This window comes from Lethenteron reissneri, chromosome 33 (genome assembly GCF_015708825.2).
Source record: "Lethenteron reissneri isolate LAM-NWPU_2019-01 chromosome 33, ASM1570882v1, whole genome shotgun sequence".
In the NCBI taxonomy this organism is placed as follows: Eukaryota; Metazoa; Chordata; class Hyperoartia; order Petromyzontiformes; family Petromyzontidae; genus Lethenteron; species Lethenteron reissneri.
In genome coordinates this window covers 15,663,746-15,791,477 of record NC_083811.1, presented here as the reverse complement: position 1 = coordinate 15,791,477, position 127,732 = coordinate 15,663,746, and the positions used below count along the sequence as shown (strand labels likewise).

Here is a 127,732-nt window from a genome sequence, read left to right as displayed (position 1 = left end):
GAGGGAGAATGCTTAATATACAAGGGAAAATTATTTCAGTGGAGGGGTGCAATGAGGGGCACAGGCAGAAGGACGGACAGAAAGAGACAAAAAAGATTGGGAATGAAGAGGATGAGATGTGGCTTGGAATGAGATGAGAGCAGCAATATAAGGTGGGACAACGCCCCACCTTATATTGAAGGAGAGGTGAAGTGTGAGAATTAAAGGGGAGATTAAAAATATCTCGTGTGTAAGCATTTGTAATTTGTTGGGGAGTGACGGCAGAGGAAGGGAGACCAAGAAGAACATAATTACTCCATATAACTAAGAACTAAACTAATTTTTATTTTAATAGGTAAGACTCACTTAGCTTTATTTTGCAGAAGCAATCTGACCAAAAATGATAGCTCAATGAAATGGCGTATCATGTGGAAATTGACAGCAAACACTCTCAACGCACGTTTGTAAATGTGGAGGGAAATTACCGGAGGACCCGGAGAAAAATGTATGGACTATGGGGAGAACATGCAAACTCCAAATATACAGGCATCGAGGGTCGGGATCGAACTCACAACCTCCTGTATACTAAAAAAGCTAGTTAAAATCTCGCCAACGTGGCGCCCAACAAACTGCAGGCCCCCAGACACTGCTGTGATTTTGTTAAATAAAAAAACTCAAATGTTAATATTGAGAGATGGTTCAACCATATACTTCCCGAATAATGAAAGGATACAAACGCAAATAATACAATAAGTACGGCAAGTAAATGTAGTTACAGGCCAACTAGTCCTATGATTAATCCCACAAGGATTCGTATTCAGTTCCAAGAATGGAATCACAATTTCAAGCTAGAAATTGTAGTAATCGCCGCAAGCTCTCATCACCACCACCACCACCATCCACGTCATCCATTGTCATTCACCATTTATTGATGTCGTCGGCATCCATTATTTTCTATCATCATCGTTATTATTCATTATACAGTACTGGTATTTTAAAAATGGTATTCTAGATAGATGTGTAAATAATATCTAAACAAGAAGACTTTCCCATTATCTATTTCAATGACCAATTTTATGCAGGTAAGGAATTGGCGTTATTTTTATGGTTGCATTTTATTGTGACAACATTTTCCCAAAGGAGTGAACATTACAATTCTAGATTTGAAGCTTTCGTGACTGCAAGGATTCATACTCTTAGGTTCTTTCGGTAAAGTCACTTAGGTAAACAATAATAATAATAAAATAATAAAAATGATAATAACTAAATTTAATCACGACGTTTCGGAAGCAACACAAGCCCCCGTCGTCAGGTGTAACTGCTCCAGTAAAATTACTGTAGCGTGTGAAGAAAGCTATTCAAGACACGTGTTTTTTATATAGGGTGCTGGGCAGGGAGGAGCCAATGAGTCGAGGGGGGGGAGATAACCATCTCGGTGTTTGTACACTGCATGTACGGTGCTTGTACACTGCATGTACGGTCCTTGTACACTCCATGTACGGTGCTTGTACAATGCATGTACGGTGCTTGTACACTGTATGTACGGTGCTTGTACACTGCAAGTACGGTGCTTGTACACTGCATGTATGGTGTTTGTACACTGCATGTACGGTGCCTGGACGCTGAATGGCGAATGGGAATGAAACACTCTTGTAAATCAGACTTTTTCTTAGTGATGGTGGTGTATCAGGCTGGATATGACTGTAAAATTATAAGAATCAATATGGATATGGTTATGAGAGTAAATATAAACTGGCTGTTGAGCAGTAAAATGCACGGCAGCTAAAGTTTAAACTTGGTTAATTACATCCTTCTTCAGGTGGGGACTGCGAAGCGTAAGCACAACAGCTTAAGTGTGTCTAAGAGGTGGCTTTGACGAGGAGTTAAATATTTTTACATGGTTAATAACATCTTTCCAATGATTGCTCAATTTGTACCCATCATCACGGTGGAAGTTATGTCTATGTTTGTGTATCTGGATGGCTTCATGCACAAACCTTTGATGGTAGCCAGAAGGTTTGCAGAGCACCTTGGTCTCGGAAAAGACAATATCATGAGAGCCCACAGCGTTGTAACAATGATCGGCAATGGCGGAAGACTCAATTTTGCCGTGTTTCAGATCGGAGACATGATGTTTCTTTTCCCCAATGTAACAATCACTACAGATGCAACTCAGTTCATAGACTCCAGGGTATTGCAAGTCAGGAATGACATCATTCACAGATGGGATTAGATCACGGATTTTATGTACTGTACTGAATCGGACCTAGATCTTATGTTTGTTTAGAATTTTGGAGATCTTTTTGGTCACGCCTGCTATGTATGGTAACGTGATGGTTTTGATCGGAGTTTCAGGTGGTTGTTTCTGTATGGTGGGAGAAACAGCTTGGCGGATAGTACGGTCAGAGTATCCGTTCATCTTGAGGGCCAGATGTACATGTTTTAATTCAATGGTCAGGTGGTGTTGGTCCGAGATGCAATGAGCTCTGTGGTATAGTGTTTTGATGAGATAATTATTTTGAGCCGGGTGGTGGTGGGAATGAGGTTTCAAGTAGGAATCTGTGTGGGTGGCCTTCCTGTAAACAGAATGTCCCAAGGAGCCATCAGGTCTCCTCTCAAACAGAGATGATATAGTCATCATCTCGGCCGACAAGGGCAATGCTACGGTTATCATGGATAAAAACTCATACAACAACAAAATCCAGGACCTACTCAATGATGGTAGTTACTCCAAAATTAAAAGTGATCCTACTAACAGCTTAACGACAAAAACCGACAAGATCATCACGAGTTCGACTTCCCTCATCGAACCAACCAAACGACCCTCCCTAAAACCCTCGGCTGCAAGACCTTCCAGATTCTATGATCTTCCCAAGATCCATAAAGAAGGCACCCCACTACGGCCCATAGTGTCCACGATCAACTCTCCTACCTACAAGCAAGCCCGTTTTCTATCAGATGCTCTGCTTCCCTTCACTGGCAAGACCACTTCAGCAATACTTAACTCAACCCAATTGGTTTATATGGTTAAAGACATGGTACTGTCTCCTGACGATATCCTCGCAGGTTTTTATGTGGTTTCTCTGTTTACCAAAGTCCCAGTGCCTGACACCTTAACAATAATTGAAGACTTGGTCCAACATGGATTTAACTCGGATGTACCTGCGTTGGTTAGGCATTTCCTCACCAACACTTACTTTACCTGGAATGGCACCTTCTACAAGCAGAATGAGGGTACCCCTATGGGCCCCCCCTTGTCAACAGTGATAGCCAATGTTTTCATGGAGAAGTTTGAATCAGACGCCATCCAGACGTCTACCCTGCATCCTTACCTGTGGAAGAGATATGTGGATGACACTTTCGTCATTTGGCCAAATGGCCTCCCAGCATTGAACCATTTCCTGGACCACATCAATTCCAGACACCCATCCATCAGATCCACCATGGAAGTGGAGAAAGATGGCAAACTACCATTCTTGGATGTTCTGTTTGAGAGGAGACCTGATGGCTCCTTGGGACATTATGTTTACAGGAAGGCCACCCACACAGATTCTTACTTGAAAACTGTTTCCCACCACCACCTGGTTCAAAAGAATTATTTCATCAAAACACTATACCACAGAGCTCATTGCATCTCGGACCAACACCACCTGACCAGTGAATTAAAACATGTACATCTGGCCCTCAAGATGAACGGATACTCTGACTGTACTATCCGCCAAGCTGTTTCTCCCACCATACAGAAACAACCACCTGAAACTCCGATAAAAACCATCACGTTACCATACATAGCAGGCGTGACCAAAAAGATCTCCAAAATCCTAAACAAACATAAGATCCAGGTCCGATTCAGTACAGTACATACAATCCGTGATCTAATCCCATCTGTGAAAGATGTCATTCCTGACATGCAATACCATGGAATCTATAAACTGAGTTGCATCTGTGGTGATTGTTTCATTGAGGAAACGAAACGTCATGTCTCCGATCGTGTCCGTGAGCACAAGTCAGATCTGAAACACGGAGTCTTCCGCCGTTGCCGATCATTGTTACAACGCTGTGGGCTCTCATAATATTGTCTTTTCCGAGACCAAGGTACTTTGCAAACCTTCTGGCTACCATCAAAGGTTTAGTGCATGAAGCCATCCAGATATACAAACATAGGCATAACTTCAACCGTGATGATGGGTACAAATTGAACAATTATTGGAAAGTTGTTATTAACCATGTAAAAAAGATTTAACTCCTCGTCAAAGCCACCTCTTAGACACACTTAAGCTGTTGTGCTTACGCTTCGCAGTCCCCACCTGAAGAAGGATGTAATTAACCAAGTTTAAACTTTAGCTGCCGTGCATTTTACTGCTCAACAGCCAGTTTATATTTACTCTCATAATCATATCCATATTGATTCTTATAATTTTACAGTCATATCCAGCCTGATACACCACTATCACTAAGAAAAAGTCTGATTTACAACAGTGTTTCATTCTCATCCGCCATTCAGCGTCCAGGCACCGTGCATGCAGTGTACAAGCACCGTACATGCAGTGTACATGCAGTGTACAAGCACCGTACATGCATTGTACAAGCACCGTACATGCAGTGTACAAGCACCGTACATGCATTGTACAAGCACCGTACATGCAGTGTACAAGCACCGTACATGCAGTGTACAAGCACCGTACATGCAGTGTACAAGCACCGTACATGCAGTGTACATGCAGTGTACAAGCACCGTACATGCATTGTAAAGCACCGTACATGCAGTGTACATGCAGTGTACAAGCACTGTACATGCAGTGTACAATCACCGAGATGGCTATCTCCCCCCTCCCCGACTCATTGGCTCCTCCCTGCCCAGCACCCTATATAAAGACACGTGTCTTGAATAGCTTTCTTCACACGCTACAGTAATTTTATTGGATCAGTTACACCTGGTGACGGAGGCTTGTGTTGCTTCCGAAACGTCGTGATTTAATTTAGTTATTTTCATTTATTATTATTGTATTTTATTATTATAATTTTTACCTACGTGACTTTACCGAAATAACATAGGAGTATGAACATTACAATGTTCTGGGATGTTGTGTGTGGTGTCCACAATGCTACGATAAGTGCACACTGCACGTTTTGAAAACGTTGATCATTTGACGTTAAGCTGACGTTATGATCAACATAGAATGTAGTTATGCAACATTTTCTAAAGGGCATTGCAACTTGAAATTTGTAAATTATTCATGTTCTAGCTGATCACAAATAACATGTAAAGGATTTTTTTTGTTCTACATGTTTTTGTACGGGAAGAAAGCAGTTACGTGATATGTCATGACCTTTTTAATTTCCCACTCTCCGTGAATGTAAGAAACCTTTACATAACGGAGATTAGATGCATTATACTCTAAAACAACGCTAATTATAAGCGGCATAACATAAATATTTACATTTCCCCACCATAGTTGCAACACATTTACGAATGTCCGAAAAGGCATGAAAAATACAAAAATAAACTCTGAAATTAAGTCGAATTGCTCCAACGTAGGGAACACACCGGCGAATTAGCGTTTACAGTCCCAACTTGTCTCGCATTGACATGCGTTTAAGTGAGTTTTAACTCTCGGTGAAATTTGCCTACAGTTCCTAAACAGCATATTATAGTAGAATAACCATTCATAAACGCCAATGGAGCTGCTGTTTTGGGGTGATAATGCAGTTTTATGCTTTATTTTGCACAGATGGAGTAATAGATAATGGCGAATATGAGTGGTTCACCATAATGATGAGCCTTATGTATTTTCCCTGTACATCACTGCACCCTTACTTTATAGACAGCAGTACAGCCTGGATACATATTCAGATAATTCCTTTAAGTTAATGTTTTTAGCCATCGTTTGTCATTTTAATACATAAATATTCACGGATCTGTTGCTTATTTTCTACTATTACACATTCTTAAAAATGTACCGTACGTAAACATGGAAAAGACAGAGAATTGATTTGCAACAGATTTGCACCACCTCAGGTATTACTATTCTTCCCCAATGTTTCACGACAATTTGAACTTCATGTTATTCGCAGGCAGTGGCTTGAGGTTTTGTCAATTTTGATGTTATATATTTTTTTAAATATCCAAGTGTTTTAACGTGGACCTGAGCGGTGAGCAGCATGACAGTGCCCTTTGTTTAGGCGAGGTTTGGTAATTCTATATTCGGTTGCCTTTGTGCTGAGAGCCAGAGAGATGCCTTAGTGCGCTGTGCTATTATGAGATGTTTGGTAATTTGGTGGCTGTCTTGGCAGTGCTGCAGTGCAGATGTATACAGTACATGCAGGGGAAGGACCCCAGCTTGCAGCTGTTGGGCAGTGCTGGTTATTTTTGTTCATTGTCTAATGTGTTGGTGGTCCACAAATCGACTGGGGGAGACTTTGAAAGAGGAGAGGCATTCCAGACGACATCACAACCAGCAGCAGCAGCTGCCTCTTGTGAATCGACAGCCGTCGTTGCCACACTGCAGAGAAGCAGCCTTCCTCCATGAGACATCAGCCACATCGACCCTCCTCAGCACAATACTGTGAGGACCCACAAACATGCCCTCCAGAATTGATTTGTAGCTTTTGGTTTTAAGGCGCAGGACAAAGGGGTTGTAATTATATATTTCGATGGTTTGATAATGCATTGGCCGGATAAGCAACGTAAGAGAGTGGCTTTTTTTTGTCTTGCAATAACTGAGACGCGCGTGTAATGAGGCGAAACGATTGATAGGCAGTGCGATAGACGCCGCCGGTATTCACACCCTGGCTTGAAGAGAAAGCGCGCAATCCTTCAATGAAGAAACCCGCATTTTCTTCAGTATGCTCAAGTTTAAGGTTGTGAAGACAAAAAGGTAAGTGTGAAACGAAGCGTCGCTTTGAGAATGCCATGCTGGTGGGTTGAGGCTCGCAGGATTCCGTGGCTCCGTGTACGAGGCGTGTATATTATTATTGTTGCCTTCATGAATTCCTTTTCTCCTTACGTCACCAGAGGCACATGGAAGCTCAGAGGGAGATGATGATGATGCATGCGGCGCTGTAACGCTCTAACCCCAACCAGCTTCACCGCAGATGCAGTATTTTCAACACTGACATTATTCCATTCATATTATTTGAGATGATGTTTATGTTTTATTTTTTGTACTGCATTTGAGACATTTAATCGCCAACAGGCATAGTGCACGTTTCTAAATTATTTCGTATGCCTAAAATGGACAGCAACCGTATATTTGTGTATTCACGTGATACCGGATAATCTTACATTTGTAAAGTAGTATTGGGCAATGCACACGGTTATACACCTATAGAAACGTCAACGTTTTCCGTGTATGATGTGTACATATAATTCATTGAACGAGACGTGCCTTACATGACAACGCCAGGAATAATTTCGATTGCCTGTTCACGTGAATGTAAATAATGTACTATAAATCTAGCGCTGTGCTGTCATTAGCTGGGTGTGGGTGAGGCTGAATGGGATATTTACATTCCATGGGAAAATCTGCAACTTGTGATTTTCTGAACCGGAGGCCGACTGGCGTCATTATTGCTTGAAAGTAGCACAGATCTGAATGTAATTGATAGCGGGTTGCATCGATTTAACTTCTGTGCACATATATAGTTCAAGTGTGAATTTACACCCGACGTTGCACGATAATGTTGAGATTGTTTGAAATTAAAATAGATCTAAACGCATAGTTACATGTGCAGTATATAATTAAAGCCCCCATTTCTACGAGTCTAAAAGACATTGGCATTTAACACCGCAGTACCGTCATTTGAATAACTGAAACATTCCAACACTGTACTGTGATTTATATATATACACACACAGGTACTGTCATTAATTTTCCACAATGTCCCTTTCAACGCTCGAAAATATCACATTGCGTCTGGGGGAAGAACAAAACACCCATCCCGGGTAGTGTTGTGATGCAAACAATGAATATGCACAGCACAGTTTATAGGAGTGATGACAATGATAGGCAGAGAGGGTGGGGATGGAGGAGGGTGGGAGATCGATGCTGCAGAGCGGTGGTGCAGAAGCTCTATGCTGTCAACACAATCACAGCATTACCTCCAGCAACACTGCCGCTACGACTACCTCGACTGACATTCGATGTTATCTCGTTGGCCTGCTCCGCAGCAAGTCGTGGGTTCGATCCCTACCCTGACCCCTGCTGCTGCTGCTGTATATATTTGGAGTTTGCGGTGTCTCTCTCTCTCCCCGTGGTGGCGTGGATTTGTCTCCGGGGCCTCCTGGGGTTTCCCCCCCCTCCACATTTAGAATCAACATCGCGGGTTTAGAGCATACGGCTGCTATAAATGCCCACGTGATAATAAAGCCACCTCGTTTGTGATAGCCAGGTCGCCTCTAAAAAAGAGCTGCTGCATATAGCTCAGTGGGCCTTACCTGGTAAAATAAAAAACATAGTTTTGTTTAATTTGGAAATCACTGGTGGTGAAAAAACTAAACAGTATTGTTTGTTAAAATCGTCCTCTGTTGTAATTGTGGAAGGTATGTAACGGGCAAAACAATACAGTACTGTATCATTTAATATTGAAATAATTAAATGTACATCGCACATTGTTTTATCGTCGTTTTATGCTTGTTTATTAGCTGGGAAAGCCTCAAGTCTCGCGGCTAATTTTTGAGAAGAGTGCTCTAAGTTTTCACAGTCAGGGGCGACGAATCTCACTTACAGCACAGTACTTCACATTCCAATTCAGTCATTTGCAATGTAAATGTTTCAAATTTGTACAAAGATGCCGGAACACAGTGGACTAACTCTTGCGAATGGCGGCCGCTGGATTCGAAACGGTGAACCTCTTCAATAAGCAGCAAACGCACTCCTGACTGGGTCACACAGCAAGCAGCACGTTTACACTATACGGTTAGAGTACACGGTACTCTACTCACGAATAAACTACAATTCTGAAGTAAATTACGGAAAGTCAGAACAGAAGGGCCTCCTGACTCCCACTCATGCACCATCTCCATAATTCACGTTGTAGAGAGATTTCTGGAGTGATGATACATTTCCTTTTCAAAGTTTGGTGTGGTTTTAACATTCATAATCTCGACTAACAACCCTGAGTTAGTGGAGCCATCCCGGTTGACAGAGCAGTGCCTTTTGGCATGAGGAGGTTGTGAGAAGAGAGGGCGACATTACATGTAAGACTGAGCTTTCTAATGACAGCAAATCGTTATTTGATATTTCACATCACATTTGAAATGGTATTTCCATAAACAAAAGAATTTGACTAGTGCACATAAATTGTTTTGATCCAATTTTTGAGTGAACAATTTTCAGTCCCAATGCATGAAAAACATGTTTTGTTTGATTGGAAATGCTTAATTATGTATTGTAGTGCCTGTCGAATTAAATTCAATAATATTTGTTGATGTGGTTCAGAGTTAATGCACATCGCATATGGAGCGGAGTTAAGAAATGGGAGTAAAGTGGAATGGATGCAGCAAACTTCTGGAAATAAGTTTGCAGTTCATATAAAAGTTAATTGAAAACCAGTGAAAGGACATGAAATGACTGGAATGTGATATACAATCTTGATTTTAAGCTTTTGTGACTGCAGGAATTCATACTCTTTGGTTCTTTCGGTAAAGTCGCGTAGGTATAAAATAAAATAAATCACGTTTCGGGCGCAACACAAGCGTCCATCATCAGATCAGTTGATATACAATGTTGAGTCGTGACGTTTCAGGCGCAACACAAGCGTCCATCATCAGGTGATGATGGACGCTTGTGTTGTGCCAGAAACGTCGTGATTTATTTTATTTATACCTATGTGACTTTACCGAAAGAACCAAAGAGTATGTGATATACATTGTTGAGTTTTCAAATTGTGTACAGTCTGGAGATGTATTTGGGTAAAAGTATAGAATATTCTGTTCAGTATTTCTATGCTTTAAAACTGTAATGCAATAACAGTATCGTTTCAAACCAAACCAAACACTTTACATTTGAATCATGGTGATGTTCCCAACACAATTTTAGTTGCTTTCTACATTTGGTTAAAAATTGTCTTGCAAACTGAGAGAATAAATATACAGTATAAACCAGAGTACTATACTTCTGGAATTGAAAACTTTAAAAACTATTATGGCAGTGTATCTTATTTTCTCATGTGCACCAGGGGAATGTGTGCTGTCCACAGAATGCAGGGCTGTTTACTATCATGCACACTGAATTGTGACATTGACTCATCTACTGTAAGCTAATTTTATAACCTTATGCCAACGGTTACACATGCAGCATGGGAACATCACTTTTAACTGACCAGAGAAATGTCCTCGCGGGCTTTAAGTTTGCTACTACACCATACAGAGCTGAATATCTTACTAAACAAAATACCGAGCTCACTCGTATTGCTCCATTAGGATGACACTTCACAAGCAGCGAGCAGTTGCTTGTAATTGCTTCCGGCATCTTGGCATCACTTGTTTAGGGCTTGCTACATCAATAATAATACAAGCAGCAGGTCTTAGTAGATTCTGATTTTATTAAATTCAGAGGACTACTAAAAATATTTAAAAATGTACTGTTTATACAGCAAATACGTTAAAATGTACAGTAAATACTGTGGGTTGTCAGCAGTGACCATCTATTTTAAATATTTTACCAAATATTACCGACTAAGCTATTTAGCCCTTTTTTAGAAGTAATATGGCCACACATCATGTGGCGACTTATAGCAGCCACATATTCTAAACGCATGTTTCTAAATATGGAGGGGAAAACCAGAGGACCCGGAGAAAAATCCACGCAACCACAGGGGAGAACATTAAAACTCCAAATATACAGCAGGTGTCAGGGTCGGGATCGAACCCACGACCTCCTGAATACCAGCCGAGCTAGTTAACGTATCACCATCATGGCGCCCTAAACGGTATTGAGATAACAGTACAGAAATTACCGATGTGCATTACATACAGTACACTGATTTCAATCTAGGGTATCATGAATTACAGTACTTTAAAACAGTAATGTCAAATAACTTGTTTTGTTCCATGTATAAATTAACATTGTTCGTTCCTATGGATGAAATGTGCGTGCTGTAGCCATCATAAATCGATGTCTTATGTTCGAAGTCCAGTTGATGGCTCCACGAGATGGAGTCAAGGTACTCCGCGCAGTGCTCGTGAGAGTCAATGGACACAGGCCACGATTCTTCTGCCAGTAGCCAATCAGTATGCGCCCGAGTCACTCATTGCTCACACCCCAAGTGACCTGCAATTCGACTGCTATATTTAAACGAGTGAAGAGACAACCGTATACTCCGAGTAACTTTCACCCACAGTAACCGTGCAGTGCTGCAATTTGATGGCACAGCGGCTTGTCTGCTGACATGTGATTATTTAAAGTTAAATAATTTGCACATTATTTTGGTGATGCTGGTGCACAGTTAACAAAAAGTCAACAGTGCTGCCTTAAAATAACACAATGTATAATAATAGGCAAAATGTTGGGTCATAGTCCTTCTTCATAGCACGAGAAAAGACAATATACAACTCTAATTCTGATGTACGGTGAAGAAGGGCCATAGTCCAAACGATTCTATATTGTTTTTCGTTTTAAGGCTGGGTTGTTGACAAGTGTTATGAGTTTTCGTAGTTTAATTTGCATTTGCTGATTATTCCAATTCCATTATTTATTGCCTTGTCTTAATGATGATCAGCCAAAGGAGATACTTTACATCCTTGCCTGGATGCCCCACGTGGTTTGATAACACGTATGAGGCAGGATAATTGATCGAGACAACAATCGATGTTTGGGTGAAGACTTACTGCGTATGGTCCTTCTCAAAACTGTAGCTAACAAGGAACAAAATACAAGAATTGGTTTTACCCTTTCTGTAAATAAAACAGGTGTTAAGATGTTAAAACACCAAGCAGAAACATTTTGCAAGGAATCATGTCTGCATTAACCACACATACTTGTGGTGAACATGAAAACAAAACATTCTCTGGTAATATATGCATTGTATTTGAAGCGGATTGGTCCACATCAGAGACAGCCTTCTTTAGATCGGAGTATCAAACAGTGTTAGACCAGAGAACGCCAAAAGGTGAACAGCACAAACTCAGGGCATTTACAGCTCGGTATGAGCAGCTACATCATAGGACTTTTCGTGCCAGTATCAAAATATAAGAATTGTTTTTAATGCAAACATGATTCCTTGCAAAAGGTTTATGTTTGGTGTTTTAACATCTTAACACCTGTTTTATTTCCAGAAAGGGTAAAACCAATTCTTATATTTTGATACTGTCAAGAAAGGTCCCATCAAGGAACAAAATAATGCATATATACGGTCCAGTAGTCTGTATAAAGCAAATTTCTTGCGATGACTTGGATGAGAAACACGGACATTAATGAAGAAAATGGAAAATGCAAAGAATGTCAAGTGTGTATTATACTGAATGATGATATTGTATTTGTGAAACATTGACACACATAGACTATCACGCCCTTTTTGAGACAATTCTCAATGGGCCACCACTCTTGCAGAGTCGATTAAAGACTGAAGCTCGCAGCCAGGATTATCTGATTGCAACCTGTCAGATCGTAGTTGGGTGCCCACACAAGGAGAGGAGGCAAATATCCCCAAGGGGACCCAAAAATGGGTTTGTTGCGATCACGGAAAAAAACCTGGTGCCATACCTGCATTTGTCCTTGAAATCTTTCTTATGACACCATGCTATTTTCTGGCTCGTGGAGGAATGGCCTGTGACTCACAGAGTGGCTGGTGACAGGCAGGAATCGCAGCTGTTGCTGCCAAGAATAACTTATAGCTGCTGAGTATGCATCACACAAAGCCAATCGCATAGTAACCCATAAATACACCACGCAAAAAGCACAAGATAACAGTGTAGACTTTCAAGGAGACATTGTAATTCGTCTTGCTGAAATACAACACCGCCTTGACTTACAGAGAGGTGTTTGTTCCACTTCAGCAGAATTTAAAGTTAACATGCTTTTTGTTTAGCTGGGCGAAGCAAACACAAAGAGCTGTCAATCTTTAAAGAGAAAGTTGTGATAATTTTTTTTATATTCATCACGTGTTGAAAGATGTCTAAAATACACTTTTCTAAGCCCGCAAACGCGTGCGAACATGTGAAAATATGATGTAATGTACAGTTTTCTAAAACTAGGCTTTGCGATATGTTTTCTCTTTGTAAAAGTAAGCCATTGACATCAATGAGGAACTCAATTCACGCAAGGATTGTATGAGGGAGAAACTGAAAATAGTGCAATTAAAATATATAAGAGTAGCGTCATGGATAAGACATTTCTATAATTTGATTTAAGTGTCCCATCTCTGCAGTGGACATCCTCTAGGTTAGTGGTTCTTAACCTTTACTGCAGCCTTGCACCCCTTTGGTTCTCAGTCGTTAAACATGTATAATGTTATATTATTTGGTTCATTCAGTCACGTAGAACAAAAAAAAAACTGCGACGTTTCGATCGCAACACAAGCAATCGTCATCAGGAGGAAAATGTTAATAAATACATGTGGTGTGATGCAATAAAGCAGTTTATACTTACGCGTCCGTGCTCCGTTAGCGTTTTCGATGAGTTACCTTATAAAATAATCTGGCCATGTCTCGCACCCCCAGAAGGGGCATCTCACACCCCTAGTGGGTGCGTGCACCCCAGGTTAAGAACCATTGCTCTCGGTGTTCCCTTCTTTGGCCGACACAACACAATATTGTTACTGGACCACCATACATCCTTTCTATCAATGTGTCATGCACAATACACCTGTGACTGATCGACGGATTCCGCTTCCTGTCTCTCAGTGTAATTCCAAACAAATGACGGCTCAAAGCGTTTTCCATCACATTTTAGCTTTTGTATTCCATTTTCTTTGTCAATGTCCATACTTGTAATGGATACGTGAGAGCAGGTAATATACACCGATAAAATATGTTCTTCTTTATGCACATTGGTATGTTGTTGCTTTCATTATGAAGTTCAGTTTTCGAAAAAAGTACTCACTTGAACCTTCTCTTGGCAGCTATCAAAGCTGAGTAGCTTGCATCGTGGGCTTGGCGGGTGGTGTTATGCGTGTGAAGAGAATAAATACTCGGCAGAAGTTATTTTTCACTCGTTTTGCGTACACCCAAACAACCAATAACGCAACATATTAACTCCAAGTAACAGTGTCGAGTATTTCTTCCATTGGAACGAATAAGACAACAATTCACACACACACACCGGTAGCGTGACGAGCGTGGGGCAGGCAGGAGGTGCTTTTGCCCGCCTCCCCGCGGTGTACCAAAGTTACGAGTTGAAGCCCCCGTGACAACCACCATGAGATATGTTTACAACAACAGTGTAAGAGAACAAAAACTTATTTTAAACGCTGTTTACATGTATTTGTCTGGAAATACTTTCATTTACGTTGCATGTTTTAGTTTAATTTAATTAGAACAATAAAGTAATATTGCAAAGAGGTACTACTGCAGAGCTGTAGTGGCTGTATTGTGTGCAGACTGAGCGCCCCTACAACGTTAAATGTTTGAGACTGTGAGCGTAACGACGACGGGATTATGGCAAAAGGAGCCGCGGTATCTAATAGCCTAGGTGTGACCGTGCGAGACGAATCAAATATTGGGGACCCATCTGACCGATTGCCACACCCCCTGAGCTGATGACACTACGCCACTGATACACACCGATACAGCACGGCACAGCCTTAACACATTCACTCTGCCACAGAATGCAGGTTACTTTTTTATCCTAATCCCCGGTTAATGTCTCCGCCTTGGTGTGGAAGCACACCTTGTTGCTGGATGGATTGTAGGGCATGATGGTTTTTCGTGTAATTGTCAGAAACAAAACAAGCCTTTGACTTGGCAGCTGTCATCCTCTTCTTGGTTCTTTCGGTAAAGTCACGTAGAAGGGAAGTAATAAAATAATAAAAATAAAACATAATAAAATAATTCTCACGACGTTTCGGCCACAACGCAAGCAGCCGTCCTCAGGTGGAGAACAGGTCCGTCAAGTAGACCACAACGCAAGCAGCCGTCCTCAGGTGGAGAACAGGTCCGTCAAGTAGACAGATTCAGACTCTGTCTACTTGACGGACCTGTTCTACACCTGAGGATGGTTGCTTGCGTTGTGGCCGAAACGTCATGAGAATTATTTTATTATGTTTTATTTTTATTATTTTATTACTTCCCTTCTACGTGACTTTACCGAAAGAACCAAGAAGATGAATCCCTGCAGTCACGAAAGCTTTAAATCGAAATTTAGCTGTCATCCTGGTCAGAGTTCAGTAGGGGGCGCTCCGGAGTCCACTTGCACTGCATTAGTACACCCAACAGTGCACGCACTGACTTGATTTCAGCAATCGGAGGTTGCGTGGTCCCAGCCATTAGCATGCAGATGCAGTCCCTCCCCTAGTCAATTGTGAGTCTGTGACAAGCTCCCGTTTGATCACAACCCTGCTACATCCGATATATCGGAGAACACTACCTTGTCACGGTCCCTCAGGACAGTTAAACATTCCTGGTTGTACTGGGTCATGAGAAGCATCTGCCTATATTAAGTCCCCCCCCCCCCCTCCCAAAAGTACCATGTACCTGTTAGCTCCATCCGTTAATCACAGCCATACTATGACACTGTTTGGAGTTATGGCCTTCTGCTGGAGTTGGCCAAAATCATCAGACGCTGATGATGTATTGTACGCCTGATCGATGCCATACTTAGAAAACATACTTTCAGGGTGCACCTCGTTGGTAAACAGCCACAAGATGAACAATGGCCTCCCTCAAGGCTCGCACCTTCACTATTTAACATACGGTATATAGGACAAGCTTGCCCAGCGCGGCTTTATAGAACGCATGTTTCGGCTATACACGGCTTACATAGTGAGGCTGCTAAGATTCTCATCTCTGTGTCGAAAAGTACTGCCGTGAGAGTGCTCCATCTGTTGGTAGGTGTAAATTAATCGACTGTGAGAACGATTTATCAATATATATAAAATAGAAATTTGTGAATATGTGTGTCTGTTCGAAATGTTTAGCATACTTCCCAACATGCAACAAACTTGAAATTTGGCATGGGGGTAGCTTCCAGACTGTACACAATGCAAAAAGTATAAAAATAGACTTTTGTATTTTTTTTGGGGGGGGGGCGCAATAATGGATATATTTTGCATGGCAAGTGAGCTGTGATGTCACATCTGTGATGTCACCCGCATGCGGAAGCGTTACGCAGTGTGCCAGCTGATGTTACGCATCCCCCCCCCCAACCCTCCGCGAGTAAAGTGCCATTCAAATGTGTTGCAGGTCTAAGGCGTTCTTCGCGCAGCATTGGTTTATTATTTGAGTCGTTTACTGCCGTACGCACCCTAAAAGTTGTGTGTGTCTGCAGCAGGGGCGGTTTATTCATTAGGGCGATTGGGCGACGCACCACCAATGTCATTGAACCACAGAGTCATGCTAGCCGTCACTGCAGCCTCTGGATATAGTCCAATCAGCGTCATGTCACGTTCTGTGGAGTACCGCCTCTTTTTGGGCGATTTCACTCCGGTGAGAATCGCCCCGAGTGGCCCCATAGACTTACATTCAAAGAGGTTTTTTTTCGACCGGGGGGTGCTCCAATGCATTCTCTATGGCTTCCGGGAGGGCTCGCCCTAACGTGCTTACGTCATCATACGTGCTTACGTCATCATACGTAAGTACGTTTCATCCAACAATATAATTTGTGGCCACCTAGTGGAATCTTTAATAAAATAAACTTGAGTGGTTTGTTTTAATAGTGAGTATAGAAACAAACAAGATGTATTGTAAGAGTCACTTTATTTTTCATTATTATTAAAGATGTGAAGTTGCCTTTACATGCTTAAGCTGTTAATTTATCCATTGCATGGGTGGACCTTATCCTTATCAATCATCCAGACATTTTCCCCCCCTGAGAGATTTTGCAGGAGCCGCCACTGGTCTGCAGCAAGCGCGTGTATGTGTACCTATGCACATGCGCGCGCGCGCGCGTGTGGGGGGGGGGGGAGCGGTAGTGTAGTGGTTAGCGCGCTGCGCTATGAACCCAGCGACCTGAGTTCGATTCCCGCTCACGGCCACCACCGGTGATGATTATTTGAACCGGTCCTGGGCCTCCCCTAGGTCGACTCAGCCTCAAACGAGTAACTGGTGTGGTGTGTGAACATCGCCACTGGGGAGACAAAGGCGGCCGGGCATCGTGAATCAAAGTCCCGGGCGAAGCCGGGTAGTAAAGCTAGTCTATATACAGGGCGTTTTAAAAAGATGGACACGATTTGAAATCACTATATCTCTGCAACCAGAAACCGCCCATGTATGAAACTCTTACCACTTGAAAGGGCGGGGCAAAGATTTTCAAATGATTACCACTAGATGCCTCTCCCAGCGCACAAACAGCCTAAGTCATTAGGAGGATGGCAACCCCGCAACATTAGGCGTTTTGCGTTTTGTAATTCAGCAAGACTGAATCCGTCATTGCGGTGCAGTGTGCGTTTCATCACACAAAGCGACTTTTTTTGTGGGGATACGTCAAAGACCGTGTTTCTGTGCCACCATTAGTGACATATCTGGAAGACCTCAAAAACAGAATCACGGCAGCGGTGACTTCAGTGGAAGAAGACACATTGAGAGGCGTTTGGAACGAATTCAACTATCATCTCGATGTTGTCCGTACAGCAGGTGCAGGGCACATAGAGCATTTATAAAATCTTCTTGGTTCTTTCGGTAAAGTCACGTAGAAGGGAAGTAATAAAATAATAAAAATAAAACATAATAAAAATAAAATAATTCTCACGACGTTTCGGCTACAACGCAAGCAGCCGTCTTCAGGTGAAGAATGAGACACTACCAAGCTAGGAGCTTATATATAAGCTGCGTTGGAGGTGGAAGAGCGCCTTAACAAAAATAATGTGCAAATGAAGAGAAATTTAGCATATTCATGGAAAATGCGTAGGAGGTGGGCGGGGGGGGTTTCAAAGTCATATTATGCCCATGCATTATGCAGGATCATCAGCACCAAGGGGGGGTGCAGGGATTAGCAGTAACAAAGGAAAGGAATATTAATGATATGTAGCTGCAGTTACTCAACAACCACGTAGAAAACTAAAGTGTAAACTACATAAAAAACTAAAGTATAAACTGCATAGCACCATCAGTATACTTACTATACTCTACAATAAGCTGAGTTACTAACAGCAAGTAATACATTACAATTCTACGTCGTAAAAATTATATAATATGCTTCCATCTAAACTTTATTCTCTTACATCACACGAGCATATACCGTACTATATACTGCCATAGATAAACCCAACCTTAAATTATATACTGTATTGCTGTAAACCAACCTATACCTTATACATTTTAATATAACACTATGTATTATTCTACCCACCCTAATGTGTATCGAAATGGTTTATTACGTCCTTCCAATGATTGCTAAGCCAGAATCCATCTTCTCGGTTAAAATTGTCTCTGTGTTTGTATATGTGGATCGCCTCATGAACGAATCTCTCATGATAGCCAGATGGCTTGCAGAGAACCTCTGTCTTGGAGAAGTCAATATCATGTGAGCCCACTGAGTTGTAACAGTGATCTGCCACGGCTGAGGTGTTTGTCCTACCGTGTTTCAGGTCAGCTTTATGTTCACGGATGCGGTCCGAGACATGTCGTTTGGTTTCCCCAATGTAACTGCTACCACAGAGGAAACTTAGTTTGTAGACGCCAGGGTACTGTATGTCTGGAACCACATCTTTTACAGACGGTACCAGATCACGGATTTTATGTACTGTGTTGAATCGGACCTGGATCTTGTGTTTAATCAGGATTTTGGAGATCTTTTTTGTGACCCCAGCAATGTAGGGTAAGGTGATGGTCTTGAAAGGCTCCTCAACAGGATCCTTCTTGATGGTTGGAGTGATGGCTTTGCGGATTGTGTAGTCGGAGTAACCATTAGCCTTAAGAGCTTGGCGTACGTGTTTGAGTTCACTGGCAATGTGTTCATGGTCGGAGATGCATTGGGCTCTATGATATAGAGTCTTGATGAGGGAATTCTTCTGGGATGGATGGTGGTGGGAATCCGGTTTTAGATAAGCATCCGTATGGGTGGCTTTCCTGTAGACAGAGTGGCTCATTGAACCATCAGGTCTCCTTTTGATTAGGACATCCAAAAAGGGTAGCTTGCCATCTTTTTCGACTTCCATGGCAAGCTACCCTTCCATGGCAAGCTACCCTTTAGTTTTCTACGTGGTTGTTGAGTAACTGCAGCTACATATCATTAATATTCCTTTCCTTTGTTACTGCTAATCCCTGCACCCCCCCTTGGTGCTGATGATCCTGCATAATGCATGGGCATAATATGACTTTGAAACCCCCCCCGCCCACCTCCTACGCATTTTCCATGAATATGCTAAATTTCTCTTCATATGCACATTCTTTTTGTTAAGGCGCTCTTCCACCTCCAACGCAGCTTATATATAAGCTCCTAGCTTGGTAGTGTCTCATTCTTCACCTGAAGACGGCTGCTTGCGTTGTAGCCGAAACGTCGTGAGAATTATTTTATTTTATTATGTTTTATTTTTATTATTGTATTACTTCCCTTCTACGTGACTTTACCGAAAGAACCAAGAAGATGAATCCCTGCAGTCACGAAAGCTTTAAATCGACATTTATAAAATGCTAAGGAAGACTTGATAACTCATTAAACCGTTTGCAATTTTTTGAGTAATTGTGACATGTTGCCATCGTGAAATATACTGCTTTGAAATTGGGTCAATCAACTTCAAACAGGGATTCATCTTCTTGGTTCTTTCGGTAAAGTTACATAGAAGGGAAGTAATAAAATAATAAAAATAAAACATATAAAATAATTACGCGCACCGATCTAGATCAGTTAGACAAGACACTCTACAAATCACACTTATCTTTGAGTGCAACAATGTCCACATCGGATTGGGAACATGTAGACAAAATGACTGCCTCTTCAGCTGCCGCTATGTCGACCAAATGTAAGGACAACTTGATTTCCAAATTCAACCGCCTCTCAAACAAGAGACCGGACCCACACATTGAAAAGTTAGACGTTAACAAAGTCGGAATTAATCGCAGTAACAGTTCCATTTCTGAAGGTCTGAAATCCGTTTTAGCTAAAGGACTAAACTTTGCAGTCACACCTAGACACATACCAGTTAATGATATAATTGCCCGAGTATATGTAGCTCTCAAGGGCCTTAGTCACATCGCTGCAGACGTAGCAAGATCTGAAATCTCTGCAACCCTCAAAAACGCTAAGATGCCAGCTAGCAACATCAGCAAAGATGAGCGTTTTGAATTAGCTCAATTAAAAAAGAGGGATGACATTGTCATCCTCTCAGCCGACAAAGGCAATGCCACTGTCATCATGGACAAAATAGAATACAACAACAAAATTCAAGAACTACTCAACGATGGCAGCTATACAAAAATAAAAAGAGACCCCACCAACAGCCTCGTCACTAAAACCAACAAAATCATTTCTGATTCAACCGCATTAATTGATCAAACCAAACAGTTCTCGTTGAAACCTTCTGCAGCCAGGCCACCAAGATTATACGGCTTGCCAAAGATACATAAAGAAGATACACCTCTTCGTCCCATTGTCTCTACTATCAACTCCCCCACCTACAAACTGGCTCGTTTTTTGTCTGAAATCCTACGGCCTTTCACTGGAAAACCACCTCTGCGGTACTAAACTCTACTGACCTGGTATCGACAATAAAGGGGATTTCCCTGTCCCCAGACGACCTGCTTGTCAGTTTTGATGTGCTTTCCTTATTCACCAAAGTTCCTGTACCTGACACCATCGCAATCATTGAAGACTTGGTTCATCAAGGACTGAATACTGGGGTACCCCCTGGTGAGACACTGCTTAACCAATACATACTTCACCTGGAATGGAACTTTTTACAAGAAAACTGAGGGCACCCCAATGGGCTCCCCCTATCTCCGGTTGTAGCCAACGTTTTCATGGAGAAACTTGAGACTGACGCCATCCAGACTGCCACTCTACGCCCGACCTTATGGAAGAGGTACGTAGATGACACTTTTGTCATCTGGCCACATGGCCGGCCTGCTCTAGACCAATTTTTAGACCACATCAATTCCATACACCCAGCCATCAGATTCACCATGGAAGTCGAAAAAGATGGCAAGCTACCCTTTTTGGATGTCCTAATTAAAAGGAGACCTGATGGTTCAATGAGCCACTCTGTCTACAGGAAAGCCACCCATACGGATGCTGACCTAAAACCGGATTCCCACCACCATCCATCCCAGAAGAAATCCCTCATCAAGACTCTATACCATAGAGCCCAATGCATATCTGACCAGGATCACATTGTCAGTGAACTCAAACACGTACGCCAAGCTCTTAAGGCTAATGGTTACTACGACTACACAATCCGCAAATCCATCACTCCAACCATCAAGAAGGATCCTGTTGAGGAGTCTTTCAAGACCATCACCTTAGTCTACATTGCTGGGATCACAAAAAGATCTCTAAATTCCTGATAAAACACAAGATCCAGGTCCGATTCAACACATTACATAAAATCCGTGATCTGGTCCCGTCTGTAAAAGATGTGGTTCCAGACATACAGTACCCTGGCGTCTACAAACTAAGTTCCCTCTGTGGTAGCAGTTACATTGGAGAAACCAAACGACATGTCTCGGACCGCATCCGTGAACATAAAGCAGACTTAAAACACGGTAGGACAAACACCTCAGCCGTGGCAGATTACTGTTACAATTCAGTGGGCTCACATGATATTGACTTCTCCAAGACAGAGGTTCTCTGCAAGCCATCTGGCTACCATGAGAGATTCGTTCATGAGGCGTTTCACATATACAAACACAGAGACAATTTCAACCGAGAAGATGGATTCTGGCTTAGCAATCATTGGAAGGACGTAATAAACCATTTCGGATCTTAACTGATTGTGTTCACGTTTACTGTGACTTTCAGACCGCATTCCACTCACTGGCATTGTATTCTCCGCAGGGAATGGATTCTTTGCTCCGCTGCAAGTTTCCCCTCACTACTCCCATTGACATATTTCGTTGCTTCCTCTTAGTATCTTTCACACGACGGTCAATGGTACAGTGTATAATAACAAATAGTATAAAATGTATATGCTTAATAAAATGTACAAAGTAATATATAGTATTGTAATTGTATAGTAAATATACAGCAGTGTGATATACATTAGGGTGGGTAGAATAATACATAGTGTAGTATACATTTTAATATAACACTATGTATTATTCTAGGTATAGAGTGGTTTATAGCAATACAGTATGTAATTTAATGTTGGGTTTGTCTATGGCAGTATATAGTACGGTGTAGACTTGTGTGATGTAAGAGAATTAAGTTTAGATGGAAGCATATTATATTTTTACGACGTAGAATTGTAATGTATTACTTACTGTTCGTAACTCAGCTTATTGTAGATTATATTTAGCATACTGATGATACTATGTAGTTTATACTTTAGTTGTTTACGTGTTGGTTTTAGTTACTGCAGCTACATACTATTAACACTACTTCCCTTTATTAATGCTACCCCTATCCCCTCCCTTTGATGCTGCTAATCCTGCATAATGCACGGGTATAAGTAGTACTAATCACATACCTGCATTTCCCATATCCCCTCCCTTTGATGCTGCTGTTCCTGCATAATGCACGGGCATAAGTAGTACTAATCGCATACCTGCATTTCCCATAAATATGCTAAATTCCTCTTGATATGCAAATTATTTTGTCAAGGCGCCCTTTCCCCCTCTTCCTACCCAGCTTAAATATATGCTCCAAGCAGGGTGCTGTTTCATTCAGACGCTGTCGCCTCGACAGACCTGGTTTTCACCTGAAGACGGCTGCTTGCGTTGTGGCCGAAACGTCGTGAGAATTATTTTATTATGTTTTATTTTTATTATTTTATTACTTCCCTTCTACGTGACTTTACCGAAAGAACCAAGAACATCTTCAAACACCTTGTATATAAAAGGGAAATTTGTGAATGTGTGTTTGTTCGAAATGCTTAGCATACTTCCCAACATGCTACACACTTGACATTTGGCATGTGGGTAGCTTCCAGACTGTACGCAATGCAAAAAGTATAAAAATCGACTTTTGTATTTTTTAGGGGGGGGGGGCGCAATAATGGATATATTTTGCACGGCAAGTGAGTGGTGGCGTCACATCTGTGATGTCAAGTTTCACGCATCCCCCCCAACCCTCCGCGTAGGCCATGTATTAATCCAAGACAAGAATCCAAGTCTCGGGCGAAGCCGGGTAGTAAAGCTAGTTTACCATATTTGTTTTTGTGTGTGTATGTTTTTGTGTTTGATAATATAACACACTCAGGACGCACAACGACAAGTTCACACATTGCCACACGCATTTAGCCGTCCAGTCGTTGAGGATAGTCCTCTGGATGCCTCAATGGGGAATCGTTCACGTTCAAGTGCTAGTGTTAGGGGCGAGCATCGAGCTGGGAATTCAGTATTAGGGGCGAAAGGTTGGACGTGAGTGCCATAGTGCGGGGATAATAATGGAGACGGGGTTTTTGTGTTGAATTTAAATTGAAAACTAAAAAGAGTACACACAAGAAATGGAGAGCGACTTGGCATCCTTTAGTACAATAATTAGTATGTGAAATCGTGTCGAATTCAACAGGGGGAGGGGCTGATAATTTCTGACCCAGGAACGGCAACCATATTTTTCCGATAAGGTTTATGATTTGTTGAATGTGGTTTTGCTCAACACGGCATTTTTCTGGACCATAATCCCTGCGTTCAGCGAGGTCTGCCTTTATATGTTAGTGAGCTGCCATGTACACCATCTCACATGTTCATGTATGCAGGTGAAATAGCCCTTGCTGCACAGGGCACACACCTTGAGAACACTGCCAAAACGTAAACAGCTGATCTAACTTTATTGGAGGCATATTTCCGTCATTGGAGACTATGACCAAATCCCTCCGAAACCACAAGCACGTGCCACCTGAACAAACACGCAGCAGATGCCACCCTTGATGTGTCCTTCTGTGGGCGCCAAGTGTGCTATGACCCTACTCCAAGATATCTATGGGTTATCATGAATAGAAGACTGAACGTCAAGCCCCACATAAAACAGATATGTGAAAAGACCAAACCAAGAATTTCCCTGCCATAGAAACTTTCAGGAATGACCTGGGGTGCCTCAGCTGATGTGCTGCGAACCGACATCCTATTACTGACATATTCAGTGGCTTAGTCCTGCGTTCCAGCCTGGTCCGGGAGCTTGTACACACAACATCCAGATGCACAGTTAAATAATGCAATGCGCATCACAGCCGCACGACTGAAACCAACACCACTCACCTGGCTCCCTGTTCGTGCGGAGATGCTGCTTCCAATATCCGCAGAAACAACCACCTACCCATCAATCAATACCTCAACAATGTACCGCACCGCAGACTCAAGTTCCAATCTCCCTTCTGGAATTTTGCTGTCACCATCCTAGAATCTAGCCCAGATTTGTAAGAATGCTGGCAAACAGAATGGAATGTGGACGTCCATAATAAACACCACACTCGAGACCCAAACATCACACCTCCAGCAGCATACGACATTCCTCGAAGACACTGACATACCATCAAGCGCATCAGAACATCCATAGGCTATTTCGGAAACCCCATCTCAAAACTGGAATATTAAAGACAAGCCACAGTGCGATTGTGGTCATGCAACCCCAAATGTGGACAACCACTGTAGTCTGCCCTCTTTAAACAGAGAAATAGCAAAGCTACATGAAGTCTCTCCTGAAGCCCTCTCGTGGCTAGCAGACCTTGGAGATTGGCATTTAGCTCCTGAACATATTGCCATATACAATAATAGAATATAATCTCTGGTTCTTTCGGTAAGTCACGTAGAATATACATTTGAATGAGTGAAAAAACATTTTCAAATAATTAACTTTCACATGCTACTCTTCCAGGTTTACTCTTGATCCTAAAATGGTGATAAACTGTGGGGTCTGATCCAATGTCATGTTTTAATCACGAATCAATTACACTCCAACGTTTATTATTTCCCCAGAGGTATAATTAGGGAAAGTAACAGACAACCTATTATTGTTCAGAGCATTGGCTCTGAAAATGTTGCACTTGATCCTCCCCACAGTTTGTATCTGTATGTTTACAAATATTTTCAATTCAAATGCAAATAAGATAATTATACATGATCCGCATCTGTTGATTCCTGCACATGGGCAGTGCAACATAGGGAGGCACTATAATTAGATTTTCTGACAACCCGATTTGTGCGATGTGTTACATAATCATCAGCAATGATCAATCCACCGCTGGATGAAGGCCTCCCCGAACAAGTTGTCCTGTTTTTTTGGTGATGGACACAGTTAAACCATCTGGTCCAAGAGGTTTCTCTCGTTCCTTACTGCGAAGGCAGAGCTTCAAATGTGACGCAGCTGGAACTTCCTCTTCTTTTGAGAAATTGGGATGTGATTTTTTATTTCTTCTTCTTGGTTCGCATAAAGTCATGCCATTCACCTTCAAGACTCCATCTCTGTCATGAATTATGGTTTCATACACTGTATTACCCGCAGGGCGAATTGCCAATGGTCTACCTTTTTACTGCTTTCTTGCTCTCATTTCTTGCTTTGACGTCTACAATCATGTTGCGTTGTGCTCTGTCATTTATTTTCGCATTCTTTCTCTAAGTATACGTTGTTTTACCAATATTGTGTATTGAATCTTTCACATCTCACATCCATGTTTGTATCACTCTCCTTTCCTTCATGTTGTTTGTGGTTTCAGACAATTTTTTTGATTTGTAAATATTTTCCCCACTTGCAAATAATTAATGTAACAACATTTTTTTGGTTCCTGGGTAGTGTTATTTCCTAATTGCTTATGCCTCAAAAGTACAGAAAATGGCTATTATTCCCCACAAACTTTATCCATTACAGTACAATGCTAATGAATACATATTTGAAAGTGGAAATATCCATTTCATCATGTTAATCCTCTAGGGTATTTAATTTGTTGCTTAGAGTAAGCTAAAATCAGATACCTGCTGCCCTGTTAATGGTCTTTGATTTTTCTGTATATGCTTCGCTCTCTGTTTGGCTATGTTTTAGTGCAACTCCCATGCATTGCGCAAGCATTTTGATCACTTGCTGTGTTAATATTGTTGAAGACATACAGTAACACCTCTGAAATCTGGACTAGTGTGAGGAGAACCATTCTAGTTTTACGAGGGCATCTGGGATTTTGCAAATAATAAAATGGCGACATTACTTAATTTAATTTTCCACGTACTGTAATTAGCATCGATGGCTTTCCTTAGGACTGGATCACAATTAACTACAGTATATTTCCAATTTTACATTTACGTGTCAAAACTATTAATCAATCACGACTGTAAAGTCTAATCTGAGTCACTCACGACCACATAGCCATCCTGCGTTACTCATTAATATTCTTATGATAATGTAACAATGCTTTGCAAAGTGGTTTTATAAATTGATTTAATCCGTTGATTGGGCATGGCGGAGTCTTCTTACAGCACTGCAGAGTATTTACAAAGTTACTTTGAAGGTCCACCTTTTTTACAATGCAATAAATTATGAAGAAGATTAATTAACCGCAGTAGTGTATATGAAAGATAACAAATAATTTAAACGTATTTATGGTTAGTATGTTTATTTCCCCCCCAAAATCGATATAATCTACTCAGTGGCAATATGTACTTAAAAATAATTTACAGCTATCCTTTGTAAAATTTAAATTTGGAACCACGAGAGCGATATCATGACGAGCCGTCTGAGTCCACCCTCTCTCTGAGTGCATTGAGGAGCATCAGCATGGAGAAGTGCGAATTTTCTTCGTACCCAGCGCGTCACAAACTTCCTTAAGCAATTTAGAAGAGAAATTCCGCCCTTGATCTGTGAGCAGCCTCTCAGGTACCCCCTTGTCCATAACATACCCGTTCAAGAAAGCGTCGGTAATGGACGCTGCCGTTTGGTCGGGCAGAGGCCAGGCCATCGGCCATCGAGAAAAATATTCCACCCCGACCAGAAGGTATTTATTGCCCCTAGCCGACGGGGGAAACGGGCCCAGAATATCGAGAGCAACCAATTCGTTGATACGGGACACCTTAATGGAACGTAACAGTGGTACATAGGGGTTCCGAGGCGGCTTCCTCTTCGCACAATCCTGGCATGAGCGGACAAAGTCATTGACTTCTGCCGTCATACCGGCCCAAAAAAAATCCTTCTGCATCGCGGCCAAAGTCTTTTGGACGCCGAGGTGCATCAACTTATCAGCGTGCAGAGCACTTAGCAGGTCGTAGCGAAGTGAAGTAGGCACCACCAAGCGTGGTCGGTCAGACAACCCGTCGGTACACATTAACAATCCCGACTTGCCTCGGAACATCTGCCACTTCCAGCCCGCCAATTGAGATTTCTGTTTCCCTATCAATTTCTGTAGCGGAGACAGCGAGGCATCGGCCTCCTGCTCATGTAACCAGACCGCGTGCGGCAGCCGTAAGGTATCATCGGTGTCCACCGACACCTGCTGGTCGTCCTCCTCCGCTTTCGCCCCTGTGTCGTCCTCATTCGCTATCGCCCCCATAACCGGACAGGGCGAGGTGGGCGGTGCCGCACAGCGGTGCGTGCCCGTCAGGCAAGTGCACGGAGGAAGGGGCGGCAGCCTTGAGAGCGCGTCAGCGTTCGCGTGACGGGCCCCCTTTCGGTATGTAATATCGAAAGAAAATTCCTGTAACGATTCCAACCACCGAGCCAATTGGCCTGATGGTTGATCCAATTTCAAGGAGTATTGCAAAGCCGCATGATCAGTGCGAACTAGGAACTTCCGTCCATACAGGTACGGCCGGTACAATCGAACAAAGTGGACAATTGCCAAAAGTTCTCGTCTTGTCACGCAATAGCGTGTTTCCGCAGGGGATAAAACCCTGCTGCCGTACGCCACCACTCGCTCAACCCCGTCCTTACGTTGCGACAAAACGGCCCCAATGCCGATATCACTAGCATCCGTATCAAGGATGAACGGCTGTGAGAAGTCTGGGTAATCTAGCGTGGGCGCCGTGGCGAGGTGGTCCCGAAGTGCCACAAAAGAACTTTCCTCCTCCGCTCCCCATTTAAACCTTTGATTTTTGCCAGTCAGAACGTGTAATGGTTTTGCCAACGTCGCAAAGTTCTTAACAAAGCGGCGATAATAGGAAGCGAACCCAATAAACCGCCGAACATCACCCACCGAAGTGGGTGTGGGCCACTCTCGTACACATTTGGTTTTCAGAGGGTCAGTGGATACGCCGTCTGAACTGACAATATGACCCAAGTAACGGACGGAGTGTTGCAGAAGGTGGCATTTTTTAGGTTTAAACTTAAGGTCAGCCGCGCGCATTCTTTGAAAAACCGTCTCTAGGCGTTGGAGGTGTTCCTCGAACGTGCGGCTGAAGACAATTATATCGTCTAGATATATGAGGCACGTTTCCCACTGCAGTCCAGCCAACACCAATTCCATGAGCCGCTGAAACGTCGCCGGCGCCGCATTCAAGCCCATAGGCAACCGATTAAATTCAAAGAGACCTTGCGGCGTGCGGAATGCCGTTTTGGCCTTCGACTCATCATCGAGGGGAAGCTGCCAGAAGCCCGAGGACAGGTCAAGGGTGGAAAAGAATTTAGCACCCGATAAAGCATCCAATGAATCATCCATCCTCGGTAAGGGGTACGCATCCGCCACCGAAATTTTGTTCAACCGGCGGAAATCAACGCAAAATCTCGTACCACCATCCTTTTTCTTAACCAGAACGACGGGTGCGGCCCAAGGGCTGTTGGACGGCGAAATAATATCCGCCGCCAGAAATTCATCTACCGCTCCGCGCACGTGTTCCCTTTTCGCCAGGCTCATGCGATGAGGGTGCATACAGATGGGAGGTGCTGCACCGGTGTCAATATGGTGCGACAAAAGCGACGTGCGGCCGAGGTCCAAATCATTTTTGCTGAAAACATCAGCGTATCATAGCAATAATGAACGCAGGGCGTTCCTTTGTTCATTCGACAAGGAAGAATTCTCTCCGCATAAATCTGCGATCCAGCGTTCTTGTGAACGATCGTGCGGGAGCCCACCAGCGGGCATCCGAGCGCGCGGCGTTTTGTCGCAAGAGGCAAAGTCGGTAGTGGCGTGAGCCAGCACCGACCCCTCCGGAACAATAACGCGGTCAGGTCCCCCATTTAACACCTGTATGAAAGGTGCTTGATCTGGTCGCACGATCGTTTGTGCCGCCGCCAAAGAAAAGGATTTAGATACCGAATTAGATGGGGATAGCAGCACGCCCTTCGCATCCCTTCCCATTCGAAGGGGTTTTCGATAACGCAGCGGAATTAGCATCTGTGCTCCCGATGGAACCTCCACCGTAGCAGCAACAACGGCAGTAACTGCGTTACCCGTAGGTACGTTGGCCAACAGGGAAGGCAGGAACGCCATTCTACGACCCCCCGGCATTTCCAAACAGTCCTGGTCGACCCGTATTCTCAGCGGCATCCGGCGCAGGAAATCAGTACCGAGTAAGCATGGAACAGCTAGCGAGCGAGAGATTAACACAGGTCCTGCGGCGGTAATATTTCCGATAGCGATGCTCACATCTACCTGGCCACAGATACCCATCCTTCCCCCATTCGTGGCGACACACGCATCATTAACCCTGCGTATCCGCGACGTAGGAATGGACAACAAATGGAAAATAACATCTGAAATGATGGTGGCCGACGCGCCCATGTCCACCAAGATACGGACGTCAACGCCGTCGATGGTACCGCGTACCGTCGACAAGCCCGACGCCGCAGCCACAACTCTGCGAGCCAATTTTTTCCACTGTGTAGCAGAGCGCGTAAATGTAGCAACCGATTAAATTCAAAGAGACCTTGCGGCGTGCGGAATGCCGTTTTGGCCTTCGACTCATCATCGAGGGGAAGCTGCCAGAAGCCCGAGGACAGGTCAAGGGTGGAAAAGAATTTAGCACCCGATAAAGCATCCAATGAATCATCCATCCTCGGTAAGGGGTACGCATCCGCCACCGAAATTTTGTTCAACCGGCGGAAATCAACGCAAAATCTCGTACCACCATCCTTTTTCTTAACCAGAACGACGGGCACGGCCCAAGGGCTGTTGGACGGCGAAATAATATCCGCCGCCAGAAATTCATCTACCGCTCCGCGCACGTGTTCCCTTTCCGCCGGGCTCATGCGATGAGGGTGCATACAGATGGGAGGTGCTGCACCGGTGTCAATATGGTGCGACAAAAGCGACGTGCGGCCGAGGTCCAAATCATTTTTGCTGAAAACATCAGCGTATCATAGCAATAATGAACGCAGGGCATTCCTTTGTTCATTCGACAAGGAAGAATTCTCTCCGCATAAATCTGCGATCCAGCGTTCTTGTGAATGATCGTGCGGGAGCCCACCAGCGGGCATCCGAGCGCGCGGCGTTTTGTCGCAAGAGGCAAAGTCGGTAGTGGCGTGAGCCAGCACCGACCCCTCCGGAACAATAACGCGGTCAGGTCCCCCATTTAACACCTGTATGAAAGGTGCTTGATCTGGTCGCACGATCGTTTGTGCCGCCGCCAAAGAAAAGGATTTAGATACCGAATTAGATGGGGATAGCAGCACGCCCTTCGCATCCCTTCCCATTCGAAGGGGTTTTCGATAACGCAGCGGAATTAGCATCTGTGCTCCCGATGGAACCTCCACCGTAGCAGCAACAACGGCAGTAACTGCGTTACCCGTAGGCGCGTTGGCCAACAGGGAAGGCAGGAACGCCATTCTACGACCCCCCGGCATTTCCAAACAGTCCTGGTCGACCCGTATTCTCAGCGGCATCCGGCGCAGGAAATCAGTACCGAGTAAGCATGGAACAGCTAGCGAGCGAGAGATTAACACAGGTCCTGCGGCGGTAATATTTCCGATAGCGATGCTCACATCTACCTGGCCACAGATACCCATCCTTCCCCCATTCGTGGCGACACACGCATCATTAACCCTGCGTATCCGCGACGTAGGAATGGACAACAAATGGAAAATAACATCTGAAATGATGGTGGCCGACGCGCCCATGTCCACCAAGATACGGACGTCAACGCCGTCGATGGTACCGCGTACCGTCGACGAGCCCGACGCCGCAGCCACAACTCTGCGAGCCAATTTTTTCCACTGTGTAGCAGAGCAGGAGAAGTAAAATCATCCTCAGGAGTGTAAGAATGAGTGCGAGTGGATGAGTGATGTGACAAGACCTGCCGGGTGTCCGATTTGTGCCGACTCGCCCGAGGTTGTTGCAGCTCCGCAGCAGGTGGAGGAGATGGAGGTCCCCTTGGCGGAAGAGGCGACAGCAGAGGTCGGCAGCGGCAGTCACGGGCAAAATGGCCCCGTCTGCCGCACTTGAAGCACGCGGCCGATGTCGGCCGGCGGTCGGACGACCCGGCCCTTGCGCGTGGACGGCCCGTGTAGTGGCCACGCTGGTCGCGCAGCCGCCGTCCCGGAATCCTATGCGGAACAGCAGCAGCCAGCATGTCGTCGTCGCCCGAGTCGTCGGAGCAGTGGACCACCAGTCGTGGAGACCACCCCAAAGGCGGCCCGTCGATTTCTGGTTTCCCCGTCCACGCCGCCATCTGGTCCCAATGCTTAATGTTAAATTTAGCGTCCAGGCAGCGCGCCACCCATCGCGATGTAAGCGGTTCGTGGCCGCACACTGGTAGCGCGTGGTGATTGGTCAACTAGGGTGGGTGCTCACATCGAGGTCCGCATAGGCTCCGTCTCCCCGGGAGCGGATGACTATAAAAGGCGATGCGCAGGGGCGCTCGGGGAGTTGGTAACCAGTGAAGATCGAAGACGGAGTTGGAAGAGATAGGGCCCTGAGACCCCTAGTCCCGCTGTCCTTGTAAGGGCCGGGACCCTGTGCGGCTCAGAGGCGAGACCGTGGGACCCGCGGCCTGACGTCCTTGTGAGGCGAGGCTGTGGGACCCAGTGGTCGGGACCCATACCCCAGCCGGGGTGGGTTCCCTGGAAGCTATGGGGCGGGAGAGCCCGTGTGTGTGTAGCCGGGGGAACCGCGTAGCGTAGGCTACAGTTGGCCACACGTGTTGATGAGTTTGGTGTTAATAAAAGTGTGCTACCCGTCAAGTCGTCTCCCGCCCAAATTCTTACATTACATTTAGGTACATATATTTTTAGTTACAAATCACCTCTATGCTTACTTGACTTTCTGCCTGTTTCTTTGTCTGGTACTTTGTGGTTCTTTATGTGTGGTAAGTGTAACATTTGACGTTTCATTACTTTATTTCAAAATTATACAGTAATTTGTTTATCTCATCTTAAATAAAGTTGTTCAGGAGTGGACCATTTTGGGGCTGAAACGTATCTCAGCTTATAACATGGGGGTGGGAGTGAGTCAATGGGAAAACAACGATAGTTTAACGGGCGTTCACTTACCGAGCAATTTTCGAAATATTAAATATACCAGGTTTATCAAAATCTGTTCATATTTTGCAGGTTAATCGCTACATCTATTCATTGTCAATCGATCCATAGATCGAGTAATTCAATTTTCACGTGACACACCCCTTATTTTGATTGGCTAATATCTGCATGATCGGTGATTCCATTGCAGTTCGTGTTTATTGTATCGTAGCACTGTAATAGGATAAAATCGTACACCCGACAAAATCAACAATCAGAGATTTGCCCATATATGGAAGTGGGCGTGGCTTTGACCGAAGGGGCGTGTATTTGCCCATATATGGCACTGCGGACCGTGTATCGAGATTAAATGTATCGATTCCGCTCAGTCGATTCATAATAAAAAAAAACATAAAAATACAATACCTGGTTAATCGTAATTTGCGAGTTAATCGCTATGTCGATTCCTTACCAATCGATCTATGGATTGAGTAATGATGTGACTTGCCCCCTTCATTTGATTGGCTAATATCAGCGGTATCGGCGCTTTAGTCGCAGTCCGCTTTTATTGCGCCTCCTCGCCTGCCAATGATGACCCCCGGGAGCAAGAGGGGGAGGGTGGGCTCTGAGCCCCTCCTCCTACTAACCACCCCCTTCCTCCATCATCTCATTATCATCATCGTTAATATTAAAGGTATGTAAAGTTAATGTAATGTTAATTTATATTTCATTATGTTATTGTCTAGTGTATTGTATGTTATTTGGTGTTTTGTGACTAAACAGGCAAGTTAGTTAAGCCGTGACGGCTCTGACCATGGCCGTGGTTCCCCTAACCCTCTATTTCCCATAGGCGCTGTAGTTCACTAACCGCAAGTTTCGCTTACAGGGGCATTTCCAGGAACGAAATCCCCGCGGTTGGCGAGGGATGACCTATTTACATTTAATTTTCTGATTCGTTTTACTCTTTTTCTGCAATATATTCTGGCATACCCAAGTCCAGTTTTGAGAGGTATAACTGTATATGCTACACAGCATAAAGTGTGAAATCATATATTTGTCATTGTTACAAGAAAGTGGCACGGATTGCGACATACACATCTCTCACCTTCGTGGTTTCCCCGCAGCTCCGCGACTGCGGCTCCATGTGAGCCCAGCCCGCTTCTAGAGGTCACGTTTTTTTTGCCGACCGCAAAGCGTTTTGAGTCCACCGCGTTTTGTGGCGCGGATTACGGAGAGTGCTCACAAACCGCCAGCAAATCCGTGCATTGTAAGGCTTCGCGGATTGTTGGATCGCGATTTGTTGCCATTTATGCCATATAATGTGATTGCTTGACAATTTGTTTAAAGTATCCACGAACGTTTAGGATGGGGATGATACCAGGAGTTTGCTGTAAGAATTCCCAGAAGTATAGTTTTGCTCAGCACAAGTTTTCTTCAAGATACCTTAGTGCTATTGCCGCTAAACTTCAGGTTCATACATAGCATAGTGAAGCAATACAAATAATAACAAATAATAACTGAAAATAGTATTTCGATTTAAAGCTTTCGTGACTGCAGGGATTCATCTTCTTGGTTCGTACTGCCATCAGTAGATAACTGAGGCTCAAGGCCAGCATCTCAAGAGTATTGTTTCAGACCAGAAACCAGAATATTTTATTTCAAATAGTCATATATGTTTAAAAAAGTATGCAATCCCAGTAGGTATAATGTATATGATACTGTTTTGTCATGTTATGTTTAAAATTATTATTTTTTACTTCTGATCCCTTTCCATGTGTTGCAGCCATGACGATAGCGTGACAAGTTACCATCACTCTTGCAAGCCTACTGGAGAGTCGGCTGAATCCTTGACATCAGAAACGTAACTATTTTACTAAGCATTTCACGATTACAATGCAAGAAAAAAATGGGCTCAGCAATGTGTATCTAAAGCAGAAGTACAAAAATTGATCATATTCGACAGGCAAACCTCGCTCAGCGCTCAAGATGCATTCCTGGAGAAGTGAGCGCTTATCAAATCAGTGCTCAAAGGGGTCATTATACCATTGTACACATGGGGATGCATTCCCGACAGCGTTATATCTTTCGTATGAGCAATATATTAAGGACTTCATTGGGGTATCAGTAATAGCGCTAATAATACAGATGTTAAACTACATTTCATGAATATAAAAAGTATTATTCCATCAGCATTACGTGCTGTACTCACAAGTGCATTCTACTGTACTCTACTGCGCTCCCAATCCGAGTTTTAGTGATGCCCTCAGCCAAAATTTCTGTGGTTAGGTTTATTTTAGGTGGAGCCTGAGACTCTATCCTGGTCTCGTGAGTCCCCACCTGGCTAAATGCACTGTAATAACATTGAAAAAAAAAAGACATGGATTAAAAAAAAGAAATCGTGGCCACGAATAATGATAATCAAATCGTGGGGGGTGGGGTCTGGTTGGCTCAGAGCTGTGCGTCGCTCTCATTGGCTGAGCGAATGATGGGGGCGGGGACATTTTCTCGGCCACCGCTGCATGTTCCCACTTGTAAGTGCGATATAGGTGTTTTTATTTAAATGTTTTTTAGTAAAATGTTTCTCCAGGACAAAGAGCGATATGACGAATCAGCATTATACTGGGTCACACTAAGCGAGGTCTGCCTGTATTAAAAAAAAAAAGTTTTGCTGGCTGGCTTCCTGCCTGGACATCTGGCTGCCTTGAATGCCACCCCCAATCTGCGTGCTGACGTCATGCCTTCCCCTCACCCACCCTTAACCCCGAATAGGCTATGCTACTTTACAGTGTAATGTATTAGCCATACATGTTTTCTGGCTGAGGTGGAGGGAGGGACGGTAACGTTCCAAGGACCTGCAGACTGCTACTATTTACAAAAATAAATATTTGTGTATGTTCATACACTTATTTTGTTTGTAAAATAAATATTTTTTAATTTGATGGAACTTGAATGTTATCTATCATCATAATCACTAGTAGTCATATATATCCACTGCTGAAAGGACTTTGCATGTACAAACTGTTGCTCACAGCCACACTCGTCCACGCAGTTGTCCTGCTATCATCGCAGCTTTCCACTCTTGTTGTCCCTTCTACACTTGCTACTTCGAGGCATTTCAATATAGTTACATTACAGCTATTGCGGTTACTTTTTCAGACCAAGTCGGAGTCCAGTTTGTTGAATATAACGTGGTGAATGTGTGGTGTTGTACTCACACGGACACTCTTAACTTTTCACCTGTGTCACTTTATTTACCTTGCATCCCGTGTGAATGCTCCTCACTTACACTAACACACACACCCTTGTTCCGAACTTTCCGACTTCCCTCTACTCATCACCGCGCACAAAGTGCGCGGTAACCACCCTGTGTCCCCCACTCTCTCTTTTACTCTATACTCTACTATCCTGTCCTGCTTCCCTCACGCCTCCGCCCTCGTCCGTGCCCCCAGCAGTAGATCAGCCAACACTGCTGGGGAGGACGAGGTGAGGAGGGCGAGGTCCCTGGCGTCTTATCCCCGACTCTTGTGTTCTTCACCTCTTGAGCACCAACCCCGTGTTGCTCCGCACACTCCCTTATATATCCCTTCTCATTTGGAGTCCTCACTTACCCCTCATTAAGCTACCGCCTCCACGGCATCTCCCAATTATCCCTCCATCTTCCGCCTCTCTGGCGCCTACCCCATGCCCTAACACTCACACCTGCTCATCCCCAAATGCACCCACTCAATCTATGCTTCGCCCCCTAATTGCCGCAGCCTTTCCGGTGCCTAATCCATGGCCCCACGCTTACACCTGTGTGACCTCAGTCGCACTCTCTCCATCCCGGCTTCGCCCCCTAATTGCTGCCACGCCACTCCAGTGTTACCTCGCGCGTTACGCACGAAAAATGTGTGGTGTGTTTAAATATTACTCGCACCGACACGTAACAAGTCACCTGCTTACACTTTATTCACCTATTATTGCACTAGTTGTAGGCACTCCTATAACTATCTGTACGGTAATTTATGTCCAACTTCTCCCCACTCCTATCTACTTTGCACCTCACTTATCCTGCTCTCAGCGACTCCGTACACAGCGTCTCCGCACACAGCGTGGTCGCACACAGCATCTCCGCACACAGCATCTTCGCACACAGCATCTCCGTACACAGCATCTCCGCACACAGCAGCTTCGCACACAGCGTGTTCGCACACAGCGTCTCCACACACAGCGTGTTCGCACATAACGTCTCCGCACACAGCGTCTCCGCACACAGCAGCTTCGCGCACAGCAGTTTCGCACCCAGCAACTCTACATCTCCACCGTTCCCCTCACCTACACTCCCTCAGACCCGCTCACCCGTCTGTCCCAGGCGGGGGGATCAGCCAATACCTGCCCGGCGATGCGTGAGGGTTGAGGTCCCGTTGATGGTTGGAGCGGCAGTGGCGAGATGTTTTCGCTCTTGTCCCCGGCAACAACAACTCCCTCTTTGCTCACGCACACAGCCTTATATCACTCTGCTAATTATCCGAGACCTCCCGTGCATCTCTTTAGCTCTCACCCGACTGGCGCCAGCTGTCACAATAATCACCTTATCATCGCCCCCCATCTCCCGTCTCCCTGGCAACACCCTCTGGCCTCAACGTGCACACCCGGTCGAACCTGTTTGCACCTGCTTCGCCCCTTAACAACTGGCAGTTTGTCTGCGCAAACCTAACATTGCACACGTGCACAAGTTTGCCCTCAGTTGCCCTTGGTTACCTGTGCGCATCGCGTATTTCACTCCTCTACATCATCCCCCTCCCACGAATAAAAACGCAGCTGTCCCAGCTGTCAATATATACAAACATGCGTGTATGTGTTGTGACCGACCAATGACTAATGTAATCGTAAGCAGTGACCGTGGAAGAACAACGAACAACAACAATAAACAATAACAAAGGAAATGTTATGGCGTGAACAAACCATCCTAATTAATGAGAAGTGACGTGTCGCGAGCGAGTGTGTGCGGCAGGACTGCCCTCGTGGGTAGAGACGGTTCCACTCGGGCATGATGAATGGTCCGCTGCAGGAGTCCTCATCGCTCTGTCCATGGCCATTAGCCTCTCTGGTCCTGTCGGTGGTACAGAACAATTCTACTCACGTCCCGATTCCTCAGACGTGGCGGTCGGCGCGCCGGACACATTGGACATTGGCTGCAAGGGACGTGGAGATTAATCGACAGTACCGGGCGAGACGTATCTTTCTAACCGCGACGTAAGCACGAACCAGTGCCGCTGGCCCAACCGAATATGCACGCACTGCGGCCGCCGGACCTCAATGACCTCGACTGGTCCTTGCCAAGGATGGTACAGTTTTGGGGACGTGCCTACGGGCACTTGAGGGAAATGCAACCACGCCATGTCCCCCTCTTTCCAAGACACCCCCGACCCTCCCTGTCTCCACAGCCGCTCGTTCCCGGCCTGCCTGTGGGCTGAGTTGCTCCTAGCGGCCTCGCGGGCCAACCACATCTGCTCAAGCGTTTGCGACATGGGGTTCGGCACTACCGACCCCTTCCGAGAAGGGCGCAATCCCAACTGAACCTGCACCGGGGGTTCGGGCTCCCTCCCATATATCAAATAGAATGGTGAGAATCCCATCGAGGCATGAGGAGCTAGTCTGTAAGCAGCGAGGACCCCTGGAATGTGAAGATCCCAGTCCAACTGGCCCATGGTCACTTGCTGGCATAGCATGGCAGTGAGGGTCCTGTATAACTGCTCGACCATCCCATCCGTCTGTGGATGATACAGTGAGGTGCATATCTTCCGCGTGCCCAGAGAATCACACACCTCCTGGAGCAACTTGAAAGAGAAATTCCTGCCCTGATCCATGAGGAGTTGCTCAGGGGCCCCTTATCAAGGTCATAGCCATATAAAAAGGTGTCGGCTATAGACGCAGCCGATTGGTCAACCAGAGGCCAGACCATCGGCCAACGGGTTAGATATTCAACCCCAATGAGGAGGTACTTGTGTTCTCTCTTGGAGACCGGAAAGGGCCCCAAAATGTCAAGGGCCACCAATTCATTCATCCATGACAAATGATGGACTATAACGGGATCTGCGGTCGCAGGGTAGGAGATTTCCGACGCACACAATCAGCACAACCTTTAATCAGGAGGAGTACATCGGCTTCCATTTCGGGCCAGTAAAAGTCCCTTTTCAGCATCATCAACGTTTTATGAACACCCAGATGCATCAATTTATCATGTATGCCTTAAGTAAGTTTACCCCGAAGGACCGCAGGTACGACCAAATAATAACGCTGAAACTCCCCTTCCCAACGCATGAGTCTCTCTTGCAGCACAATGGATGGGCGACCTGGGGGGCCCGGCCCACGAGAAGCACTACGGCGCAACATCAAGAGTGAGGCGTCATCAACCTGTAGCTTAGCCCACGCATCATGGTCAAGATTCAGGACAGAATCGCGTGGCGACTGAGCGCCTACATCGCACGTTGTCCCGGCCGCCGCCAGCACCGCGGGCGCACCCTCTTGCACTGGCTTACATCTTGACGCCCCCGAGGCACACGTGCACGCGACATGGGGCGGCAAGCGGGACAAGGCATCAGCATTGACGTGCCGAGTGTCTTTCCTCTGCACTACTGTGAATGAAAATCCATGGAGGATTTTGAGCTATCGGGACAACTGCCCGGACGGCTGATCGATGCGCAGGGAGTACTGGAGGGCCGCATGGTCCATATGGACGACAAAGTCCCATCCGTACAAATATGGACGATAGAGCTGGATGAAATGGACCATGGCCAGTAACTCCCTGCGCGTGATGCAATAGCGCTGTTGACCAGGAGGCAGGACTTGACTGCCGTAAGCCACTACCCTCTTTGTGCCCTCAACAAGCTGGGAAAAGACTGACCCGACGCCCGTATCGCTGGCGTCTGTGTCCAATATGAAGGGCCTTGTAAAATCGGGATATGCGAGCGGGGGGGCTTCGGCAATGGCGGCACGGAGGGCGAGGAAGGAATCCTCCTCAGCCTTATCCCACCGAAATCTCTGTCCCTTGGCCATGAGGATGTGAAGTGGTTTAACAATGGTGGCAAAATCTCTAACAAAACGCCGGTAGTCAGAAGCGAATTCGATGAAACTGTGGACTTCCGCCACCGATTTTGGCGCCTGCCACGTGCACATGCACGTGGTTTTCTCTGGATCTGTGGCAACACCGGCTGCACTAACTATATGGCCCAAGTATTTAACCGATATCTGAAGCAAATTACATTTCTGAGGCTTAAATTTCAACTTAACCACACGTACTTTCTCAAAGACCGAGCGCAATCTCTGTAAATGTTCATCAAAGGTACTGCAAAAAATGATGACGTCATCCAAATAAATAAGGCAAGAATCCCATTGCAACGCTGCTAGGACCAATTCTATGAATCGCTGAAAGGTGGCTGATGCTGAATTCAATACCATCGGAAGACAATTGAAATGGTAGAGCCTTTGGGGCATATGAAAGGCGGTTTTTGGTTTGGATTCGTCATCGAGGGGCAATTGCCAAACCCGGACGGTAAATCGAGCGTTGAAAAAAACTGTGCGCCCAATAGTGAGTCGTCCATACGAGGGAGGAGATATGCATCCGCCACCGATATCTTATTTAACTTGCGGAAATCAAAGCAAAATCTTAAGTTCCCATCACGTTTTTTCACTAGGACTATGGGCGCCCCCCACGGGCTATTGGACGGGGAAATTATATCAGCTGCCAGCATCTCATCAACAGCCAGGCGTACCTGTTCCTTCTCAGCTGGGCTAAGTCTGTGCACATTAATCTGAATTGGGGGTGAATCACGCGTATTGATATGATGGTGGATGAGATGAGTGCACCCAATATCAAATTTGCTAGTGCTAAAAACATCGGAAAAATCGTTTAAGAGTCGGTGCAGCTGAGCTCACTGAACTTCTGTCAGTGCAGGGTTCTCAGAGCACAGAGATTCCAGCCACACAGAATCCGACTCATCAGGTTTACCAATGCTTCCCGCGAACCCATGAGCTGGCTCAGCATTATCAAGACACTGGGCCGCCGAGGCATGCCACAGGACAGTGCCCACCTGAATCACAACCGGCGCATGCCCCGCATTAAGTACTTGTAGGAACGGCATCCGCTTGGCGGATACTATAGTCATAGCCCCCACTAGGGAAGGAGATTGCGACACGGCGTTCAAAGGGGTTAGCAGGATTCCCTCCTCCAGGCCTGGTGAAGGCAACTCTTTGCACAATCGCAGCGGTAGGAGCATTTGAGAACATGGTTTGGCTAGGCATCGCATGAATGACAGCATTCTGCGATGGCTGTCAACCAGCGGAGTTCAGAAACAGCAACCGCTGTCCCGATGGTAATTCAATACACCCCTGGTCGATGAGAATTTTCAGGGGCATCCTGCCTAGAAAATCGGTGCCCTGCAAACAGGGCACGGCCAATGTCCGTGAAACTAATATCTGGCCTTCCAAAAAGCTTTAGCCAATTTGCACAGAGGCCAACATCTAACCCAATATAACCGGACTCCCCCCATTATCCGCGACACAAGCGCTCTCCACGGAGGCAAGAGGATCGGACGACAAAGGCAATGTACGAAACACAGCCTCAAAGACCATAGTCGCAACGGCCCTTGTGTCTATCAACAGACGAACCTGGATCCCCTGAATCAACCCCACAATTGTTGAAGAACCCGCCGCGGCGCCCACTACACGATGAGCCAGTGCATTCCACTGCTTGACGCCACGCGGCCAACACGCTAACGACCCCGCACCTCGTGTACGAGTCGCGACGGGATGATATTTCACAGGATGAGTCCGCACGCATCCTATGCTAGTTGGATGATGAGACAAAAACGTCCGTGTATCTAATGTGTCTGGACTCACTTGTATATTGCGGGAGGAGGAGGCGTTGAAGCCAGAGGATGGATGCGGCAGGAACCCTCTGGTCCCACAGCAGCAGTCGAAGGCGATGTGGCCCATGCACCCGCACCTGTAGCAGGTACGGTAAAGACGCCCAGACGGCTGACTCAGCCTGGGGCGCCATTCCCGTGCTGACGGGCGCCGGCCAACACTCCTTTCTTTCATTCCCCTGGCGGAGGAGGCACATGCCTGCTCATCCACGGCCAGCTCCGTTGCACTGGTCGCCGCCGCCGGCCAGTATTTAAGGCTGAGGTGCGCTTAGATGCTGTGGGCGACCTGCAGAGAAGTCAGGTCGTTGTCCCTAGCCACTGCGAGTGTGACCCCCAACTCTCGAGCCAAGGAGAGAAGTCGTTCCAAGGTGAGGGAATCCAAGGCGACTCTGTCCATGCGAGGGAAAGCCGCGTGTCCTAAGGTGAGGAGAGTAATTCGATATGCCAGCGGTGTCTCGTTTTCGCCCCATCGCTGCAGCCTGAATCTTCTCCGAACATTAGATGGGGGAGCGACCATCTCGGGGTAGGCGTGCACGAGGGTCGCTCTATCCGACTCGGGGATGTCGAAAAAGGCTGTTAACAAGTCGAGGGCCGTGAGAAGAGCTTGAAACGCCTCTTGGGATGTCCATCCCACCGAGATGTAGGTGGCCTCGAATCGACGACGAAAAGCCATCCAATCTCCTCCTGCAGCAGTGAACTGACACACCGTAGGCAGCTGTCGGGGCTTGGGAACGACTTCCACCTTAGAATTCGGTGGCTGCTGCTGCGGTGTGGGCCGATTGCCCAAAATGGCGGACGAGTAGAGCATGGCTGCAGGTCCAGCGCTCCAGACGCCTCGGTCGTAACAGCGGCGGGAAGCGTGTCTTGGCGTGCAGTGAAAGTCACAGCAGTCGTCCGCTCGAAGAGATGAGCGTCTCCGCACACAGCAGCTTCACACACAGCAGCTTTGCACCCAGCAACTCTACATCTCCACCGCTGCCCTCACCTACGCTTCCTCAGACCCGCTCACCCGTCTGTCCCGGGCGGGGGGATCAGCCAATACCCGCCCACGACGCGTGAGGGTTGAGGTCCTGTTGATGGCTGGAGTGGCAGCGGCGAGATGTCTTTGCTCTTGTCCCGGGCAACAACAACTCCCTCTCCGCTCATGCACACACCCTTATATCACTCTGCTAATTATCCGACACCTCCCGTGCGTCTCTTGAGCTCTCGCCAGGCTGGCGCCAGATGTCACATTAATCACCTTATCATCCCCCCCATCTCCCGTCTCCCTGGCAACACCTCCGGCCTCAACGTGCACACCGGTCGAACCCGTTTGCACCTGCTTGCCCCTTAACAACTGGCAGTTTATACCGTGCAAACCTAACGTTGCACACTCGCACCTATTTGCCCTCAGTTGCCCTCGGTTAACTGTGCGCACTGCATATTTCTTTCCTCTCCAAATGTATTAAGGAACAAATTTTCTATAACGTGGATGCGAATTGGATATAACGCGATCGAGTGAACGAAACTAGGTCGCGCGAGTAGAGATAAGCGGTTGTACGGCTGCATTGGCAGTGTCACACAAGACTGGATGCTGCTGGATGCTTCTAGATGCTACCCACGTGCGTCATCAGTCTTTGTTCAGCCTGCATGTGCATCTCACGTGTTATCGCGGACTGTGCTTTACCCTATATTATTTGCTAATATAACGCAATTTTGCCACAATTCGGCGTTCTTTAGGAACTCAACTACCACGTTATAGAACACTGTATTTTAAACTTAAATATACACACTATTCTGAATGATAGGTCGCAAACAATTGGAGCACATCAATGACCCTTCACCATAGCCCTTCATGTGCTACGAAGAAGGGCCACTTTTCCAAAATGTCACCTTATTTTTTTTATATTTAGAGCCACAGTGTTATTGACAAATGTGTTGCGTTTGTACTTGTGCATCATTTGCCAATGCAGTGTCACCAAATAACGAATTGAATGCATCAGCGATTGTGATTTCCAGTGTATTTTTTTTTCAAATTCACTTGTTTCTGTAAATACTTTGCTTTTTATTGTGTCATTTTCAGTTTCTGTTACATTTAAGTCACGTGAACATATTTTCTGATCAACTGGCAATCTGCACGTCCTTTTGACTTGACCGACCTTCCGTCCCTCCTAACCAGCCAGCCAGCAAAACTTTAAATTTGATATCAAGCCCTGTCTCTATCCACCAGTCCCTTGCTTTCTCTTTACTCTATACTGCAATCTTGATTTGAAGCTTTCGTGACTGCAGGAATCCATACTCTTTGTTTCTTTCGGTAAAGTCACGTAGGTATAAAAATGTATCTCGGTGTTTCACTTTGTCTCAGTTTCTATCTGTACCTCTATTGCTATGACCCATCTACTACCTCTCCTATATTCTTCTCCTCCTTCCACTGCGTTTCTCTCTCTCTTTCCTCCACCTGTCTCCTCTCCATTCCTCCCCATCTCTTCCACCTTCTTCTAGAAGCCGGCTCAAAGCTGTGAGATTCTGGTGACGTCATAACCCAAACGTTTGCAGTCACATTACTACTTTGCACTCCAATTTGCGCGCCAGCCAGACAAGAATCCGGACAGGAAGCCAGCCAGATATATTTTTTCGAATATAGTATGAAACTGAAATATTTGTAATGTGAAGTACGCATTGTTCAATGATCCCTCACTTTAGGCAAATTATAATTTGGTTGATTATGACATGTAGTTAACTCTCAATTGATAATGTTAAATGAAGGTGGCTTTCAGGTACATAAGTAATGTTAGAAGTTAAAACTGAAATACAAACGAGTTATATTGGCAGTGGAGAACAGGCAGAGTGGTGAGTAGAAGCACGTAAGATGAGAGTGTGAGGAGAGAGAAAGCAAGAGGTGGCCCATAGAATAAGTGAGACGTGAGTGGTAGAATTTAGTCAGCACAACAGTACTTGTTCCAAGGTCGAGAATCAATAAGAAAGAGAGGCTGTGTGGGAATTGAGAGGGAATGGTTTCACAAATGTGGTCTCGAAAAAAGACTAATGCACTTGTGCAAAGGGGCCTGAAACATTTGTAACTGAGAGTGTTTAAGTTTAAATGCTAAAGTTTATTTCGTTGAATCAGGTGAGAACTGTAGAGACCAAGAGATGAGTCTCAGTTGCAAGAGGGACCTGTGTCACAAAAACGACAAAACAAAATAAAGCAGAGCAGTAAAGTAAAATTTGGCTCAGGTAGATTATTTTTAGACTGATCAAATTACAAATTCAAAATTAAATAACAGGAATATGAAACAATGAACGGCTACATGGTGCTTTCAGTAAATGTGTAAACATAAAGAATGTATGTGATGTCCAACTTCAAGGAAAGTTATAAAGAATGTACGGCTTTGCATTAAATTGTGATTTAGAAAAAAAAATGGTTTCCTTCTTCATGTCATGATTGCTGTGTTCTAGGTTTTTATAACACATTCCTGCGGAGGGAGTTGGTAGGAACGTTGGGTTGCTCGGTCAATGGCCAGAGTCAACAGCTGCGTGGTGTATTCCGCAAATATGGCCGACTGTGAGGGCGGGCACAAGCCCGCGTGAGTAGGTTAAACGTTGAGTTTTATAAGGGCACCACGGGGTGACCAGCTCCTCCCCACCCAGCCCCACCCCTCCCACCCCTCCCACCCCCCACCCAGCCCTACCCTCCCCACCCAGCCCCTCCCCTCTCCACCCTCCCCTCCCCACCCCACTCTGCCCCTCCCCACCCAGCCCCTCCCCACCCAGCCCCTCCCCACCCTCCCCTCTCCACCCAGCCCCACCCCTCCCATTTTTCGATGCACGACGGATGGACACAAAAATACCGTGGGCTGGTGGAAACAGGTGGTTCCTACCAGTATTAGACTTATATAATATATTGGATGTCTCCTTGTAGTAAACCTCTTTTTTATTAATTGTGTAGCTTCATCCATGCACTGTAGATGTAGTGGCTATTTCTCAGTATTTATTTTTGCTCATATAGCATTGTCCCTTTCCCCCCTTCTTTTTGAGTATTCGTACGATACAAGAATGTACAATCACACGAAGTGCAAGCACACATGAACACACCAAAATATACACAGATACAGATGCAGTGACGCATGCATGACAAGGATAGCAAGGTCATGACTCAATGTCTTTATAGGCAGCAGTATCTATTACAGACAATTGAACACATAACCTTAGTATCCTTTTAACCAACTCCAGTCATGCTGAGTAAAACATTCAAGATTCATTAAAAAGTAATGATTTCAAGATGTGGCATTTCCGTAGTTTGTATGCAAATGCAAGCAGTATGGGAGAGTTTCTGTAAAAAGCAATACATAACATGATGGTTATGATTACATATGTTTTGCTTGTGTGAAGGTCAGCGTACGGCATGGGCAGAAAACATTTAAATCTCAAAACTCATTTTCAAGATGGTTCGCCTTAGGATTTTTGGGCAGTTTCGTAATGCTTGCGGAAAAAAACAGTCCCATCCAGAGAAAACTATACTCATTGAGGATAACACTCACGAACTAGTTTAGAAAACTTGCTATGCTGCCAACTATAGGTCACCTCGAATATTCCTGCAGGTGGGTGACACACAAAGATGAGGTCCACGCAATTCACCAACCCAGTCTCAACAGCACCAGACAGTAGGCATTCACTGCTGCGCGGTTGCAGATTTGGAGGACACATTGCAGGATTGTGTCCGGCACCTCCGCAGCAACACGCGGCGTGTGTACGGCTGACTGCATTGCAGTACTCAATGGAAAACACAGCGTTCGTTGCATTGCAGTGAATGAAAACGTTTTTTAAACATAGCAAAGTTCGATGGCGTAGCGTGGTTGGCTTGGGGCCCATAGGACCCGATTGGACCCCTATTCATCACTATTAATCAGCTTAACTTCCGCCCCTGACTCCACACACCGCCCCCCCTGCATCCTAAAGGATGTTATTAGTCAGCTTAACTCAGCTTAACTACTAATCAGCTTAACACCCCCCCCCCCCCGACTCCACACCGGCCCCCCTGCATCCCAAAAGGATGTTACTAATCAGCTTAACTCAGCTTAACTATGAATCGGCTTAACTTCCGCCCCCAAGTCCACACACGCCCCCCCCCTCCCCTGCATCCCAAAAGGATGTTACTAATCAGCTTAACTCAGCTTAACTATTAATCGGCTTAACTTCCGCCCCCAAGTCCACACACTGTCCTAAAAGGATGTTATTAATCAGCTTAACTCAGCTTAACCCCCCCCGACTCCGGACGGCGTCCCCCCCCTGCATCCCTCCTCCCAGGCTCCTCCCCTCCTTTTACCCTATATAATCCCTTGTCACAAATAGCTCTCTCTATTCACTACAGTAATTTTGCTGTGGCTGTTCCACCTAATGACGGAAACTTGTGTTGCCTCCGAAACGTCGTGATTTAATTTAGTTATTTTCATATTCTTGGTTCTTTCGGTAAAGTCACGTAGAAGGGAAATAATTAAATAATAAAAATTCAACATTTTAAAATAAATCTCACAACGTTTCGGCTACAACGCAAGCATCCGTCCTCCGGTGAAGAACAGGTCTGTCGGAAAGACAGCGTCTGAATGAAACACCACCAGGTTTGGAGCGTATATTTAAGCTGGGTTGGAGGGGGAAGAGCGCCTTGGCAAAATAATTTGCATATCGAGAGGAATTTAGCATATTTATCTTGATATGGAATTTAGCATATTTCTCTTGATATGCAAATTATTTTGTCAAGGCGCTCTCCACCCTCCAACCCAGCTTAAATATACGCTCCAAGCCTGGTGGTGTTTCATTCAGACGCTGTCTTTCCGACAGACCTGTTCTTCACCTGAGGACGGCTGCTTGCGTTGTGGCCGAAACGTCGTGAGAATTATTTTATGATGTTTTATTTTTATTATTTTATTATTTCCCTTCTACGTGACTTTACCGAAAGAACCAAGAAGATGAATCCCTGCAGTCACGAAAGCTTTAAATCGAAATTTAGTTATTTTCATTTTCATTTTATTTTTTATTATTACTTTTATTTTTCATCTACGTGACTTTACCGAAAGAACCAAAGAGTATGGCTTTGTTTGCATTACTTTTTTCGGTTTTGGCAGTGGAAACAGCGCTTTTGCAGACTAAGTGATTTTTACTTATTTTAAAACTTGTAAATTAACTTGATTAACAGTTATTTCGGTTAACACTACTTTTCGTAGAACGGATTAAAAACGTTAACCGAGGCACTACTGTGTTTCCTCCCTCTGCATAGCCTGGCATCAGGGCCCCCTCTGGCCTTTGGGGACTCGGTTGAGTTGCACCTCTTGCGCACTTGATATCTACGCCACTGCTATAGTTCATTATTTATCATCTTGCTCACTCTGGCTTTGAGCTGGTCAAATCTTCGTTTGCCAGAGAAGAAAATCCTTTTCATACTTGGCTTAAAAACAGTTGACTTCACACAAACGGTGTGCTCTCACTAAGTGGAATGGAATTTACAAATCCAAGGGATGATGAAGGTGATAATGGATATAGGCGGGGTGGGGGGGGGGTATTTCTAACTAGCCAAGTGGCTCTGGGAGAGCGAGCGACCCTCTATCGGATGGGTGCGAGTTTTTTGGGGCCGATTAAATGGATACGACTTTGTGAGGAAGTCAACAGCGGCTGTCTTGTGGAGAGTGTTGCCTCCGCCATAGGAATGTGGAACTTCCGCTGCTGGCTTTTTGAAATGAGAAACACCTCAATACGCTGTTAAGCAGGTAATGTTCAATGTATGCATGAATATGGGCCGTGGGCATCATGGATTGTAGCCTGATTGGCCAGCATTGTAGGTGGAATTTACTCACGGGAATTGTGATTGTGAGTGGATTGCCTTTGGACTTGAGTGACAAACGGTCTCTCTTAGACCGATGGTATGCAAGAAATGTCACCTGGAACTTTTTTTTGCAGCTGAAAAGCGTTAACATTGCAACCTTCTGCAAACAGAAATCGTGTTATTGATTGCTGGGTTGATTCTCACCTGGTTATAAACCCACCCACCTTAATACAGTCGTTTTATTTAATGCCACTTTATGACCAGTATTGTGCCAGGGTTGCCATCTGTTCGGGTTTGGCCCAGTGCAGTCCAGGAATTGGCATCTGTGTTCGGGTGGCAGGAATTGACTCCCACCGAGATCTGGCACTGGTAGTGAACTTTGTTACGACGTACTGTACAGTAGGTTTGATATACCTAGGCTGACTGGGAAATATACGTCCGAGTTTGTTCTGTGTAAAAGATGGCAACCCTCTATTGTACTGAGATCTGTTTTTTTTACTCATTGTTGTTACAATATGGCATGTTCAAAAGCATGCTCAAATAAGGTTGAATGGTCGCATTGTATTTTGGTTTCATCTTTCAGCCTTCAGGCCTTAAAATACCAGATATGAAGCAAAAGAGGATGCGGGTACTGCAGATCCTGACCTTGATGGATAGCTGGATTCTCTTTTTCTAGATAGAGCTGTTGAGGGCATCCCTTGGCCATCTCCTGCAATGAGATCACAGCATGACGCAGCTGGACCCAGCCAGGCTGTTGGAGTTGGGGAAGTGGGTCATCCCTTCAGCATTTTCTGCTTCTACTGCAGGTATAGTGGAAGTCATATAAAGTACGGGGGAGATTATCTGTCCCTTATTTTCCATGCAAATATAAATCTTCATTCAAATGGCCATACTTCCTCTGTACAGCCTTGCTGTAAAGGTACTGTATCTGATTTCGGGATGGAGTGAAGCATTGTCTATTCCGAAGGAACGATTCATAACTGTTAACTTTCCATATCACATGTGTTGGATGTATGTTTAAAAATTGTTCATATTGGTTTCTATTCACATATTTGTTTTCCTTTTATTGTTACACATGTATAATAAGTACATCTCTTTCCTGCCCAGTTTATTTTCCATCAGTGAGCCTTTACAAAATCAATGTATGTGGTTACAACTCACATAATTCCATGTATATATAATTTACATTATGGAAAATATTTGTTAGATATTAATATCAGGATGCTTACCACCGAAGTTTAATCTGGAAGATTATTTATTTATTATGATGTAATGACTGCTTATTTCTAAATGTGTTATGACATATAGGCTGCGGGGACAGTGAATGAATAGTATTCTATACAATATAATTCAGTCGGCTGCAGTATATTGTGTCTGTAGTGGCTACCAGGATCATGCAAACATACATGGACGGGAATAGTGTATCCAGGACACTGAGGTTGTTTTTATCTCCGAGCTCAGAAATTGCTCACGTACGTATGAGCTTTTTTCGCACCGTACGTAGCCAACCTTTGATTACATCAAGTAGAGCAGTGCCACTTATAATTTACCATTGATGGGTGTGAGTTGAATGTTGAGGGTTTAAAAAAAAGGTTTTAGTGAGCCTCTTGTTACTTCTCTTGACGTCTTGAGTACTCTTACCCTATAGTCGCCAGTGATGTACACAATGGAACTGTGAATATTTGCGGTTGTTTCGCTGCTATGTTTTTGTACGGTCAAAACATTTCCTAAAAACACGTTGAATGAGGGCAACATTACACAAATTCTTCAGTGTAATTAACATACCTTTTCAAGTAATTTCGAAATTAAATATATCAATTACCATACACTAAATTCTTATTGATTTAGCGTGCATTGCTACAATTGATTTGCATTCCTAATGAATAATTAACAGCGCAAATATTAATCTATGGTACATTTGATTAACGCACTGTATTGTTTAAGGGTCGCGAGTTATTTACAGTTTGGATTGGAAGTGAATTGCACGTGGTGACCGCATGACTAGCATGGTGAAGTATGGTCAACCCCCGGTGAGAAGGTCCTTATCCAGCAGTAGATTGACAAAAGGGCTGTACTTATGTAGTGCTGAACTTTACGCAAACAACTTCTTCTTTTTCTGTCGTCACTTTTATTACAAACACTTCACATTCAACACCCGTAACTTCGGCGTGATTATCCACCTCCGCCGTTCGCTCGCTGCACTCCGCTCGCCTCGCTCGCTCCGCTTCCTCCGCCTCGCCGTGTCTCTCCCCGACTGTCCTCTCTCTCTGCTCCGACTGACTGCTCTGATTGTCTCTCTCTCGGTGTCTCCATCTCACTCTGCTTTGTTCCACTCTTCTCTGCTTCACTCTGCTCTATCTCACTCTGCTCTGTCTCATATCTTCTCTCATTCCCTGTTCCACTGCTAGCCTGTTTTATCTCTCATATCTTCTTCTCGTTCCCTGTTCCACTGCTAGCCTATTCTATCTCTCGTATCTTCTTCTTGTTCCTGCTCCACTGCTTCTCCCCGACCATCTCTGTCCAGCTCTCAGCAACATCTCCCCGTCCCTCTCTCATGCTCCCGTATATATCCCCGTCCTCATTAATTACCAATTAATTAAGCGGCGTCCCCCCCCTCCCCCGACGCCCCGCGCCCGCGGCCCCCGCTGCCACCTGCTCCCATCTCCAGACTTGCTGGCGTCACCCTGCACCTGCTACATCCACCATCCAATCACCGCCACGCACCACTTTATGGACCGTCTCCCGGCCGTTATCCTCCCAGCAACACCTGTTTGCCGTGACGCGACCCCACTGTCCATAAAATAATTAGCCGTCCCGGCTACGCACAAGCAACACAACGCCTCGATCAGTGGACAGGTGAATACGTGCAACAATCAACAACACAACCAACCAAGGGTCCAACCAACAATGGCGTCCCACAATAACAACTTCTGTGTAATATTGCAGTCGTATCTTCAACGGAGAGTCCTTCCTCGAGAGCGGGTTCCAATAGCCGTCAATCACCCCTGAATGGGCAGACAGGGGACAAGGGTGGGGAACGCTCCCTCATTGACACGGAGCTGCATCCCGCCCTCGATGCGTGCCCACCCTCGTGACAGGGATCATCAGCTGGTGTGATTGCATCCCGCTCCCGTGTGTCTCGGGGCGGCTCCCGAGGTTGCGTCTGGCCAACTGGCTCACGGCCAGAGAACCTGCCAGAAAGCCTCTTCCGAGTCAATAGTGGCGGTCCTGCAGGCACACGGGGGCAGACTGCTGAGGCGCGTTCACATGCAACCATACCACAGGTTCGTCAGACACATCCAATACAGGCCGCTCCGGGATGGGAGATGACACATCATATGGAGGCACAAATGTCTTAAGACGCGACGGGTGAACATGCCATAGGCGCCGGCCGCAGCGAATTCATACCGATCTAGCTGCCGAAGCACGGCATCATGGCTGGAACACAGAAGTCCGACCAGTGGAGGTGGGCTGCAGAGGTTTTGTGGCAACATCTACAACCAGACTGCTTAGAGACCTGGGAATTAAGGGCCAGAGCCAGCGTTCGGCAATCAGAGCTGTATCAGAGGCGGCAGAAGGCAGCAGTCAGTGGCTCTGGATGAAGAGGAAAGACCCCCAACGGAGGTATGCAGTCAACAATGCTTGACTCAGGGAGGAGGACACCCCTGCCATGCATAGTCCCATGGGATGTTGGCTATCAACAACAAGGCAACTCCTATGACTAATTGGGAATGGGACGCAAGCGTAGGATTGATCACCCTGTCGCTGGCCGCCTTTTGGGAGGGTGTATAGTATGAAAGGCCGAAACACCCTAGGAACCAAAGGTTCACTACTGACGATGCGCTCCCCAAATTTCACCAGGCTCACTGTTCATGAACTCTTGGAAGTGCTTGCACAAAGGATAGTAATATCTCATCCTGTGTTCTTTGGAATCATACACTCTAGTCCAGACGAGATTCTACAATCTCAACGGGACCTTGCCAGGGTCGATGGAACTTCAGAGATGTGCCCACTGGCACCATAGGGCAGTGCAGCCAAACCCTGTCCCCCACATGCCAGGGCTCTTGCGGAGACTGTGTGCCATGCAGGCGTTTATTGGCAGCCTGCCGTCTCGCGGTGTTACCCAACGAGGCCTCTCTAGCCTCCTTAAGATGGTCTAATGCCACCTGCATGGGGGCAGGTACCGCCGACGACTTCCGCCGCACTTGCACGCCCAACCTGACCAGGGCTGGGGCCTCTGGTTCCCGACCGTACATTAAATAGAATGGCGAATACCCCGTCGAGGCATTGAACAAGTGCCATCACATTCGACGAACCCAGCCCAGCTCCCAAAACACGATGCACTCACGCACCTCATACAACATTTCCGTGCGACTCGTCCAAATGAGTGGTTACAGGGTGATGCGGCGCGGATGAGTGATGTGGAGGAAACGGCCGTGTATTGAATGTGTCACGACTTGCCTGTGAACCTCGGAACGGGGGAAATCCATGGTTGTAGTCGTCCGGCGCTCTTGAAAAAGTGCCCTTGCGTCGCCAGCAGTCACAAGCGAGATGCCCTCACCGTCCGCACTTATAGCATGCACGAAGAGCGCCACCTCCATACCCCCCGGGGCGGCAGGGCGGGTTCGCAAGCGGCTGACCTCTCGCTGCTGTAACCGGTCGCGGCTCCTCCACCTCCTCTGGGCACCCGGACACGCTGGCGCACATCACCAGAGGCTGCGCCACTGCTGCCATCGTCGCGGAGATCCAGGTTAGTTTGGATGTTCCTTGCTATCTGCAAATACGACATGCCGTCGTCGCTGTTGCTGGGAAGCGAAAGGACAACCCGCAGCTCTTTTGCCATCAGCAGCAGCTTCTCCTGGGCCAGAGAGTCAAGAGTGGCTCGGTCCATCGCCGGGTAAGCCGCCTGGCCGAGGGCCAACAGTGCGCTGCGGTAAGCGAGGGGAGACTTCGTGTCCTCCCACTTCCTTAACTGAAATTTTCGCTTGGCGACTGACCGAGGCTCATATATGGCCTGCATTGCCGCGAATGCCCCCGCCAGCGATGAGCAGTCGTTAGCAGGGATGCCGTAGAACGCCGCCAGCGCGTCGTCATCCAGGGCCATCGGCAGGGTCCGTAGTGCATCGCTCTCCGCCCAGTCGAGCGATTGATACACCGCTCGGAAGCGGCGTGTAAATGCTGCCCAGATGCCGACCCTGGCCTCGAAGTGCTCCATATGTAGCCGGCCCCGTGAACCCGGGGGTGGCGACCCCGGCGCCCCAGCGGCGTCCGGCTCCATTCGCGGTGTGGTGGAGTCGCGGCCGTGTCGTCAGCCACCACCGGTGGCGCAGGAGCAGGCAGGGATTGGCCCGACAGCGTCAGCGATGCCAGTTCCGTCGCTGTTAAGAGCCGGGCTTGGGGTCTCGGCACCGCCTGGTCCGCCCTCCTGCGCCGAAGGCACCCGGTGGTCCAGGTCCGCCAGGGGAGCGGCAACCTCTTGCCCCGATGCGGGCACCACGTCCCCATCGCTGCTGTCGCCCGACGATTTCTTCGACATGTCGGCGTGGTTCAGCAGTCACTTCCGACACCAAATGTAGTGCTGAACTTTACGCAGACAACTTATTTTTCCGTCGTCACTTTTATTACAAACTCTTCACATTCAAGACCTGTAACTTCGCCGCGATTGTCCGCTCGCCGCGATTGTCCGCTCGCCGCGATTGTCCGCTCGCCGCGCTCCGTCTCATATCTTCTCTCGTTCCCTGTTCCACTGCTAGCCTGTTCTATCTCTCATATCTTCTTCTCGTTACCTGTTCCACTGCTAGCCTGTTCTATCTCTCATATCTTCTTCTCGTTCCCTGTTCCACTGCTAGCCTATTCTATCACTCGTATCTTCTTCTTGTTTCTGCTCCACTGCTTCTCCCCGACCATCTCCGTCCAGCTCCCAGCAACAACTCCCCGGCCCTCTCTCACGCTCCCGTATATATCCCCGTCCTCATTAATCACCAATTAATTAAGCGGCGTCCCCCCCCCCCGACGCCCCGCGCCCGCGGCCCCCGTCGCCACCTGCTCCCATCTCCAGACTTGCTGGCGCCACCCTGCACCTGCTACATCCACCATCCAATCACCGCCACGCATCTTACAACCACTTAATGGACCATCTCCCTCCGGCCGTTATCCTCCCAGCAACACCTGTTTGCCCTGATGCGACCCCACTGTCCATAACACACACGTGTTTCCAATTCCCCCTCTTGGCGCGAGTTAATCCACTACACTTAAACACACTGCCACCAATGCTGTTAATGGTACCACATCTTTCCATCACATCTGCAAATTCCCATGACCATCAACAACACACAATGCTGGTTCAGTGTGGTTTTCGTCAGTGGTTCAGTCTCTTGGTTTCTAACCTCTGGGTGCAATCTGCATTGCCTTTTTTGGCAGCATGGTCTGCTAACTCAGTTTTACAGCCACAAACAGCACACAGATTCAGATCTTGATAACGGTGTGATGTTGGTGTTTCATGGAAACCTATCAGTGCTGTATACGTTTGTGGTCTCTGTGGTTGCGCTGATAGGATATAGGTGGAAGCCACTCTCCAATCTTGCGGGTGAGAAAGTGGAGTGGTGGCATAGTGATTAGCTAACGAGGGATATCAGGGATGAACGATGTTTAAATCCAGTGCTGGATGCCTTCTTCTTCCCCAATGCACACTGACCACTGTTGTCATATATGGCCAAACAATCCCCCAAGACTGACACGGCATAGAAAGGCCACCTTCATTTATAGTGGATTGACAAAAGGACCGATATCATTCAGTTTGTGGCAAGAAACAGTTTCCACATAACAGCCAACTTTGACTTTCAAAAACATTTCAGTTTTTTTTGTATGAGTTTAGAGCAGTGCTTCTCAAACTCGTTCATTCCAAGAAACTTACTTGCCAAGAAATTCACTTTCCAAGAAACTCACTTTCTGAGCTGGCTCGATCGTCGCGCGCACGCTTTTTCCCCAACTGCGCATGGAGTGACCAAGGGAGGAGTTGAGAGGGCCTTGGGAGAGCCGGCACAGGGTCGGCACTCATGGCTGTCTACTGTCCTAAGTTCACGGCAACAATGGAGCACGGTGGGTGGTCTGGGGTGGGGGAGGTGTGGGGGTGTTGGGTGTGGAAGGTGTGGGCGGTGTATGATGGGGGGTGCGAAGCACTGGTCTAGAGGACGATGCGGTGAAATATTTTTTAATTGTTTAAGCTGATACATTAAAATTATTTTGATCCATGCCCTCATTCTAATATACTTGTAAATAATGTGACACATGTATTGCACGACTCCTTATACATACAAAAATGTTGATTATTGAATGATTTTAGGAGTCCATGGTAACTATTTTCAGGTGACTCATCTTATCCGTGAAAAAACCAGATAATCAGAAGATGTGTATGTAGGTGTAGTATAATAATTTATTGTAGTAGTGTGGGAAAGTGTAGAGGTGTGGTGTATGGTGCTTGACCTTCAGCAGAATACAGATGGTGAAAGCGGCAACAATTGGCATCCTCCTCACAATTGTCGTAATTATAATCTTCATCATCTTGTCACTGTCATCCTTTTATCGTACACTCCTGCTACATAAATCCACGGAGCACTCCGTATGTACCTTCCACCATAGGCTATCATATTTTTTTAGCAACGCGTTCCGCACAAGCTCACGTCTCTCAACAGTCAGTGTGGCGTCTAAACTTACGCATGTTCTCCGATCACCGTGTTTCTTGTCTCTTCAGTGTAATTTCAAAATGCACCTCTCTGTCCTTATATCGCACACTTCAGATTTTGTTCAATTGTCATCGTCAATATTAGCTGAAAAAATACAACAATGTAACTGGTATTTGCTGGAAAATCACCTGCAAGTGACGAAATTGGGATTACACAAAAGCTGCATCACCCCCTCCCGCAACAATGTTGCAGGACCCTCCTGATACAGGAGCTTGGGAATCAGTGAGGCTTTCTTGGATAATAAACATAACAATAAATAAATGAACATATTTATGATTTGTATTTCATAGCCGGTAGTACGCATTCCTAAAAAATAATACTTCCAAGGACAACCGCATGTTGCTGGGTGTTATAGAATCATTCATATGCATGTCTTTTTTACCTTGTTAACAGCAGCAGTAGCAGCACCATCAGTAGCAGCACCAGCGTTGTGTTTAATTATTTCTGTGTCATTATTATCAGACGCAGCAGAAACCGTCATGACTCTATTATCGTCAACGAAAACCATATAATTATTATCAGCAGCAGCATTTGCTGCAGTCGGGTGCTGTGATTCAGCACTTTTGGGCCCAGCAAGGGCTGGTGGTGGTTCACGCAGATCTATGGAGCCTCCAAACCCTCTCGACTCTGAGATGGTGAGGAGACGATGGCAGCACAGCAAGCGGGTACTTGAACACGTCTCTGCAAAGCACTGAGCGTTATCGTCTATTGCATGTGTGAGTTTTGTCATGGACTCCAGTGTCCACCTACGTAAAAAATACTCAATGAAACACGCTTGGGAGTCGGTGAAGAATTACTGGATAAATCACGTGATCATCATCAGTGGCAATAAAAACAATGACTTGCTCATCATTATTATTGTTCTTTTGGTAAAGTCCATGGGATGGAAGGTGTGGTGGAAGCCAGGCATTCAGGTCGACATTCACCCTCTTATTCATCACGGGTAATTGGAAAAATGTAAGTGCCCAACAGAACCACTGATACGAAATGTCTCTTATCTGAGTAGAACACGTATAATAGTAAGACTCGAACCACGGATAATGGAAGCTCTTCACATGAATTACAGAGCAAAAAATAATACGTTTCAGTTGATGAGGTTGCAGATGAGTTTCAGTACATTAATGCAGTCCGAACTGCATACATCTTTACAATTACAGGGTTTTCAATTATCTTAAAGTACATTGCGGTACATCATACATGAGCAAAATGTAGGTATCAGGGTATAACTGGTGACATGGTTGGAGCAGTAGAGGACTCAAGGATGACGAGAGACTGTCAACAAGGGTGGACTTGAAATGGGTAGCAGGAATTTGTACCGGGCAATTCCTACACAAGCCAAGTGTAATATTTTGGACATGTGGGATTATTATTACGTAGAAATTAAGTATAAGCATCACCTTCAGGTTATTATCCAAATCATATGATGAAAGCAACACAAGGAATGTACCTGTGTGCAGCATTGTTATGGGTGGAGGCAGGATTGCGCGGTGCTGAGAAGCCTGATTCATCTGCTACACGGAGGGAGGTGCAGCAGCAGCAGCAGCAGCAACAGAGAGCCTTGTTGAGCGACCTGAGCTGAGAGTGAGTGTCCGCAAGCCTCCACAGCACCGCATGCTGAGAGCCACTGGTTGGGGCACGACATCCACTGGCACCACCAGGTGATAAGAGGCGGTTAACACAGGGGGCTCGATGTCTGCAGTGGCCCAGGGAGGCTCTTGAGATCACGGCCACCACTGTGACACACGTGCTTGAGTGGCATGTTGTGAAAGGTGACATGCAGAGAAAAACAAGCAGTGTAGAAAGTGTAAGCAAGGTCACCCCACAAACCTCGTGGGCCACATATAAGCTGTGAGTTTATGTTTTTTTCCCTCTCAAAACTAGATGTAATTAATTTATCTTTAAATAAAAAAAAGCAATTATCTGATTAGACTATTAATAATAATTTTAAAAACGTATATAGTATGATGCTTTGACTGTTGAGGGCTCTGGATGTGGAGCCAGGTAAAAGTAGCTGGAGCTGGAGCGGCCGAGTGGAGCGGCTCTTGAGCTGGAGCCAGCAAAGCCGGGTGGGGCACTGCCAACTCGAGTACCCAACAAGCACACGTTTTGGAACCACTGCAATAGATACAAAAAAATCCGACAATATGTTTCCTTCATATATCTGTTCATCAACATACAACATACAATATAGTATTTGTTTACTCTTCCCGTCAACCACAAGGCTTTCTGGGAATGCATATTGTCGGTAGCATTGGCTTAATGCAAGCAAATTCTGGACTGCTTTTGACATACATAATCAGTCAGGCTGACTTGAACCAATTGTGGGCTTCCATAAAGGTATCGTCTATTATTAAAGGGTTATAATAAGGCAGCAGTTTCAACTGCATGGTGGGAATTTTCACTCTTTACTGTATTCCTTACGTTTCATACTTTAGTATTTTTATTGCTAGGTGGTCAGGTAGCCTGCAGCAAAATGGAGTACTTACAAGAGAAACAAAACATGTCATTTTGTATGCAAAGTTTTAAAGTATTTTCCCTGTGAAATGGGAATTCCAAAGATTGTTTTTCCCAACGCCAACAGAATCTCGGAGCATTTTGCGCCAGCACTATCATTTTCAGAACCCGGGGTGCGTTGATATGGAACAGGGCAGCAGGGGTTGGCAACCAAATTAACAAAAAGAGACATTTTTTTAGGATTCGGTAAAAACAAAAGCATACTCTATTTGAAGAGCCGCAATGTACGTGGTGAAAACGAGACGGTGGTGGTCCTTAATAAATAAGGCACAAAGCAATCCTTAAATAGTTGCATTGTGGCTCCGGAGAAGTGGGTTGCAGACACCTGAACTAGGGTCACCATCCTTTCCAAAGACTAAACCCGGACAATTTCTTAGACGAGGTCTATCAACAACCGTGCGGTAAACAGTAATCAAGTTCAGCACAGTGCCGGTACCAGATCTCGACAAAAATCGCTTCCTGCCACCCAAACACAGACGCCGATTTCTCTCCAGGTGAAACCCGCACAAGTGGCGACCCTAACATGAAATCACCTGTTGCCTCTCAAGCAGCGATCATATCTGTTGAAGCAGCTGTGAAGCATATTCTACAAAGGTGATGAAAAATAAGAATACGTTTGACCCTTTCTGGCAATAAAACAGGTGTTAAGATGTTCAAGCACAAAATATATATATCCTTTGCAAGGCATGACGTCTGAATTAACCACACATACTTGTGGCAAAACATGAAAACAAACATGCTCTGATAATATATGCATTGTCTTTGAAACTGATTGGCCTACACCACAGACAGCCATCTTTATGGCCTTTGTCTCACCCACCAGTGTTAGACGAGAGAACACCAAAAATTATGAAAAATAGGTTTATTTTTCATAATTTCATAGCCACAAAGGTGGCTTGGCACATTTCACAATAAACTTATGTAAGAATCTCAAAATGCATCCTTATTGTAAGCAGTCGATTATGAACACCCCAGGGAATGTTGCATTCTGTGTAACAAAACAGCAACACAGTACAATGTTTATCATGTTTTTAAAAAATGTCTTATTGACAGTTTACAAACAAGTTACATCATGTCTAAATGCTGTTTCCTCAAGTAAGGCATGTAACAAAACAAGTGTTTGCCTTCTCAAGGGATAAATGGTGACAAAATAGGCAGTCTCAGTTAACAAAACGAACGTAGCGTTTGTATGTTCCATGCAGCGAAATTTGATTAATTCAAGAAGGAACATATCACTTTAATTAGATTTACAGAAAATCTACTTGAATCTCTCAGATTCTCCATTCCCACTGTTCACAACAAATACTTTTTCTACTCCAACAAGGTCGGGGGGGGATGTATGAATTAATTGTTTATATGTAAACCATATTCTTAGGTGTTTTCGGTAAAGTCACGTAGGTAAAACATCAAAATTAATAAAATAATAAAATAAAATAAAGATCACGACGTTTCGGAGGCAACACAAGACTTGTGTTGCCTCCGAAACGTCGTGATCTTTATTTGTGTTGCCTCCGAAACGTCGTGATCTTTATTTTATTTTATTTAATTATTTTATTAATTTTGATGTTTTACCTACGTGACTTTACCGAAAACACCTAAGAATATGATTCCTTGCAGTCACGAAAGCTTCAAGTCTAGAATTAATGCCCTCTACGGGGAGGAATTCCACCTATCTGTTAGAGTTTTTAACAGACAACGACACAAGAAGTCACAGCTTCTCGAGACGCTGGCCTTCCTCAAGAGATGCCGAGATAACAAGACGGAGACTTGTGTTGCCTCCGAAACGTCGTGATCTTTATTTTATTTTATTAATTTTGATGTTTTACCTACGTGACTTTACCGAAAACACCTAAGAATATGATTCCTTGCAGTCACGAAAGCTTCAAGTCTAGAATTATATGTAAACCGTCTAGCGAGTATCATTCATATTGTATATAAAACATTTTCGTGGGATTCCATTCGTGCGTCTATTTCATCTTGGGGAGCGCTTCATATTCACCACACTTTGTCTATGAGAGGGAAGCTGTTGTCACCCTGCTTTTTGAACCAAGAGGCAGCGGGGCTGCTCGAGCACACGGCTCCGTGGCACCGACAGCCATTGCCTGTCGGTGCTGTTCACGTTCAGCGTGGTAACGCGTTCACGTTCAGTGTGGCAAGGTGTTCACGTGCTTCTCTCATCAAGCCGCGTGTCTTGCCGCCGTCACGTTTCATGCTTCCATGGGAGGAGTATAAACATGTCTTTCCATTGGAATATATGTAAAAAAAAATAGTATCACGCGCTGATTCTTGCAATCATCAACATGGCGTGCAAGAGATTTAGATCGTGCACGTAAATCCAATGAGTTGAATAGCAAAAGTTGAAAAAGAGATGTGTGATATTCCTATGGTGAGGCAAATTTGTAATTGGTGGAGAGAGGAAAAGCATTCCGTCACAGTCATTGGTGATCATGAATACCCATGAGTGAGCTCTCACCGCAACGAGAACCAGGGTTGTGGAATTGCTGGGTGCTGCTCTCTTGTTCTGTTACAGTCAAAATGTAACTTTTATTTTATATATTTAGTAATAAACTATTCGCCCGCTTAACATATCGCCCTCGGGGAGTGCATAATTTCAGTAACAATACAGGCAACTCTGCACCTGTTTCAACAAACATTGTCTCATCAGCAGTCAGGCTTGCTTCAACCAACGACGGTGAACAAAATATGTTTTTGGCAAGGCCTAGTTCTCAGCAAAACTATACAGTACTTTGCACAAATAATACTTCACGTCGTTTTAAAGAAAATTAGTAACAAAATAAAAAAGCAGACAATAAACCTCCTTTACAGATCTCTTCCTGCACGTAAAACTTTAATTATTTTATACACATCCCATCAGCCACACGTGTGGTATGTCTATTATCTTTTATTTTCATATTACTTTAAATTACAGAAGAGGTTTGTTGTGGCTCCATCGGTGTTTTTGTGGAGTTCGAAGCAGCTTAGGGTGAGATAACCAAATCCAGTGATGAACAATTAAAGAATATATTCTTCCACAGGATGAATGTCAATCAACTGTTTGCCTTTTTGTGAAACATCGCTCAATCCATAATGTTGAATACAAAAAAAATCATTCAGAAAATAATGTTGATTAATTATTGAACAATTCATGAGAATGCAAAATATACAACAACCCTGCAGTCGCAGTGATTTCCAGGCGCTGCTCAGAAAAGCAGCAGAGATTCCACAGGGAAACGGCACCTGCTGCCTCCCGGCATGCATCCTGCCCCAGTGGAGTGGCCCCATTCCACACAGTTCACATGGATTCCTGAACAAGCGAAATCCACCCCTGGGGTTTTAACTCGGGCACACAGCTGTTTGTGCACAGACTTGAAACTATCGGTGTATATCGTGCATGCTGATTCCAGCACCAAAGACAGAGATCCCCCGTAGAGTCTTAAGAGACTATCGGAGCAAGTGCAGTGTGCGAGGAGATATGAAGGCCGGCACGGCACACGAAGGGGGTGGGTGGCCAGCACCGCGTTTGTCCGCCTTTGTCTCCCCAGTGACGATGTTAACACACTGTATCTCACACACAAACATGTGCATTCACACGTTTGTGTACACGTATATATAATTTAGAAATGTATACACGGTCACACTTTAATGGTATATTATATGCATAATACACATTACTTATTATGTTTGTTATTAAGACCCTTATACACATATGTGTTAGAATCATGATTATTGTGTATAATATATACAACATAATTGCATGATATATTGTGTGCATCATATACAAATGCTAATAAACACATGATTAATTGTTAATTATTATTAATAAGGTATTTGTGTAAACTGCGTACAACATGCCATATATATCATCCAATTATGTTGTATGTGTTATACACGAATGCCTTATTGAAAGACGAATGCACGTAAACGTTCTGTGCGTGCAACTTAGGAGTTGCTTTGTGAGAATTGTTCAACTCATCCGTGAATTCAAACAATAATAATCGGTGCATTTATGCTTTGTACGTACGACAATTCAATTTGTTTGGCTGTGCTGGGTGGTGGGAGGGGGTGTTAATGACACAAAAATGGCCACATCATTTACGTGGCCTAACCCAAAAATAAATTACGAATCGTATCAATGGCAGCAAAAACCAACGTGTTAAAGAGTTTTTTTGTGTGTGTCTTGCTTACTTTTTTTTTGTACCCACTTTTGCGTGGAAAAAAAGGCATTCATGTTTAGATGTTTGTCTCGGTGTTTTGTCATCTCGGTCGAGCAGGTCACATTTGTGGAGTGGTCAAATAGAAACGCGGCTTGGATCGTCCGGCCTTGGAAGCAGGTCTTCAAGCACTGTCAGCATGGAGGGAGGAACCATCACCACCACCCCAAACAGGGTGAGCAGTGTGCATCTATTAACCTCTTCCCATAATTATTATTGTCTGTATATAATCGCACTTGATATATATATATTTGGTTACTCGTTTGTTCTCTTTGCTAAATCACATTCTAATTATGCAGTAAGCTTCATGTCCTAAGATGAAGAGATGTACATCGTGAACTCTTGCATGCAGCTAGCGTACACCACCTTGTGTGAAGCTGCCGCCAGGGAACGACTCCTGAAATCACACGAGTAGGGCTCTGTATTCATACTCTGGATAGGGCTCTGTATTCATACTCTGGGCAAACATTGTATATTCCCTGAGAAGAGTGTTCCATTTAGATTAAATAAAAAAACTTGAATTCCCAAGTCCAGAATACTTCTCAACGAAGTGACACCCAGAATTGCACGTGATGGTTTGCCCGTGCAGTCAATGGAAACTGGGCTGCAACCGTTAACTCACTCATCACACTTGAGAACTTGGATTAATCGCAAATGGCTGCTGTCCAGTCTCAAACCCAACATCTCAATGGTGCCAGCCGAGTGCTCTGATGTATCCCTGAGTCTCCCAACTACATGATTACCTTGTGTTCGCGTTTATGCTATGTGTGTTGAACTTCTTTCGCACCGTACATAGCCAACCGTGCTCAACGGAGGGATTTATGCTCACCATGCTATCACTCGGTGCTTTATGATCCTTTTCTTGATTAAGTAGATCTTTCTTATAAAACTACCTTATTTAGTAGAGTGTATCATATATGACTATTACTTTTTGCTATCCACATGCTATTTTTTTTTGAAAATAAAAAAATAGTGGGTAGTAATATAATGTTTGCATTTTGTCTTGAAAACTAATGGTATTTAAATAATTGCCAATGTTTTATTATAAGTCAAAGTAGGTAAAACATGGTGTACTTGATCATCATCATCAGACTTGATCTATCCACTGCTGGATGAAGTCTTCTCCACTCCGACATCATGCCTCCCGATCTTGCTATGCCACATTGCATCTTGCTGGTGCACATGAACTGATGTAATCACTCGATCTCAGCAGCGGTCATCCTCTAGGACATGTATTGTCCTTTGGTTGCCATTCCACAGGCAGTCACATGCATCGACCATCATCCCTTCTCGTGACAAGTCCTGCCCACGTCAACATGACGCCTCTAACTTGCAGTTGTTGTCTAATCCACGCGTTCACTTGCCATGCAAAATATATCCATTATTGCGCCCCCCCCAAAATCCAAAAGTGTATTTTTATACTTTTTGCATTGTGTACAGTCTGGAAGCTACCCACATACCCACATGCTAAATTTCAAGTTTGTTGCATGTTATGAAGTATGCTAAACATTTTTAAAAGACACACGTATTCCCAAATTTCCCTTATATATATGTATTATTGTAAATTACGGCGGGAGACCACTTGACAGGTAGCACACTTTTATTAACACTTATCTTGCCACAATAACACGTGTGGTCACTACAGCTCACGCTACACGTTCCACCCAACACGTGTGGTTACTACGGCTCACGCTACACGTTCCACCCGGCTACACACACACAGGCATTCCAGCCCCGTGGCATCCGGGGGAACCTACAGACCCACCCCAGCTTGGGTATGGGTCACGACCACTGGGTCCCGCGGCCCGGCCCTCACACGGACGTCCGGCCCCGTGTCCCAAGGTCCCGCCTCTGAGCCACACAGGGTCCCGGTCCTTACAAGGACAGCGGGATTAGGGGTCTCAGGGCCCTACCTCTTCCTCCTCCGTCTTCTGTCTTCACTGGTCACGAACTCCTCGAGCGCCCGCGCGCACCGCCTTATATAGCCCTCCGCTCCCGAGGAGACGGAGCCTATGCGGACCGCGATGTGAGCACCCACCCTAGTCGACCAATCACGACGCGCTGCCATACGATCCGTTTTCCCAGCGCGTGTTACCACCACACAACCAATCACCCCGCGCTGCCACACGATCACTCCCTGTCAGCGCGCGTCACCAACACACAGCCAATCACCACCACATAACCCATGACCCCGCGTTGCCCTATGATCCCTCACCGTCAGCGCGCGTCACCGACACACATCCAATCACCACGCGCTGCCACACGATCCCTACTGCCAGTGCGTATCACCACTACATATATATAGATTACCTGAAATACCAAGTGCCGTCTGCTTCACAGTAGGCTATATTCATCGGGCCAATCATTGCCCCCTACTGGTAGACTAATGCCCATTTGCAGGCCAGATGCTGAGTTACTAAAACTACACTTTTATTTGACCAGGTAAGGCCCACTGAGCTATATAGCTCTTTTTCAGAAGTGACCTGGCCACAAAAAATAGCTTAAAGAATTGGCATATGTGGGTATTTATAGCAGCCAAATACTCTAAACGTATGTTTCTAAATGTAGAGGGAAAAACCGGATGATCCGAAGAGAAATCCACACTACCACGGAGAGAGAGACACGCAAACTCCAGATATACAGGTGTCAGGGTCGGGATCGAACGTTCGACCTCATTTATATCAGGCGAGGTAGTTAACATCTTGCCACCATGGCACATTTACTTTGTGCCCGCAGGGACAGCTGCCACTGTGGGTGCCTTTTCAAATGTTTAGGATGTCATGTAAAGCACTCTAAGATGCCCCAATTTATAGGGTGCTGAATCAAAAGCAAGTTCCTATCATGATCTGTTCAAACATTATGCATAGCTTTATGAGAGTGTATCACCTTTCCTGAATCCTCTTCTAACATGTACTTGGTTACTTTGTGAAATCCCACGGAGCAAACGGTATTTTCAGTATGGTTCTCTAAGCTATAAAAATATAACAAGAACAATAACAATAATGGACAAGTACTGCTATTCCCACAACTGATTTGATCATCGGGGCGCCCTTGCTCCACTCCACTGACGTTTTTCGAACTGGATCTTTTTCCCTCTTCCAATTTTTTTCCTTCGACTGCTGCCTGCTGAAGCACTGATTTTCGAGATGATACTGCTGCTGCTCATGACAGAGCCAAACCATTTCATTTCGCTATATTTGTTGGTGTTGAGAGTCATTCGTTCGCCGTACAATTTCAGTTGATCACTTTTGCAGATTCTACATCCATCAGGACCTTATGGGAAAATTTTATTTCAATTGCTTTTAGATGTTTCTCTGTCTCGGCTGTGAGATTCTGAGTTTCATAGCCGTGCATGACAATGGAAACACCTGGAGCCAGTCGAGGATGCAGCAAATGTATCGCGTTGTGTTTTAACATAATTATCCACTCGCTAAATGAATGTTAACCACCTTAATTTTAAAGATGGAAATGGCAAAATGTATATTTTTTTCCTTGTGTTACACAGTTTATATGTACATTAACATTAAATTTCCTGTCATCCGACTCAGACGCCAACGTCCTCGAAGAAGTTGCAAAACTTTGGGAAGCGCTCGCACGCTATCCAGAGGAACCCGAACGCTCCCGTGATGATTCGCGGGTGGCTGCACAAGCAGGTTCAGACACCCACCAGTTATACCTGACATTGCGAAACAACTGCAATCACAGGTACACATGACGTACGTACACGAGAGGAGCAAATCTAACTGAAAAGCTAAACGTGTGCGTTGTTTGTGTTTCGTAGGACAGCACTGGCATGAGGCTGTGGAAGCGACGATGGTTTGTTCTGGCTGATTTCTGTTTGTTCTATTACAAAGGTGAGGCACGTAGAGAGTGGATGTACGTTGCTTCAGTAGGAAGTTACCGGAATGACATGGCCTGCATGCACGAGTGTTGGCAACGGATGATGATGATGATGATGATAAAATGATGAAAATTTATTTAATGATTGAACTTGAATAACATTACTTTATCACCACACAATACAAGTTGAGCAAAACTAATTCCAGGATGGTTGTTCCTGCAATGATGTCACACCTGTTTAAGAAGCTGGATCCGGTTATTCTAACTTCGTGGATTTTATTTTACTTCCTGGATATTGTCCCGATGATTCTCGATGTAGAATGAAGGGTAACTTCATATCTCGTTGCTAAATTTAGTTGTCAGAATTATTCTTCACCTCAACAGTGAGTTGAAACAATTATATACATAATTGACACATTTTTCGATTTAAAGCTTTCGTGACTGCAGGGATTCATCTTCTTGGTTCTTTCGGTAAAGTCACGTAGAAGGGAAGTAATAAAATAATAATAAAAAAATAAAATAAAATAATTCTCACGACGTTTCGGCTACAACGCAAGCAGCCGTCTTCAGGTGAAGAATGAGACACTGCCAAGCTAGGAGCTTATATATAAGCTGGGTAGGAGGTGGAAGAGGAGCACCTTAACAAAATAATGTGCATATCAAGAGGAATTTAGCATATTCATGGGAAATGCGTAGGAGGTGGGCGGGGGGGTTTCAAAGTTATATTATGCCCATGCATTATGCAGGATCAGCAGCACCAAGGGAGGGTGCAGGGAGTAGCATTAACAAAGGAAAAGAATGTTAATAGTATGTAGCTGCAGTTACTAAACAACCACGTTTAAACTAAAGTTTATACTTTAGTTTTCTACTAAAGTTTATACTTTAGTTTTCTACCTTTGGTAATTACCGTATTTTCCCGCATATAACCCGCGGGGTATACCACTTTTTACAAACAAAACAAGACCCTGCGGGGTATACAGTGAGGGAAAAACGAATTTGATCCCCTGCTGATTTTATACGTTTGCCCACTGACAAAGAAATGATCAGTCTATAATTTTAATGGTAGGTTTATTTGAACAGTGAGAGACAGAATAACAAAAAAATTCCAGAAAAACGCATGTCAAAAATGTGACATGTCATAACTCGTTACATTTTTTCATGATAGGACTATCCACTATGCAACATTTACCTTTGACTAAAGCACTGCTGAATAAATCACTCACACTAAAATTGCACGTGTTATCACGTTTTATATGCTTCGAATCGTTTGTACAATGAAACGACAGACAATGTTTGAAGTGGACGCACTTTGTTTACCATAATACTTTCAGTGGCTGTAGGGGGGTGCGAAAGTTTCAGCTGAGGCTATGGATTGCACGACGGGAAGTGCCTTAACAAGCGTCTACCAGACGCGGAATCATAATTGCCGAGTCCCTTAGGCCGCTGATGTTGGCTGAGCCTTATACAGTGGCGACCATGAGCTTTGTTTCAAACTTCCAATGGCTTTGTTGCCAGGAGGCAATGGCGTTACCGTAGTGCCGCTATTATCTGCGCAGTGTGCAATCTACCAGTGCTAAAACTGTACAGGGGTAACTACCGGTCCAGTAGCTGTAATATGATGAGGTCGAATGCTGGTAAGCCTAACAGTACGCTTACTTACTTATTTACTGTTTTAAGTAAAGTCACGTAGGTTAAAAATTAAATTAAAAGTTAATAATAGAAACTTTACCGAAAGAACCTAAGAGCATGAATCCTTGCAGTCACGAAAGCTTCAAATCTAGAATTACTGTTTTAATTTTACTCGTTTCTGGTTAGTTTGTTTTATTTGTGCACGTTATGATTTAATATTAACAATTGATAGTGGAATGTATTACCAATGTAAACTTTGTATTAATATCATGGAATTAAGCTACGGTAATGACGTTAAATATATGAATGCATGTGGGATATATGGAGGTGTGGGCTATCTGAAATTTGTTTTACACAAAACGCTATTTTTGCGGGGTATATGCGTATGCGGGTTATATGCAGAAGAATACGGTAGAGAGCCAGTCAAATATGAATGATAGAGCCGGTACCAAAAGTCTAATCCCACGTGAACCTATGTTGACACACTGCACGCGCCCCTCATGTTAGGCTGAGTCAACCTCGTGGTGCAAGGTAGAGATTAGCACAGTGGTGAATGGCAAAGAATCAAGACTGGTTCCCTGGGATTGTTACGTAGTGTGCTAACCAGCACGCAGCACCGACACCAATACCCGCCATTCGCCATGAAATTACGGTGACGTCACCACAGCGCCTGTGCCACGTGCACTTTGAGGCCACGTGCACTTTGAGGCTACGTGAAGTGTCGAAGGCTCGTTGACAGGTCATGAGACAGACCCAGGTGCCATGGGTCGACTGACTGAGATGACCAAGATGACTGGCTGATGCACCACCTGTGCCCCCTACTGTGCCAACTTGCTGTGCTTTAGCCACCTGGCGCTCCGCTCGCTGTTGTGAGCGTCGCTCCTCCGCCCTCTGTTGCTGTTGGAGGGCGACTGCCTCCAACTGCCCAGTAGCGGCCTTCACGAGCCTTCTCCACAGAGGCCGATCTTGACACCGCTGGTACCAGTCATCGGCAAGTCCACTCAGCTCCACATCCTCCTGTACCACGTCTCCATCTCTTCTCTAGCCCATGCTGCGCCCGTTTAGCCCCCTCGATCCAGCCGAACAAAAGCTGTTTGGGCATGTGGTGATTGGGCATGCGGGCTACATGGCCCAGCCAATGCAGCCTTGCTTACCGCAGCCTTCGCTCGGAGGTTCAGAGAGCCTTGAGACGCTGCAAGGATGGGTGGTGGCCACGGGTTGCTGAGGAGATGGAGTCTGCCTCAATGGCCCGCAATCACAAATCCCTATTTAACTCCATCAAAAAAGTAACCCGCAGCGCCACACCTATTACCATCATTAGGTGTCGGGGGAGGGGGAATCTCTCAGCCTGGAAAACATCATGGGACAAAGTGGGGATGACCCTGCTGAGGCTGCGGTGCCTCAAATATTGGAAGAGGAGGTCACCCCTATGAGTGGCTGGCTGAGGTGCCGTCTGTTGAGGGAGTACTGAAGGCGATGCAGAGTCTGAGACCAGGAAAGGCACCGAGCAGAGATTATCTCCCAAGCGAAATGCTGAGGGAGGGTGGCGTTTGTGCGCAGACATGCCCTAAATGACATCATAACAACAGTCTGGGCCACTGGACGGGTACCGCAGGATTGGAAGGATGCCCTGGTGGCCCCCCTCTTTAAGAAGGGGGACCGCACAGACTGTAACAACTACAGGGGCATCTCACTTCTCAGTATGCCAGGAAAGGTCCTGGCAAGGATTATTCAACATCGCCTTGCTAGGCACGCTAAGGAGAGGCTTGCGGAGCCCCAATGTGGTTTCAGGAAAGGACGGTCCTGCACAGATGCCATATTTTCTGTCCGTCTGCTACAACAGAGGTGTAGGGAATTCCAACAAGACCTACATCTCTGCTTCATTGACCTGGTCAAAGCCTTTGATACCATTACTAGGCCTGGGCTCTGGGTTGTTCTTCGTGCTCTCGGAGTCCCTGACCCTCTGCTCACACTCATTAAGAACCTTCATGATGGTGAGCAGGCCCGGATAAAACTACGTGGCCGGGAGTCAGAGCCATTCCTTGTATACCTTGTGGTGTGACAGGGATGTCCTCTGGCTCCAACATTATTTAACATCTATTTCGACCACGTAGTTCGTGAAACCTTCAGTAGCTGTACCGGAGGAATTTCCAACTGGTACAGATACAATGGGAGGCTGATCAATGCCCAAGTGTGCTCAAGGGATGGTTCCCTATTGGTCAACCACGTTATGTATGCCGACGACCTGGTAATTGCAGCTCACTCAGAGGAGGAGTTGGAGGCGCTGTTGCTGAAACTGGAGTGTGCCACTAAGAGGAGGAGACTTAACATCAGCCCCACCAAAACGAAGCACCTGCCTGGGTATTTTGTACCATCGGGCACTCAAACCCCACGATTCCCAATCTGTGATGGGGCAGTTGTGGAGAGAGTGGAGAGTTTCCCATACCTGGGCAGTGTGCTCATGACTGGCTCCGGTTTAACAGCAGAGGTCTCACTCCGAATCAGTTGAGCGGTTTTATCTTTTCATCGGTTGCGTAATGCTGTGTGGAAGCTACCTGGTCTGTCACTCCGCACGAAGCTTCGGGTCTTCTCGGCCACAGTCATTCCCTCCCTTCTCTACACTTGCGAAACGAGGCATGGACACACACACAAGCACTGAATGTGATCCCTCACCAGTCAAGTTACATTTTTAGAATTATGTAATAGACCCCTCAAATGAAGACATATGCACCGGTGTACATATTCATCAGCAAACCATTAATGCTACTTCCTGACCTGCCCCTACTGGACATCTGTGAAAAATAACTTCATAGCTCATCGGAGTCCTCCAGTCTAAATAAAGACTCCGATTCTGAATGTGAAGATGACAATATGGGTTCAACTTTCATAAGTTTCTGAGTGAAGCTAAATCGATTGATATGAAGTCATAATAGAAACAGCATGGGAAAAATACGGCAAATATAATTAATAATACGTCCATTCATGGTACTTGTGAGTCTATACGTTTACATTGTGTGTATGTTTAATATTCTATTTTATGTTCTCATCATCACCATGCTGTGTGCATATTCCTTCTGTTTGACGTTGATTTGTTCGCCCGTGCCTCACCTTCCCTGGGTTGCCGTGAGAGCCTCCCCTTGTGTGAGTCGCCTGCTCCCATGTACTGGGCCACAGAGCACCACTGACAGGTACCTTCATTTTTTTAATTATTTTTTATTTTGTGTCACGTTAATGATGAACCTGGTCTCTGTCCAGAATGTCTTCTTTTTTCCATCTCTCCATAATTGTGTTATCATTGCATCTTTTTTTTTCCAAATATGAAAGTCATATACGTGCACAAGCTAAAGAGTTATGAAATGAGGGGATCCATGTCAATACTGACGCTTGTTGAAAAATGTATGTCGTATTGTTTTATTGGCAGGCTGCTTCCCCAATGGGTGTACTGTCATCCCAGGCAGAGCATACAGGGATGCGCACTTATTATTACAGTGCAGAAACACCGGAAGAAATGCAGCGATGGCTGGAGGCCATGAGTCTGGCATCACGACTGCAACTTGGTATCCCACAAAGGTAAAACCGTTCACCCAAGAAGTAACATTTTCGGCTCCTTAACTTTTGTGAACGATGTTATTTACATAACCCTTCTAAAAGTCCACCAAATTAACTAAATGTTTGTTTCAATTCTGGGTAGCTTTATTAGAGAGGTATTGTTGTTTTTGTTTACTTCTTCGAGGTAGTTTTCCAACGTGGAAGTGGTTACGGTTCTTTAACATGATGATGCCATGGGTATTTAACATCCAATTTTGTAGCACATGGTACAGTTTTGTAACATGTTCGTGGATATTACAATGCAACTTCAAAAAGACACCCCTTGTACACGTGAACTGACCGGGGCAGTGATTGTGCTCCCAGTATAAGTGCGCCACCTTCGCAAGTGCCAACTTAAATAAAACTATAAACTAATTTTTATTTACCAGGTAAGGCCCACTGAGCGATATACTCTTTTTCAAAAGCGACCTGGTTATCACAAATTATAGCTCAACGAAGTGGCTTATGTTGAAATTTTTAGCAGCAGCCAAATACTTGAAAACGCATGTTTCTAAATGTGGAGGGAAAATCGGAGGACCTGTAGAAAAATCCACGCGACCGCGGGGAGAACATGCAAATTCCAAATATATAGCAGGCGTCAGGGTTGGGATCGAACCCATGACTTCCTGTATACCAGGGGAGGTAGTTAACATCTTGCCACCGTGGCACCCGTGGCACCTTGCAGGGTAGCTCACAAAACCAGGTGGGGGCAGTAAAGCATCTCCAAGCTGGTGGTGCAGGTTCCAGGGTTTCCTGCTGGAGAGCGAGTAGTCCAGGTTTTTTCGTGGTTTCTCATCAATGCACCAAACTGCCTTCTTCAAGGGGATCCATGAGTCTCATTTTTGTATCCGGTGTCTTGGACATCTGTGAAAAATAGCTGCATAGCTCATCGGGTTCTTCCAGGATAAATAAAGATTCTGATTCTGGGTCGCATTGAAGTCTGCCGTTAGTCGCTGGCTTTTCTGGGGCCAGAAAGGCACATATTCTTTCCTGTAGCCCTACGTGGGTGACTGCTACTTTCAACAGTCGGACAAAATGGTGGTAGTCTTTTGGAGACGGTAGTATTATTTAGATGAGTGGTTCTTTTTTCAGTTTAATTTCATTTTAATTTATTAGGTATAACCTTGTGAGCCATGCGGCTCTTGACTCGGGTGCAACCGCAACAAACAAAACATGAACAAGAAACATCTTAGAGTGACTACACGCAACAGAAAAATCCAGGAAAAAACAGCAAAGTCTTCCAGAAAAAACACCGTATATCAACTGTGTGTGCAAATATCCCAGTGGGATGCAAGTCAAACAATAACAACCATAAGACAATTTAGATGAAAGTTATCAGGCTAACTCTGTACTACAACAAATAAACATTGCGAAACCAAAACGTTTTCAAAATCACCAAAATAAAGCTATAAAAACAATGTAACAGTGATCATAGGAACTGTGATTCAAATTTAACAATAAACAATATACATAACATGTACAACAAAACTTTGTAGCCATAGCTGGCGACATGAGTCACTCCATAACAGCAGGATTATCAGTATCAAAATTTTTTTATACACCTTTAAAGATCAGCACACTATAATCAAAACTCAAGATCATACTTTGCAGCGGTCATCCGGAATGATACATTTGATTTCAGGCCATTCTGAATATCAGTGGCAGCTAGGGGTGTACAACTCCTCGAGAGCAGTTTTGAGTGAAGATCTCACAGGTAGTGATCCAAGTTGCAGTTTATTGGCGATAGCATTCCAGATCCTGGGGGCATCAATAGAAAAGGCCCTTCCTCCAGTATTTGTACGGCAATAAGGAATGTGAAGCTGGTAAATGAGCTTAGGTCGCATTTGTTCCTCGAAACAGTGAGGAGATCCAGCAGGTAGTGTGCTGATTTTTTTGTAAGTACATCGTGCATAAATAAGATCTGATGCACAAGCCGTCGATCAGTAAGATAAGTTAAGTTTGACCCAATGTTGAGATCGCAGTGGTGGGTCCTATATGGGCAGTTCAATGCAAATCTTAAGGCCGAGTGATAAATTGAGTCAAGCTTCTTCAGTATAGTACTGGGGGCTGATTTATATACGATGTCACAGTAATCAAGTAGAGGCAGTATGGTAGCTTATATCAATTCCAAGCAGAACATAGGGAGGAAGCAGTGCTTGTGTCAATACAGAAAACCACATTTTTATTTTGTCTTTTTACCAATATAATCAATGTGATCTTGAAAATTCGGTTTTGAATCAAAGATACCTATAGATCTTGACTTGCTCTATTTGATGATTATTTAAGGAATGTAATTGGGGAAAATAACTTCCTGCTTTAGTCCTGGAGAGAAGCATAGCACCTTGGTTTTGGTGGTATTCGGGACTAGTTTAAGAGCAACTAGCTGATACTGTAGTTTGTTGAAATCACCTTGGAGCTTAGCAATCACGTCATCCGGAGAGCGGCCAGCAGTAATCAGTATCGTGTCATCTGCTGTAAATGTGGGATGCAAGTTAACCTTCACTGTAGCCTGCACCCCCTTTGTTTCTCAGAAAGGGCATCTCGCACCCCCAGGGAGTGCGTGCACCCCAGGTTAAGAACCACTGCTCTAGATTGTCGCCTTGAAAATGCTCTTGGAGATGAGCAATGAGGCCTTTCGGAAGTTCCCTCTTGGTTTTTGGGACTGAGATGACGAAATAATAATGAATACCTTTAGCAATAGAAATGTTTTACTTTGTGGTGTGCTGAAGTGTAAGTTCAATATGTTGAATGCCGTGTTCATCAATACCTAAACGTGGTGCAGGTGTTTAAACAAATGTGTCTTAGATTTTATTTCTAAGCTGTATATTTATTTAATTTGTATGGTTTTATTTATTTACAGCAGCAATTCCTCGAAGAAATCCCAAGAAAGGCCCCTGATGCTAATCAACCACACAGACAGCAAGCGTTTGAGGGATGCAAGTGAATTAAAAAGAGACTATGCATCACCGTGTTCGGCAAATGAATTTAATCAGATAAATGACACCACAAAGGGTGAACTGTTAATGTCAAAGTTGGAGTTTAAAATGCAACACATGGATACGAGACTGTACGAAGGATATGAAAAGAGGGATGTACCCCGAACTCATGACAAGGTGTTAAGGAATGTACAAATTCCCACCGTGGGAAACTTTGAGAGAAGTGACTTGATTTTGCCACGGGAAGATGTTGGGAAGAGACTTTCATCGGTATGGAAGAGAGAAGATCTTCAGAGAGAACACGATGCGGAGCGGTATTTCAGAGACATTTCTAAACCAAGGGACTTTTGGGAACTGGAAGAACATCACGCCGATGGTCAAAATGAAGAGGATAAAAAATTGTATTTCAATGCAAGGAATGATGGTCGGAAAATGACATTTAGTGAAGGATGCCAACAGCCTGGATTTCAAATGGAAAGCACAACACAAAACAGCGCCGAGGGGCGTGAACATCGACCGAGGTTGCAGAGCCATTTCTCAGAGGTGACGCAGGGAGATCAGAAGCAGAAAGCCACGCTTCCTCAGCGTAGCACGAGTGTGGGCAGTGCCGTCGGCAATAGAAGTCCCGCAAGTGACAGACAGAGCACCTTCTACAAGCATGGAGCAGCCTCACATAGGCAAAGCCAAGCGTCATTGTGCAGTGGAAATTATACGCATCACCCGAGCCTAGAAATGTTAGATGGTGGAATGGAAAACCATGCAGTTTTAAGTCATAGAAAAACGTCATGTCACAACCAGACAGAAGATAGTCTGAAGCACATGCATTACCCAACACACCTGGAAAAAGAAACCTCTAAATATAGGCAGAGCTCATTGCCACAAATCAGTGACACAGGCGCATACAAGCAATGTGTCCTTGAAAGTGCAATACCTTTATATGAGGATAGGAATGTACCTTTATACAGCGACGGAGATATTTATGAACAAAACCAAAATATAAGTCAAATGAACAATGATAGTTGTACAGCAGTAGTTTCTAAGTCAGACATTAAACCGATGGGATCAGATTATTCTGATCGCTATAATAGACAAAGTACCGCAAATTATGATGAATTACAAAAGACTCACGCATTGTATTCTGATGGAAATGCAGCCACAACTAGGCAAAGCCGGGCAGTACACGATGCTAAAATGTGCCATTATCAGCAAGATGCAGTCATACCAAACGATAGTTTAGGCACGCAACATGTAAACCAAGTCGCTGCTAATACCAATACTGCATATTTCCACAAGCCAGCTGCAATTAATAGCGCTAATACTCATCAACAGAGTAAGAAGACATTCTGCCACAGTAAATCGGAGCTTACAAAGAGTCAAGAAGTGTATTGTGAAAGTGTGAGGCCATATTTTCAAAGTCAAAATAATCTGGTTGATGATGAAGACATGTATCTTCAAAGCATAACTTCTTTAATTCACGGGGCACAAACAAGCTTAAGCAAGACAATCTTAGATGAAGAAGTTGTCACACATTTGCAAAACCAGAAGACAATGGATGAAAATACTTACAAGCAGTATGAAGTCATTCCACATGAAGTTACCCAGAGACAGAACCAAACATTTTTTCATTCAGAAGAATTCCATCCGAGCTATACAGGCCTGATTGAAGAAGCATATACTTACAGACCAAGCCAAACAGCTCTGGATTGTGGAGCCAATAGACAGAGCCACGTAGGCGTAGACAATAGGCCAGCACTACTGACCAAGAGCCGAATTTCACTGGACGGGGGTATTGGGGCTTATAGCAGCCACAGCCATGCCATTCGTTCAGAGGCTGAGCGGCAGGCACAGAAGAGGAATTCTATGGTGCATTTGGAATACTGGGTGAGGACACAGAAAGAGAAAGTTGAAGGTGACAGAATGAGGTGATTATACACACTTTTTTACGTTTTGTACAACCTTAAAATGTGAATGTCTGCTTGTTCAATTACAGTACAATTAAAGTTAAAACTAGGAGAAACATGGACAAAAAGCACCCATATGCATTAAGTCATGCTCTCCAACATGCATTTATCCTCATAAGTGTTTGCTCATTATCAATGATAACATAAGCGCTCATGCCAGGTTTGCAAGAATCATTATGCCCTTAGACCACAATGAGGCAATGGGGTTCGGATGGTGGCTCTACTGGCGAGGGCACACCCCGGCTGCAATGGCTGGGATGGGAAGGCATGTTTTTACGAGTCTCTAACGTTTGGGCAACTGTTCAAATTGGCTGGTTTTCTATAGAGCAATGCCCATATAGCAACAACACTTGATAGTAAAATTCGTCGATATTGAGTTCCTGGACCCTTGCCCCCCCCCCCTCCCTTAACAAACAGTCAACAGAGCTAGTGCATAAACTCACGCAACCTGATTTGAAGTGTTCAATTATTGTACTTAAACCCTTACCGTTCTGAGATGTCTGCAAGTTACAGGGTGTGGGTCTTGTTCACCGCTGAATGTCGGAATGTGCAAGTGGTTCGCGTACATTCTATTTAGAGACGTATAACGCCACTGTTTTTACAGACGTACTCACTGCAGAGAACTGTAGCGACATGTCCGCAATCTATGATAGCTGGCACCAAACTGTGCCACGCTCCCTCCTGCATGGCCTTGTGGGAACCTAGGTACTGATAAAGTTACTTTATTTACGTTTTTTTTCCCAGTTTAAAATGCAATATACTACTCATGCGGAATAATAATACCTCTCATGGTCCAGTTAGCAGAGTAGTATCCATGACACTGTTTGTTGTGAGAGGACAAATGTTACTTTGTTTTCCTATCTAGTTGCAATGCTTTCTAATTGACAAAGTTGGCTAGGTAAACATTGAAGTGAATTAAACATACATTTTGAGAATATTTCAGCATAATAGCTGGAATGTCTACTGGAATCCATGATTATAGCTGATTATAGCTGGTTATGGTTATTCATGCCAAGTGGATAAGCTAAGTCTGGATGCACCCAATCTTCCCAAGGGTGTGCTTATGTTTATGCAAGCCTTGGGGAGTAATTTTGACTGAAAACAACAATCGCATCTCAAATATTTCTTATTCTTGATAAACCATGGACAATGGAAGAAATGTGTTCCACCATTCCTTTTATTTGTTAATATGGATGAGTTACGGATTGGATAACATAGATCACGGATGAAAGCAGTTTCACTGCATACTCATTCGAGGCAGACTCCCAAAGTATTGGCTAAATAATCCCACATATTTATTTATAGTATATTTAACTATCTGAGTTTGATCCCTGGCCTCAACCATAAACCAGTGGTGAGTGACATCTGAACCGGTTCTGGGTCCCTGTTCACAACCCGCACTCACCAGCATCGTGAATGATGATCAAACAACCCCCATAACCAAGGCGAAGGCCTCATCAGTGGATTCACAAATATTAAGAAACGTTATTATTAATTCGGCGGTCACCCTCACACCAGGCTCGTAGTCTTGAATCTTTATCTCCATGAACTTCTTTCACACTGTACGAAGCCAACCATACTTATCGGAGGTGCAATTTTAGATAGATAAATTTACAGCTAGTGGGAGTCTCACCCCTCCAGGGGAAGGAGGGGTTTGGGGTGGGGGTGGCGATGTTGGGGCGCTTAGCACGTGTCCTCCAGCCACCTGGCAGCAAGTCTGAGAAAGTTAGCATTAGTGCCCACGACCAGCTTGGGCTAGCTTGGGGACAGGCTCAATTGTTCCCAAGGTTGCCGAGGTGCTTGTCCAAGTGCTGAGCGTGGAATCTGACAGCTCAGCTTCTGCATCAGGTGTGGCGGCGCCCTTAACGTGGCGCACCAAGTCTGGGAGGGGGGGGGCTGGGGGGGTGGCTCAAAATTGACCGACACCCATGACTCATGCTCTCAATGCCTGGGAAAACGCACGGCGTGACATTGCTTGAGAATCGTCTTGTACGGCTGCCACTGGAGCAAGTGGATTGCGGCGCCTCAACATCTAGCACAATTGGGAAATGGCTCAGAATTCCTTGGATGCTTTGGATGAAGCAATGTCCGGCCCTTCAGGCATGTGCTCTACCCCGGAGGGTCAGGGAGGCGCACGATCCAAGTCGCCTATGAGATTGGTTGCCCCTAAGGGGAAAACCAGAACAGTGGCGGTGATCCGGAAGTGCGGTGTGGCCTGCCATGGGCTGGCCCTGAGTTCTGCTGGCATGCGGACAACGCTGCAGATGCCAAGTGATAAGCAGCCACGTCGTTTGGCTTCATCTGGGTTGCGACATCTGAAGGATGACTCTGCGGCTTCTAAGGAATCCCACGGTGCCCCCCAATTGTCTCTCTTGTTGGGCAAGGCCCTCCTGCAGCTCATATATGATATCTATCCTTCTCTGTGGACTTTATTGCCTTATCCTCCCATGTCATTTCTTAGGAGGCAACAGTGGGCTATGACTGCATTGGGTGGAGCCCGGCATAGACCTGGCTTTTGATTTTGGGGGGCCCGTGAGTCGTGAGGGTCCCTGAGGTGGACCCCTTCCCACTTATGCCTCCTACTTCGAGTCTCCCTTTGATGAAGAAATGGGAGGTGACAATGCAGGTTTTACTCTTAAAAGGATGCAGTTTATGAGGCGCAAGCTTTTGAGGAGAATTGAGTCCAAACCAGTGCCAGACACTGATCTTGGCATGGGGTTTTACTCCACATTTGTGAGGGTTTGTGAGGCAAACGGTGGGGTTCCGGGTTATCCAGAATGTATGGCGTTTCAACTACTTTCTCTTGTACCACTGTTTCAAGATGGAATCTTTGGTAGCAATGGCAATAGCTGTGCAGCTCCTGGATTGGTTGGCATCCATAGATGTCCACAATGCCTATCTGCACATCTCCATTGTTGCTGCCCATCATCGTTTCCTGCACTTTTGTGTGCTTTCACACCATTGGCACTTGCGTGTGCTTGCCTGGCTGCCCAGATGAGTATGGCTCACGCCTTCGATATCCTGGAGCAGTCGTCATATCCTCCAAGCCAACAAGGAGTGTGTGTGGGTGGTTCTCGTCACTTCTGCCTGAGCGAGGATGTCATGGTTCTCTAATCTTCTGGCCCTGATGGAGGCAGTCCCCTTGCCACTTCTGGAATGTACCAGATCTCCTCTCCCAGCGAGGTGTTTTTGGTGTCAGGGGCTTCAATGTTTCAGCCTTATGGCATGGTCATTGAGAGGCTCAAGTTCCATCACCTAGGTCTGGATCAAGATGTGCAGGAGCTGCTGATTAGCTCCCGAAGACCCTTTACCTAGAGAGTCTAAGATTTCCATTGGTAGCAGTTGTGTGTGTGGTGTCACCTTGTGGACCCTTTGTCCTGCGGTTTGGCCTGAGTGGCCAAGTTCCTGGTGGTCGCCGCTCAGCGAGTTTGTTTCCTCCGATCGCTGAAGGTCAGGTCCCCACGGAATCTGCACTTGGAATCTTCACTTGGTCCTAAACTCTTATGCGCTGGCCATTTTGAGGCTTTGGCGACCTGCCCTTGAGAGTTTTATAACCTTGAAAGCATTGTTTGTGGCTGATAATACCCCCTGGTGACCAGGGGGTATGATCAGGTACCCACCCCCCCATCTAGATTCCTAGGCAGATCGTGGGTTAATCACATTGTAGTTTATAATTTTCACCTCCCCAGATTGTGTCAGTCATTGCGATTCTTTCACCAGTCTTCACCACATTGGGCTGTGTGGCTCGGTAAAGGTGGATACCCCAAGGGCCATTTCAAACACCACTGGATGAGACCGTAACCCATATCACCGGATTCATGAAGGTTGTTTTATGAAATGCCACTATTGATCAGTGTACTCGTGCATACCAACACACGCCAATCCAGGGGATTCCTCACCTACAGATCCTAAACACAAGTGGTCATTACTCTGCAAAAAATTAGGCTCAACGATAGCCTAAATGGCTTCATAAATTGTGCACCTTGCACTTTTTAATTTTTTCCAATTAAGTCTGTTGTGAGTAATAAAGCCCTGTTTAAAACACAGTTGATAGCTTATATATACATGTTTCATAATATGAGCTTATGTAAAAATATCTCATTTATAAAAAGTCCACTTGCAGAAGAGTGCCACAATACAGTATGACATGGGAATACTTTACAGTGAATATTAATCGTATTGAACCACTTGTTCTTTTTGCAGTATTGCTTCCGTGCAAACCATGCCTCCGGCCATGCCTAGTTACCACGTGGGGCTGAGTGGGCAATACACGGACAGCTCAGTCCCAGCACCTCAAGCCATGCCTCGGCGTCCAGACAGCATGGCCGTGTCTTCAAGACAACAGCAGCAGCAGCAACAGAACCTCCAGTACCGCCAAGATGTGTCTTTGGAACTCCACAAATGGAAGCAAAGGCAGCAGATGAAGGTGTGTTCATGACCCACAAAGCCACATGATTGCAAATTTCATAAACTCAACACGTTCAGACAAATTCATCTTTGGATGTGCTTTGCAATGACTAATACTGTACATGCAGACCTCACGTAGCGTTCGAGATGCGTTCCCTGATAAGTGAGCGTGAATCAAATCAGCGATAAAAAAGGGGTCGTTATAGCATTGTATATATGGGGATGCATTCCCGAAAGCATGATGAGTGATATATGAGGGCTTAATTGGGGTATCGGGAAGTGCTAATTATACAGATGTTAATATAATTTTACGAATAAATGTTTTATTATAATAACATCCATAAGTATTACCAGCATCTTTATGTATCTTGGAGGAATCTGATGAGCTATAAAGCTCTTTTCTACAGATGTCCAGTAGCGGCACGGGGTTAGAACGTTACAACAAACACTAGAAAAACACTATAGGAGTGCGCAAAGTATAGGAAAGGTAAGTACATTGCTAAAAAATGTATACGTAAAATAGAAAAATAGATAAAGTGGATAAGTTCTAATTGCAAAAGTACACAAATTCCCAAGCTTGAGCAAGGCAGCAAAACAACAGCAAGAACAGTCCCAGACCACACCAAGACAACACCACACAGTCCCTCAATAAAATTGCACATTAAAATGTAACTTGATACATGGGCCAGGATGACAGTTACAAGTCACATTCGCAAATACAGTTGTATCCAGCAGGAATCTTCTGGTTCAGGATATTTTTTTAGGGATTATTAACGATGTTAACTAAGGAAACTGTTACTCACCAGTGCATCTCACCGCCTCTACCCGACTCCTCATCGCTTGCATTTGAACATCCAAAGTGATCCCTTTCCTTGTCACAACATTTACAATTTTGGGTTCACTCTCCAATACACCCGTGTGCTGAGCATGTTTTGTTTCTGTGACAAACCTTACTAATTGGCTCTGTTGAGTAGTGGCGGGTTTCGCGACATTTTATATTTATACAATCTAAACCCAAAAAAACCCTCTTATGGACTCCAAATGCGTGTTTCTAAATGTGGAGGGAAAAACTGGAGAAAAATCTATGCAATGATCTCCATAGTGTAGAAGTGGGTTCCCAGAAACAGACTTTGTAGCAGTGGGCATTTGTGATTACACTGTACTGCATAATCCTAACGAGGAGGAAACTGGTCTACAGTTGTCTCTCTGTCTCACTGCTGCCTATCGATGGCATTTGCACAAGTTGAATTTACGGTGACCTTCGACAAGTTGACCGTAATACAGCCACTCAGAAACTCTTGTATATTATGGTTTTTGTATAATACGCAAGAAGGCCGATGGATTTTTGTACACTTCTCTGGGTGTTGTTTGAAACGTGCTTCAACAAACATGTTTATGGCATTCCACACTTGCTTAGTGTATATCTTAATCTCAGCAAGACACATACAAATAACGGAGTTTGTAAATAAATGGCTTAAGCACAAAAATTTACTCACTTTCGTTTGCGTATGTGAAGTTTTAGCTGGCAGGATGTGGATATCTTTGATATCATAGGCATTGTGATTGAGATGATACATCTTGTTTTGAGCAGAGCAATACGTCGCTGCAGCGATTACACACTGCGCCGTGTGTGCTGGGGAGCATGGTGGAGGAAGAGGAGATGCGCTGGATGACGCCACCGCCTCCTGCAGTGTTGCCTCATCCGTACGGCTCCCCACCACCCCATGCCTCCTACACGCCGCCCACAGTCTCCCCAGGGCCCGGAACAACGTCTGGAGTAGCCAGCCCCCTTCGAAGGCCAAATACTCCTGTGCGGAGGATTGATACTGGCTCTGTCAACTCACTGCAAGAAGCTGACACCATCCATCTTCAATCCAGCACACCTTATGTTACTGTTACCAACCAGGTGAGTAGTGTTGAATTTTACGTTCGTATCACGAGTAGTTTTTCATTAATTGGAAAAAATTACAAAGTTAAAGGTGCTCAATTATGAAGCCATTTAGGCTATCGTTGAGCCTAATTTTTGCAGTGTAATGACCACTTGTGTTAAGGATCTGTAGGTGAGGAATCCCCTGGATTGGTGTGTGTTGGTATGCATGAGTACACTGATTAATAGTGGCATTTCAGAAAACAACCTTCATGAATCCGGTGATATGGGTTACGGTCTCATCCAGTGGTGTTTGAAATGGCCCTTGGGGTATCCACCTTTACTGAGCCGCACAGCCCAATGTGGTGAAGACTGGTGTAAGAATCGCCATGACTGACACAATGTGGGGAGGTAAAAATTATAAACTACAGTGTGATTAAAATAACCAACGCAGTACTGTTTAAATTAATGAAGGCAGTTTAGTAAACATTTCGTTATTGAAGATAGCTATGCAGTTGAAAATAATTATTTCACCCTTTTGGCTGCCATGTCAACACAAGTTACCCTATCCAGCAAATCAAATCGCTGTTTTTTGTGCGTCTCAATAATTTTCAACAAAATTGCAGTGTACAGACCTATATGCAACTTTGCATCCCCAGCATTTAAGTCAATCCTAGAACAAGAGCACCAATGTTCGTGATAATTTCATAGGAGAGCTGCACCCTTTAACATCAGCTTCGAGTGCCACAGGATATATAAGGGTTATGGTCTGTCTGTAAGTGGCTGTGGTATCTCACCTTGTCACCTGGAAGGCCCTATGCCCGTGTCATTCATAAACACGAATTTAAATGTTTGGGTCCCTTCTTGCAGCACATGTGTGGCACTGTTGTGAGTGGTCATCCAGGGATACCTCACAATAGGTGAAATTAGTCATCGTGTCATTTTGGCCAAACTGAGGAAATCTCTTCTGATCTCTGAAGTGGGTTGTTTGACACTGCCGGAGTTGGTTGTGCCGTCTGTAATACAACACTTTTGATTTGAGCATGTCAAACCATGCAAACACCATCTTCTGTGCGAAACCCACCTGCAGTCTTTTGAGGTACCTAGTAGATGGTAGCACAGCAAATAGGTTGATGATTTGTTTGGATTTTTTACTGTAAGCTCTGTATCCATGGGTTTTCTCTGACTGGTTTTGTTCCCTGTACTATGTATACTGCTTTTTATGTACAATACTCTTCTGAAAAATACAATACCGTCCTAAAATATTTTTCACTAATGGGCTTTTTCCTTTATAAAGAATTACTGTTATAAAGGCATGTGTAAATGAAAAATGCATCATCGCATTTGGGTTGGTTTGAAGTTTATTTTAGGTTTCACCAAATGAGAACCGAAGAGACCAGGATAGGGCTGATTCGCAAGAGTAAGCTGAGTCACCTATATAACTAAGTAATTAAAACATAAACAAATCATAATAATCAAGCAAATAGAAATCAGAGAGAAAAAAAACCAAATAGATATCACATCAAACACAGCAGTAAAAACAACAGAATTATATAATTAATTAAAAATACTGCATGAGCATGAATAAATATTACATTAAATACATTCCTTGTAACAATTGTTGGTTAAGACAAATTTCTTTAAAAAAAAGTAAATTGTCCGTAGTACAATTAAGTTGTAAGACACGGAATTGAATTAGCACTCGTGTTTTGCTTGATGTGTTTGCTTGTATTTGATGTTGTTGTTGTTTCATCAGGTGTCTGTGTCCCACTCTCAGCACAGACCCCCACTCCCCCAGATTCACCGTTCCACCGCTGCCAAACCTCCCCTGTCTGTCCGCACGGCCCTGGTTGGTGCCCGGCCCACATCGCGCTTACAGGTGTTCACTGCATGGCTTGTTCATTAATCATTTTGTTTTATTATTATAATATTGTTTTGAGCTTTTCTCTACATCTGAGATAGGTGCATCGTTTGCCTGCGAATACATTATTTTAGTGTCACACGTTTTCATTCCATGTGCTGTCCAGTGGTCGAAATGTAAGTGTAGAAGCACCGGTATGAAACCCATGAAACCTATTTGTCCTGCAGCAGCTCATGTACAAAGCCATTTCCCTCAGTGGACATATCACGGCGCAGGAATAGGAACCATTCTAAATAGTGCTAGTATAATTTGTGTGTTTGGTGTTGTGAGAAGTGCCGGTATGGCATACCATCCTATACTGTCCCAGTTTAACACGTAAGGTGTCCCGTATACCGTCCCTTTTCAACCACTGGTACGATGTTAATTATTTAATTCAGATGTTTTGTTATGGGAATGCGTGTTTAAGCAATATGTTGCACAGACTTGGTGTTCCACGGCCATATATCCACCTCACCCCCCTCTCGGCTCAAAATTGATCTTTTGCACAAACTTCCCTGAACAGAAATGGGCAGTGGTGAATTAACTTGAACAAAAATTATCCTTGTCACGTTGTGCATGCTGATTTAAGAGCTTCACATGCTCTCAAACCGCACACATGCGTATGACTGAAGCTCACCCGACACTTCTATTTTTGGTCAGCTTGGGCAGTGGCAGTAAGTGACTGTAAAGAATGGAAATACTATATTGTGATATACAATCTATTGTTTTTGCACTATTAACAAGAGGCCAGGGGTCAGTGTGTAACTCGGTTGATGAGGACAAAATTTACATCCACTGAGTCTGTTAGCTAAGAAAAGTCCGTTCGCCTCTTTCCAGTGTAGATTAAAAAAACGTGTGCATTTCACAGCTCATGACACGGCCTTTGCCATGGCACACATTGGTGAACCCAACGCTGCCAAAGATCTTGCCAGAATACCCTGAGCGATTGAGATCTCTGCTGTATCTGACAGCCTGCTTAGACTAAGCAGTCACATTTTCCAAGTTAAAAATTCTTCGTGTCTTTATAACCACGTCTTCTTGACACCGAATAGATCTCGTCAAACCAAATATCACAAACATGTACCAAAATAGTAAATGCATACAAAATAGCAGTAAATACACAATGCGGCACACACTTGACACTTTTCAAAAACTCCATAATAACTGCCAAATTTGCCAGATTGCAAATCCCCCAAACACTCCAAAACAACGATGAAACATTTGTCTGGCATTGGTTAATAACCCATACACACTGTCCACACTTTACTTGCTGCTCTCACGAATTCATACAATCCCCACAAACCCTACAAATATCCAAATGATCTCAATAATCCTATAGTGTATATCCGTGTGTGCTTAATGTATTATACCAGTGGCCCTTAATACAGACTCCCAACATTGCAACCTTTCTTCACTCATCCATTTGACACGCTCTCACACCCCCCGTTTACCTCATAAATACTCCAGTGAGTCCACTTAGTACACTTGATGCTGCAAGAATCCCTTGGAAACTCTTTGCTAAACACTTGCCAGCTTCACAATGTACTCTCGAAATACTAAACTCTCAATTTTACATTTAGAATTTCCGCACACCCTCCTACATTCCCCCCAAAATTTTCTACACGTGCTTAGACGTTGTTATTAACTCAACTCAACCACATCTAAACTAATTTTATTGTATGTCCCAATTTGAACAAAACGTATCCACATGTTTCAAGCTACATGTACAGATTTGGTATCAATCGAAGCCCGTCATTGGTGGATGTGGAAGGAAAATGTTTTTCCACGACCTTTTCCAGCGAAATTCTGGGTGCTTATGTGCATTAGAAAACCAAATATTGTGCACCCTCGCAAAAATAGGCTGCCTAGAACATACATCACAGCTGGCCCAGGAAGTCGTAAGAGAGTGTCCTTGGGCTTGTTGAGAGGTGCTGGATGGCCGGTGGGCCTGCGTGAGAAGCTGTGGTCCGTGTGGCCATGCCTGTTACATTTATAATTTCCCCATATGAACGTATTGGCGGTATAATGATACAAAATCTAATTTTTTCCCGCTATAATTATTTATTTCCCCGCAATTCGCAACCCAGGTAAGAAAATATTGCGGGGTGGTGGTGCGTCAAAATCAGTTCTCGTGATCTAGAAGCAGTCGGAAAACAATGTTATCAGCAGCTAAACACGAAGCTTCACACTCTTTGGTTTTATAGGTAAAGTCACGTAGGAAAAAAAGTAAAATTAAATAAAAATAAATTAAATCACGACGTTTCGGAGGCAACACGAGCTTCCGTCTTCAGGTGGCACCGTGACAGCAAAATTATTGTATCAAGTGGAGAGAACTCTAAGAGACACGAGACTATATACAGGTTAAGGGGGGGGGGGAGCCAGGATGGGCCGGGGGGGAGGGTTAAGTTAAGCCTCCTTTTGTTATGCTGCAGGGGGTTAGGGGAAGGCACTGTGTGCAGGCGGTGGTAATTGGTTAAAAAAGGTGGGACAACTAAACAAGAGGCAGTATTTAAGCTGACAAACTGGTTGCCTTGTAGTATACTGCAGTAAATTATAAGGCTGCTAAAGTTTAACTTTGGTCAACTTGGTTAACAAATGGGGCTAATCAAGCTGGGAATAGAAAACTGGAAGAAATATGAATGGCTGTACAATTATAAGGCAGCTAAAGTTTGACTTGGTTGGTGACATCTTTCCAATGATTGCTCAATTTGAAACCATCCTCTCTGGTGAAGTTGTGTCTATGTTTGTATATCTGGATGGCTTCATGGACAAATCTCTGGTAGTATCCGGGAGGTTTGCAGAGTACTTTGGTATCGGAGAAAACAATATCATGGGAACCCGCTGTGTTGAAACAATGATCAGCTACGGCCGAAGAATTGTTTCTGCCGTGTTTCAAATCTGATTTGTGCTCACGAATTCGGTCGGAAATATGTCGTTTCGTCTCTCCAATATAGCAATTTGTAAACACCCGGGCACTGCAAGTCAGGAATGACATCCTCCACGGATGGGATCAGATCCCTGATTTTGTGCACTGTATTGAACCGGACCTGGATCTTGTGTTTGTTTAGAATTTTGAAAATCTTTTTGGTAACGCCTGATAAGTATGGCAACGTGATTATTTTGATCAGAGTTTCAGGATCCATCCTGGCTCCTCCCCCCCCTTAACCTGTATATAGTCTCGTGTCTCTTAGGGTTCTCTCCACTTGATACAGTAATTTTGCTGTGACGGTGCCACCTGAAGACGGAAGCTTCTGTTGCCTCCGAAACGTCGTGATTCAATTTATTTTATTTTATTTTTATTTTTTACCTATGTGACTTTACCGAAAAAAACAAAGAGTATGGACCCTTGCAGTCACGACAACTTCAAATCTAGAACGAAGCTTCACAGTCTATTACCATATAGCAGCTCCCAGCCTGATGACGATTGGCTGGCTCCGTGTACCAAAGGCAGATTTGACTCCTCGTGCCCTAGATTTGGAGGGTTCCTCGATTAATTTCTGGAATCATTTCTTGGCGGACGGGGGCATCAAAAGATTATGACTTCGTGTCACACGTTAGAATTGGAAAGCAAGCTGCTGAATCTAAGGCAACGTTTGATGGAGAGTCTGCAGCTCACTCAAGGAGCAACAGCGACATCGTCATAATGTTTTATGAGGACCCCGGTGTGTTATGCTGCACCGGTGGACCGCCAATACGTCCATTTATTCCAAGGCAGAAACACCCAGAGCTCCCCCACCCCCACCCCCTCTGATTGCAAGGAGAAAGCTGGAGCTTTGTCTACAGGTCACCTAACATAGCAATTACACACAGACAACAGGCACGTTCGCATTCAGAAACTGATAAAATTTAGATTAAATAAATAAATAATGATGTTAACACTTTTTGTGGCCAATGATTTGCTTGTCAAGTAAGTGATAACAGTATACAATTGAAACACGAATAATTTACAATGGTTTGTGTGCATCAATTATTTTATTATCAGTTATTCATTTATCAATGGTTGCCTCACATTGTGGCTAAGCAATAGCTTGGAGTTTTACTTCTAATTTTAAAATTGGAATAAAATGGACCTGACGATTATTCACGTGACTTCTACATTCCTACTAATACTCAGTGATCTAATTGCAAAGTTTTAGCTCAATTCGAGAGGGAAAAAAACATCTTCACAATTATGCTTATAAGTGTTATGAAATTCGACACCTGCACCTGAAAGAGCTTATGTGCATTGCAAAATGAAATGCGTTGATTTTCGCCAGATCACAACGTGTGCAAATGATGGTAAATGAGGAAAGACTGAAAGTGAGAGGATTGAGTGAACGAATGAGTGGGTTGAGTAACAATGAGATGATTGAGTAACAATGAGGGAGTAAGTAGTTGAGACATGAGTGACAGAATGAGGAAAGAGTGTGCAAAAGAGATAATTACTATGTTAGTGAATGATAGATGTCAGTCTCAAGTGAGGGATTAAATTAGTGGCATGCGTGCTTGACTGAGGTTAGATTAACGATCGTTTAGTGATGAATCAGCGCCACGGTGGTGAGGTGTTAACTCCCTCGCCTGGTATACAGGAGCTCGTGGGTTCGATCCCGACTCGTACGCCTGCTGTATATTTGGAGTTTGCGCATTCTCTGCATGGTCAAGTGAATTTTTCTCCGGGTCCTCCGGTTTTCCCCTCCACATTTAGAATCAACATCACACGTTTCGAGTATTTGGCTGCTATAGATTTCCACACGATAAGCCACTTCGTTGAGCTATCATTTGTGGCCAGGTTGCTTCTGAAAAATAGAAAGTTCAGTGGGCCTTACCTGGTAAAACACTAAATAGTACAACAAATTACTGGGGATTTGCTGAATATAATCACAAATAAGAATTACATTAATTGATTACGCCCACTACTAGTGCCTGGCGAGTGTCAAGTGAGTGGGGGTAGGGCGTGGGTGTCTGCTGAATTTTAGGAGAGTAGTTGTGTCTGATGAGTGTCAGCAGAGTAGTAACCGGTGAGTACTTTCCCTCGTGGTGTGGTGTTTGGTGTGTGTGGTGAGGGTCTAGTGGATGACTGGTGAGTGGTTGTCGTGGGAGCGATGAGATGTCTGTCTGGTGAGTGGTGTTTGATACAGTGCCAGATGTCAGGTGAGTATCTAGTGGGCGAATAGCAGTGGTGTTAGGTATCTGGTGACAATGTCAGGTGGTGAGTAGTGGGAAGTGTCTGGTGAGGGTTGACATTGGCCAACAGGATGAGGAGCAGCCAATGATGAACGAACCAGTCATGGGAGAATGGTTGATAGGTGGATTGATTCGAAGGGGGTGACAACCCGGTCTGTAGAACGAGTTGCCCTATAGTTTGCCATAAGGTGCCTGAGCAGGTGTTCCTATGAATGCATGCCAGGATTTGAGATATGCATGCGTCTGCTCCTAGCTATGTCTGACGCAGGAGATATATTCCTCAAAAAAGTTTACAGAGAGACAGCGCCACGCAGCTGTGACTAATCAGCACTGGTCACAACATTGTTAATGAGCACCCACTGGACAAAATACTGAATTCAAAACGTTGGTCTGGCAAACTGAGTTGAATGTGTACTGTTTGTAATTGTGTGTTTGGTTTTCATTGTGTGTGTGTTCATAGCTGGTGCATCAAGATAAAAAGAATTACAGCTCGTCCGCGATTGAAGAGTATGACACAGATGTAAGGTGTCATTTACATTGTATTTGCCAATTACATATAATCACGACAGTCTTTTTTAAAGAAGATCAGTTAAATAATACGAGGCGGACAGCACAAGAATGTATAATCACGTATATATAGGGTATATACTGCATTTATGGTGGCCTTATATTTAATGGCTATAGACAGTCTTCGCTTAGCACGAAGCCGTAGAACGCCGATTCGTTATATCACTCTTTGTCCTGGAGACATTTATTTTACAAACAAAAAGTAAAAAAAATCAAAACATCTATAAAGCACTTATGAGTGAGAACACGCTGCAGCGCTGGCTTAGGAAACGTAGCCACCCCCATCATTAAATCAGCTAATGAGAGCGACGCATGGCTCTGAGCCAACCAGACCCCACCACTCCCCGCGATTCGATTATCACGATTCATGCCTCGGTTTACATTTCAAAAAAAATGTCATAGCCAAGTGAGAACACTCAAGAGTTTCAGGCTCCATCTATAAGAATCCTCACCACAGAAGTGTGGATGGAGGGCATCATTAAAATCACCACGGATGTCCTGGAGCTCTTTTCTGAGAAAGACCCGGACTGTGAGGACAGCAGCAGCTCCTACATCCTCAGTTCAACACGTAGTAGGCTTTCGCGACCAATATCCAAAATAGAGGTGTATTTTTTGGGTTAGATCGTGTAAATATAAATGGGTCGTGAGCATCCAATGCCAGGTATTGCAATTTTTGGACCCAAAAAGGACAATATACATGCATAATGTACATGCATTATGTATGTTGATTTAACTGTGAATAACCCAACCAAGAATGGATATCCATTGTAATTTATATAAATACGTGAATCCCTCCTCTGGTCTTCACACCTGATTGGCTCACAAGTGACAACATCACATTTATCCCTGTTAAGACCAAAATAGGAGGAGGATTTCCACAATGAAGCCCTCAATGCCCATACGAAAGACAACGCTATCGGGAACGCTTCCCCATATATACAATGGTTATTACGACCCCTTTTAGTGCAGATTCAGTTAGCGCTCACTTATTCAGGAATGCATCTCGAGTGCTAAGCAAGGGCTGCCTGTATCAGTCTTTGCTCAATTGAGGCTATTGACTAGTTCTAGGTCAACAGCTGTCTAGTCATACCATTCAAGTCACGTCAGCATCTGATAAATTTCACACAAATTCAACTGTAAACTCTTTGACCTTTTTTTCCAATTGTGTCCCAATGTAATAATATTGGAAAGGATTTTAATGCTTTGTAACACATCGTTGGCATATCTGTTGGGCCTATTGTCTTTTTATCACATAGTGGGCATTTGAAATGAATAGACAACCTGTTAATTACAATGTCTTTACACCTCATGCCCTGTCCGAGTCTGGTTTTGCCACACATGGACATATTGTTCAGCCTTGTGGTAAAGTGAGGAAGTGGGCTGAGTGTGGGGTTAGGAGAGTGAGGAAGTGGGCTGAGTGTGGGGTTAGGAGAGTGAGGATGTGGGCTGAGTGTGGGGTTAGGAGAGTGAGGATGTGGGCTGAGTGTGGGGTTAGGAGAGTGAGGAAGTGGGCTGAGTGTGGGGTTAGGAGAGTGAGGATGTGGGCTGAGTGTGGGGTTAGGAGAGTGAGGAAGTGGGCTGAGTGTGGGGTTAGGAGAGTGAGGAAGTGGGCTGAGTGTGGGGTTAGGAGAGTGAGGATGTGGGCTGAGTGTGGGGTTAGGAGAGTGAGGAAGTGGGCTGAGTGTGGGGTTAGGAGAGTGAGGATGTGGGCTGAGTGTGGGGTTAGGAGAGTGAGGATGTGGGCTGAGTGTGGGGTTAGGAGAGTGAGGATGTGGGCTGAGTGTGGGGTTAGGAGAGTGAGGAAGTGGGCTGAGTGTGGGGTTAGGAGAGTGAGGATGTGGGCTGAGTGTGGGGTTAGGAGAGTGAGGAAGTGGGCTGAGTGTGGGGTTAGGAGAGTGAGGATGTGGGCTGAGTGTGGGGTTAGGAGAGTGAGGATGTGGGCTGAGTGTGGGGTTAGGAGAGTGAGGAAGTGGGCTGAGTGTGGGGTTAGGAGAGTGAGGATGTGGGCTGAGTGTGGGGTTAGGAGAGTGAGGATGTGGGCTGAGTGTGGGGTTAGGAGAGTGAGGATGTGGGCTGAGTGTGGGGTTAGGAGAGTGAGGAAGTGGGCTGAGTGTGGGGTTAGGAGAGTGAGGATGTGGGCTGAGTGTGGGGTTAGGAGAGTGAGGAAGTGGGCTGAGTGTGGGGTTAGGAGAGTGAGGATGTGGGCTGAGTGTGGGGTTAGGAGAGTGAGGATGTGGGCTGAGTGTGGGGTTAGGAGAGTGAGGAAGTGGGCTGAGTGTGGGGTTAGGAGAGTGAGGATGTGGGCTGAGTGTGGGGTTAGGAGAGTGAGGATGTGGGCTGAGTGTGGGGTTAGGAGAGTGAGGATGTGGGCTGAGTGTGGGGTTAGGAGAGTGAGGATGTGGGCTGAGTGTGGGGTTAGGAGAGTGAGGATGTGGGCTGAGTGTGGGGTTAGGAGAGTGAGGATGTGGGCTGAGTGTGGGGTTAGGAGAGTGAGGATGTGGGCTGAATGTGGGGTTAGGAGAGTGAGGATGTGGGCTGAGTGTGGGGTTAGGAGAGTGAGGATGTGGGCTGAGTGTGGGGTTAGGAGAGTGAGGATGTGGGCTGAGTGTGGGTTAGGAGAGTGAGGAAGTGGGCTGAGTGTGGGGTTAGGAGAGTGAGGATGTGGGCTGAGTGTGGGGTTAGGAGAGTGAGGAAGTGGGCTGAGTGTGGGGTTAGGAGAGTGAGGATGTGGGCTGAGTGTGGGGTTAGGAGAGTGAGGAAGTGGGCTGAGTGTGGGGTTAGGAGAGTGAGGATGTGGGCTGAGTGTGGGGTTAGGAGAGTGAGGATGTGGGCTGAGTGTGGGGTTAGGAGAGTGAGGATGTGGGCTGAGTGTGGGGTTAGGAGAGTGAGGATGTGGGCTGAGTGTGGGGTTAGGAGAGTGAGGAAGTGGGCTGAGTGTGGGGTTAGGAGAGTGAGGATGTGGGCTGAGTGTGGGGTTAGGAGAGTGAGGATGTGGGCTGTTTAGCACATTCTGGGTAAAGGTAAAAGGAGAAGAGTAAAATCATGTTGAGTGTAATTGGGATTTATCTGCCGTTTACTGCCCAGACTTTATTGTAGGTGGTGCAATATCAATGGGTGAACATGCGCCCTGTTCAGCATTCACAGCTCTGCCACAGTGAATGCAGGAGTTTCCTCTCGTGAAGAACACTTTGTTGTTGTCACTGCTCCATGCTTCGTCTTTCCCCGTCCCCATGCCACGTGATGCCTGACCATTTATAAGACGGCCACAACTTTGCGTTACGAATCTTACTGCGTTCCTGTGTTTCTATTGACTCAGCATTATAAATGTACTCAATTTTACAATGGCATTGTTTTGTTTCCATATAGATATAATTTAGCAATGTTTTTATTTAAATATCACGTGCACGAGTTTTAGCAATATAAGGCGATTGCCAGTGAAGCATCTGTAAATATTGAATGGGTAATGTTGTTTGTCTTTTGTTTGTTTTGTGGTTGATATATCCACGCCCATCAGTCGATGCTCAGTAAGCTGTGCGAGGAGCATAAAAAGGCACAGCGACAGACTCAGAGGTTGCAGCAACTACGCCAGGAAAAGGTATTGACATTACAACAACTTCACACATTTGTAGAGGAGTATTGTGAGTAACCAATGAGGGGGCGAACAGAAGGAGGTGCGAGCGGGTTGACAGTCAAGGTTGATATAGCATCACGGGTTGCGTTAGGGCTTCGGAGAGCACCTTCGGGAACATGGGCGGGGCCGAGCTGGGGGGAGCCACCCAAGGGGTTCTTAAGGGGGACCCGTGACGAAGGCGGGGTCGTCGCGGGGAGCCAAGGTAAGGATTGGCTGGAAGAGGGTCTCCTTGTCGCGGAGCAGTGTTGGCTGAACCCTCGCTCCGGGCAGACGAGTGAGAGAGCCCAGAGGGTAGCCTAGGGTAGGACCCGAATAGTACTCAGTGTCCGGAGTGAAGGACCGAGATAGAGTGCACCTACACTGTGTGAGTGTAGGATGTGGAGTGTGACAGTGTTTTAATAAACGACAACAGCCCTTCTAGTGTTCCTCGTCTCCGCTTGAGTCTACTGCACAACACATTTACGTGGCACTTTTGAAGATGTAGACCTCACAATGCTCTCTAATATATTGTCTAGAGGAATGAGTAAAGGATCCAAAAATCTCGAGTTTTCTTGGTTAATTTGTGAATGTGTTTTGTTCCGTACGAATGATTTCAGATCGCTTGCTATGCCTGGAGCAGAACTTTAAAAGGCCAAGTGTAGTAAAATAATGATGCAATATTCAAGAGAAAGGTGCCCTGGCAACAGCATTTGTTTGCATTATGATACAATTGCGTGACATTTTGGCCTAGTACATGTTAATATAAATGTACCGCTACAGTTTCGAGTTTGTTTTAATCTGTTATACGGATGGTCCACTTTAGCCAGTTGCCCAGCTATTTTTACATGGGAGATCCGTGGAACATAAACACGGGAACAAAACAAAGACAAAAACATCATGTTAATGCACAACAATCGAGGAGGTACTTAGTCGTAAAAGCGAAATGCACGCAAATAAAAAAAGATCAGTGCAAATATAATGAGATCAAGAGGCGCCAAAAAAAAGTTAGGTACAGGTACAATAAGCTGTTGTACTTTATCTTTCTTCATAAAATATCGTAATTATGATCCATCGCCACATAACCGTGTGTCTGTTACGTGCCTCGGAGTAATATTGTGCAGAACACCATACAATGTGAACGTTTAGCATTCAAGAGACCCTGCAATTGTGTCCATCAGGAGCATCTCGAGGACTTGCTGGTGAGCTTGCACAGGCAGTCCGTGCAGCTGCGGGGCCAGTCTCAGCCTCCAGACCCTCACCTTCAACAGCAGCAGCATGACCTGCAGCAGCGACTCGTCTCCATCCGAGCAGAGATATCCTGCACCACTTCGGTAGGTCAAACGAGCATTGCGTTTTCCGCATCTTAAGAAACACACACCATGCATAGAAGGAACGACACGATCGGTGGTACTTTTTCATCATCAACAAGTGTTTGCTGTTTACTTTACGCGTGAATACAACTCGTATAGCTCCAACACTGGTGCAATCCTGCTTTGTATTAGGCCCTGCACACAACGCGTGACTGCTTTTTAATGCATGCGAGCACCCTTATTGTTCCCTGCAGATGTGTCCACCCGTTCGTTGTTGTTGTCGTTGTTGTTATCATTGTGGTCGTTGTTTTCTTTGTTGTCGTAGTTGTTATTGTCGTCGTTGTTGTTGTTGTCCGTCGTTGTTGTCGTCGTTGTTTTTGTCGTCGTCGATTGTCTTTGTCGTTCTTGTCGTTATTGTTGTCGTTGTTGTCATCGTTGCTGTTGTCGTTGTTGCTGTTGTCGTTGTTGTTACTGTGAACCTAGAGCACCTGATGCACAGCTGAAAGGTTTTTAGTTGAAATGCTCGTTCTGGTTCAACTTCTCCAATCATTTCCCTGCCGTGGATAAAATGCGTCCTTGTGGGAAGCCATTAGCAGTTGTCCTATGCTGAGACAGATTCCTGCCATAGGAACGTGGAATTTACACTCCTGGATTAGGCCTACCATTGCTCGTTTGTGTATGTATGGCGAAGCACTGTGCGTCACTGCATTGCTTGTAGGTTACTGTATTTTTATGTTTCAAAATAGTAACATAACAGAGAGATGCTTATGGCTCGTTTGAAATAATTACATTCAAGGCAGCGATCTCCCTTTTGATTCATCGCCAAGATGACAGCGTGTGTAACAGCAATGTCTTGATGCAAGTTCCCATTAAACTTGTGTTTGTGTTCAACTGGATACAATTTTCTCACTACAATAACTTTTCGTGAACACCGAATGCGCAACATTGTAACAGTGTTCATCTTCATATTATTCCTTTTAAACGGCATTCACTTTCGATAAACAGTTATTTATACATTGTTATTATTATTGTGATCTAGAAATCTTCATTGAGTCTTGGGACCGGTTTACATGACGGGTTTGCGCGTATATTTTTTAAGAGTTAGGGTTTTGAATGTGTGAGGCAACCAGATATGCCATGCTTACAAGGAACTAACATATATGTGATTTATTTTACCGCACATCTTTTAAGCTATTTTAACCCATTCTTAAAATGTATGCTTTCACTTAATTACATTTTTATCACGTGTAAAGGGCTCTGAGATGTCCTGGTGGGAAGGGTGCTCGATCAAAACTAATTGTTATTATTGTTACTGACATCTCCTGGCTGCCTTGCAGCACAGCAGGTTTGTAGTTTCACAGAGCTTTATATGTACGTATGTTGAATTTATTTCCTACTGGATATCTATGAAAAAGAGCTGTATAGGTCATCGGATTCCTCCAATATAAATACATTTTCTGAATCAGATTTTTTTTCACGGTATGTCGCTAACTGTGCTAATCCGAAGTGCGGGGGAAGGCCTGATAAAGTCTCCATAATACATCAACCTAATTTACAAAGCAATGGATTTCAGGCCCATGCCACCAACCATTTGAAATTTCTTACGATGCCATGTGCTGCCATTGGGCAGCATGTGTGCAATAAAGTGAGCAGCACATGTGCATTTAGGTCAAACACATGAAACGTGGCATTGAACCCAGAAATTTTCCTCGTGACGCCAGGAAGAAGTTCTGGTGGTCTCCCCCAGTGTGTATTGTGTTGTTAATAACACTATCTTTTGGACAAGAGACATTTTTATAATAAATATGAATACAACAGCAAACAAATTGGACAAATTGTTCGATCGAGAACTCTGGAGGCGTGGAGCCAGAGCTAAAATACCTTCTCTATGACAGCCTGGACAGGTGAGAGCCTGAACAGTTGATAGCCTGAACAGGTGAGAAAGCCATGAGCTGTCACTTGAAGGTAGATGGTGCTTAGATGCTGCGTATGTACAGTCAGGAGAATTTCATATGGCTACTGGTACAGCTACTGGGAAATTACGCTCAGCAATTAGCCCTGGTTCTGGGTGCGAAGACCAGTTTACTATATGTGCTCTGCAGGACGCAGCAGTTTGCTGTGGTCAGTGGAGTGAGAAGGATGGAGAGGTACGGGGGGGGAACACCTTGAGAGAGCTTTTTCTTGTTCTTCTGATATTGATATATGATATCTATGTGACTGTTTCAGGAGTAGCCACATGGATTTGTTTCGAATTGCCGTTAAATTATCCCATTGGGCAGTTGTTCACAATATGTTGCATAGGTCTGATATGTCACACCACCACAGTCACAAACTGGACTCTCATTAATTTTCCATTTGTGGAGAAAGTGTCCACATCTTCCATGGAGTGTCTGGATCTAATTAAAGGAGGACCAGGATCTTTCTTGGTAGGTCAGATCCTGGTTGGAGGATTGTGAGGTTGCTGGTGCACCTAATACCCCAGAATTGAGCATGATAGGTTGTTTTTAAGCCATTGTAGTTTGTTGTGGTGTTTTTTCTGATGTCGTAGTAAAGACAGGGTTGCAATACATCAACACAATTTCCGACTATAGGCACAAGCTGGAGTGTTTTGCTGACTGTAGTCGACATTGGGGCGGATGTGCCACCAGGCCCTGCGATGGTCACCACAATGCCTTTATTGTGTGGATGATGTGGTTTGTTGAGTGAGAATGGTGATTCCAAGGTGATGCTGAGGATTTTTGAAACTTATTTGAGAGATCGATGGTGGAGCCAACGATGAGCAGTTTTTGTGGGAGTGACGATGTGGTGAGTCACTGCCTTCGGGGTTTTGTTGGTGATGTAAACAAAACCGGTGCTGTAAGGTTGTGGTACAATTTTCATGGTTGAGTGGGCCCTAAGCAGTTAAGGTGGAGAGTATAATTGAGTGTCGTCGGTGTAGATTTTTGTAGTTTATGCCGTGACTATTGACGAGACGACCAATTGGGGAGATGTATAGGGTAAAACACCTATTCTTGTTTTTCATACATTTTTGGGGAGATATCGAGTCGAAAAGGAAAAGGGCCCAGCACGGGTCCATGATGGACACCTGCAGTGTACGTCATGGCATGGGTTGAGATCCTGCCAACCTTGATGTTATTATGACCTTCTTTCAGAGAGATACGATGCGAGCAACTGTAGAGCTGTGCCCCTGATGGGCCATGGTATGAGCCATCACATTTTTATGTTTATTCCATCTTACACCTGCCTTCGTTTTTACTCCCTCCTCGATGAAGATGCACACCTGTCTATGTTTACACCACGTTGTGTGTGTGTGCAGGATGTGGAAAAGACGTGGGCTGAGGGCAACAGGCTGGAGCGGGAATTGATCGGTATCAGTGCCCGGTTGCAAAATGATCTGGAGGGTTTACAACGCAGCCAGGTACAATCTGTTCCTTACACTCGTTATATTTCAATACTGCTAATCTCTAATTTTTATAATTACCACACGTCCACTATAATTTAAAGCTATTTTGAGCAAAAATTAGCATTGAGTACAATACCAGATGACCTTATTTAACCAATATTTTAATCATTTTAGGGATTTTAACAGCTCAGTGTAAATAACGTTGCACAGAAAAAGAAGGTAATGCCGTACTATAATTTGACTTATGTGTTTTGGATATTATATAAAACAAAGCTTTCTGATGTGCCACATTCAGGTCCTATTATTTTGGGAAGGCTAATGTCACTGAACCATGCAGAAAATCCAGTGGGTCGTGTGGCTGAATTAGAAGCATGCATTTATATTATTTGGTTGCTATACATTTCCACATGATAAGCCACTTCGAAATAGACTTGAAATGATTCATACCCCAGAATTGTTACTCGGTTCAAGAATGTGTAATGACATGATGACACCTGCTGGTTGGAAAAGGGAAGCACGGGTACAGGCACCACTAAAACATCATCCAATCCCAAAGGGAGCGGTATCTGGGCCAAAGGTAAGGGGCGGGTCTGGCCGAGATACTCCGGGAACCTGCAGGGAAGGTTCCACAAAATGGTGTGGCCATTGGCAGAGCCGAGCCGTACCTGCGGCAATATAAGCGGAGGCGGAGGAGGACTCGTGGTCGGTGTGTGGAGTCTTGGGTCCGGACTGCGTCGCTGCTTTCCGTCATCCGGCCACGTGGCAGATCTCCTGTTGAGTTCCACCACCCTTACCAGCATGCCGTCAGCCAGGGAGTGGCCGGGAGTGGATGGGTGGAACCACGCCGGATGATCGACCATGTGTGTAGCCTGTAGGGATGCTAACATCTAAGTGTTGTACTCGGAAAAGGAGGAAAATAGAGTTGGCCTGTGTTGTGCCCGTATTTGAAATAAAGAAGAGTACCCTCTCCACGACGTGTCGCGGAAGTCGCTCAATACAAATGTATTCCTTTTTGTATTGTTTTTACCACCTCGTTTCTATTGTTTATTATTTTTAATTTACTACTCATTTGTACAGTTTTGTTCAAATCTATTATCCCAAATGTAAAATTTGCATATGATCTGCATACTTTCTAAATACAGCAATCATATGTGTTGACGCATTTGTTGTCAGTGTAGGAATATATTTGAATTGATGAATTAACAGATCGTTCCCTGATTCCATCATCGTACTCAATGAAACTCAGCATTATAGGTGGATTGAGTAACAGCAAAGGCCAATTGCTGTGTTGTGGTATTGAGGCTGCACTTCCGTAGTCCAGATTTAGAAGCCCCCACACGACCCGTGATGGACCACGACAACGACTCTTCCCAGAAATTATGTTGCAAATAGGTGGGCTTGATCTGGCTCCACATTGGAAAGGTTAAAACACAAACCTGCCTTTACAAGCACAGAATGCCTCCAATAAGACAGGTGCATATATGTTGACGAAGAATCTTGAAGCAGCCCTATGGTCACATGGGGGCCTGATTCCCCTCGGTAACCATAGTGGAACTTTGGCTGGGTGGCAGCCCAAGAAAAGGAACGTGGCCGAGAGGATGACCACCACAGATATGGAGCGATGAGATCAGCTCTTGTGCGGGAGTTGGATGGATAGTTGTATACCGCAGGTCCTCGTGGGATGGCAAATACGTGGGACAGCCTTTGTCCAGCTGTGGATAGAGCTTCACTGATGATGATGATGATGATGAAGAAAGCTGTTAGCTTGTGATCGCACATACAGTATATGTGTGGCTTCAGTTGGTTTAATCGCATCAACAATTTTGCAACTTTTTTCTCTTTTTCCTTCGCCTTGAAGAGCGGCAGTTGTCTACAAAGTGATATTAAAGTATATATATTGCTCGTGCTAACGTCTGCAACTTTACCCAGAGTGTCAACACACATTCGTTATAATCGGTGACTAGTTCTACAGCGGAAACTGTGTTAAACATGCAACAGCAGAACACATTTATCTTTTGACCCTTCCTATTGAGGTATTGATAAATCATAACTAACTTTAGTTGTTCGTGATCTCGTAATTGTGCGAGGGCACATTTGTTGAGTAACCTGTGTTTTTCTACTACGGTGTTTGCGTGCCCTCGATGTGCTTTCGATCCTTACTAGTCAGAAGCAGTTGAACGGCAGCAAGCACACATTGAAAGGGAATTGTGGAGGATCCAGGATGTTATGGGAGGCTTGCAAGCAAGCGAGACAGAGACCGAGACCGAGACAGGTAATTTCACACCAGTGCGCATTGTCACTGACTTTAGTTATATAATATGGTATCGCCAATGCTGTTACATATTATTTGTTGCTGTGACTTGCTGACCTGTCCATCCTGGACATCTGTGAAAAAAGAGCTTCATAGCTTATCGGATACTTTCCCCAGTTTAAAAGAGTCTGATTCTGATATTGTATTGTATGTGTTCAAATACGGTGAAACGTAGCCATCATCGTTTGTGATCTGCAATAGCCGGGAATTTGTGAGTCTGTCCCTGACATCAGAGACACAAGGGTCAACGTAAAAATAAAAGCGCATATTGAAAAAAATGCGACATAGACAGCTTAAATGTCAATGTTGAAACGTACTCTTAGTTCTTTGGGTAAAGTCACGTAGGTAAAAAAAAATGAAATTAAAATTAATAAAAAAATCTAAACAATAAAATCACGACGTTTCGGAGGCAACACAAGCTTCCGTCGTCAGGTGAAACTGTCACAGCAAAAAAAAAATACAGATATTTTGCTGTGACAGTTTCACCTGAAGACGGAAGCTTGTGTTGCCTCCGAAACGTCGTGATTTTATTGTTTTTTTTAATTAATTTTAATTTCATTTTTTACCTACGTGACTTTACCGAAAGAACTAAGCTTCAAATCTAGAATGTTCAAACGGTCTGGTTTTGCCTCTTAGCAGTGGCACAGTACAGCTGCACACTGCGATGTCATCATGTGGTAAAATTGGTGTGCGTAAAGTTCATATATAACTACATATTTAGCCAACTCATCTAAATGCGAAATCTGTCCGTGGCTAGCCGAGGTTTTACCGTATAAACACGAATATGTTTATATGTATAGGAAAACATAAAGCAATGTGTGTTTGTACTTTAAACACTAAAATTTAAAGCTTACAACTGTGTTACACACAGATAACTATTTATTAGGGAGGACAGAGGACAAGGAAAGACCTTCAAACCCTCTGCTGCAGCGAGGCAGAATGCCTTCACTTCCTTCTACTCCCCAACATGTCCAACAGGTATGGAATGCTGGGGAAAAAACACTTCGCTTAATCCATAGCTTTAATCCATAGCTTTAATCCATAGCAAAAACAGTTCCTGAACGAGAATTGTAAGTTGGCTGGATGGATGGTGTTGTAACTGACACAGTCATTTAAATATGGGAAGGTTGTGAGTTGAAATATAAAGTTGTGAAATCGTGTAATAATTACTTTTCCGGGAGTGCCACGCTGAGTCTGAAGACTCCCTTTCAGGGTGTCCTGCATCAGGATATTTGTTGAACACCATTGCCAATGTTTGCTGTGCCAGTGACACGTAGTGAGCACTCTCCAACTGCTTGAGTACGAATCCTTTTGTGTGTGTTACAGATTCACGTCATAGCCTTGCAAAGTGCTCTATTACACAACATTGGTCAACATGCTTTAATGTGGTGTGTTTGGGCATCTTATGCTTTACAATCAGAATATCCTTGTTTCTTTTGTACTACTTGAGAACACATTGAATTTTCCCCTCCAAGGGAGACCGACGTTAACATACAGGGTAGAAAAAGAAGATAGGTTTGGCAGTGGTTTACAAGTGTAACGGGTTCCGGAGACACTTGTAGAGGTAACTTCTTTATTCCACTCCAACAGCACTCCAACACTCCAACACTCCAACTCTCCAACTCTCCAACACTCCTGATACTCTGTTACAGCCTAGGTACACAGCCTAGGTACACAGCCTAGATACTCTACTCTGGCTACGCTCTGGAACTCACCCTCACAAGGTCGTAGAGTCGGGAGTACCAGAGTCCCACCACTGGCTCTCACATCGTCCCAGGGTCCTCCGATGGCTGGTCTTGGGTCTTGGGTCTTGAGCTACGACTGGGCCCCGATCGTCCAGGGAGCTCCCCTTTTTATGCCTGGTCCAACGAGGGGTGGGGCCATGTGCGCCACCAGACATCCCACAGAGCACACACAGCCCCCCCCCCCCCCCCCCCCCGTTGGCGGCGCCAAGAGGCTTAAGCGTCTGGACCCGCCTGGGAACCCAACGCCTGGTGCCAAGAGGCTTAAGCGTCTGGACCTGCCTGGGAACCCAACGCCTGGTGCCAAGAGGCTTAAGCGCCTGGCCCACCCAGGGTCCCAGAGCCCCCAGCAGCCCCTCCCTTCTTATGTCACTAGACAAGTGTAATAAAGGACTCTTTCACTGTGTCTGTCTCCGTTGTCCTTTATTTGGGTTCTTACAATTTGTCCCACACGGCCCTCGCTCAGAGCCTTCCCGCTTGGCAGCTTGACAGCTGCCGTCGCTCCCGTAGCCTTTCCTCACTCCCAATGCAGCTCCGCTGCAGGCTTCCCTCTCCGTCTCTCCGCCCATCTGCAGTCCTTCAGCTGCTCTCGCTGCAGCTCCAACCGTGCCCGGACACCGCTGACCGACGGTGCCGAGTCTCACCGCGTGGCGATCTCGCCACCCTCCACTCTCTGCCCTGCGTGGCCTCCTCCTGTTTCTATCCCCACACTCTCCTCCCGTCCCTTCCGGTTACCCCCCTTAAGAGCTCACCCCTCTCTCCCACGTGACCTAACCCCTCCCCCCCGTGACGTCATATCCGCGAGGCCGTTTACGCCCGCATTACACCACCCTCCCCCGTGGAGAAAATTCCAGCCATCCTCGGCTGAACAACAAGAACAACAAGTAATGTGAGCGACAAACAACCATCAGACATGTAAGGACAACGAAGCATACAATAAATATAACAATAACAACAAGAACAAGAACAGTATAAATCAACGAAAAGTAAGGGACTTCGACCGTGTGCGGGTCGCCGGCCCGTCCCGGACGGGCGGCGGCCCCCCTGCAGACCGAGAACGCGACGGGGTTTTTAGAGCGACAGGATCAAGACGTCCTGTCACTATTGGAGGCCCGCCAACGTCACGGTCCCGTATCCCCGAAGGGCCAGAGTCCGGGGTGTCCCGCAATCGTGTCCGCGGCGGTGTCGGAAGGGCGGCGGGGCTCGGCGTTCCCGCAGCCGTGGTAGGCCCACCCCGAGCAGAGTCCCCTGTCTCCTGCAGTGTCACGGCCGGCTTGTCTGTAAAAGGCACGACAGGTGCTCTTGCAGGGTCAACAGGCACAGGCAAGGGTGCGTCGGCAGCAACAGACCCCGACAAGGCAACATCAGGAGATGACGCATCAGTTTGAGGGGCCACATATGGTTTCAAGCGAGACGTGTGAACGTACCAACGCCGAGATCCATGCAGACTGTGGGTTGGGAACCTCGATAAGCCGAACAGGCCCTTGCCATGGTTTATGTAATTTAGGGGAGGTCCCTGGCTGCACCTGTGGGCAATGCAGCCAGGCCATCTCCCCCACCTTCCAGGGGCACATCCCCTTAGAGCGTCGAGCGCACCGTTCGTTCCGGGCCTGGGCTTTGGCCGTAGCCATGCGGGCCCCTTCCCGCGCCTCAGTGACGCGGCGAACGGTGTCCTGAATGTAATCAGGAAGAGGCTTAGTAGGTCCCCTCACTCCTGTTCCCAACTGTATATCCATCGGCAGCACGTTTTCGCGACCGTACATAAGGAAAAACGGCGAATATCCTGTAGACGCATGCGGTGTCATACGGTATGCCGAGAGTACCCCAGGGATATGCAAATCCCAATCCGCTTGTTTTTCACTCACCGTATGACACAGCATGGCGGACAAAGTCCGATTCAGCCGTTCGACCATTCCATCCGTCTGCGGGTGGTAGGGAGATGTCCGGATCTTTTTAGTTCCCAGAGCCGCGCACACTTCCCCCAACAATTTAGAAGAAAAATTTCGGCCCTGATCCGTGAGGAGCCTCTCCGGCGCCCCCTTGTCCATAACGTACCCGAATAGAAAGGCATCCGTAATGGACGCCGCCGACTGGTCGGGCAAGGGCCAGGCCATCGGCCAGCGGGAGAGGTACTCCACCCCAACCAGCAAGTATTTATTCCCCTTAGCGGATGGGGGGAAGGGTCCCAAAATATCTAACGCCACCAGCTCATTAACTCGAGACACTTGATTAGACTGTATTGGCGGCACATATGGGTGTTTAGGCGGCTTCCGCCGGGCACATTCGGGACACGCGCGAACGTGCCCGACGACATCCGTCATCATGCCGTGCCAAAAGTAATCTCGCTGCAACGTAAATAGGGTCTTCTGCACCCCCAGATGTAACAGCGTGTCGCAATGCAGAGTCATAATCAATTCGTACCGCAAGGATGCCGGTACAACAAGACGCCAGCGTTCCTGTAACCCTTCCCTCCACATCAGAAGTCCATCGCGGAGAGCGGTGCCCCCAGAACCCGGTCCCCCACTCTCCTTCGCAGCCCGACTCCGCAGGGTCCCCAATGAATCGTCCAGCATTTGTTCACGAATCCATACAGCCCTTGGAAGGTTCAAAACCCCATCAGCCGGTCCCGGCCCCATTGGAGCCTCAGGCACCTCGACCAGCAACGCAACAGGCTGAGGGGGCTGCTGGATCGGCGCACACCTATGCGTCCCCGACGCCAGGGGATCGCTGCGGCAACCTAGAGAGCGCGTCCGCATTTGCGTGACGCACCCCCTTCCGATGATGAATTTGGAAGGAAAATTCCTGTAGCATGTCCAACCACCGCGCCAGCTGGCCGGATGGTTGGTCCACCTTCAGGGCATGCTGAAAGGCCGCATGATCCGTGCGCACAATAAACAAACGGCCATAGAGATACGGTCGAAATTGGTGGAGAAAGTAAACAATAGCCAAAAGTTCCCGGCGAGTGACGCAGTAGCGGGTTTCGGCGGGAGACAAAACCCGGCTACCGTACGCCATCACGCGCTCCACACCGCCTTTGGACTGCGACAACACGGCCTCAATGCCCGTGTCACTCGCGTCTATATCCAGAATGAAGGGCTGATCAAAATCTGGATAATCCAACGTCGGCGCCGTAGCCAATCGATCGCGCAGGCCTTGAAACACCGCCTCCCCTGGCGGTCCCCAGTCAAATTTCCGTCCTTTACCCATAAGGAGGTGCAGAGGCCTCGCGATCGTTGCAAAATTTGGAACAAGCCTACGATAATATGAGGCAAACCCCAAAAACCGACGCACATCCCCCACCGTGGCCGGGGTTGGCCAGTCACGGACGCACGCCGTCTTGTCCAGATCCGTGGCAACCCCGTCCGCACTAACGATATGTCCCAAATAGCGCATGGACCATTGCAGTAGGTGACATTTCTTAGGTTTAAATTTCAAATTAGCAGAACGCATCCTGGCGAACACCGCCTCCAACCTCAGTAAATATTCGTCAAATGTGCGGCTGAAGACAATAATATCGTTTAAATATATCAGACATGTCTCCCACTGCAATCCCGTTGATACCAGTTCCATCAACCTCTGAAATGTGGCGGGGGCAGCATTCAACCCCATCGGAAGACAATTAAATTGAAATAACCCCTGCGGCGTACGGAAAGCAGTCTTTTCCCGCGAGGACTCATCGAGGGGAAGCTGCCAGAATCCCGAAGAGAGATCCAGCGTCGAAAAGAACTTCGCCCCCGACAAGGCATCGAGAGAATCGTCCATACGCGGCAGGGGGTATGCATCTGCGCAGACACTTTATTCAATTTCCGAAAATCAACGCAAAATCGCAATTTCCCGTCTTTCTCTTTAACCAAGACAACAGGCGCGCCCCATGGACTGTTAGATGGAGATATTATGTCCGCAGCCAACATGTCATCCACTGCCCCTCGAACATGTTCTTGCTCCACCGGACTCATCCGATGCGAGTTCAACCGAATAGGGGCAGCGTCCCCTGTGTCAATATGATGGGAAAGCAGGGAGGTGCGTCCCAAGTCCAGATCGTCGGAGCTAAACACGTCAGAATAACTCAACAATAACTTACGAAGCGCACAACGTTGGTCCCCGGAAAGGGAAGAATTTTCCCCACACAATTCGGCGATCCAGCGATTATCTGCGGCCCCAGGGATCGAAACACTGGCAACCATAACCCGGCTGCCCAGATAATCCTGGGCCGTAAACGCTGTAGTGGCATGTGCCACAACCGTACCAGCTGGCACACACACGTTTTCCGTACGCCCATTAAGCACCTGCAAAAATGGCTGCTGGTCCGGCCGGACAATAGTTTGCGCCCCGACGAGCGCAGATCCGCCCGTTATGGTGGCGGACGGCGATAACAAAACCCCAAGTGCTCCTTCACGACCAGGCAAAGGTTTCCGATATCGCAAAGGGATAAGCATCTGTGAGCCAGTTGGAATGTCAACAGATACCTCAGACAACGCCTGCACCTGGCAGACCGGAGCAGGTCGCCCCCAGGGCGACAGCAGAAATGTAATTTTTCGACCCCCCGGTAATTCATTACAGTTTTCATTCATTCTAATTAGAATGGGCATTTTGGCCAGAAAATCAGTTCCCAACAAACACGGAACCGCAAGGGACCTCGAAATTAACACAATTCCCGAGGCCAACACTCCCCCGATAGAAATATTGGCGTCCACCTGGCCCACAATGCCCATATTACCCCCGTTCGCCGCAACGCAGGAATCGTAAACCGGACGCACGGCCCCTGGTGGGATGCCCAACAGATGGAAAATGACATCCGATATAATGGTCGCGGACGCCCCGGAGTCCACTAAAATGCGCACGTCAACCCCCTGTATAGAACCCGGTACAGTGGACGAACCAGTAGCGGCCGCAACGACCCGCCGTGCCAATTTACGCCACTGCGTTACTGAGCGACATGGGCCAGTCGATGGCCTCCCGTTATTAACAACACCCGGATCGCGCGACAATGGTGATGAATGAGGTGTCAAGCCTTGCCGGGTGTCTGGTGCGCACCGACTTGCCTGTCCAGGAGGATCCTTCCGCGGCACGTCTGCTGTGGAGGCCTCCTGCTGGGGCGGACCTGGGATACGGGCCCAGCAGTCCCTGGCGTAATGGCCCTTACGACCGCAGCGGAAGCACTCGATGTCGTTGCGCCGCGCCGCAGGCCCCCCATCCCGACGCTCCCGCGTCGGTGGCGCAGATCGCGGCCCCGGTCCACCGCGGCCCGACCACTGAGCAGAGGCGGCTGTCAGCTCCTGCGGGCCCCCCCCCGTCAGGAACGTACACTGCCTTCTTGGGATCCCAACCCACGGCACCTCCCTCGATGATGGGCCCCCCCGTCCATGCCGTGACTTGCTTCCAGCGGCGTAGGTTAAACTGGGCATCCAGACACTTTGCGGCTGCCCGGGATGTCAGCTTTTTGTGGCCACACACCGGCATGGGAATCCCCAAATCCCAGGACAGCTCGAGCATTTTGCCCAAAATGAGGGGTTTGAGTAGGTCAGGCTCCGTCTCCGGGTATGCGGCCATGGCTAACTCCAAGACAGCACCCCTGTATGCCACCGGCGACTCCTCGGGTGCTGGAAGACTGCCAAATGCCTTGGCAACAGATTTGATGATAAGTGCGTTGAGATCTCGTATTTAAAGTGCGTCATAAACCCTCCTTCACCTGACGCGAGCAATTAATGAGGTTGTCACGATGAACAAACGCGCCAATTTATGACTGCTTCAGCAGCGCCAGCGATAGCGTTGGAGGGCAATGTCACAACATTGTAATGGGTACGACATGAGATCGCTCTCCAGCGCACCACCGGTAGGGTGCCACATCAGTAATAATAAATTGGCAGATTTGTTCATGCGACAACTTTATTAATTGGCTTTGGGAGGTGCAGGAGGGTTTATGACACAATGTGACCCAAACAAACAAATCCATTGTGAATCGGAATATTGGTCATGAAAGCCTTTGTGTTCAATTTAAGTGTGTTGTGGATGGTATATGCTTTGTACATGCCTATACATATTACTATAGGCCTAAAAATAATAATAGGTTTTACCATTTCTGGCAATACAGCAGGTTTTAAGATTATTGTCATCCAATGATATCATCCCGAGCTATAAATGCTCTGATGCGTGCATTGTCTTTGTACTGTTTGCCTTTAGTGTTCTCTGGTTTGATACTGGTGAGACTAGGCCATAAAGAAGCATGTGTAGTAAGTATATGGAAGCTTGACGACAGGATCGGAGGCACACTTATTTATTACACCAACACAGTTATTACAGATCACTTGGCTACAGGGATTTCTCGACAGCTAACCCCTCTAACCTATACCAATTCCTCCACTACGGGACTAGGGGAGGCTATCTGTCCCAGCTTGGTTAAGCTGGGATCCCGGCTCCCTGAGTCACCAGACCAGCTTCGTCTGGGCTCTCGGGGCCACGCCACCGGCTTGCCCTGGTCGGCCCTTATAAGGACAGCGAGCCAGGGGAGCTCTGGGGCCTACACTAGCTGGTCTTCCGTCTTCTCTGGTTAAAGCTGAGTCCCGACGACCTCGAGCCCTCGAGCTCATCACCTTTTATAGGACTCGCCCCCGAGGGGGGGCCCGTGGGGGATACACATGCGGACGTCGGTGCGAGCGCCACCCTTGTGTACGGCCGTAACCCCGCCCCTTGTGTTTGTTGGCCATCCGTGGCCATGCATAATCACACCTCCACATTCGTAGCCATGCGCAATTACACCTCTACACATGTATCTGATGTAGGCTCATCAGTTGTCAAAGACAATGCGTATATTATATTATCAAGAGCCTGTTTTTGCAATTTCATCACAAGTACGTGTGGTTAATGCAAATTTGATTCTTTGCCAAAGGTTTATATTTGGTGTTTGAACATTTTAATATCTCCTGTTGTATTTCCAGAAAGGTTGAAACCTATTCTTATATTTTCATACTTTGATACTGGCAAAAAGGCCCCATGACACTATAAGCCTAATTACACTCTCATTGCAAGATAATTTAAACATGTTGGAATTATCTGAATACATTGTATGACAATAACCTTTGTGGCTTCATGAGCAGTGCCATTGGAACAAAGCAATACAGGACTGTATACGTAATTTACGCAGGTGACTTTCTGTACAAATACAGGTATACAAATGCTTTAAAGTTAAATATTTACTTAACAAAATGTCATAAACAATGTGTTGTATAAACAGGCAAATATTCATTTTCTGACACCAAAACTGTGCATGTGATCTATTTCAGTTCCGGAAAATGTCCTCTCTGCCTTCGCACTCTTCCAGTTGTAGTCCAGTGGGGTCACTCTCTCCAGGAGACTCTCTAAGCGAGAGCATCACCACCCCGCTCCAAAGCATCAACACGTCCCCAGCCCACATGGCTCACGTGCCACTCCAATCCTACATCCTGCCTCCCCAGTCTCATGCCCCAGAGCCGCCACCTCAAAGACTCCTTCAGAACAGCGGCAGAACTCTTTATGGTGCCAACATGTGCAGTATGCCAGGTCAAAGCCGTTACGGTGGAAAAACGAATGCCGAGTCAACGTCTCCGCCGGTGCCTGCTGCTCTTCAGGGCAGTGCTCACTTGTGGAAACCTACCAGGAGACACAAAGCTGTCGGCCAGCCGTGGTCAGCAGAAAATGCCAACAAACACGTGCTGGAAATGGGCGTCTCTTCTGGCATTGACAGAGTAAGCGCGAGCGGTAGGGTTGCTGCCTGCCTGCATCTGATCCACGCAGTTTGAGACTTGGTACCTGTGATCGTGTCACAGGAATTCGTAGCGAGATCCGGTGGAATTGTGTTGAACTTAATTATACTATACTGCACAGTTTCGATAGACATAAACTGACTGAGAAATATATCTGGGTTTGGTCAACAGTGGAAAATGTGGCAACCTAGTTGAGCATCCATAAAACATAATGCTTTAATATATGAGACACTTAAGTTTAACACATAGGTTTTGTTAGCCAATATGATTTATAATGGATTTTGGTTTAGGCAACATAATGATCTGGTCAGATATGTTTGTGTTGATGGTGGAGAGTCTTAACGACGCATATTTGGCCAGATCATTTTGGGGCTAAATCTTAAAGTGGCCTAAATTAATTATGAATGAAATGTTAAGTTGAAGGCTTACATTTTTCTTCAGTTACTCTGCATTATTAGACCCTCCATTTGTTTTATTCAAATGTAATATACAGTATAATGTAATTTAAACTGCAACAGTCTAATTGAATGCTTGCGTAATGTTTATGTGACCAAAATTTTCATTTTGGAGACTTCGTAAACCGATTTCATTATCACACCAGGTTATCTTTGAACTTCACCCAGCGCCAGAAATAGAAATCCTTTTGACGGGAGGGGAAGGGGTGGGGGTCTCCTCCCCCACCCGACCCTGTATCACGTGTCCCCTCAGCGTCTTTAGGCTTTTGTGCTAGCGCTATGAAGTTTACATGAGCTTGCGCATGAGGCATTATTTTTTACTTCGTTCTTCTAGACAGGAGAGTTCTATATTTAGCTTGGGACACTTTGTGTTGTCCCAAGGGAGTGGGGCTTTTGGCTGCTACACCGCGGCTATGTCGACCAGGCGTAGCCTGCCAGCTGAAGGTATTGGCTAGGACTTGCTAGCCACCTTCACCCATCCACCCGAAAGATATTACTGCGCGTGTTATTGTATCGAGTATGTCATGGTGTTTCGTCCCGTATTTCGATGAAGTTTTGATACTAGGTGGGCACCAAGCAGGTTTTGCTTCGTTCCGTTTGACTCATGGTGGACGCTTTTCATCACTTCCGTTTTTTTCTCAACGATGCAAAATGTCCTCTTTTCCCCACTTAGTTTCCTCATGGTATGGGTGCAGTGATGGGCATGGTTTCGGAGCGAACGTTTATGACCCAGGACAAGATGGCAAAGTTGCGTTTAGGGGTGGCCAAGTCGCTGGTCGCCAACGGCGGCTCTACCAGGTCGCTCATTGTGCTTCTGTGTCACGTGGCATCCTTTGTACAGGTCATCCCCTGGGCTAGGCTTCACATGCGGGCCCTTCATTGGTGTCTGTTGGACCAGTGGGGCCCTGTAGAGGGTCTCACAGAATACTTTGTCACTCTTTCACTCGATGCTGTTCAGGACCTCCAGTAGTGGACCGAGGCAGAACATTTTTTTCTGCAGGGAAGCCTATGGGGTTCTTCAAGGAGGACATGGTAATTGAGACCGATGCCATTTTATTTGACTAGGGAGCTATTTCTGGCAGGGTTTGAATTGTGGACCATTCACCTGACCTCAGCCTGGTTGGTTGATCATGTCACAGGCAAGGCTGTTCTTCTGCACTGTGACAATACCACCGCTGTCGCAATGGTCAACAGGCAGGGATCTCCTCGACATGATGCTTTTATGTGCTAATCACTTGGCCTTTGTGATGTATGCCACGTGATGCATTACAGCCTTCTCCCCTGGACCGAGCAGCACGGTATCTCTCTAAGCTTATGTTCTGGCCGGCAAGGCAAGTGTACTTCTTCTGTACGTCTGCTGATGTAGATACAGAGCGATAACTATAAATTTATACTTTTAGGTGGTCAAGCCAGATAACCGCGTCAGGAGCAGGGGACTATCATTGCTGTAATGTCTCCTTCGTATTTGTGGATCAGGCATTGCGTTGTGATACGTTGTACGGTCTCTGTTCTGGATGACCACAGCCGCACACTACTGGAGAGTTTTTAATTTTCCATTTGTGCATCAGGTACCCACATCTGCCATGGATTGTACAGTTGATGCGGTTTAGGGTGGACCATGAGCTTTGTGGAAGATCAAACCCAGGGATCTTCTGCATTGAGTCGTTCACAAGGTGTTTGTAAGTTATTTTGAACTCCATTCAGCTCTCAAGGTTCATCGGGGTTGAACTCGCATTGATGAAGGTTAAGCGCATGGGTCCAAAAGGGCTTGCTTGACTTCAAGCGATGATGAGGGATGTTATTGAGATCCTGATGAGCGGGAAAGTGACCTTTTCTTCGATTCGCAGGACTTCCCGGAGGGTTTCAGGATTGTGGTGGATGGGTGGAGGAGAGATGTGGTGACAGCACGGGCAGCCAGGGTGTTGGGGTCGACTTGAGACTCCAACACCTGCCTAAAATGACTGAACCCAGCCGAATGGGCCTTACATCGCCACAATTTTGGTTGGGTTGTCACCAGGTTCGGCAAGCCATCAATGGACTAGTTCGCATCACCAGACAATGCTAAATTAACCCAATTTGCATTCTACTTCTGGCAGGCCAGGCATGTTTTGCCACAGATACACTCCCACTGGGACCTCGAATTTGGTCGTCCGTGTTACCTTCGTTGTCCATATTCCCCGAGGTGCTGGAGAAGGTGGTGGGGGGCAATGCTCCACCTGATCTTCATCGCATCCAGATTGGTCCGAATGTCCTCGATCTCATACTGCCTAGCTCTGCTTGTTGCTCACCCTTGGCCCCTGATGAGGTGGCCCAACCTGCCCCAGCAGAGCATATGGTGCCAAGACATCCATTCAGCCTTTGGGTCTGACTGCATGGTTGTTGAGCAGCGCTGGTTCTGCCGCCTCAGCTTGGATGTTGCAGTCAAGGATCTGCTCCTAAAGCCCTGCCAGTGGCATTTCACCAGTGGTATATGCGATGCAGCCTGAGTCACGGATTTTTTGCCTCAGTTGCCAGCTTTCTGTTGGGAAATTTCCGCAAAGGGCTTCTCCAGATTAGGCTTTAAGGTCAGGTCCTTTGAGAATGTCGGCCTTACATTCCAAAATCCACGACAGATTGCTTGACTCGTCAGACATTTTGACTTATCCTTTTCAATCATTTAGGTAGGAGAGACCTCCTGTATGTTCTGCGGTTTCTGCCTGGAATTACATTTGGTTTAAAATTCACTTTGCGAGCCACCATGGCTTCATATGATGAATAATGTTTATTGCTGATTTCCACGTGAATCTAGAAAGAAAAAAATCCCTTCTTCCCCGGGGCCCTTTCATTCCCATACGCACGTCACTTTCCACAGGTGTGGAGCTTGTTCGGGATCTTTTTATCTGAAGCGTTCATCTGCTTCGCAGAAATCCAACCATTTATTCGCTTTGTCAGCCTGGGGGCAAGTGAAGTGAACCGGCTACCAAAGAGAGCGTATTGCAGCTAGGTTTCGAGAATACATCCAAGATTCATATATGCTCAAGAGGCCTTGGCTGCCTGGCATATTGTGCTTCTCATTACACTCACGGCATGACTGAGTCTTGGGCCACTAGGGCTGGGGGGCTGAGGTTCCATTGACCTGAAATGTGGAGCTCCCCCATGTCTATGCCAGGCATTATCGCTTGGACACTCTTGGCATCCCAGGAAGGTCTGTTTGGCAGCACAGTCCTTTCTGTTGTGATGGACCACTAGTATTTTGGGTGTTTTGGTAAAGTCACGTAGAACCTATCTACGTGACTTTAACGAAAGACCCAAAAAATATGAATTCCTGCAGTCACGAAAGCTTTCAGTCAAGATTTAGACCATGAGTAGTTAGCTGTACTCCTCTGTTATTTGATTTATTACGTTGTTTACTCTTGATCCTTGGTTTTTTCCAGCACCTTCTTGTTTTCCCTTTAACATGGATTTGGGTGGCAGCCGCTGAATGAATTAAACGGGGCACCACTACCACGTTAATTCCAGTTTTAAGAAGCAGCCACCACTCTGCTCCACTTCCTTCTTGCCCTCAAAAACTAGGTCCTACGGTGGTCCTTTTTTGGTTCTTGACTCATGACTGTGGTGTCACGGGATTATGTTCTACGTGCAGGTCGCTGCGTGTCCCTGGATCGTTTTGCTTTGCTCAAACATCACTGAGTATTCTACGCTAGGGGACACGTGAAATAAGGCAGTGGGGCGCGGGTGGGTCCTCCACCAGTCAAATGCTTTTAGGTTTCTGGCGCTGGTTCGGGATGAAGTTCAAAGATAAAGTGGGGCTGCTGTCGCCTCTGAAACTGGCTTGATGTGAGCACGAAAGCCCTGTATCACACCGACTTTGGTTTTACTCTCAGCAACAAAAGCCACCTACAGAGGGCGATTTTAAATAATGATGATGCTCAACGTGAAACTTGAAAATGTAACATTAATGTAGAGTTTATTTGATTTGACACAATGGATAATCCCATTTAGCCAGTTGCCCAGCTATTTTACAAGGGAGGTCCTCGGTGCGTGAGCGCAGCAATAACAACAGAAACAAAAAGCAAAAACATGAAATGTTGCAGAGAACGCGTTCAGGGTCCTTCACGAATAATGCACAACGAACAAACGAGGTATTTGACGGGCGTAAAACATGTAACACGCAAATAATAAAATAACCGTGCAAATATATAATATCCAGCAGGAGGTGCCAGAAAAACAGTTAGGTACTGGTGTAAGGAAGCTCCCTATTTTAGTCTTAACAGTGACAGAAACAACTTGTGGTCAAAACACGGTCTGAAGAATTCAAGAGTACTAAAAATGCTTTGACACCTCCGATTGTTTTCAGTGTGTAAAGTAGACTGGAATACAAATATTTTAATACAGAGAACTTACATTTGTCTACACTGGTCTAGAGGTGAACGCCACAGATGGTTGCCGTTGTATTTTCCAGCCAAACTGGCCTCACCATTAAAATTGTCACGGTGGTTGATTTATTAGGTTAAGAAATTGTCATTACAACAATTTACCTCTGGGTAATTTATATTTAATGTGCAAACTGTAACTATGATATAATTTAGCTACATACGTTACATCTATAACATCGTGGCATTAATATTCTCAGTGGTTTACTGTTTGAACACATTTTCTCCCCTCTTTTAAATGTAGAATTTAGAGGAATATACCGGTGAATTTGGACTTTTTTTTATTAATTTCAATGCTATTGTACATATGGAAGAAAAAAAAAACTCACAACCTTCACCATCAGCAACTTCTTATCACGGAAAACACTCCCTTTCCTGACAACACATTACCCGAAGCATAAATTAGAGATTTCCGAAGCGTTGAAGCTGCAGACTTGATAACAGGTGGTGGGTGAGGTATTCTTGATCTGTGCTGGTACCAGTTGTCCCTGAGGGTTTTATTTGAAATGGATATTCATGAACTTGATCCAATACGTGCCCCTATTGAATTTTGTTTTGAGCCTGAAAATATGTTGACGTTTTTGGAGCCACGTTTATGTTTGCATTTTTGTTTGGCTTCCCTTTGTTGCCCGTACCCCGCACCTTCGATGAGCACAGTTGGCTACCCACAGTGCAAAAGAAGTTCAACATACATACATACTTATACCTGTCAACCCCTTATCAGTGCCTACTTTATTACAGACCAATTCAGACCTTATTGGTCACCCTGTGCCTTTACAAATCTCAACGTTCATCCTACAAAGTCCCATCACAAGGTAGAAATACAACCAAATAGACCAAAAACAATGTGCCCGTATTGAAATGGCTGTACGCCGTATGGACCTGAAAACTAAATTTTCCTGTACAAGAATACCAGAAAATCGTATGGGTTGACAGGTATGCATACTTGTTTTCTCACAATCCCACTTGTAAGAGAATCGCTGATGTCTTTCCCTTATTAATTTTCCATTCTTTGGGTTGTAGGAAAATGTAATTTCAAGCCTGTGCATCACCCAATAATACTACGTAACTACTGCACTTTTTTGAATGTTGGGAAAATTATGGTTTTTATTTTTGCTTTTCTAAAGTGATATATCAAATAAGGTCGTTTTAAATTAACGCGATCCATGCGGTTCCTGTGTGGACATGACGCAGATGTAAGTTATTTGAATGTTTCTTTGCTATAATTGTATTTAATGAAAATGTTTTATTTTTTTACAGGAGAGGCCTAAAAGTGTATCGGACACTGGAGCTATTGTAGGTTCCTCCAGAAGCAATAAGATGAGTGCGGAAGAGCAACTGGAAAGGATTAGGTTGCATCAGCAGATTGTGCAGAAGAACCGTAGAAAATCTCTGTCCACGGACCCCAGCCTTGAGGCTGAGATAAATGCTCTAAACATGTCTGTACCAAATGAGCAAGTCAGAAAAGACAGGCTTAGGATACCCAAACGGTCTGCCACCGTGGATTGGAGTGCAGGAAATCCCCCAAACCCACCAATGAGATCGGTGTCTATGGAACGGACGGCTGTCATTGGATTCAAAACTCATCAGAGGCCAGAGTCCCTCGGTGTCCCCAAGGTGAACAACTGCATGTTTTACAAACAGGGGGGGAAAGTCAAATATTATTTTTGTCAATGTATGGTACTTTAATTTTCATTATCCTGAACAACTTAGGGGTGTTACCACTTGTCCCGTTGTGATTTGGTGCTTTGTCATGAATTACGGTCGGCATTAAATAATAACCTTTGCATTTATATGGCGCTTTTAAATGTTTTGGCAACTCAAGGTGCCTTGCGTGTCATATCTCATGTCAAGCATTCGAAGGGCACTTGCAGTGGCATCCACCACCATTGGGCAGAAGGCGACTCAGCACCAGCCTGCAAGCGGGCATTATTCTGACAGTAGGAGGCGACGATTGTTATGTATTGAGTCATTTGCAAGTAATATTTTAAATTTGTCAAATCTGCACCATGATACTGGCACACAATGGCCTACTCTTGAAAATGATTAACTGTGAATAACCGAACTAATAATCAATATCTATTGTAATTTATATGATTACATTACCCCCACCCGCCCTGGGCTTCGCATCTGATTAGCACACAAGTGACGACATCATATTTATCCCTCTATTTAAGGCCGAAACAGGAAGATTGCTCCACAATTCTGGCTGTCGCCTGATGAGGCTGGTTGTAATTATCGGCAGAATGTCGTACTCGAATTGGAAATGCTGTTGGTTTACTCGCCAACACACCGGTGTGCTGAACTAGTAACTCATTGGCATGTTTTTTTTTACGTGACAAATCTAACTAATTGGCTGTGTCGGGTGGTGGCGTGTTTTAATGACACATTTATATATTTTACAACTAATCATGTATTCGTTCATTGAAATAGAATAACAAAAGTCATTGGTTAACGGTTTTAATGGCAACATGTTTATATGATTCAGGTTTGAACGTTAAGTACAATTACATGCACAGCTCAAAGAGACGTTATGTCATTAAAAGTAATAAGGGTGGCATGTGACGGTAGGACTGTGACATGTTGAGTGACCCTTGATGTTTGCAGGTTCGAGGAAAGCAAAGGGACGACATGGATATCAGTGCGCTGGAACAGGCAGTGAGGGCATCTGATGCCACAGCAGTCGAGACCCCAGCGCAGGAAATAGCTCGGCTGCGTGCCGAGCTGGAGGCTGCGGATTTCACCTTTCAGCATTCCGACAGCGTAAAACCCTCAGCCTGTCATTGCCAGCCCTCAACATTTTTGCGCTATTTAAACATCTCACCACGGTGGCGAGATGTTCACTACCTCACCTGGTATATAGGAGGCCGTGGGTTTCGATCCCAACCCGTGATGCCTGTATGTTTGGAGTTTGCATGTTATCTCTTTGGTTGCGTGGATTTTTCTCCGGCCCTCCGGTTTTTACCTCCACGCTTAGAAACATGCGTTTAGACTATTTGGCTGCTTTAAATTTAAACGCGATGAGCCGCTTTGTTGAGCTATCATTTGTGGCCAGGTCGTAGTAACCTGGTTACACCAGCCCACAGGGGATTATTTTGTCCGTCCGTCGTGTAGGGAGGAGCTGGGTGGGGAGGGAGGGGCTGGGTGCGGAGGGTGGGGCTTGGTGGGGAGGGGAGGGTGGGGAGGGGCTGAGTGGGGAGGGTGGAGAGGGGCTGGGTGGAGAGGGTGGGGCTGGGTGGGGGGGTGGGGCTGGGTGGGGAGGGGCTGCTCACCCCGTGGTGCCCTTAACACTTGGTTTGACAGCACGGCGTTCAGGGGGGGCAGTTGGATGGGTGGGCATGTTTACCCTTCCCCCCCACCCTCCCCGACATCGTCAACCAATCGCGGCGTTGCTCGGTGTTCGATGGGGAGGGGATTGCATGAGTGGGCGTGTTTACACCCCACCTCTACCAATGGTGGCCCGCTCGGCGTTTGGGGGGGGGAAGTTGGATGATTGGGCGTGTTTACCTTCCACCCTCCCCGACATCCTCAACCAATCCTGGCACTGCTCGGCGGTCGGTGGGGGGGGGCATGGGTGGGCTACATTCCGATGCACGACAGACAATCCCTGGTGGGCAGTGTGGAACCTGTTGTTCCTACCTGTATCAACGTTTAACCTACTCACGCCGGCTTGTGCCCGCCCTCACAGTCGGGCATATTTGCGGAATACACCACGCCGCCGTTGACCCTGGACATTGACCGAGCAACCCAACGTTACTACCAGCTCCCTCCGCAGGAATGTGTTAGTTCAGTAGGCCTTACATGGTAAAATAAAATAAAAATGTAGTTAAGTTTATAGTTTAAATTAAAATTGTTTAGTTGATCCAGCAGCAGCACCCTTCCATCTTGTTGCTGATCAAATCTTGCACTCTTTCATCTTTCATTCCTCCTCGACACCACTAACCTGTGTGGCTAACCATAATTACATTCAGTTGTCTGTTAAACAAAAACATTGGTCATTTGCACAATGGCCCTGAACTGATACGGTCACTTTAGAGTGAAAATAGCATCAATGATGAGAAAAATTCTTGTTCTAAGGAGCATTTTGTGCTTTTTTCCGACAGGGAAAAACAAGATACAATATTTGATGTGTCCAGTATTCCAATACTTGTGATCGTGTAAATGTCTGAGAAATCCTCTTATTACATTTTACTCTCCACTGCCATTTGGTTTATATCCATGAAGCGTACACTTTTTTGGCTACGTAAAAAAAAATATCGAAACGTATAAACGTTTTCCATTCCAATTGCTATAATTACTCCGATCCAGTACTCTGGAAAACTTCGATGACCAGGATTTTGGCAAGTCCTGGTTTTGTTACTTAACGTGTATGTAATATATTGCATGCACTGCATTGCTGTGCTGCAATGCATGCCCTCAGCATAACCACTCTGTGTTGGCAGCCGTGGAGTCCTGGGACGACGGAGACGCCGACGAGGGACGAGACCCCGGAACAAGATGAGCCCCCGAGCACACGGGAGCTGGAGGCCCGGCAGCGCAACGTAGACAAGATAAAGTGCATGCTTGCCAAAGCCAGGCAAGCGCATGCATCCACGCTCCCAAAATACGCCCACCTACAACCGTGTGTTAATTGGCTGACATTGTAACAACAAAAAACTATACACTATTTTTGCTTTACCAGTTAAGGCCCACTGAGCTGTGTAGCTCTTTTTCAGAAGCGATCTGGCCACAAATGATAGCTCAACGAAGTTGCTTATTGTGTGGAAATGTCGAGCACACAGCAAGTCCAGTGTGATAACCATAACACCACAGCAACATCCCATATTCTTTTGAACCAAGCATCAGATATGTAATATTGGAGAAGTTAACGCTTTTAGTTTTAAAACTTCCTACGTTTATAAAGACTGTGTTTATTGCTGTGTGCTGTGACGAAGTGCTCGACGCACATTCCAAGCGTTTTTATATTTTACAGATGCTTCGGTGGACTGGGGCATTTGTGGCGCTTATCATTTAACGTGTGCTTGATCGAATATAATAAGTATATCATATATATATGTTCACAATTAATGCCACTCCTTTGCTTTAATAGTTTGTACAATGTGACATCGCTGCCCAGTGGGAACGACGGAGGAGGGGTGGCTGTAAATTCACAGCTTTTGGAGCAGGAAAGGAAGATCACGCTGTCGTGTGCACTCGCAGCCGAGGCGTCCCGGCGCAGCAAGACCCTCTCTGGTCAGTGGAGCCGTGCGCCCGAGTCCCAGCGATCGCAGCGATCCCAGCACCCTCACTTCCACACTCTCATTTCTGCCATGGTAATCGGCAACATTGGAGTCCATGCATCCTTCTCAAACATTTTAGTGCCTTAAATGAGCTTCATGGGCATAAAAAACCCAAATGAGCATGTGGACTATTGTAAATTAACTATTTATATTTGTGGAATAATTCTATTTACGCGAAAGCCTACTTGTTTAACTATTTGTAAAAGTCTCAATAGTTTATAATAAAAAAAATACCAAATACCAACGTATTTTTTATATCAGTAGCAACAAAATTATATGTATTTTATTCGTTCCATGTTCCCATTAATGCCATGCAAAATCACAAATCTCTGTAAACATTTGCATATTTTGCATAAGTAACGCCCTATTGCAAATGTGACGAAGTGCCAATTGGTAATCACGTAATCGACCCATGGTTCATTTGCATCCCAAGCAAACCCTGATGTTATGGAAGTCATTATCAATCACAACACACAGCTGTAGTGTTTGGGCTGTTGCTTTTCAAATGCCAAAGGAAAATATTACAATGTACAGATCACCTTGGACGAGTGCGTTATACGTTATATTTAACCGTTATTTTGCGTCTTAAGTGAATGTACTGTTTTTTATTAATAATTGTGTCACACGGCATGTTATTTTTTTCCTTGTAGCCAAAATTACATCTCCTAAAAAGATGTCATCTCCATCGCCAGAGAGCCCAACCGGTGGAGGAGAGCAGTTTAGCTTCAAGTGAAGTGTCACTGGTGAGGCTCACTGTACTTATGGGTTACACAAATGCGCGTTACCAGAACTCAATTTGTGTGTTGTCACATGCACTTCGCATTAACCTGTCCAGAGTTTGCTTGTACTAAAAAAATTCCGCTGAAATCATGTATTCCCAGGGGGCCATTGGGTTGATGGGTTTTTTTGGGAAATATTTTTTTGTGTAGAGACGGATGTATGAAGAATACGTATTGTTAAAGTAATTATAAGCAGTATTTTGGTGGCTCTCGTGGGTTTGCAAAAGCCAGGCCGAGTAATTTATACTCTACAAGATATTCCGAAATTATGTTGTGGTTTACTATAATAACAAGTGAGCACAACCGTTTTCACCTCCGATAACATTCAGTTTTTCTGCCGACAGGGGAAGGAATTCTAGAATGCCGATGGTGCCCAAGAGCAGCACAACGTGTTAAGGGATGTCACGTAACGAATTGCGAATGCATATTAACGCATGGTTTTGCCAAAAATGTGAGTTCACTAGGCCCAAATCAATCGACTATGACTGAATGATTGAGACACTTTTAAAAATATTGATATTTTTCATTCAGTCGCTTGACGGCCTATAATTAGTTAGGGTCATCTTATTGAGGCATAATGCGTAAAATATTTGAACCACACGCAAATGTGTTTCATTTACCAATATCTAGAAGAGATATACATATTGAGTCAGAGTAATATAAATTAGTCGGTTAATAACTGGATTTTGAATTTGAAAATCAAGGCAATTTTTTTAAAGCTTTCCAGTTATTCCGTTAATTAAAAAAAAGCAGTAAATTATGCGTGCTCCACATTCTAATGTTCATATTATACCAACGCATTTCCCTGATATGGAAAGTACTTGAAACCCATTTGAACAGATTCAAATCTGAATTTTTAAAAAATGTTGCTTTTGAAATAACAGATTAATGCTCAGATGTGTTAGCTGCTGAGGGTGTCAGGGCTCCCTGACGACACGTATCTGGGTGTTGCAGTAGTATGTAGTCTCTTCGGACATTCACTTTGGTCATTAGTATTAGCATGGCCTTTACAAGCCCTAAATAGCCTTTCCCATTCCCTATGTTTATAGCCCCCTTTTTCCATGGACAACTTGACTTCATTGTATTTACATGTTTTTCTTTTTTAAAACGTGACTACATACGTTGTTGAGCACATCTTAACATGTGGGAGCGTGTCCAGTTGTAATGTTAACATTTTTTAAGTGAACGGAAAGGACGCGTCTATGAAACTTTTCCATGGAATGAGGGGAACCTTTGCTCGAAATGTCATCGCATGCCCTTGTGTAGCACAGTTGGGGTTGTGCTCATTATGAGAAAATCACAATGTGTTAATGCAATTATAAAATGTATGCAAATAATATAATAAACTCATACTTCCATGATTATGCTAACATTTTGGATTTTAGTATATCTCTTAATGATGTAAAATATATTTTTATTCGAATACAGTTGTAGTCTGGAAAGTATCGTGTCACACAAGATGAGTAACTTAATGATTAACATTCGTGAAAAGTATTTTCACCGTATGAGGCAATTAAATTGATGTCTGCATAACCACGTAGCTATAAAGTGCTCAGAAGTCTATTTACAAAGTATTGAACTCGTTTTTTTTTTACTGTTGTACGTTAATTACCGCAAGCCATGAAACATTTTATCGGTGCCGAAGAAATATGACTAAACAAGGATCTCGCAACACTATTAAACCGCCTCTGCGGAGAGGGTTAACCGCGTAATGCAAGCGGCACGAATACGTGCGAAACATGCAATGCCCTCCAGTGGAGGCACGGGGTGATCAAACGTGAAAACACAAAAAAACCCAATTATGTATAAGTGTAATTGCAGTAAAGTTCCACAAGCAAACCGGTATTGTAGCGCAAACGGCAATTTGAGTGGACTTTTAAGAACCTTGCTCCCATTTCATGAGACGGGAATTGCATTTAACACTTTGGGTGGTGGATGAACCTGCTTTTCGGAAGCAAAAAAAATCAAACAAATGGTTGTGGACATATCTTGACTTATTTCCCTTTCTAACCACACGTCTCCATTTCTGTCAGTGGAGGGAGGGGATCGATCCACAACATGTGTGGAGTTGGACATCAATTTAGTTGTTTACTCGCGCAGCAGTAGGACGAGGAGGATTGCCTGCTCAGAAATGGATTAACAAAAAAACTATTTCGCGTATTTAAACAAAAAAATACAAACTGCCATTTGGCACGAGTTTTTAAAAGAGGTTGTTGTCCAGAAGACATCGTTTTTTTTACATTGGTAAATGTCTGGAACCATCATCTAAAACACTTCATATAATAAAGTTGCATTTTCCTCACATTTGTTGAATCGTACATTTATTAGCTTGACATTTGTGCAGTACTGTTGACTGTTGGTGCCATTTCCTTACTGAGGTAAAAGCTACCAGCAGTAAAGCTAACAGTGGATTAGAGTTTATGCGCATCATAAGTTCAACATATCTGAACAATGTGAGAGCAAGGGTTACGTGGAGGTAGAACTTATTTAAGCGCACTGTTTGTGACATGCTGGAAAGAGTCGTTATTCACATCGCCATAAACATATCCATTAAGTGTCTATGGTGCGGTGCGCGAGTTGGAAAGATTGTGGGGCGTAGTTTGCTCTATGTCGTACAAATTCAGCAACGTCCAAGTAATTTTCTAATTTCAATCGTTATTCCCACACAATGGCCTACTCTTTTAGATTGACGTAGCAATGACCAGGGAGGACTGCCGGAGTCGAACCGCAAACCTCTGCAAACAAGTGGCAAGCGATGATACCACTGGGCCATATCACCGCCCCATTGTGCCAAGGCAAAACGTTCTTATGGACGGTATCTTGAAGAAAAAACCTTGTTCCATTTATAGTTGGATTCAAGCGCCCTGTTCTGCAGATGGTAGCGATACCAAGGTGGAACTACCATAAGGGCTGGATATAATCGGGTCTCAATCTGCCACATGTACGCATTTGTGTATGTGAGAAACCAGTGATTTTTGGTAATTGATGATGGAAACGATACTCGTTTGTCCAATTTGAACTTTTTATTTTATCAAGTAAGGCCCACAGTTCTATAAATACTTTTCAGAAGCGACCTGGCCACAAATGATAGCTCAATGAAGTGGCATATCACGTGGAAATGTATAGCAGCCAAATGCTCTAAACGCACGTTTCTAAATGTGGAGGGAAAAACTTGAGGACCCGGAGAAAAATCCACACGCACGCTTCAAATATGCAGCAGGCGTCGAGGGTCGGGATCGAACCCACGACTTGCATACCAGGCGAGGGAGATAACATCTCAACATCGCGGTGCCCCGGAGATGAAGTGTTATGCCACTATTGAGCCAAACTTAATATAATTCATCTTGCTGTGTACAGTAACGGAAGATGTGACAAGAGAACATCTGACCCTCTTGGCTCCTGGCAATAGAATACCCAACACTGAAATTCCACAAGGGGTCGCACTTTCTCTAGTAATGAGTGCAGGGATTCCGCCTCGTGCCCGTGGTAAAAAATCTTGCGTGAGTTCAAACCCAGGTCCGATGGTCGTCGAGTCAACTTCTCGACACTATTGGGTGGCTAAATGACTTCCTCTTTGGAGTGACTGGCCCTCGCCCTTGTGAAGGTGGACTTTCCATCACTCGCTCATGGCTCTTAAGCGAAGGTGGTGCAACATGCGGGGAATCGCCACCTGACTCGCACAACTGCAACAATCTGTGCCTGGGGACAGAGCGACACAGTTGTGACGGTAAACGGGAGTCGCATCGAATCACGCGGGTCAACTGCATCGCATGAAAACAATTCAAACGAAAGTTTCCGTGACGAGAACAATGCAGATGGTTCAAGGCGTTAAACCAGACGAGGATCTGGCCACGGAGTTATTGTTGCGTGGTGTTTAATACAGACAAGCCATCATTCATCATGTTCTAACCACTGCTGGATTAATTACCGTTCATTGCCACGTCCCGCTCCTGTTCATCCTCTCCCACGTGGATCTCAATATGAATTCCACAATGTCCCAGGTGCACGCGTTCTACCGCTGTGCTTCCGTTATTCGACGCACAAAAAGGGGAAGCGCAGATTTGCTTCACGCGTGGCTAACGGCCCAGCCACGAGTCGTGGTTGATTGTGAAAATATTTCAACCTGTTAAATCCCTTGAGATGGAACATCCTAGCTTGCAACGGTGTCCAATGGCGTGATCACTAATTGCGTTTACGGTCAGCGTAATAGGCTCATCACTTGATTAACAACATAAAATATGCGTACATATCCGTGCATCTCCAAAAAAAAAACATCAAATATGTGTATCTTACACAACCAATCAGACCCACGGCCTTGTGGGAGTGCATAATTTAAGCAGCAATGTTTCAAGACCAGCAAACTGTGGACTGGTTTCGACACACAGGGTCTCATCAGGCTTTGTTTTACTTGTCCTAGTGTTGACAATGCATGTTACATATCGCCACTAGATTATCTCTATGCCGTATCTTAAAACAGCTTTACTTTAGTGCATGGTGAGTGTTCTGCTTGAAGTGTATAGGTTCGTTTAACAAGAAAATAGCCTTTCCAGCGTATTCCCAATTCCCGATTTTACTCGGGTCCACCTTTGCGAGCTCTTGCTGTGCCTCATATCGTGGAATTATGCTGCAGTCATTCGGATTAAAAAAGGAGACAAATATAATGGGCTAACCGTCCAGCAGTAGATTAAGTGATCACAAATTCTTCAACAACAGTTTTGAAAGATTTAATTATAATAATAATAATGCAATTTATAACGCGCGCAAATTTTCAGACGTAACGGCCGCAACTCAGAGGCTATGGTAGACAAAATGGGCTTCATAATTGAGCCCAATGGTGATAAACCCTTGACCCATAAATTTTGGCATTTAATCTGACCTTTAGCATTCAATTACCTCGACAAAAACGAAACGAGATATTAACAAGCTTTCTCAATTGGGAGGCAGCAACTGCCTTGCTTTTACAAAATCTATTACTCTTTAAACATTTTTTGTTTTACCAGGTAAGGCCCACTGAGCTATATAGCTCTTTTCAGAAGCAACCTGGCCACCAATGATAGCTGTGGCTTATTACTTGGAAATATTATATCAGCCTAATATTCTAAACTTGCAATTTTCATTCTAAATGTGGAGGGAAAAACTGGAGGACCCAGAGAAAAATCCACGCGACCACGGGGAGACAGAGAGAGACACGCAAACTCCAAATATATACAGTAGGCGTCAGGGTCGGGATCGAATCCATGACCTCCTGTATACCAGGCGATGGAGTTAACATCGCGCCACCACGGCGCCCAAATATTGTAATGACACTTCCCAATTAAAGACTGAAGGTAACTTTTACATGAAATAGTTAATATTGATTTCATTTATGCAGGCGAATGATTATTAACAGGCTTCATTATCAGGTTAACACGTAGGATTTCGCGACCAATATCATTCATAATACAGGTTTTTTGGGTTAGATCGCATAAATATATATATATTTTGTTAAACCCGCCACCACCCAACACAGCCAATTAGTAAGAGCTGTCACGTGAACAGAACATGCTAATTCGTCACTAGTACAGCACATCGGTGTGTTGGAGAGTACGACGTTTCGCCAGTAATTACAACTAGCTTCATCAGGCGACAGCCAGATTTGCGGAGAAGTCCACCCGCATTTTACATTGAACCAATTTTAATAAATAAAACAAATCTGGAAATGTTTACATTAAAGAATACATGTATCCAGTATTATATTCGAATAAGATCTTAATCGATACATTTAAAGCTAATTAGGAGTGATGAAATTAAATATGTTCACGTGAAGTGTGTGTTAAAAGTAAAATATATCTTTTAAAAAGTGGGACTGTTTAGTGGGATTATATTTTGCCAGGGACTGGGGAGCGCGGGGGGAGTTACAGTATATGTCCGATGTAACACCAAGTCGGGCATTGTCCCAACACGTGTTGCGCGGGATCTGGGCACGAATAACTCGAGGCCCCGTGTGTAGCGCTGATCGCGCGTCTACACTCCGCTCGCCGCTTTTCACGTGCAGCCACGCGCATGGCCGCACACACGTGGATACTTATTTTCTTGTGTTCAGGTTTTGCTGCAGTAATGAAATCATGAATGAATATTTGATAAAGCCAAGGTGC

General features: G+C 45.3%; 2 protein-coding genes across 12 annotated transcripts; both read left to right on the top strand.

The window, feature by feature from the left end:
• The first annotated feature begins 6,296 nt into the window (after positions 1 to 6,296).
• LOC133350417 (pleckstrin homology domain-containing family A member 7-like) lies at positions 6,297 to 67,015 on the top strand. 6 transcript variants are annotated; one of them, XR_009756064.1, is made up of 6 exons: positions 6,297 to 6,857; positions 34,318 to 34,395; positions 57,433 to 57,556; positions 62,761 to 62,875; positions 66,249 to 66,353; positions 66,482 to 67,015. XR_009756064.1 is itself a non-coding variant. In XM_061564752.1 (6 exons), exons 1-6 carry the CDS (start codon positions 6,364 to 6,366, stop codon positions 66,665 to 66,667), a joined length of 792 nt encoding a protein of 263 aa, XP_061420736.1. In that variant the 5' UTR covers positions 6,297 to 6,363; the 3' UTR covers positions 66,668 to 67,015. The 6 variants fall into 6 exon arrangements, 4 of the variants coding, with proteins under 4 accessions (XP_061420736.1, XP_061420739.1, XP_061420737.1 ...); XR_009756063.1 differs by lacking the exon at positions 57,433 to 57,556 and adding an exon at positions 48,910 to 49,039; XM_061564752.1 differs by lacking the exon at positions 57,433 to 57,556 and adding an exon at positions 48,914 to 49,039 and having other exon boundaries at positions 6,297 to 6,545.
• A 3,612-nt stretch (positions 67,016 to 70,627) lies between these two features.
• LOC133350386 (pleckstrin homology domain-containing family A member 6-like) lies at positions 70,628 to 123,900 on the top strand. 6 transcript variants are annotated; one of them, XM_061564717.1, is made up of 19 exons: positions 70,628 to 71,357; positions 71,591 to 71,739; positions 74,618 to 76,615; positions 80,858 to 81,080; positions 82,653 to 82,967; positions 84,685 to 84,807; positions 90,452 to 90,511; positions 94,073 to 94,153; positions 95,347 to 95,499; positions 98,795 to 98,896; positions 101,045 to 101,153; positions 102,064 to 102,170; positions 110,215 to 110,655; positions 116,801 to 117,157; positions 118,148 to 118,303; positions 119,983 to 120,116; positions 120,657 to 120,772; positions 121,470 to 121,562; positions 121,943 to 123,900. In XM_061564717.1, the coding sequence occupies exons 2-18, from the start codon at positions 71,603 to 71,605 to the stop codon at positions 121,550 to 121,552; spliced, it is 4,695 nt and encodes a 1,564-aa protein (XP_061420701.1). In that variant the 5' UTR covers positions 70,628 to 71,357; positions 71,591 to 71,602; the 3' UTR covers positions 121,553 to 121,562; positions 121,943 to 123,900. The 6 variants fall into 6 exon arrangements, with proteins under 6 accessions (XP_061420701.1, XP_061420699.1, XP_061420702.1 ...); XM_061564715.1 differs by having other exon boundaries at positions 70,630 to 71,357; positions 74,621 to 76,615; positions 120,630 to 120,772; XM_061564718.1 differs by having other exon boundaries at positions 70,630 to 71,357; positions 84,706 to 84,777; positions 120,630 to 120,772.
• Positions 123,901 to 127,732: the final 3,832 nt, after the last annotated feature.

Excerpts from the sequence above, each read along its gene's own strand:
- LOC133350386 (XM_061564713.1), top strand. The coding sequence starts at position 71,603 with ATGGGTGTACTGTCATCCCAGGCAGAGCATACAGGGATGCGCACTTAT. Across the intron at positions 82,968-84,684 it reads ATGTTACTGTTACCAACCAG|GTGTCTGTGTCCCACTCTCA; the intron begins GTGAGTAGTGTT and ends TTGTTTCATCAG. Across the intron at positions 94,154-95,346 it reads AGCAACTACGCCAGGAAAAG|GAGCATCTCGAGGACTTGCT; the intron begins GTATTGACATTA and ends TGTGTCCATCAG.
- LOC133350417 (XM_061564752.1), top strand. The coding sequence starts at position 6,364 with ATGTGTTGGTGGTCCACAAATCGACTGGGGGAGACTTTGAAAGAGGAG. Across the intron at positions 34,396-48,913 it reads GAATCCTTGACATCAGAAAC|AGCTGTTGAGGGCATCCCTT; the intron begins GTAACTATTTTA and ends TTTTCTAGATAG. Across the intron at positions 66,354-66,481 it reads GCGGGTGGCTGCACAAGCAG|GACAGCACTGGCATGAGGCT; the intron begins GTTCAGACACCC and ends TGTGTTTCGTAG.